Below are 140793 nucleotides of genomic sequence, written 5' to 3'. Positions count from 1 at the left end.
ATGGGATAGTGATGCTCTGTGACTTATTGATTGATAGTGTCAATGTATTCAGACGGCATGGATGGTTGTTCATAATATCAATCATTCGTTTTCCTGGTCAAGACTCTGTTATTAACAGGCCACCATCATATACATGTAGCTGCAATATTGTTGAATGTTGCATTGAACAACAAACAATGACCTTGGCAACATGACCCAATTAGCCAGGTACCTTCTGCGAGTCTTCCTGCACTCATCAATTTGAGTGAGTGAGTGAGTGAGTGAGTGAGTGAGTGAGTGAGTGAGTGAGTGAGATTTACGCTGCTTTTGGCAATATTCCAGCAATATCACGGCAGGGGGACACCAGAAATGGGCTTCACACATTGTACCAATGTACCCGACTGCCCCCAATCAATGTAAGTACTTTATAAATTTGGCTTGGTCAGGGGAGGACTGTGAGGATTCCTGATAAGAATAGGTCCCAATATGTTGCAAAAGGCGACCGAGTGTATTGGGTGGTCAGTTGGTTGACTTGGTTGATAGCATATCATCATATCAAACAGCGTGGATTCTTGCTCACAATAACAATCATTGGATTGTCTTGGGCAGACTTGATTATTTACAGGCCGCCATAATGTTGCTGGAATACTGCAGAGTGTGGCGTGAAACAACAAACTTTCAGAGAAGGTAAGGTAGACAAATGGTTCAAGTGTTTGCTCATCATGGCGAGGACCCAGACTGGATTATCCACATGGGAACAATGTAAAGCCCATTGCTGAAAGGTGTTAAAACTCGTCTCTGACCTTTTATCTCGGTCTTTTATCTCAGTACCAAGTTATTGTAATTGCATGAGACATGAAAGATTTATGCAATCTCATATTCAAGCCACATAACATCAGTTGTGAGTGATGGACATTTATACAATGTACCCAAATGGGAACTGAACCGGGGTATAATCCAGTGACGAGCAATGCTTTAACCATTAGGCTACCCAATGTGTTTGTTGGATTCTGTTGTTGGGAGGGACTCTTGAAGATCCGGGGTAGAATACCTCTTCAAGAACCCATGCTTGCCGTAAAAGACAACCATGCTTGTCGTAAGAGGCGACTTACGGGATCGGGTGGTCAGGCTCGCTGAATTGGTTGATGCATGTCATCGATCCCAATTGTGTGGATAGATGCTCATGATATTAATCACTGGATTGTCTGGTCCAGGCTTTATTATTTACAGACTGTTGTCATATAGCTGGAATATTGCTGAGTGCGGTGTTAAACAACAAAACCAACCAACCATCCAACTGTTGTGGAGATCAATAATGACTTACAAGTTTTTAATTTCCCATAGTTTTATTGTTACTAAATCTTTTACATTTATTTCGGATTGTAACATATAACAACTGAATGTTGTACTTTACAAAACATCAACATAGGCTCAGTATAAACAAACAGTGTCTACCATAATAAACAGTCTATACACAAATTGAAATGATTCACAAGTTAGTAGTACAGTGTTGTATTATGTGTGTAAAATGTCAGAATTATGAACAAGTTGGCTTAGAGACAAGAAATGCTTTTTCTTGAAAAAATATCTATTCCACAATCCGTGTCACAAAACCCTTATGGTGTTAACAGTGAGACATGTCTGACATTCGCTGAACGTCACCCCAATAATTCACCAATTATGTATTCATATCCCTTGTTGTTAAAACCAAGACCACAATTACTTCCTACCAAAACAGGTTTCTTAAGTACTGGGTTTGCATATTTCACAAATGTACGCATGGTCGAATAAAAGTACAATTTTGAAAAGAAACCAATTTACTACTTTTAAGAAAACACAAATGTATTGTTTTGGAAAAAAATTCATCTGTAACCAAAGTAATAAAAAAAAAAGGTCAAAAGAATATTATGAATTGGTCTTGTTTAGGGCAACAGACGAAATAAAGAGAAAATCATATATCAACTATCTGAATGATAAAATTAAGTGACCATGCAATGTGAAGACCTGTGGTCAGTTTTCCTCTGCCCTCTGCTCAGTGATTTGGAGACACATGGCATTAGGTCATGTCAACAAGATACACGATCTTATCAATTATTGATGACATCTGTATCATTACCAGTTTTGATTACATGTTTTTGGACATTTAGGACAACAACCAGACAATGTCCTAGAATACGAACCTATCAGAACCTCTGGATGCCATGGAAGCTGTCACGCCCCATTACATTTTCTTGAACCTCTGACACCTTTAATTTTCTACACAGGGTAAGGGGGTATTTTCAAAAATATTCTTAGACCAAATGTCCATAGGGACCCAATTTAATAAATATCTTGTGTTGCAGTAATTCACACATTTCAACGAGTTACAGTAAACTTGAGGATCGTCAAAAGCCATGACAACCCAAACTAGTTTATGACACTTTACTTATATGCATATATGTGGCTTCTTGCTTATGATGACAGAACAAATTGCATCTTAAAAAGTAAGGAAAACATTTATCGACATGATGGGCAATAATTTGTGTATTTGCATAACTATTTTGAACTGATTGTACTATCAACACCTCCATGAATGTAAAGTGTTATTTAAAATGTTCCAATGCTATGTATATTTTTTATGCACATTTAATTAAAGATGTGAACCAAATAAAGATGGAACAAAAAAATCTCATAACATTAATAAATGTATTGCATCTCCTATGTTTGACTGTTTCTTGAGCAGAATTAGGACAATCTTTCAAAAATCATTCAGCTTGAAAAATATGCTTGACTGAAAACATACATTGTTTTTTTGTCATGTCAATGTGTCAACTGTCGAGACGACAGTCTTGGTTATCTTGACATGGTCTTGAGCAGTAGAAAATACTCAACATATTTTAAGACTTCCACTTAGCTGTAGAAATCCCCAAGTAAATATTAAGCCCTTTAATATCAAAACATTTGACCTGAAATGTGACAAGTCTGAAACTGAATTAAGATTCAAATCAATCAATATTTGCCACAATGACAATCTGATAACCACTGATAGCTGAAGCTTGAATAAGTCACCTCTGACTTTGACCTGACTAATACTGATCGATGTGGCTGGTCATAGAATCCATTTCTTAACACACAAGGCCTACACTATAAATTGGTCTAAATCCATCATTACAATGCAGAACCCTGTCTTGTAGACCTGCCATGTGACCCTGACCTTAATATCAACTGACCTCAGGGTCAAGCGATGATCTTGCTGATGTTCACACAATCTGATTAAAATCAGATCTTAGTTCTCGCTACCTCTAAACAAAGATCTGAGAACACCACATTACGGGTCACGTCAGACCGACCTTGCTCGAACTTTGACTGAACAACGGAATGACTGACAAGAAGTTGACATTAGCCAATCAGAAGGCAGCTTTCCTGTGCTTTACAGCACTAATTTCAAATTACCGACTATGCTCCAAAACATATTTTGACAAATTCTCGAATAAAAATTTGAAACCCTTACAAAAAAACATTCTAGAATGGCTAATAGATGGTCTAGATTGTATAGATTCAGTCGTTAAGCCCGTAACTATCGTTCAGAATACCCCATGATTTGAGGTTGCATGATTAGAAATCACATTCCGACTGTCACTTTCATGATCTGGTAAGCGACGCTCTGATTGGTCGAATGAAAGGGGTCTGACGTGACCCCTAATGGATTGTCCTCAGATCTTTGCTTAGCGGTAGCGAGAACTAAGATCGGATTTTAATGAGATTGATGTTCACATGAACACATTTGGGTGATTTATGATCAGAAACTAATTTTATTTTCCCCCTGGTTTTATATTAATCCTAAGTGTAGTGAACTATCTGCATGAAAATAGAAAAATTACAGTTTGTATTTTAAAATAGTGGGCAAACAGCTGACATTGATTGACAATGAAACATACTCAGTTCTAGTCCACCTGTGTAACCCGTTGATCCACACTATTTTAAATGAAGAAACAAAGTTGCAGTGTATATTATCTACAAAATATTTCACTGACATAATGAAAAGTGAAACCAAGAGACCAGAAATGATGCTTACAATAGTCAATTATGTAGACAACAAGTCAGATTTTCAAACTTTAACATTTGAGGTGATTCGAGAAACTTGGTGACATTCAAATCATTATTATTGTCATGACCTGTAATTTTCTTCAAAAAGAATTTATTGACATGATTTCCTACAAATTCACACAAAAAGACTATTTCTGTGTGATGCTTAACAAGTCAGGGTGACCTCTTAAAAATGTGGATTATTTACAAAATCAGGTTTTTCGCATTCTTGGCCAGTCACTGAAGTGAACATTAAATGACTTTCCATGCCCTTTGTACTGGCATTACCGATCTGTGAAGACTCTGATTCCCAGCTACAATTACCATGAAAATACATAACTATTTATGTCTAGTTCATGGTGAGTTTGCACAGTTTTGATAACAAAAAGGGTACAACAAAATTTAAAACAGGTCTGAAATGGTTGAATTGATCCGTGAGCACTTTACTTATTCCCAGCTGAAATTACTATGAAAATACATAACTATTTATGTCTAGCTTATGGCAAGTTTGCACAGTTTTGATACCAAAAAGGGACAAAATTTAAAGCAGGTCTGAAATGCTCTAATTGAGTTCTAACATAGAGTTATGAAATTTGACCCCTTGAAAAGCAGCAGAAACAAGAGGTCACCCTGACTGATAACTTTCAAACAATATTCTAAAATCATGGCATGATCACTTCCAAGGTTGCTTTCTGCATTTATCCTGTCAGCATCTATTACCAGAAACACTAGAACTCTAAGTCAGTGACTATCAAGTGAAAATTGACTGCACCTGCTTCAGCAGTGTTAGTAAACTACAATGTTAATGTGATTTGATAAATCTGATATAATATATTTACATAACTGAAAACAACATGCATATTGATAACAGTGTCTGAGAAAAATAGAACTCTATCATCTTTAAAACAAGGAGCAGGATACATGTTAAGTCTCAAGCCATGGATACCTTAACTAAATCACTAAACTAAAATATACTCAACATCATATATCTGACACACACAAAAGCACTGCAACTACATGACCAGATTGACAATCCTCAAACAGGGCTCAAGCTGAAAACAGCCTTGCAAAATAAGAGGATAAATAATATCTAGTCTGACTGTTTGATGTTCCTCAAATAGGGCCTGTGCTGAAAACAGCATGGCCCCAAATGATACGAAATTAATGTTTGTCAGACCAGGCATACAATTCTTGATTGGAGCCCATGAGAAACATGTGCCCGTTATTGTGGCTATAGAATCAGATTGAACATCTGGTCGTCTTAAGTACATTTTTAGCTGTTGAAAGTATTGAGCACTCAATGAAATATCCGTCTTTACAATTTGACACAATGTACAAATGCAAGTCATCACTAATACATGGTCGAAACCATGTCATCTTAAGTCTCCAAGAACAATTCATTCTCCATGTAACATAACAACAAGCCCAAAAGGACCTCACGTGAACACTGACAATATCCAAAACACTTTAAGTATCAACATGCTATTCTCACACCACAGTATATTGAACAGCACCCTGTATGCACATCACTCTGGGTGAGAGGACAAGATGGTCTCCGTGGATGTCAGACTATACAAATATCAAGGGCTGGGATGGTTCCATGAACCATCGATGTATCTAGGAGATACCCAATTGAAGCTTTAGAGTAATCAGTGTTGTAAGGTGTGATGATATAAGTATCAGTAATTCCATCTCCATCCGCAAAGATCGATCAATATGACTTGAGTGTGTTTCAACATAACTTTCAGAGACCTTGTATCGCGTAATGAATGTTTTAACACTGTGAACTGAACGCATGACTCCATTAGTCAGCATTGGCTTGCTGTAGAATGCTTATTATGCCAGGGCATTAACAAATTGCTCTTTGTGATATTTTTATACTATTTGTGAAAAAAGGACAAGAGTAAAAGTGTAATTTTAGGCTCAAAATCGTAATGGTTGTTGTCTCTGCCTTATGGTACATCATGTTATGACATGATTATTGTATTATAGATCACATATTGATGTGAAATGATGTTACATATCTATAATTGTTACTTGTATTTTGGTTTTGTTCAGAAAATTTCAGTGCATTGTATTTTACAGCTGTAAGTTGTTTCAAATATGTCAAATATATTCTTGCTTACAAGTACACTCGACTTTACATATCATATTATAACCTTGATATTATAGATAGCTCTGTGACTTTGTGATGCACATCATGGCTTTGTGTATTGTCCCAGCCCTACCAAATTTTCCATAACTTTAGAATAAATTGATGCTTAAATAATTCCCTAAACATAACCCCTCAAGCTCAAAATGTAATTCTTTTATTACTAGATATATCAAGCAGGTCAGTGTACTGCAATCCAAAGCTGCTACCACCAAGTATATTTTAGACTGGTCCACCATCCAGCTCAGCCCAGAGCTTCATTGAGACAAACAGAGTGGCCGCACAAACAGCTCAACCTTCCTCTAAACCTTAAATACAAATTGATGCAGCTAGTGACATACAGCTCCACATGCAGCAGAGAGATGAAGTGACAAGTGTTAGAAAACCACCCTCGATGATCCAGTGTATTACATAGCCATTCTATTATGATGGACATATTCACCACCAAAGATTCATTTCATAATTGACATCACCATCATCTCTTTTATCACTAACCCTACTGAGTGTCTTTTGTGTAATTTAATTGGATGGCTATTTTTAGCATCATGTAATTTGAATCTGGCTTAAAAAGATGCCTTACGTCATACAGAATGGACATACAAAACAATGGACTATCTAGGATGTAGAAACTGATACCTGCCAAACCTCTACCGAAAATACACAAATACTATACCAGGGTGAAAATACCGAATACTGATCGAAAAACAGACATCATGCTGATGGAAGAGACAATATTAATACTTGATCATGTGTTATACACAGATGTAAGTGATTGCTATCAAGCACAGGCAAAGGATGTTTGGTCCATTTCTTGTCTATACGTTTTGTTTTGTACTACACACCAAATTGGGGGAATAGGTCTATATTTTATTATGGATGAAGACATGAAGCTTTTTTAAGGATAACTACTTCTTTCTTGTTTGTAACATTTATGGGCCACATCTTGGCCTTCATCAGGTGAAATCACTGATGGAAGCTCAAGAACAGGCTCTGAAACGTCACAAACAATAAAGAAGTTGTTAACCAGATATAGTTGCATGTTTTCATATTTTTCAAACTTCAAAAATGCCTTTCAAAGATTAATTCTTATGTTTAGCTGCTAAATAAGACATGTTTCTAAATCAGCCTTGGAAATTGGCACTAGTCCTATATTCCTTGCCAAACTGCCCAATAGTTAAGGTATCATAAGGACTAGTAGAAATTTGCCCTTTTAAGGGTTTTGCTCAACTCATGGATTAAAACTGTTAGTTTCTAATGCTGTTAATACAGCCGACACAATGTAAATTTAAGTTTTATTTCCATTAAATACTAAACATGCTAAATTGGAAATAAATTTGTAGAACAAAGAAAACAAATTGACAAGAAGTCTTCCTAAAGTCAACTAGGGTGCTAGTAACAATGTGGACATGGAGATCTGATGAATCTACAACTGACACATCCTTGCCAGTTTCACTTGTCACTTCCCTTCTGCCTGGTCATACTTGTACAGTCACAATAGAGCTGACAGGAAGCAGTCACACACAGGGCACACTACCTGCTACACACAAGTCCCCTATAACTGACACTCGGAATACAGTGGAATTACATAACACACACTGCAGCCATCCCTACACAAGTAATTTCTATATATAGTCTGAAAGCTAAACAAATGCATTAAGAAAAATTCAGAATTAGACTCGATGCCAGATAAATATTTTCATTGTTTCACGGATAATTTAACAATTTTGTTTTTTTACTGCTAAGTGATAATAATCATTAACTGATTAAGTGTGTGCTTTAACCTCTTGACGGATTTTAACCATAAACTTTTCCTAATATCAAAAACACTTATCAACATGATCAAATACTTTAATTTGGAATAAATTATTTTCAGACATCTGTTTTAACATGTTTACGTTGTGTGTACAAGTTAATAATTTCAGTTATATTAAACAATAATGCATTCCATTTAGAGCTAACATTTATATTTAAAAAACATTAATTCCTAACTGAAAAAATCTTTTGTTTCAAAATGAATTCCTTGTGTCAGCTATGGTGTGAAAAGTTGGCAGTTAATTACATGTCGTGTATTACTGCTGCTAAAACCCAGAGGAGTTTACAAACACTTCATGATCCACTGTCCGTGAGACACTGCTGTTGCCAAAGAGACTGTTTGATAAAGAGTCTGTAAGCACTTCCTCCTCATCAACACTCACCGCATGGATTGTCTCCCCTGACTCTAGGTCAAGGTCACTACTTAAACAAGTTTTCAGGTAGTCTTCCATGCCTTCTTGTTGAATCAACAGGTAGGTTACCCCATTGGCCATGCTAGGCTCGAGTTGATTGATATATTGAACAGTCACTTTACTAGAGTCTGTAGATGCTTCTTCAGGTGAGTTTTTCTTTTGATCAACATCTAATTCCTGCTTGTCGGTGTTGCAGCTGGTTGAGACACTCGAAACAGATTTCTCATGACACGAGGGGCTTCCAGTTTGGCTGTCATCTCCACTAACCCGAGACACATCTAAGTCACGACTTTCCGTTACACTTTTCACAACATCGGGGAGATTGTTGTCCATATGTTTACCATTTTCTTTGCAAGGGAGTCCAATCTGGCTCTTGTCGATGTCACTGGAGCCATGCTTTAGTAACACAGACACAAGCTGGGGAAGAAGGTCCTTCTTGTCTTTCAACACTGTCTTGAGACTCTCCTCTGTGTCCTGTTGAACTCCATTCTGGTTTCGAAGTGCCGACTTGAGCAGCTTCAGTCTCTGTTCCAGCTGACCTAACATTGTCTTGACAGGGGAGGAGCTTGTCATGCCTTCACACTGAGTAGCAGCATCGCATAATTTGCGCTTGACACTGGCTGCGGAACACTTGACAGCACTGCGCCTCTCACGCTGAATAGGACTCACGATTATTTGTCCAGATTTTGATGGTGTAAGAGACACAGTAGGCAGGATTTGATCCAAGGTTTTGCTTTTACCTACTTGTGAATTGTCTTTGTGACCTGTCAACTCTGGCTGCAACAAGTTCGTTTTGCAGGTACTATTCAAACTTCTAGACCTGTCATGGGTATTTGATGGAAGAAGAGATTCACAACTTTCAAACAAGTTCTTTTTACAGTTTTGAACAGGGAGGTAGGTTTCTGTAGCCATGTGTCTCTGCCCGGCAGACTTACACCGAGGGCTCTCTCTGCCAGGGGACACTATTGATGTGGAGGGGGTATCCCTGACTGGACTATTAGAACCAGAGACATTCAAACCCATGCTCTCAGCTACTATGTCCAATATACTACTACCACGCTCCTTGGCGCCTAATTCTGAGGACGCTTTTCTCGCAAGTATGTTAGGGGTCTTTTTCGGACTAGAGTTGGTACTTAGACATTTCTTTGGTGAGAGAGAACTGAGACTTGATTTGGTGGAGGAGCTGACAGTCATGCTTGCCCCGGCTGATGTACACAGTGCACTTACACTCAGCTTCGGGGAGTTAGCATAGGGACTGGTGCAGTCTTTCTTTGGCGAACTAGAACACATAGTTTGTAAGGTTTCAAACAGGTTCCTCTTTGACTGGGGGGAGATATCAGATGTGACATCAGGCATTTTTAATGTGGGACTTGATGTAGCACTTCTAACTTTTTGGGGAGAACAGACTGTTTTTAATGTTGATTTGAGCTGATGAATCATGTCTGGCTGATTGGAAGACTGCACCATCCCTTGGTCCTCGAGAGGTGGAACAACATCAGAGAAATGACGATCAGGAACACTTTTAGAAGCAACTTCGTCAACATCAGAGCTGTGATCAGAAGTGAAGGAGTCTAAGAAATGTCTCCCTGATTTGACAGCTGAATCTTCTGATGCTGGAACCAGAGATACATCACATGGATCCTGATCCTCCTTGGGTTCTCTCAGCTCTCCCCCCTGATCAAGATGCACTGGTTCTAGCAATGGTGGCTCTAGCTCCTCATCCTCCTCACAGGTCAAGTCTGGTGGTTGTGACGACTCCAGCTCTCCAACATCAACAGGCTCCATCTTCTCCAACAGCGGGGGTGAAATGTCACTCAAGGACGACTTGTCACAAATATCGTTCTCCACGCTGACGGATAAAGAGGTAGTTATCTCCACTTGTGGTAAAGGTCGGCGGAACTCTTCCAGGATATAATCTGAGCAAACCAAACCAAGTTCAAAGAAAAATTGCTCTTTTTCACACAAAGATGAAACTTCAATTGTCCTGTCTGGTAGGATGATGCGTTTCTTCCTCTCATAGTGAATATTTTGTTTCCTCGGTCTTCCTCTGCCCTTTGAAGATTTTCTATCCCGTTTACAAGGGATCCATTGTGCCTGTATTCGGAAACCAACAGGCAACAGTTTGGGTTTCTTCGAGTCCTTATTCACAGGCTTCCTCTTCACGACTTTCTTCTCAGGCGGTCTAGGCAAGGCACGTTTTGGTCTTAAAATCTTTTGGCACAAGTTTCGAGTGATTTTCACAACACATGGAACACTCTTATGCTTTTGAAGCGTCTTTACTGAATTAAAAACTTTTTCACACGCTCGACACTTCAGAGGCTTTGGAGGATGAACTTTTTTAGGTTTTTCTTCTGGTGCTGGGACAAGTTCTTTCTTTGGGGATGACTCAACTGGTTTGGGTTTGGCCTTCTGGGGCTGTGTTTTAACATTCAAGTCACTTTCATTGATTTTTTTTTTCTTGGTAACCTTTTCCTTTTCTTCAACCAGTCTTTGTTTCTTTGGGGTCAACACCAACTTGCGTGATGATGATCTCAGTTTCTTGGGTGAAGTTGGTGGTGGTTTCTTTCGACATGGTATCTTCTTGATGGCTGTCATTTCTTTTTCAGGGCTTGTTTTAGCAGGACTCTTACTTTCAGGGCTCGTACTCTCAACAGTCATTAATGCACTAATATCTACAGTAGGTTCCTCAACTTTCATCATATCTTCAGTCATTGGCTTGAAAAAGCCATCAATTTCATCTAAAAAAGTTGTATCAATGTGTGTGTCAGATAAATGAGTAGGAGCTTCTGTTGTTTCTTGATGCGGCAATTCCGACAAATTTTCAACATTATCGCATGGCAGTTTTAAATCAGTCTCCAAAGTACATTTTTCTGATGGTTCAGAATTTTTATTGCATTTTTCCTGCACAATCAAACCTTCACTGTAAAATCGAAGTTTTTTTTTAGCTTCGAAAGCCTCTTCGTTAAGATTACAGTCTTGAACATTTTGCTCAGTCACTACTTCTGTGCATAGTTTTTTCACCTGAGACCCATTTTCAAGTTTGACTTGCACTTCTCCCTCAGCCATAGAATTGTCCTCATCTAGCTTTCTCTTACTACCAGGAATGCTTGCATTGCTATTACTTTCCTGTTTTGTGACAACAGTTTGGTCTACTGGCACCACCAGAATTTGAGCGCTGTCGGACGTCAAGGTCTCTATCTTGACGTTAGAAAGCTGGGCCTCACTGACTATCACTTGCTCTGCCTCACTGCATTGCTTCCCGGTCTCCATATTGACAATAGTATAGGTCGACTCTTGAAGACCTTCTGCTGCCTCTGGGGTGTACTGAGGTTGCTCCTGAACAAATTGAGGCTCCTCCTGAACGAACTGCATCTGTTCTGGAGCTGCTTGTTCCTGGACATATTGGTTCTGCTGTTCTACAAACTGAGCCTGTTCTATGTACTGGGCCTGTTCCTGGATGTACTGAGTGTGATCTTGAATGTACTGAACCTCGGTCTGCTGAACCAGGTCTTCCTGGACCACTTCCTCCTGAACCTGTTCCTCGACGACTCTCTCCACTGCCTCTACCCTCACCCGCTGTGCCATCCGTATCAGATCCTCTGCTACTTCTACTGTAATATCTCCTCCCTGCTGCAGGAGGTTCCCCTCGCCTACGTCACCCTGGACGGTAAAGACGATCTCGCGGTCCTGCGAGTCGCTGCTGGATGACGTCCCTGCTGCCTGCTCTATGACAAACCCTCCCTCAGACAACTGATTGAGGAACTGAGTAAGATTGACTTTGTCTGATCGGGCCATCATGTTGAGTGCTTCAACTGCTGCCATGGTCTCACTGGAAAGGTTGGATGGGTCAAGGGGTGATGGCGTCCTTTTATTGGCTACGGAAGAATCGTCTTCCAACTCATACACTGTTTCCGCTGGTGCTGCTCCTTGTCGACTGTTGTTTCCGTGGAAGATAATATCTGGATCTGGGGTGGATGGTTTCGGTGTGGAACGTGTAGCAAAGGGGAACACATCATCGCTGGTGACTGGAATAACTTTGTTACATGGGACTCGAACATGATCCTTCATTTTCTCCATGGTGGTGAACTGCTTCTTGCATATGAAGCAGCTAAGATCAACCCAACTGTTCTCCTTGGGTCCTGCATACGCCTTGTTGGTGGTCTTGGGGTTGAGATTCGGCAAGACAACGTTTCTGCCGTCACTGTCCATCTTCTTCCCAGTGGTGGACTCACAGTACGCCTCCAGCGCCGACGCCTCCTGTTCTCGACGTCTAGTCATGTTGCTGAGGCTGGTGTTCTTACAGGATTTGCTATGCCTCCATCTTGAAATGGCGTCGTCAAACATCTCGAAGCAATGACGGCACCAGAAGCGTTTTGCTGCCGGCACACTGAGTCTGTGACATGGGTGATTGGAAAACTTCTCCTCTTTGTTCTTGTTGGCCATCCTGCAATGACACAATGTAGTCAGGTTAGTACAAATTTTTGTTTGTTTGTTTGTTGTTTAATGCCACACTCAGCATATATAGGTACCTTGTGAACACCATGATGTGGTAGTTAAGTGTACATTGTTTGTTGTTTAATGCTGCACTCAGCAATATTCCAGCTATATGATGGCGGTCTGTAAATAATCCAGTCTGGACCAGACAATCAAGTGATCAACATCGTGAGCATCAATCCATGTTAATTGGGATACGATGACATGCATCAACCAAGTCAGCGAGTCTGATCATCCGATCCCGTTAGTTGCCTCTTACGACAAGCAGTCGCCTTTTACGGCAAGCATGGGTTGGTGAAGACCTATTCTACTCCAGATCTTCACAAGTCGGATGGGACAAATAAGATATGGCCATAGGACAGTGGTGTAAATTATCTGTACGCAGGAATTATTCTGGGAATAATTAAAACAATAGAAAGAAAAAACTTGGTTCCAAACATATTGCTATCACTTCATATGTATCATATCTTGTGCTTAACAGTTATCTGTGATAGGGAACATCAAACATTGCAACATGTACACAAACATTTGTGATTGTGTCAGAATCAAATATTCATACTGTAGTAGAGTATAAAAAGAGCTGCCAAAAAGTCAGGGCAGTAGCTCTTAGGATATTATGGTGAGGTGAAATGGGGTTGAAAGTTGTGTGGATGATTATAACACGTATACAGCGATGTGCATGCATGTGTGTGTGGCTGCTTGTACTAGCTGGTTTTATAGTGCAAGCCCACTCAGACACCATACCACTGTTAAAGATGGATACTCCACTCATGCACAGTACGCAGACTGTGAGCCGACAAGTCGTTTTACCCCCTCAATGCCGAGCGCCCGGCAGGGAAACAACAAGTACCATATTTTAACGTCTTTTGTTCTGATGCATTTGGGGATTGAATTTCTAGCATTCTATCCACTAGACCATGGAGGTAGTTGAGTGAGTGAGTGAGTGAGTGAGTGAGTGAGTGAGTGAGTATGGTTTTACGCTGCTTTTAGCAATATCACGGCAGGGGACACCAGAAATGGGCTTTACATATTGTACACGTCTGGAATCGAACCCAGGTCTTCGGCATGACAAGCTATCGCTTTAACCACTAGGCTACCTGACCGCCCATTAAGGTAGCATAAGGACTAGAAGAAATTTGCCATTTATATAGGTTTTGGTATATGTCGTCATTATAAGGACTAGTGGAGTAAAACAGTTAGTTTCTACTGCTGGAGACTCATGGTGCCAAGCAGTCTGCTGGCTATGTATACCGCTCAGTGCTGCACTGTCATGAGGTAGCAGCTTAAAAAACATATACAGTGTATAAAAAGTGTCACAACGTTCTTACTTCTGAAATCAGTGTAACCAAATTGTTAAATATTCATCTAGAGTTGATTGTCTCTCTAGCAGTATCAACAAATCCAAAAGAAATAACAACTATAGAGATTGGCACTGGTCCTATAGCCCTTGCCTAAATGCCAAATAGCTTTTTCGGGACTAGTAGAAATCTGCCATTTATAAGGGTTGTGCAACATGTCATCATTATTAAGACTAGTAGACTAAAAATCTTAGTTTCTATCGCTTAATTACCAATACATGATGCAAGGTCATCACTGGACTTCCTTACTGCCAATCCCGAACACTTTTCATTGTATTTTTCTCACTACAAGTCCAATACAGTCAACATGGCAGAGTCTGTATTCTAGCACCTGTTTTGATTGTTTGTTGTTTAAAGATCCAATTCAGTAATGTTCCAGCTGTGTGACGGCTAAACCTAACCATTTGGACACCTCTTACAACAAGTATAGGTTGCTGGGGACCTATTCTCACCTGGAATGCCCACAGTTGTTTTAGCAATGGAAATATCCCGGCAGGGAATACCTGTTTTGGTCTTAAAAGGGAGGCCTGTTTTCATAACCAATGTTCAATGTTCAAATTACTGTTTTTGCTTAATTTCACCTTACTTGCTAGAATTTTACTTTGATTACGAGTGTTCAGATTATTCAAGCCGACATGTATTTTGTCAGGTACTGGGCACAGGAGAGAGAGAGATGGAGACGAGATGATATAGAAGACCGAAATAGAGCAACGTATATAGTCAATCCAAAAGTGGTGAAACTGTATGGGACAAATATAAGAGTTCAGTCTGGCTTTCACATGACAGGAGTAAGCGAGTTGAGTTAAAAGCTGCTTTCGATAGTATTTCAGTTTACAGTGTTGGTTTAATGTGGATGGAAAGCCCGAAGTGATGCAGGTCTTTTATGTTTACATCTTTGTGGAAAACCATTAGCATGGGTATGGTGCTGACAAACCTAGTCACATAAGGCCAGGTGTTTAATTATATTTTTCGGATTACGGACCCGCCGACTCTAAATTTTGAGAAAAGGTAAAAATAAATATAACAGATTTCCATTTTTTCCCCCCTGCCGATAGCCACGTAGTCAGTTATTTTATTTGTTATCATCACCTTTTAGTGAAAAAAATATAAATTTACCGTTGTAAACTAGTAAAGAGATACATAATTGATCTTGAAGCCGAACATAAATAGCCTCCCTTGACAATTGTCCGTGTTGTAAGTGGTAGAATCTTAATTGTTACAAGGGGCTTTATCGTCACAAATGAATGTCTTTTGAGCACAGAATATGTTCATAAAGTATGCCAGAGACATTCTGCATTAAAAAAAATACATCTGGCTTATTTTTTTTCCCTCCTCCAACCCAGGACTATGGGCTGAAAAATCTGTAATCCTAAAAATGAAAAAAAGACTGGGCTAATCAGGCTCCACTACATTAAAACCCACAATCATAGGTTTCTGGCACACCCAAGTCTAAGTGACCCTTTCTGCATAGAAAAATGTGGTCCTTAGATGACTGGACCACTTGTGCACCCTCACATGACAGGAACTTACCTCCACAGTACAAGTTTGATAAACATCATGAACAAATCAATACTAAGTCTGATAACATGTGAGATATACTTTGTGCTGTTTAGCAACATGCGGGCAGACACAACATTAATCTACAATGATAATTGCCTTCTGAAATCTTATTGTAAATATGATTTTGAATGCTAAACATGCAAAGAGAATTTCATAACAAGTGACTTCTTTGTTGTTAAAATTGATATAGATTAAATTCATAATACCCTCACCAGATAGTTATAGTTTCAGTTCACTCGTAGCCTATAGATCTATATCTGATTATGATAGACATTGATTTGGTCCAAATCTTACTTTCTAAGTAACGGGAACAATGGAATATCTCTTATCAAAATTAAACACGATCAAGAACAGAATGATTAATATTTTATATGCAAAGTTATTCATTAATGTTTCATAGATGAACTCATATTTGTCTCAGATTCGCAACGATGTAGTAAACACACAACACTAGCAAGTGAATATGTTCACAAGTCCTGCTTTATAGCTTAGCTCTTTCTTCCCCTCAACAAACAAGAGGCACCTGCAAAAATTCTTCGTTTTCACACTAAGCAGCTGTCGAAAATAGCTCTCTTGTTTAAACCTTTGCAGCCGAATTTGGTTATTATTCCAAATAAGCAACTTATTTCTAAGATAATAGGATAGTAAACTCAGAACCGCGTTTGTTTTAAAGACCGCTGAACAATTTTGTTGAAAAAGTCTGGCGGCTAAAGTTTCATGCAAATGGCCACGCATTTGTTCGCGGTGCGTGTCGACATCTCACAACGAATAAGGCCTCTACAGAGTAATTTGGTCGTTTGCTGTCACCTAGATACTTACTTGTCCTTCACGTCTCCGTGTTAGAGACTGTACATCAATGATAAGAGCTAAATATTTACAAATTTGATACATTTGACACAAGAAACGGCATCTGTCGGGGCTTGAGGAGCTTTAGAGTTGTCCCCCTTGGATTATCTGGAGGGAGAATCGTAAATGCAACTTCATGTAGTAAATATTTAAAAATTGCACAAGAAAAAATAACTATAAATAGATGTTCACAGGTACATGCATGTCTTAATTTCTTTGCATGTACATCGCAGCCAAAGTTATTGTAAAGTTTGAAGCCTAATATCTGCAAACAATGACAACTGCAAAATAGATGGCGCTGCGCTAATTAATATTCATATATTTGTCAAGGGAAGCTACTCCCGCGCTCTGAGCTGCTAATGAATATTCATAATCTGTTGGTTATACTTCATTCGTTTGCTGAAACAATCTCTATTACAGCATTGTAGTGTTGTTTCAGTCCAATAAAAAACACACTGATCATTGGAGCTGTGAAACAGCAACAAATACAGTGTATTTGCTAGATAGATAGACAGGATGTAATATGTCCCAAAACGCCTCCATATTTGACAGGCGAAAACGGCGCTTTTTTTTGGCGAAGACAGCACAGATTCCCCAAATCACAGCGATTGTGATAGAATTTGAAGATTATGTATTTAACAACATCACTCTATATTTCAATTATTTTTTATGTATAATAGATTATTTGATAATCTAATTATTTCTTTTTAAATCGTCATACATTTCGTATACATGTATGTGTCAAAATAAACAGATATACGTGAGCTAATTTACAATTGTCGGACAGACAAACAGACTTGTTCAACATTTTGGTCCAAAATGTCTTTAGTGCTATAGAAGATGCAATATTTTGATCACGTGAACTATCATTTATAAAAAGTAATTATATTCATGGTTTCTTAAACTGAACACTTGTTTCAAATAGATAGCAACGGCTTATATAACAATTTCGTGAGTTGAAAACAATAATATTTCAGATGTATTATCATTGTTTGGACATTCAGATTATGTAGGATGTTCTGTATTTACAGTAATCTCTTATTAGCGAGTTATCATTAAGACACAGACACGCACACACACACACATACAGACACACACACACACACACACACACACACACACACACACACACACACACACACACACACACACACACACACACACACTAACACACTAACACACTAACACACTAACACACACAAACACACACACACTAACACTAACACTAACACTAACACATTAACACACACACTAACACACACACACGCCACACAAATACATGTATCATAAAACCTGGGTCATATATTATGTACCCAAAATTACATCGATTATGGGTGGTGTCTGATCTTCCTCACTGTATATCTCCAATACAACCGTTATAATTGTTTTTGCATTACGTGAGTTTCATGTGCAGGTTTTTTGTACAGGCCGGTGATCATTTAGTGTTCGATGAAAAAGAAGAGATGCCCGGATGTACTGTTCTTTGATTCAAGTTTAAAGCGAAATCGAGATAAAGATATTGTCCCTTATACATTAGCCATGCAGAACAATTTATCAATTTTTTTCTCGAATTTTTAAATATAATCATGTTTAATAAACTATTCGTGATAAAAAGTATATGACATTGACATTACACATATACAAAAGCTTCTACCACTGTGGCTGTAGCGAGTATATCATATTAATACATGGGTCTGGATGGGACGCGGTGAATTCGAGTACGCCGCCAACTCATAGACACAATTTGCCGCGGAGTCTTAGACAAACATGAAGGGAATTCGTAGATACATTTTTCAATCAATAATTGTTTTAATATTAATAATACTTGGCGGAATATTGACGTGTCTTCGATTTACCTCAGGAAAGTTTTTTTTTGTACAAGAAGGCATATAATTGGTTGCGTCACTCCTAAATGAAAAACACATTTTCATTGGTTGCAAGTTTCGTTTATATTAATTTTCTTAGTGTGTTTTTTGCAGGTTCTTTAGTGAATAAAGTGTTCAATAAAAAGAAAATACGGTAAGTATTAGAATTTCGTTTGCAGGATCCTTAGTAAATACTATTTTAACAATCCGGTAAGTAACCCAAGCTGAGGACAAGAGGATTAGTCGGCGAAGTAGGGGATTACAGTACTAATGTTTTATTACGATGGAATTTGCAGGATCCTTTGTAAATACTATCATAAGTAGATGATCCGGCAACTATATCCAAGCAAGAGGATAACAATAAGATTTACTGCCATTTAAAATGTAAGATGATAATTCAATATGTATTAGTAATAAATCAATATTTAAGTATATTTGTTTGTTTGTTTTGTCTGCCATGATTTTGTCTACGTGTTGGGGACATCTACGAATTCTCCAGGGCTACGAATAAGTCTGGTTACGAATTCACCTAGGGTCTAGATAAGCTCACAGGTGCCCCGGCAAGTACCGTATCTTCTGTTAAGTTAAAACTGATTTTGGATTTTGCAACCGTTTGTTATTATTGCTTTGCATACTCACTAATTTAAAAATTGCCAGATTTCTATTCACGACAGTGACCTCAACAAACTGTTAATGGAATTTCTTTCTTCGATTTTGAAACGTCAGATCTTGAAATATTTTATCCCCATTCGTGACAATTCCGGGACATGTTGTTGGTTAATTACTGAAACATGTGAGTGGTGACGAATTACTTCATCCTCACTCTAATGGGTTGTCGTCAAAACAGCCACACAAAAAATCAAAACGGCCACAACAAAAGTCAAAACGACCACAACAAAAAAATAAAATAAATGACTATTCAATGTGGGCAGAGTGTGTAGAGGGTATACATGGTAGACGTTTTTATTAATAATAAATGAATATCCAATGTGAACAGGATGTGTACAGAGTATACATTATAGATGTTTATCCAATGTAATATCTTTCAGTTGAGTTCACGTCAGCGAGGGCCGTTTCTATTGACTGTGCACCTTCTTTGCGCATCCCATACTGCGTGTATTAGCAACACCACCAGTTTTATCGTTGTAGACTCCAATTGCATTTACTCGATTTTGTGACCCGTTAATCTTCAAAAGAAGTCAATCCGTATGGGAAATGACCGAAATGTCGCCGCAAATTGCATGACCCAGTGCTTACATCGCTCGAGGTAATATATCATTAAGAAAATGTCAACAATGGCGGCAAGTCTAACGAAAGCGTGCACCAGTCGCATTTTGCAGAAAACAGCTGTCATCAACCACTCGAGAAGTGCTTGTGCTTATATAATTACTAACAGACCTCGCTCAAACTCAGTTCCAAATGACACCATTCTAACATCTCACGGTCGATGTTACTCAACTCGGGCCACACTCAGCGAAACACAGAAGGAGAAACTTGCACAAGGTCCCGATCTCGCCGACTTTATATCAGATGACCTACCACTCACATACGATGGCGAGGGAGGTATCAAGAAGGTTCAAGGGGAGAGATTACGTTTGCCTAAATGGTTGAAAACTGAAATACCAGTGGGCAAAAACTATGGTCGTTTGAAGGAGAATTTACGTGAACTGAATTTACACACAGTTTGTGAAGAAGCTAAATGTCCGAACATCGGAGAATGCTGGGGAGGAGGAGAACACGGCACTGCTACAGCCACAATAATGGTCCTAGGAGATGAATGCACCCGCGGATGTCGTTTCTGCTCGGTGAAGACTTCACGAGCTCCCCCACCACCAGACCCAAACGAACCAGTGAACACAGCTAAGGCTATTGTATCGTGGGGCCTTGACTATGTCGTTTTAACCTCGGTTGACAGGGATGATCTTGCAGATGGGGGCTCGAAACATTTTGCTGAAACGGTGGAGCAAATTAAGACCCAGAATCCATCTATATTGGTTGAATGTCTTACTCCAGATTTCCGTGGTGATCTTAAAGCGGTAGAAGTTGTGTTAGACTCTGGTCTTGACGTTTTTGCCCACAATGTTGAAACTGTGTCCGAGTTGCAAAGGTTCGTACGTGATCCCAGAGCGAACTACAAACAATCACTTGCTGTGTTGGAACATGCTAAGAAATACAGACCGGATGTCGTCACTAAGACATCCCTTATGCTTGGATTAGGAGAGACTGATGAACAGATTTATGCAGTTCTCAAAGATCTGAGGAACATTGGCGTCGATTGTTTGACCCTTGGACAGTATATGCAGCCCACAAAGCGTCATTTGAAAGTAAAGGAGTATGTGCATCCTGACAAGTTCAAATACTGGGAGGAAGTTGGCAACAAACTTGGGTTTGTGTACACAGCAAGTGGACCTCTTGTCAGATCCTCCTATAAAGCAGGGGAGTTCTTCATCAAGAATCTGGTTGAGAAGAGGAAGAGTTCAGTTTAAAGATGTCTGTGATATCACTACATAAGACTATAACTTATAATGTATGATAATGTGCTATATTGGTTGTTGACTGCAATAAATAGTTTGAAAAGTTTTGTTTCATGGTCATTTGAACTGTTTATAACTGTTTGCTTTATGTGAGGGATAACAGTCTGAAAAGCTAAGGAGTCCAAGGGCAAGTTTCTACTGACCTTGTTCAGAGTCAGATTTTAAGATGTTAGGATCTCCTTTGCAGTCTGTGCCAAAAACCAGAAGTCTACAAGCCCTTACATGTATTTTGGCATTATTTTCAGTAAATTTTAGTATTGGCATATGGACTAGTATAAGCTGACCTTAACAGACTGGAAGAACTACTATTTGTATCGGGCTTTGGATGAGTGACTTTGCTTTGCCTTTTTTGTTATCTGTCATACTATCCTACCTACCATGAGGTTGGACTGCCAGTGGTGTAGTGGATAGAGTGTCTGCCATGTGAGCGGAATTTTGGTGGTTCGATCCCTGGCTGTGTCATACCAAAATACAGTAAACTACATTTTTAACGAAGTCAAAGGGACCACTAATATTAGTTAGTTATAGCCATAGTTTGTTATAACCATATGTACAGCAAATGGTCAGGACCTAAACGTAAGGTTGTTATATACGTCGGTTCATTATAAGCATGTTCGTTATAAATATAGTTTACTGTATGTTAAAAGATGGTATGTGTTGTTACCCTGCTTGGTGCTCGGCATTTAAGGGATTAAACAAAGACTTGTCGGCCTAGAGTCAGTATTCTGTGTCTGAGTGGGGTATCGAGGGATGTCAAACTAAGGCATGGTATCTCCATTGGCTAGCACTTCTAAACTGGCATTGGTCTGGACAAGAACAAGCAAAGCCCCTTTGGCTGACTGTCATATAACCTATGCTTGTCATAAGGATGGGGGGGCGGTCGGGTAACCTAGAGGTTAAAGCGTTCACTCGTCACGCCGAAGACCAGGGATCGATTCCCAACATGGGTACAATGTGTGAAGCCCATTTCTGGTGTCCCCCCGCCGTGATATTGCTGGAATATTGCTTAAAGCGGCGTAAAACCATACTCACTCACTCACTCACTCATAAGGATGGGTGAGTATGTTGATTGGGCGGTCAAATTGTATGACTTGGTTGATTACATGTCACCCTGATGCCCTCGGTCGCTGCTTAGTTACAATGTCAGTCACAGGATTGTCTGGTCTAGACTTTATTATTTTCAGGCCCATCTCACCTTATCTTGCCTTCAAACACCTTAATAGTGAGTGAGTAAGCTTGTTTTAAGACTGTTTTGAACAGTATTTCAGTTATATCATGGTGTTTGAACTGAATGTTGGAGGAAAGCCCAAAGTGATGCTGGTCGTAAGACATTTACTATATACTTTGTTGAAACTAACAAACAGGTATTGTGCTGACAATGATTCATAATCAGAACACCCATGAAGATCTGGTTTAGAATTGGTCTTCAGCAACCCATGCTTGTTATAAGAGGCGACTCGTGGGATTGGGTGGTAATGCTTGCTGGCTTTGTTGATGCATGTCATCATATCCCAATTGAGAAAATAGATGCTCATGATGTCAATCATTGGATTTGTGGTTCAGACTCAATTATTTACATACCTCTGTCATATTGCTGAGTGTTGCGTTAAACAACAAACAAACAAAATCATATTCAGAACAAATCAGGTATTCGAACCCTTGATCCTGCAAGTGGCTTAAACACAACACTTCACTAAACTAGTACAAGGTTTGGACAGAGTTTGTTTGTTAGTTTGTTGTTAAACGATGCACTCAGCATTATTCCAGCTATATGACGGCGGTCGGTAAGTAATCAAGTCTGGACCAGACAGTCCAGTGATTGACAACATGAGCATCGATCCACACAATTGGGATACAATGACATGGTTTGGACAGAGCATCCCAGCAGATACTAAAGAATATGAGGAACAAATAATCTTCACTGAAGTTGATACCGATGCTTATCACACCACCACTTGTGTAAATGCATTCATGAGAAAAGTATTAAGTGCCAGATGTTGTGCATGTATTGTTTGATCCAGCTCTGATGGCACGATAGCTACCTACAGAGATACAACAGGTCAGAACCTGCTGCCTCTGTCTTGCTTGTCATAGAGTGAGTGAGTTGGGTTTAACGCCGCTTTTAACAGTATTCCAGTTATATCACTGCGTGTCAGGTTAATGTGGGAAGAAAGCCCGAAGTGATGCAGGTCTCAGACGTTTACCACTTCGGTGAAACCCTCAAGCACGGGTATGGTGCTGACAAACCTAGAAACATAATTGGGGCGAACCGGGATTCGAACTCACAATCAGGTTTCTCGCGTGCCCAAAGGCCGCAACTCTGCGCAGCGAATCGCGGCGCCTTAGACGACTGGGCCACCCGTCTCCCCCCCCCCCCCCCCCACACACACACACATCAAGAGATGACAAGGGGATACCAGTATATACAGTACACACATCAAGAGATGACAAGGGGGCGCCAGTATATGCAGCACACACGTCAAGAGATGACAAGGGGACACCAGTATATGCAGCACACACGTCAACAGATGACAAAGGGACACCAGTATATGCAACACATGTCAAGAGATGACAAGGGGATACCAGTATATGCAGCGCACACGTCAAGAGATGAGAAGGGGACACCAGTATATGCAGCACACACGTCAAGAGATGACAAGGGGATACCAGTATATGCAGCACACACGTCAAGAGATGACAAGGGGACACCAGTATATGCAGCACACACGTCAAGAGATGACAAGGGGATACCAGTATATGCAGTACACACGTCAAGAGATAACAAGGGGATACCAGTATATGCAGCACACACGTCAAGAGATGACAAGGGGACACCAGTATATGCAGCACACACGTCAACAGATGACAAAGGGACACCAGTATATGCAACACACGTCAAGAGATGACAAGGGGATACCAGTATATGCAGCACACACGTCAAGAGATGAGAAGGGGACAGCAGTATATGCAGCACACACGTCAGGAGATGACAAGGGGACACCAGTATATACAGCACACACGTCAAGAGATGACAAGGGGACACCAGTATATGCAGCACACACGTCAAGAGATGACAAGGGGATACCAGTATATGCACCACACGCGTCAAGAGATGACAAGGGGACACCAGTATATGCAGCACACACGTCAGGAGATGACAAGAGGACACCAGTATATGCAGCACACACGTCAAGAGATGAAAAGGGGATACCAGTATATGCACCACACGCGTCAAGAGATGACAAGGGGACACCAGTATATGCAGCACACACGTCAGGAGATGACAAGGGGACACCAATATATACAGCACACACGTCAGGAGATGACAAGGGGATACCAGTATAAGCAGCACACATGTCAAGAGATGACAAGGGGACACCAGTATATGCACCACACGCGTCAAGAGATGACAAGGGGACACCAGTATATGCAGCACACACGTCAGGAGATGACAAGGGGACACCAATATATACAGCACACACGTCAGGAGATGACAAGGGGATACCAGTATAAGCAGCACACATGTCAAGAGATGACAAGGGGACACCAGTATATGCAGCACACGCGTCAAGAGATGACAAGGGGATACCAGCATATACAGCACACACGTCAGGAGATGACAAGGGGATACCAATATATACAGCATACACGTCAGGAGATGACAAGGGGATACCAGTATATGCAGCACACACGTCAGGAGATGACAAGGGGACACCAATATATACAGCATACACGTCAGGAGATTACAAGGGGATACCAGTATATGCAGCACACATGTCAAGAGATGACAAGGGGACACTAGTATATGCAGCACACACGTCAGGAGATGACAAGGGGACACCAATATATACAGCACACACGTCAGGAGATGACAAGGGGATACCAGTATATGCAGCTCACACGTCAAGAGAATGATGACAAGGGGATACCAGTATATGCAGCACACACGTCAAGAGATGACAAGGGGATACTAGTATATGCAGCACACACGTCAAGAGATGACAAGGGGACACCAGTTTATACAGCACACACGTCAAGAGATGACAAGGGGACACTTGTTTAATTGTGACTGAACGTTCAGAGTAATACAAGTGTTCTTGTTCGTCTATGATTGAACGTTCAGAGTAATACAAGTGTCCTTGTTTGTGATAGAACGTTCAGAGTAATACACGCATTCTTTTTCGTCTGTGATTGAACGTTCAGAGTAATACAAGTGTTCTTGTTTGTGATTGAACGTTCAGAGTAAGACAAGTGTTCTTGTTTGTCTGTGATTGAACGTTCAGAGTAATACAAGTGTTCTTGTTTGTGATTGAACGTTCAGAGTAAGACAAGTGTTCTTGTTTGTCTGTGATTGAACGTTCAGAGTAATACAAGTGTTCTTGTTTGTGATTGAACGTTCAGAGTGAGACAAGTGTTCTTGTTTGTCTGTGATTGAACGTTCAGAGTAATACAATGTTCTTGTTTGTCTGTGATTGAACGTTCAGAGTAATACAAGTGTTCTTGTTTGTCCGTGATTGAACGTTCAGAGTAATACAAATGTTCTTGTTCGTCTATGATTGAATGTTCAGAGTAATACAAGTGTTTTTGTTTGTCAGTGATTGAACGTTCAGAGTAATACAAGTGTTCTTGTTTGTGATTGAACGTTCAGAGTAATACACGCGTTCTTTTTCGTCTGTGATAGAACGTTCAGAGTAAGACAAGTATTCTTGTTTGTCTGTGATTGAACGTTCAGAATAATACAAGTGTTCTTGTTTGTCTGTGATTGAACGTTCAGAGTAATACAAGTGTTCTTATTTGTCTATGATTGAACGTTCAGAGTAATACAAGTGTTCTTGTTTGTGATTGAACATTCCGAGTAATACACGCGTTCTTTTTCGTCTGTGATTGAACGTTCAGAGTAATACAAGTGTTTTTGTTTGTCAGTGATTGAACGTTCAGAGTAATACAAGTGTTCTTGTTTGTCTGTGATTGAACGTTCAGAATAATACAAGTGTTCTTGTTTGTCTGTAATTGAACGTTCAGAGTAATACAAGTGTTTTTGTTCGTCTGTGATTGAATGTTCAGAGTAAGACATTTGTTTTTGTTTGTCTGTGATTGAACGTTCAGAGTAATACAAGTATTCCTGTTCTCAATAGGACAACATTCAGAGTAAGACACACATGTCCACACTTGCGTAATAACAACGTTCAGAGTAAGACACACATGTCCACATTTGCGTAATAACAACGCTCAGAGTAAGACAGACATTCCCACATTCGCGTAATAACAACGCTCAGAGTAAGACACACATGCCCACATTCGCGTAATAACAATGTTCAGAGTAAGACACACATGCCCACATTCGCGTAATAACAATGTTCAGAGTAAGACACACATGCCCACATTCGTATAATAACAACGTTCAGAGTAAGACACACATGCCTACATTCGTGTAATAACAACGTTCAGAGTAAGACACACATGTCCACATTTGCGTAATAACAACGTTCAGAGTAAGACACACATGCCCACATTCGTGTAATAACAACGTTCAGAGTAAGACACACATGCCCACATTCGCGTAATAACAACGTTCAGAGTAAGACACACATGTCCGCATTTGCGTAATAACAACGTCCAGAGTAAGACACACATGCCCACATTCGCGTAATAACAACATTCAGAGTAAGATATACATGCTCACATTCGCGTAATAACAACGTTCAGAGTAAGACACACATGCCCACATTCGAGTAATAACAACATTCAGAGTAAGACACACATGCCCACATTCGTGTAATAACAACGTTCAGAGTAAGACACACATGTCCACATTCGCGTAATAACAACGTTCAGAGTAAGACACACATGCCCACATTCGCGTGATAACAACATTCAGAGTAAGACACACATGCCCACATTCGCGTGATAACAACATTCAGAGTAAGACACACATGCCCACATTCGCGTAATAACAACGTCCAGAGTAAGACACACATGTCCACATTCGCGTAATAACAACATTCAGAGTAAGACACACATGCCCACATTCGCGTGATAACAACATTCAGAGTAAGACACACATGTCCACATTCGCGTAATAACAACGTTCAGAGTAAGACACACATGCCCACATTCGCGTGATAACAACATTCAGAGTAAGACACACTTGCCCACATTCGCGTGATAACAACACTCAGAGTAAGACACACATGCCCACATTCGCGTGATAACAACACTCAGAGTAAGACACACATGCCCACATTCGCGTAATAACAACATTCAGAGTAAGACACACATGCCCACATTTGCGTAATAACAACATTCAGAGTAAGACACACATGCCCACATTCGTGTAATAACAACGTTCAGAGTAAATACAAGCACCAAACCCTTTCCATAATTATAGGAACGCTAGAGGCAGTGTCCATGATTCCGACTGTGTCATGAGCATGTTTATGAATCACGGATAACATTCAGAGCAGGGGACATTTTCTTGTCCATCACACGCCCTCGTCCGCGGTAGGGTCGACCGGGTCACAAGAGCTGATACCCCAACCCCACAGACTCAAAGTCCCCAAAATAATTCAAGTATTAAATATGGGATAAATATTCCCGTGTGTTGGTTTACCAGTCGTTGTGATTCTGTTGTTAACTAGGATTGCATCCACATATAAAATAACACCATTCGTGACAAAACACTTGGTTGAGACGGACGTGTGGAAACTAAAGCCGTAGCGACTCTGTATGCATGTGACTTGAGATATACACGAGGAATGTTCGCTCGGGATTACCAGCCACTTTTGCATGTTTGTTCGAACGGGAAACCTGTAGGTGCGGCCATAAAATCTTTGAATTGAGTCATCTATATTTTTCTGCATTTAACTTGGACCCGTCTGCTTGTAAATATCCAGTCTCTATATTTGTAGGATTCATGCATAGCAAATACGCCACGTGGAATCCCATGGATCGGCGAAGTAAGCTGTGGTGATTTCGCCAAGAATGTAAAATCGTCTTGAAAATGTATTATTTTATTCGTTCTTTGCTGCTTAAGAAAACATGTCGGAATGTCAACCTGAGCTGATCGGAAGTAATATCTTCCTAATGGACGGTGAGTGCCACTGATAGATAAACACGCAAATGTAGAACATTGACCCGAGGAACTTTTAGCTGCTGTGTTCTGTGTACCGAGAACACGATTCAAAGCCGGAGATTGTTGTATTGTGAATGAGAGGTACTGTTTTGTCACAATGGCCACGAACCGGTTTGGGTTTTCAAAGTGGTGCATATCCGTTAACAGTGACAAGACAAGGAAACCTGGATGCGAAGCATCACCACGCCGCCAGAATCAATGTTTTCTGTTGAAATGACATTTGTTACGTTCCAGTGCAGTAATTGTGCTTAAAAACGCCGAGGTCATGCGCACCCAAATATGAGTCACGTGACTATGCAAGCCGGGTAATGGGCGAACATTGCACCGATGCCCGTGCCGTCTACGAATCAAGTGCAGCAATATAAAATATCTTCCCCGCATTATTGTAACGAAATTGCAATTGTAAACGCTTGAATTTAAGGCGTCTTTTAATGTACATGATGTCTCTTACCAATATACTTCATGCATGCAACACATTTCACGTTAAACCAAACGATAATAATGACACTTTGAATATATTGATATTGATTTCAATTTGCTTACCCATTAGACATTACACTAAAACAGTAAATCAATTACCCAGTGAGTATTTTGCAGCAACCCGACTGTCATTCAAACTCTTCGGTTTATTTTCGTGTTTTGTCAATCCGTTCAGGACCCGTGGCAAATCACGAACATTATTTTATATTAAAACAAAGATACGATATTTAAGTCCCATTGTGGCTTTGTTTGTTGTTTAACGCCCGCAAAATCCCATCTATAAATAAACGAGTCATCCTTGTCATCTCTTGAACAGACAGTCCAGTGATTGACATCACGAGCGAAGATCTACGCACTACGAAGAGATACGATGACATGCATCAACCAAGTCTGCGAGCCTAACCTTATCCCGTCAATCGTCTCTTACGACAAGAATGGGTTGCTTAAGACAAACTCTAACCCGGACCTTCACGGGGCAAGACAAGGATGGGTTGCTGAAGACCAACTCTAACCCGGACCTTCACTGGGCAAGACAAGCATTGGTTGCTGAAGACCAACTCTAACCCGGACCTTCACGGGGCAAGACAAGCATGGGTTGCTGAACACCAACTCTAATCCGGACCTTCACGGGGCAAGACAAGCATGGGTTGCTGAAGACCAATTCTAACCCGGACCTTCACGGGGCAAGACAAGCATTGGTTGCTGAACACCAACTCTAACCCGGACCTTCACGGGGCAAGACAAGCATTGGTTGCTGAACACCAACTCTAATCCGGACCTTCACGGGGCAAGACAAGCATGGGTTGCTGAAGACCAATTCTAACCCGGACCTTCACGGGGCAAGACAAGCATGGGTTGCTGAAGACCAACTCTAACCCGGACCTTCACGGGGCAAGACAAGCATAGGTTGCTGAAGACCAACTCTAACCCGGACCTTCGCGGGGCAAGACAAGCATGGGTTGCTGAACACCAACTCTAATCCGGACCTTCACGGGGCAAGACAAGCATTGGTTGCTGAAGACCAATTCTAACCCGGACCTTCACGGGGCAAGACAAGCATTGGTTGCTGAACACCAACTCTAACCCGGACCTTCACGGGGCAAGACAAGCATTGGTTGCTGAACACCAACTCTAACCCGGACCTTCACGGGGCAAGACAAGCATTGGTTGCTGAACACCAACTCTAATCCGGACCTTCACGGGGCAAGACAAGCATGGGTTGCTGAAGACCAATTCTAACCCGGACCTTCACGGGGCAAGACAAGCATGGGTTGCTGAACACCAACTCTAATCCGGACCTTCACGGGGGTAAGACAAGCATAGGTTGCTGAAGACCAATTCAAACCTGGATCTTCACGGGGGACAAGCATGGGTTGCTGAAGACCAATTCTAACCCGGACCTTCACGGGACAAGACAAGCATTGGTTGCTGAACACCAATTCTAACCTGGATCCTCACGGGGGAGACAAGCATAGGTTGCTGAAGACCAACTCTAACCCGAATCTTCACGGGGCAAGACAAGCATGGGTTGCTGAAGACCAATTCTAACCCAGACCTTCACGGGGCAAGACAAGCATGGGTTGCTGAAGACCAACTCTAACCCGGATCTTCACGGGACAAGACAAGCATTGGTTGCTGAACACCAATTCTAACCTGGATCCTCACGGGGGAGACAAGCATAGGTTGCTGAAGACCAACTCTAACCCGGATCTTCACGGGGCAAGACAAGCATGGGTTGCTGAAGACCAACTCTAACCCGGACCTTCACGGGGCAAGACAAGCATGGGTTGCTGAAGACCAACTCTAACCCGGATCTTCACGGGGCAAGACAAGCGTGGGTTGCTGAAGACTAACTCTAACCCTGATCTTCACGGGGAAAGACAAGCATGGGTTCCTGAAGACCAACTCTAACCCGAACATTCACGGGGCAGGCAAGTGTGGGTTGCTGAAGACCAACTCTAACTCGAACCTTCAAGGGGCAGGCAAGCGTGGGTTGCTGAAGACCAACTCTAACCCGGATCTTCACAGGAGAAGACAAGCATGGGTTGCTGAAGACCAACTCTAACCCGGATCTTCACAGGAGAAGACAAGCATGGGTTGCTGAAGACCAACTCTAACCCGGATCTTCACAGGAGAAGACAAGCATGGGTTGCTGAAGACCAACTCTTACCCGAACCTTCACGGGGCAAGACAAGCATGGGTTGCTGAAGACCAACTCTAACCCGGATCTTCACAGGAGAAGACAAGCATGGGTTGCTGAAGACCAACTCTAACCTGGATCTTCACAGGAGAAGACAAGCATGGGTTGCTGAAGACCAACTCTAACCCGGATCTTCACAGGAAAAGACAAGCATGGGTTGCTGAAGACCAACTCTAACCCGAACCTTCACGGGGCAAGACAAGCATGGGTTGCTGAAGACCAACTCTAACCCGGATCTTCACAGGAGAAGACAAGCATGGGTTGCTGAAGACCTATTCTGACCCAGATTTCTTTACCAAGGAGTTTGATATGTTGCTGTATTATTTTCTCTGCTCCTTGTAACTACACCTACGAGTGGGGGTGTATCATTGCCTAGAGTATGAACACAACAAACTTACACAGTCCTAGTCACGGTACTCAATTATATACTGCGCCAATGTAGAGTTATTTCTGTGAGAAATTGCTGACGTGATGTGACTCATGTCATGCACACATTCGTTACCACTCGCCCTTTACCGTGACCTACAAGAAGACTCGCCCATCTATCGATGAATGTTATGTGCGAAAATACGACAAACCAATCAGAATGCGCATATGACTTAAAGTACTTGAGGGTGTGTTGATACTTGATATTATCCATCACAATAATCATTTTGTAAAATGTATTGTAATTTAGTTTTGACATTTTATAACGTATACCGCGACGGAATAAATTTGCTTGCAGAATAAACGAAAGAAATCTGCACACACTTCATGATCAATGGCAGTTCTGGAGACTAGTACCACCCATCCATCATGTCACGGACCCATCCTCCGGACCAGGCTGGGTCTGTCGGAACTATCAATCACGAATGTAAACGTGCATTCACAATGTGTATATGGATATACATGTGACACTAGCAGCATGTTGCTGGTTAACATATGACAATAACAACAACTTGCTAGGTAGACACGTGTCGCATATCGTTGTGTTTGCGTGTCCCGGGTTCGGATCTCAGATTCTCCCTGATAATCACCCTCGGTTTGTTAGCACCTTATCCTGCTCCTGGGTTTCACAATTATGATAAATGGCAAAGACACCTGCATCACTTTAGGATTTCCTCTCGCACTAAACTGTGATGTGATGTTTGTTGTTTAACGCCGCACTCTGCAATATTCCAGATATATGACGGCGGTCTGCAAATAATCCAGTCTGGACCAGACAATCCAGTGATTGACATCGTGAGCATCGATCCACGTAAATGGGATACGATGACATGCATCAACCAAGTCAGCGAGTCTGATCACCCGATCCCGTTAGTCGCCTCTTACGACAAGCATAGTCGCCTTGTACATTAAGCATGGGTTGTTGAAGATCTATTCTACCCCGGATCTTCACGGTTATGGGGGGTGATGATAATCCGTTATTTGAGTGAGTGAACGAGATAATGTTCAAAGCCGAAAAACTATCAAAAGCTCTAAAGACATACATTCACCCCCAAAAAGTTTTGGATCTTGAATATTTTTTTGACATATAAGAATTGTGTGCTTAGCCTTCACTACACAAAAAAATCCCCTAAAATATTCATGATTAGTTTATTCAGTTTATAAGTTGAATTGCATAGCACGGTATTAAAAAAATCATTGCGGTTTTTTTAATATTCCATTTATCAAGTTGCACGCCAAAACACGGATTAGCGGCACCCACATGACGTCATGTACATCCGGGTCACGTGCCGCAGACAATCAACAAGGCAAACAATATTACGGAAAACGTCCAACAAATGTGTGTGTTTTAACATGTTTAGCATTTGTCGCCCACGCCATGTATCATGTTAAACAAAGCAGTCTACATTTTGTGTCGCCATGACCCAGCAGCCCAAACGCAGTATTTACTCTCTGCAGGGCAGTCAGTTTTCGCACGGGATTTGACATCAAACATGGTATCCGTCGATGCACTGCATGTATGTAGCGTGTTGTTGTCTGCAGCACAACACCACAACAGCACATGTAAAACATGAACAACGACAGGATCAGACCCCACATATTGACCTGTGTGGACGGTGACGGACAAATAAGGCTGGCCTTTTATCAGAAGCATGGCGAAACGTTCACTCATTATTCTTTAAAGATCACGGAATGGTTGTGTACAGTGTGGAGTTTGGCATTTTGCAGTCTGATAAGACTTTACACATACAATTTAAGAAACATTTAAAGAATCTCATCCTAATTTTTATAGCATGATGCGTTGTTTCTCCTTCTTTATAGGGGCGGTCGGGTAGCCTAGTGGTTTAAGCGTTTGCTCGTCACGCCGAAGACCCGGGTTCGATTCCCGACATGGGTAAAATGTGTGAAGCCCATTTCTGGTGTCCCCCCGCCGTGATATTGCTGGAATATTGCTAAAAGCGGCGTAAAACCGTACTCACTCACTCCTTCTTTATATTGCTGGGTCTCGTGTAACATTGATGGAATATTTCTTGTTGAGTGCGGCGTTGGTCAACAAACCAAACACTTGTTGGAATGTTGTTTAAAACGGCGTAAAGCTTTACTCACTCACTCGGTAATGTGGTATCACTGATGTGTGTTTAACGCTGAAAGGTAGCACTGATTATTTCAATATGATAAAGAGGTGAAAAACGTGTCATCGATGAATTAAACAAGACTGTTACGTCAAGGTCTCCTTTTTTGATAAGAGTGTGTGTCATATTTCATGCCGCTATATCACAGCAATATTATTGCAGCAATATCACAGCGGGGAACAAATTCATGTATTATACCCTGTGAAAATCGAACCTGAGTCTTCGGCTTGACGATCCTACACTTTAACAACTAGACCACCCCGCTACTCCTAAGTCAAAACACTACAAAACGACCCCAAATGATGTCAATGAGACTGGCCGAGTTTGTGTAAGTTCTTACTCAATCACGTATAACACAATCGTATTCCTAATTTTATCTGTCATTCTCAGAAGTCATGCCTTGTTCACAGAACTGTATGAGTGAGTGAATATTGTTCTACGCCTTATAACCACTACTGCCTTTATATCACAAATGCTTGTACATTAATAGGTATTGACCCGATAGATTAACGTTTGACAGCAAGAACAACGCTCCGCGCCATCGACGTATCATGCCCAACGATCCACCAGTCCAACACTCCAGCCACTCGTCCCTCATAACTCGGATCTTACGACAGCCATGAAGTAAGGCAAACGGTTCAATTCCGTCCGGAATTACTTTTTATTTCTATTATTTCTTACTGTGGAAATTTGTTTTTACTTAAATCCTCTTACAAACCAAAATGTTCTCAGTATGGTTTTTAGAACACACGTGATGCGGGTATTTGAAATCGTCCTTTTTTCTTAAAGCTATCAAAGTTTGCCAATGTGCTAATTTTTCCACTTTAATCTATTGATAGAGTTATTTTAGGTAATTCTGCTATTTCCTCTTCTTGTTTCCCTTCCACGCAATCGATTGACAATTAAACAACACGTACCAAAAGAAAAACATCCACGAGTAAGAATTCAATCTGGAGTAAATATACACTTAACTAAACGAATTTGCCATCCTTCCCAGGCCCGAAGCCCAACACTTTGACAAGTGTGGAGATATTTCACTAAAGACATTCACGAAACCAATACTTCTGAACACTCTTCTCGGATCATGTGGCACCATAGCACAACTTTATACAGCATAACACAACATCATGTATTTATACAACAGCATATATTCATATAACAACATGTATTCATTCAACATAATACAACAGCATGTATTTATTCAACATAATACAACAGCATGTATTTATACAATGTACTACAACATCATGTATTTATACAACATAATACAACAGTATGTATTCATACAACATAACACAACATCATATATTTATACAACAGCATATATTCATTCAACATAATACAACAGCATGTATTTATACAACATAATACAACATTATGTATTCATATAGCATAATACAACAACATGTATTAATACAGCATACTACAACAACATGTATTTATACAACATAATACAGCGGCATGAATTTATACAACATAATAAGCATCAACAGCATATATTTATACACCATGATACAACGGCAATGCATTTATACAACATAATATAACAGCATGCATTTATACAACATGATACAACATGTATTTATACAACAATACAATAGCATGTAGTATACAACGTAATAAAATAGCGTGTATTGAAACGACATAACGACCAGTGGAGATCCGGGTTAGAAAAGGTCTCCAGCAACCCATGCTTGCCGTAAAAGGCTGCTTGTCGTAAGGGGCGACTAACGGGATCGGGTGGTCAGACTCGCTGATTTGGTTGATACATGTCATCGTATCCCAATTGCTTGGATCGATGCTCATGATATCGATTACTGGATATTCTGGTCCAGACTCGATTATTTGCAGAGCGCCGTCATATAGCTGGAATATTGTTTAGTGCGGCGTTAAACAACAAACAAACAATCAAACACAATACAACAGTCTTGCATGTATTTATACAACATAATACAACAGCCTGTATTCATACAGCATGATATTATAGCATGTATCTATACAACATAACAAAACAACATGTATTTATCCAAGATAATACGACTGAATGCATATATGCAAATTACAACATGTATTGATACAACATGATACAACAGCATTTAGTGATACAATATGACACAACGGGATGTATTTATACAACATAATAGAACAGCATATATTTTTACAACAGCATTTATTTATACAACATAATACAACAACATATATTTGTACAACATGATACAACATCATGTATTTATACAGCATGAAAAATCGGCATGAATTTATACAACATGATAGAACAGCATGAATTTATACAACATAATAGAACGGCAATGCATTTATACAACATAATAAACATCAACGACATGTATTTATACAACATGATAGAACGGCATGAATTTATACAACATAATAGAACGGCATGTATCTATACAACATAATAAACATCAACGACATGTATTTATACAACATGATAGAACGGCATGTATTTATACAACACATTGTAACAGCATGTATTTAAACAACTTAATACACTAGAATGCATTTATACAACAGCATGCATATAAACAACATCATAAACATGTATTTATACAACAATACAAAAGCATGTAGTATACAACGTAATAAAATAGCGTTTATTGAAACGACATAACGCCCCGTGGAGATGCGGGTTAGAACAGGTCTCCAGCAACCCATGCATGCCGTAACAGACTGCTTGTCGTAAGAGGGGACTAACGGGATCGGGCGGTCATTTATAAACAGCATGTATTTATACAACATAATAAAACAACATGTATTTATACAAAATAATACAACAGAATCCATTTATGTAACATTACAACATGTATTGATACAAACTGGTGTAACGTCGTGATTTATACAACATGATACAACAGCACGTATCTATACAACATAATGCAACAGCATATATCACTACAACATAATACAACAGCATGTATTTATACAACAACATGTATTTATACAACATGACACAACAATCATGTATTTACGATGTGACATTAACAGAATGTATTTATGCAACATAATACACCGGAATGTATTTATACAACATGATATAACAACATGCATTAATATAACATAATACAACAACATGTATTTATACAACATGACACAAACAACATGTATTTACGACATGACTTTGACAGTATATATTTATATACAACATAACACAACATTAACAACATGTATTTAACACATGACCCTAATAGTATATATATTATATACAACATAACACAACATTAACAACATGTATTTACGACATTACTTTAACAGTATACATATTATAAACAACATAACACAACATTAACAACATGTATTTACGACATCACATAAACATTGGAGAAAAAATCTCACAATGCCAGTTTCGTTCCGTCGATGTTGATCTTTTGTCTATGACCTGACAAGTATTTTTGGAGTGTAGAAAAAGCTTCGTGTAACGATTAAACCAGATGAGTCAGTGAGTTAAACCAAACAGGGAACATCACACACTTGCTGACGACATGGTCCTACAACATGGCACAGATGCCTGACGCAGGGGATTAAAGCCTGTATGCTCTGTGAAGGACATGGTATGGCAATGCTAAATGATGGATCAAATCTCCACACATATTTAAATCTGAAAGTACACTTTTTGGAGAGTTTCTGTCAGTTTCTACAAATCCCCCTTCTCCACTGAAAGCATTGTCTGCGTGAAAACAACACGTTGCATATCGTATGCGGGTATGAAATGAGGGCAGTGAACGTGGAGACTCCTGCCCTTGTAATGGATTGATCATGACTCATCCACATTAATGTGGACGGATATTGGTCAAATTATGGAAATTAAAACGAATTCTCAAGTTCTACTTATATTTTGAAAATATACTTGATTATGGTGACAAAATATATACTACTCAAATGAAATTAAAGAACACCCGATTCTTATATATTACTATATGGCAGTTTAACTATAATAATATGACAGATTGACTAGAGTAAATGGCAGATTAACTATAATAATATGACAGATTGACTGGAGCAAAATGAAAGAAAGAACTCCCAATTCGTTTATGTTACTATAGTTAATATTTTAATCCATGACAGATTAACTATAGTGATATGACAGATTAACAAGAGTTATATGAAAAAATCGGTTGTTTTTTTTAACCTATTTTGAGTAGTATAATTCCCAAGAGATACTACGTCGGCACGATTTCATTTACCAGATATTTTATTTTCTCTATTAAAGAAGGGTACAGTTTGTTCATTAATATTGAAAAGTGTATCGAATATTAGACATTTTGAGCTTTTAACCAGAGGCATGTGGATGTGTGTTTAGATAATCGGATTAATGTTGTGAATAATGAGTATGGGGTTGCAATATTACTGCAAATATTACTGCAAATATTACTGCAAATATTACTGCAACATTGCAACCTACAGTGCAACCAAAGGGTAGAAAAAAACTGCCGGGCAAAAGAAAGTATACACTTGCAAATTGGATTACAAAATATTACATAAATAATTCAAACAGTTACTATGCTGAAAACAGTCACCGAAACACTGCGCATTTAACGTCCAAAACCCAACAATGATAAGCGTATGAAATACAACACCATCGATTAAAAATTTTGTTTACAACCATCCAGCAATGATATGACTCAGTTTCAGTTTTTCTGTTACTTCACAAACCTTGTTTATACGTCCTATGATATGTGTGTTTTCATCATCAACTTACGTGGTGTTCATTTGTGTGATTAATGAAGATAGAAATAGCAGCCTGTCATCAATTTGGACGATTATTCAAAGGACTGTTTCTCTTGACATAACATTAGCGGTCGTCCCCGAATCACCGCCCCCTCTGCTCCGTGTGTAAACCCACGTGCCCACGAGGGGTCACGTCTTAAAGGATATTCCCATCTCGCCAGGCTTATACTTTACATTGTTATTGATAATTCCTAAAATTAAATTTCATTCACCAAACTGTGAAAGAGATAAAACCATGCGTCAAGGCAAAATGTTAACCCTCCTGATGTATGGACTCCATCGGCTCCGAATACCTGTGTCAAACCTGTGTGAAAAGTCTACAAAGTTTCTGACTAAATAGCCACTTCTTGGGTAAATTTGCCCACGAGTTACCGCGAGGCAGACCCTAAGAGATCTCACACTTAAACATCGGCACTAATCCCGGCATAAAACTACCATTTGCGCTGAGACCAGACGTGACTGGGCCTTAATCCTTTGTTTCTCGACAAGATTTCTTAATTTCCGTTGAGTGGGTGGTGTGGTGTTGCATGGGAATTGCATAGTCAGGTCGCACAGGATGCATATCGTTTGTTGATCTGATCTCGTTTTCAGATGTGCCGATGTCCACTAACTGTTTATATAGTGTTGTTTAGCTTGCAATTCAAGGGGTCGGTTTGTTAGAACGTTGGAGACATTATTAACGCTAAATCTGTACTGACTGGTCTTCGGTGTACATTTGCCCATCTGATTACCTCTGTGATTACATACATACATCTGCCCATCTGATTACGCCTGTGGCTACATACGTACACTGGCCCATCTGCCTACCTCTGTGATTACATATATACATTTGCCCATCTGCCCACCTCTGTGATTACATATATACATTTGCCCATCTGCCTACCTCTGTGATTACATACATACATTTGCCCATCTGATTACGTCTGTGATTACATATATACATTTGCCCACCTGATTACGTCTGTGATTACATATATACATTTGCCCATCTGCCCACCTCTGTGATTACATACATACATTTGCCCATCTGATTACGTCTGTGATTACATATATACATTTGCCCATCTGCCTACCTCTGTGATTACATACATACATTTGCCCATCTGATTACGTCTGTGATTACATATATACATTTGCCAACCTGATTACGTCTGTGATTACATACGTTCACTGGCCCATCTGTCTACCTCTGTGATTACATATATACATTTGCCCATCTGATTACGTCTGTGATTACATACATACATTTGCCCATCTGATTACGTCTGTGATTACATATATACATTTGCCAACCTGATTACGTCTGTGATTACATACGTACACTGGCCCATCTGTCTACCTCTGTGATTACATATATACATTTGCCCATCTGATTACGTCTGTGATTACATACATACATTTGCCCATCTGATTACGTCTGTGATTACATATATACATTTGCCCATCTGCCCACCTCTGTGATTACATACATACATTTGCCCATCTGATTACGTCTGTGATTACATACATACATTTGCCCAACTGATTACGTCTGTGATTACATATATACATTTGCCCATCTGCCTACCTCTGTGATTACATACATACATTTGCCCATCTGATTACGTCTGTGATTACATATATACATTTGCACATCTGATTACGTCTGTGATTACATATATACATTTGCCCATCTGATTACGTCTGTGATTACATACATACATTGGCCCATCTGCCTACCTCTGTGATAACATATATACATTTGCCCACCTGATTACTTTTGTGAATACATACGAACACTGGCCCATCTGCCTACCTCTGTGATTACATATATACATTTGCCCATCTGATTACGTCTGTGATTACATACGTACACTGGCCCATCTGCCTACCTCTGTGATTACATACATATATTTGCCCATCTGATTACGTCTGTGATTACATATATACATTTGTCCATCTGCATACCTCTGTGATTACATATGTACATTTGCCCATCTGCCTATCTTTGTGATTACTTATGTACATTTGTCCATCTGCCTACCTTTGTGATAGCATACGTACATTTGCTTATCTTCCTACCTTTGTGATTACATATGTACATTTGTCCATCTGCCTACCTTTGTGAATACATATGTACATTTGTCCATCTGCTTACCTTTGTGATTACATATGTACATTTGTCCATCTGCCTACCTTTGTGATTACATATGTACATTTGTCCCTCTGCCTACCTTTGTGATTACATATGTACATTTGTCCATCTGCCTACCTTTGTGATTACATATGTACATTTGTCCATCTGCCTACCTTTGTGATTACATATGTGCATTTGTCCATCTGCCTACCTTTGTGATAGCATACGTACATTTGTCCATCTGCCTACCTTTGTGATTACATATGTACATTTGTCCATCTGCCTACCTTTGTGATAGCATACATGCATTTGCTTATCTTCCTACCTTTGTGATTACATATGTACATTTGTCCATCTGCCTACCTTTGTGATTACACATGGACATTTGCCCATCTGCCTACCTTTGTGATTACATATGTACATTTGTCCATCTGCCTACCTTTGTGATTACATATGTACATTTGTCCATCTGCCTATCTTTGTGATTACTTATGTACATTTGTCCATCTGCCTACCTTTGTGATAGCATACGTACATTTGCTTATCTTCCTACCTTTGTGATTACATATGTACATTTGTCCATCTGCCTACCTTTGTGATTACATATGTACATTTGCCTATCTGCCTACCTTTGTGATTACATACGTACATTTGCCTATCTGCCTACCTTTGTGATTACATATGTACATTTGTCCATCTGCCTACCTTTGTGATTACACATGTACATTTGTCCATCTGCCTACTTTGTGATTACATATGTACATTTGTCCATCTGCCTACCTTTGTGATTACATATGTACATTTGTCCATCTGCCTACCTCTTTGATTATATATGTACATTTGATAATTTGTCGACCTCTGTGTTAACTTACGTACATCAACCTACATGTATAAATCTGAACATCTCAAGGTTTTAAAGTCAAAGTAACCGGCTTCCAAACTGAAACAAACACTCCACAATTCATGACTCTTGTATGCTGCAGTATGTATCAACGCGAAAAAAACCCCAACAATATTCAGAGTCCTGCATTTAAGGTGTTAACACATTTGTTATTATTGTATCATAGTGCGGTGGGGTGAAATGGGGTTAAACGTCGCGTCCAAGATTATTGCAATTATATAGCCTTGTGCATGTACGTATGAGTGTAGCTGCTAGCCCACAGAGATACCATGCCGCAGTTTTACATGAATATCCCACTCAGACACAGTATACCTACTCCGAGCCGACCAGTCCTTGTTTTAGCCCCCTAATGCCGTGCGCCAGACAGGGTATCAACAAGTACCATCTTTTAACGTCTTTCATTATGACGCGACCGCGGATCGAACCCCGGACCTTCCGTTCGCCGGGCGGACACTCTAACACTAGACCACTAGAGGATGGGGTGTGTGTGTAGTGTGGGGGTCGGGAGGTGTTGTCGGTGTGAAATGAGATCGTATAACCTTCCACTTGTAAAGATCAGAAACCGTTTTTAGTTTATACACGGAAAACCTTTGTTCCGTTTTGGATTTAAACACATTCCAAAAAATAACTGATATCTCACACCGAGCGTACGGGTTGGATTCCCAACATGAGTAAGTGAGTGAGTGAGTGAGTGAGGTTTTACGCCGCTTTTAGCAATATTCCAGAAATATCATGGCGGGGGACACCAGACAAGGGCCTATATGTCCTCGGTCTTGGTACATTGCTAGCGGCGGCGTATAACGTACACATACACTCAGTCATTTTATTCATGATCCAAATGTTCGCAAAGTTTATACTCCGTATGCAGGCAATCTTTAAGATGGGGAACAAGATGAATGGAATCTTAAAGCTTAGGATCAAGAGATAAACAGGAAATAATACGATTATTAACATAAAAACGGTCTTCACAGCTTTAACACAATAACACCTGAAGGATGTTATATAATCGTTCCAGTCAATTCCGAGAGAGCTCTAGTGCTAAATTTAAAATATCCTTAAAATAACACCTGTCCAAATATAGGAATTATTTCAACTCGAAGGGATCACGTTTTATTTGGTCACAGAATATTTTGACACCAGCTCCATAAACGGACAGGTTAGAGTGTGGTTGTAACAGGCATTCATCTCCAAGTGTGACGGTGACGATAACCCCCATCCCCACCCCCCCTACCCCCCACTCACCCACCCCTAGATACGTCAATACGTCATGTCACGTCACATACACAAGCAACTGAACGTCAGAATGTAAATGTATGTGCGAAGCATCGCGTCAACAGACAGCTTCATTCAAGGTAGATGTTCTTCAATTTAGAAAAAAAAGTATGTTCTGACCCTAAAACAATGAACTCACCCTCGTGTTCTGTTTGTTTGTTCGTTGTTTTATTATTTAACACCGCATTCTGCAATATTCCAGCTATATGAAAGCGGTCTTTATATTATCGAGCTGGACCAGACAATCCAGTGATTGACATCGTGAGCATCGATCTAGGCAATTGGAATACGATGACATGTATCAACCAAGTCAGCGAGCCTGTTCTCCCGATCCCGTTAGTCGCCTTTTACGGCAAGCATAGTCGCCTTTTACGGCAAGCATGGGTTGCTGAAGACCTTTTCTAACCGGACCTTCCACACTAAACAGGCACGCCGTGATATTAGGAACCGATCCTTTCATATTAGTTAGTGAATATAGTTTTACGCCGCTTTTAAGCAATATCCCACAATATCACGGTGGGGAACACGAGAAATACCAGAGATGGGATATTTTTGTCACTGCTCCAAAACACACAACACAATTCCATGAAAGGAGGAATTTTTTCACAACACATTTTTTTCAGGACATTAAACATGTCCAGTGACGAATCTTATTTTAGTTTTGGTAAAAACTGATGTTTTTCACATCCGTTTAAAAATCATTTATCCAACATCCGTTTTCGGCATCATTTCTCACTCCAGGGCGTCTGGAACCCCACCCCAACTTTGAAAACCAATGTAGTATTTTGTTGGCAATAAAAATGATTGGACCCCCCAATTTTAAAAATGCTGGATTCGACCTTCAAAGACATGATAAAAACATGGGTTACTAAAGACCTATTCTGACCAGGATCTTCACGGGTCCACGTGTACTGTGCATGATGGATTTATTGCGGGCTATGTGTAGGTAATGTCTGACAGTGGAAGTTAACGCTCACAGTGTTGTAATTATAGAACGTGACAGATTAGTAATCAGTGGGTGTAACGGTACCAGTGTAACAGATGTAGGTATGTCACAAGGCAAATAAGGGTCATAAACTACGTCACTCTTGATTTGCGAGCATTCATCGCTGTTCAACAACACTACATTGACGGCGCATGCTTTCGTTAGACTGAAATAATCGGTGTTCAACATGACCACATTAGTCAATAGCCTTTAGTTAGCCTGAAACTTTGACACGTACAAGACCCGCGAAGATCCGGGGTAGAATAGGTCTTCAACAACCCATGCTTGCCCTAACAGGCGACTGTTCTTATCGTAAGAGGCGACTAACGTGATCGGGTGGTCAGGCTCGCTGACTTGGTTGATGCATGTCATCGTATCCCAATTGCGTGGATCGATGCTCATGATAACAATCACTGGATTGTCTGGTCCAGATTCGATTATTTACAGACCGCCGTCATGTATCTGGAATATTGTTTAGTGCGGCGTTAAACAAAGGACATACAAACAAATAAACAAACAAAACAAACAAGTAAAATCCAGAACAGCGAGTGTATGGATTATCCACAGAAGACTCTCGTTCACTCGTTCAGTTCCTGGAGTTTCATGTTCTCAATCGTGATTGGTCCCGATCTACAAGACGATCGTAACTCTCATATTTCACGAGGCATAGGCTTAGATGGACTCACGTAGGTTTACGATTGTCGTATATATAGATTTGTTTGAGAAACGTGGGCCTGGACTTCCACAAACACATCATCTCCCGTCGTGTATCTACATGACGTCAATGTCGCGCAAAATGTCGGTGTAGAGACGGGTCGTGTATGATGATGTATGATGCAACAACGTCAGTTTGCCATTTACAGTGAGCGTAATACATGAAGCGAATACACCTTTGACCTCTACAGTGAATTTAATAGTTTCCGAGCAGATTTATTATGAAACAAATATCAAACAAAATACATTAAAAGTATAAAGAGACACACGTTCAGTCAAATATATACCGGCGTAAGTGACAGACCACGTTTAGTTGCAAGGTGTTGGTCATGGATTGCCTTAAGCAACATTTTTATTTTAAAATTATCTTCGAAATATTTTTGTAAGTGCGGCGTTAAACAACCACCACCACCACCACCACGAAGGGGCAATGTATCCTCTTGGTTAAAGTGTTCACTCGTCAAGCCGCAGACCCAGGTTCTTTTCCCTAACTGTGTTCAATTTGTCAAGCTCACAGCGCCCTGGGGGCGCTCGGGTAGCCTAGTGGTAAAAGCGTTCGCTCGTCACGCCGAAGACCCGGGTTCGATTCCCGACAATGGGTACAATGTGTGAAGCCCATTTCTGGTGTCCCCCTCCGTGATATTGCTGGAATATTGCTAAAAGCGCCGTAAAACCATACTCACTCACTCACTCACTCCGCCCTGATGAAGTTGAATTATTGTTGGGAGCAACGACAAAAACATGCTCTCTTTATAGTTGATACTCGTTTTCTCATAAAATGTTTTCCCTTTATGTATGAATACGGTTTTACGCCGCTTTTAACAATGTTCCAGTAGTATCACGACGGGGGACACCAGATATGGACTTCACACATTGTACCCATTTCGGGAATCGTACCGGGCCTTCGACGTGACGAGCGAACACATTAAACACTAGGCTACCCCAACGCATATCGACCATTACTGCAATACAATACTGAAATAGCGTTTGTTTGTTTTGTTTGTTTGTTGTTTAACGCCGCACTCAGCAATACTCCAGCTCTATGGCAGCGGTCTGTAAATAATCGAGTCTGGAAGAGACAATCTAGTGATTGACATCATGAGCATCGACCCACGCACTTGATACGCGATGACATGCATCAACCAAGTCAGCGAGCCTGACAACCCGGTCTCGTTAGTCGCTTCTTAAGACAAGCATAGTCGCGTTTTATGGCAAGCATGGGTTGCAGAAGACCTATTCCATCCCGGATCATCCCGGGTCTTTGAAACAGAGTATCATGAAATACACGTCTCTTTGGCTTGAGGTGTTCCTGTCATGTCCCGTGTCTCGCTACACTTATTCCTACATTATACATACATGTCAAGCATAACGTACCTAAAGATGACAGCCATGTCATCGCTTGACGTCCAGTAACAGGCGGCTCCGTATCCCACGAGACGTGCCCGTCACCATGGCAACACCAGTTTCCCGTTTGAATATTTTTTAAAACAAAATAAAAATAAATCTTTCAGAGTTAAACCCACACGATTCTTTGGTGCACTGTGCAAGTTTTAGTGAATCAATGTTGTATAACCCTTCATTCAACAATATTCCATCTGTATGGTGGGGGTCTGTAAATAATCGAGTCTGGACCAGACAATCCAGTGATTGACATCATCTGCATCGATCTACGAAATTGGGATGCGATGACATGCGTCAACCAAATCAGCGAGCCTGATCACCCGATCCCGTTAGTCGCCTCTTACGACAAGCACAGTCGGCTGTTACGGCAAGCATGGGTTGCTGAAGACCTTTTCTAACCCGGACCTTCCACACTAAACAGGCACGCCTTGATATTAGGAACCGATCCTTTCATATTAGTTAGTGAATATATTTTTACGCCGCTTTTAAGCAATATCCCACAATATCACGGCGTGGAACACGAGAAATATCAGAGATGGGATATTTTTGTCTCTGAACCAAAACACACAAAACAATTCCATGAAAGGAGGAATTTTTTCACAACACATTTTTTTCAGGACATTAAACATGTCCAGTGACGAATCTTATTTTAGTTTTGGTAAAAACTGATGTTTTTCACATCCTTTTTAAAATCATTTATCCAACATCCGTTTTCGGCATCATTTCTCACTCCAGGGCGCCTGGAACCCCACCCCAACTTTGAAAACCAATGTAGTATTTTGTTGGCAATAAAAATGATTGCCCCCCCCCCCCCCCCCCCCCCCCCCATTTTAAAAATGCTAGATTCGACCTTCAAAGACATGATAAAAACACAAATACTGCAAGTATCAGCATGCATAACTCAATTCGTTCGCCAAGTATTCACCTGATGAAGTGACAAGTTGCCTGAAAGGACGTTAAAACAATTAAAAAAAGTTGTTATCCCTAAAGAGTTCCATGTCTTCATGCACGAAACTTGTCGGTTCTTTAACAAAACAAAAGTGTTTTCGCTGCTTGAAGGCAGTCTTGGGTGTGCGCCTGTGTGTATTTGTGCTTTGAAGTCTCATTCAACATGTCAGGGACGACATTTCAACTTCAATAGAGAGTATCATTTATTTTTACACTAGTTATGAAAGGCCCATCTAATTTTGTCATGTTCAACACAAGTGTAGGCCGCCCGTCGGAATACCGCGTCAGGTAGGCAAATAATATAACATTTTAAAACATCCCTCATTTTGAAGAACAGACGATTCTGTTGTTGTGTGTTAACACTGTGATGGGTTTGAATTCGTTGAGACACAGGGGAAAATAACCCCTGGCATATTTCTCGATGGCAAGACCCAGTTCATTTCTATCGACTATTTATTCTCAGCATCGTGTTGTGTACATTTTAAGCGTGCAGTTGTGAAGAATCGTCACTTAGTATGCACACAGCGTGTGATTGACACGTGTCACGTGACTGTCGGCTAACAGATGATTGGAAGCAGCAGTCTGATTGACAGGCGTTGTCGAACGACATCACTGGGTCGCTCTAATCCCCAGATGAAGCTATTGCTTCCGAGAGGTGCTTTGTGATCCGGCGAACGACTAGGGTTAGTTTTGCCCACCTTTTAGCAGCTGATATCCCATGTTTTTAGTATTTTTTAACGACCCGCTTCTGTGTGTTAGTTCGATGTTTTAGATAGTGTGATCTATAGATATTTTTTTAAAGTCTCGGTTTTATTTGATTAAATATGTCTAAAATTAATATATACGACATGACTTAATCAGTTTGATTAACAGTAACAGCATATTGTCGATTATTCTATTGATCTAATATTCGGTCACTGATTTTTCCTCTCATTGATTTTTCAACCTCAATTTCTCAAACAGCCTATGATAAACCCTTCAATGTACGTTGTAACGCAATCATTATATGCATTAACAAATCAATAATCAATATTTGCTCTGTGCCTGCTTTCGTTATGTACTGAACATCTTTTAAATGAGAACGGCGTTATGTTTTCACACACATAAGTATAACCTTTTCATATCGGTGGAATTTGCAGTTCAAAAACTATATTCTCTGTAGTCATTCTTTAGATGTGTTGCATTCTTTACAGCGACCCAGCTGGGAAATCAAGAAAAAAACACGTCTTGAGATCACGTGACGTTCTGGACTAGGGTAAAAGCATCTAAATATCGCCAAGCGACGGTCATCTCCGACCTCCATCCAACGTTGTGTGTGTACGACTGATGTTAGACGAAGCCCTCTCAGCCGGCGGCAAGACCACGTGAGCCTGGAGAATATGATTGAGTGATATAGACACGGAAACAGTGACATCATAATTCGCGAATATCTTCTCACTTTGTGACAGTCGGTATAAGTAATATATGTGTGGTTGGTCGTGCGTGAAAAAGGTTGTTTCGGAAAAGTTGCTAATTTACAACGGTCGAGTTGGATTTATGTGATGAAATAATATGTAGTGCACGATTCATCACACACTCTCGTGTGGGTCCAGCTTTCAAACGGTGACTATTTTGTTGACGTCCCGTGTGATGTATGGAAGCGAGGTTGTATATATATTCAGCCCTACAAACACTGAATATTTCTCACACACATAAGACGAAAAGGACAAACGACAGTTTCTTTGGTGTAAAGGAATATCTTCACGTGTGTGATTGTAAGATCAAGGGACTTTACCCACTAACTCCTAAAACAGAAGGTCAACGAAGAAGCTTAATATTACCAGGACCAGATTGTAGAATACGAACGCATTTGACGTCAAGGATGCGTTTTGAAGATTAATCACGTCTTATGTTTACAGATTGTTAAAATGGGAAATCGTGTGAACTCTTGTCTTTGATGTTTTCGAGTTTTAAGCAGAGACTGTCGTAACGTTGGACGTGAGACTATTAAACTATTCACTCAAGAGATATAAATCTCTCAAAAGACGGAGTGTACCTATAAAACTATGATTTGTGAATAGCTATGTTATACGGAAAAACACGACGTCATTTCAAAGATTGCCAGTGAAACGTGTTCATCTGTTTCCTGAAAGAGAACCCTGTTCTACCTGTGTTGATTGGAAAGCGGCGAGATGAAAGTCTTTACCTGGATTCTTCTGTTTATGTATCAGGTGGGCCTCGTTCACCTGGGCACAGGTAGGGTTTCACGAACATATTTGTTGAAGGGATTGTATATTATAACACTGGGACATTTTATTGGTCAGGGGAGTAAGCAAGAGTTTGGCAAGATTAGAAAATGATTGCCACTTGCTGACGACTCATTTTACATATGTCAACAACTTGTTTGACATGACATGGGATAATTATATACAGTATATTTTTCTGTCTCTTGCCCCCGAATACCAAACACTACAATAATAACACATACTGGTTTACTTACATATATGTCTAAGAGACAATAAAAAAACACATTTAACAATAAGAGTGGCATAATTTATATCTTAGCTCGGCCACTTTGAAATATATGTTAGAAGCTCTAATGCACAAAGTTCTCATGTACTTTGACATATATACGGATAGGAGAAGGGCTATGATAAACGGCTGGGAGTCATCGCTACACCCATATATACTTATTAACGTAGTATGCAGGTGTATTAATTCACAATCGAACTATTATTATTATATTTACTATTCTTATTATTATTGTTATTCTTCTTCTTATTATTATTAAAGTAACAAGGCGGGTTCAAAGGTCACGGCGTGTAAACAGAGAGCTGTAAATATTGTTTTCGTGAAAGAGTTTTAAGTGAGAACATCTATCATGCCCTGACAGGGATGAGGGATAGTTACAGTGACTGTAACATGGTTAAATAGTCTCAGCCAATTGTGTGCTGCCAAGTGAAAATGACATATAGCGAAATTGAGATCACCTTAGTTGACTTAGGGACAAGCCATATGCTTTTCAGATGGTGGGGTTGGGGGTTGGGTTGGGTTGTGTGTGTGTGTGTGTGTGTGTGTGTGTGTGCGTGCGTGCGTGTGCGTGTGCGTGTGCGTGTGCGTGTGCGTGTGCGTGTGCGTGTGTGAAAATTAATGCGAGCCCTTTTCTTGTAGACACAAAATATAATTCGCTATTTTTATTAATTTAAAAAAATGAGTCACCTGTTCACGTTGGGAAGAAATAACTGAGTTCGTATACATTATAAAATAATGATTTGAAAGCAACATGCCGGACTCCTTCCTGACAATCAAATGGTTGCTCATTTCGTTTGATGTTTGCTTCTTTCAGAGATAATGGAATATAAGGCTTATGGGATTTATCGAATGCTTTTAAAGTCTTTATCACACAAAGGCGAGTATAGACAATATACCTGTATATGGAACTGAAACTGGTTTATCAACCTCAGTCAAGCTACTGTGGTCGCGAGCTCCATGAAATGCTGGTGTGGCAGCGTACTGTTTGAGGAGACTCGGAGTGATGAAGGTTTAAGACGTTTTTCACTTTGGTGCTGACAAACCACAAATCATAATCAGTCATAGGATTCAGGCACGCCAAAGGGACGCAACTCTGAATTTCGAATTGCAGCGCCATGGAAGTCTGAGAACCTTTGTTCAAGAATTCGTAGAAACGTTTCATACGTGTTACACATGTTCAATAATAATATGATCTCAGAGTGTGGTATGAAATTAAAGCGTACTAAAAGAACGAATTTGAAAATAACATAAATCGGTGGTCGATGGGCACGTGGAAACAAACGTCTCATATATGCCGTGTCCATCATTCATGTTTCATCGTTCTCATGAAACGATTGTTCATATAGAAACATGAAATAAATAACCTTTTTTATTAATCCACTCAGAATGTCTGAATAATAAATAAAATCCAACACCATAACTAGCTGTGCCATTATCTTTGCTCCGTATTGATATAGTGTTGCTAAACATGCGTTGAATAACCGATCTGTTGACATCAAACACTTTCCTCTTCGCAACTAACTGTCAAACCCGGAAAATGTGATTGATCGGCACGATTTAAACATTTCTAAATATTCGACATTCTAAATATCACTTTCTCTTGTTAAATATCCAAACCAACAATTTTAGCAATGACAGAAACATTCACCCATTGACAAAAACAAATGCTTTGTGCATATTAAACCATACTGTGTTTGATTATTAAAGATTCCTGGAGGCGGCGAAATTCGTTTTTGGGGAAAAATGGCTATTTTAGACAACGGATGTGCAGATGTGGCAAACTTGGTTTTGGCGACTTTATTGAAATAGTTATTGAACGATCGTGCCTGCTATATTAATAACCAACTTAAGAAAGATCACTGACACGCTTGGCGCTCGTGTATGTCATTGTATTATCGGTCACGTGCGACGCGAAGCGAACCTTTTATCATGTTTCGGTTTGAAGGTGGAGTATAATTTTATATTGTTTTAAATCATAAATTGCATACATAGTATGGATATGATATATCATTATCTTGTCACATATATTTTACTTCCGGTGCGACCGCCTCCGTGGTCTAGTGATAGAGCGTCCGCCCGGAGAGCGGAAGGTCCAGGGTTCGATCCCCGACCGCGTCATACCAAAAGACGTTAAAAGATGGTACTTGTTGTTACCCTGTCTGGCGCTCGGCATTAAGGGGCCCAAACAAGGACTGGTGGGCTCGGAGTCAGTGTCTGAGTGGGGTATTCATGTTAAACTGCGGCATGGTATCTCAGTAAGCTAGCACTATAAATCGGCATCAGTCCGGACTAGTACAAGCAGCCACACAAACACACACACACGTACATCGCGTCGCTATATAAGTGTAATAATCTTGGACGCGACGTTAAACCCCATTTCACCTCAGAAATCTATGTATAACACACCATTGGAACAATTTTATCCCTGTGGAACTCTTAAGCATGTAAAATTGTCGATGTTCTATATGCACAATCTTCTTATACACTTTATTCAACCGGTTTCTGACGTTTCTTCACGGTTTCGGGGCGGTTGGGGTAGCCTAGTGGTTAAAGCGTTTGCTCGTCACGCCGAGGGCCCTGGTTCGATTCCCCTCATGGGTACAATGTGTGAAGTACATTTCCGGTGTCACCCGCCTTGATATTGCTGGAATATTACTAAAAGCGGCATAAAACCATACTCACTCAGGCTTAAAGCTTTCTTTTGTTTTCTTGGTTTCATACATAACTGTTTTCCACCAGTTTCAAAGTGTTTGGTGTATTATACATTCAGAGAACATTATTTGCGCTATCTTATCAATCTTGTAAGTTTGGTCCAGGATTCTAAGCTCTATATTCTAGGAGTTCTCGAGATATTGGCTACTCGTGGATCTCTGCAGATTGCCTTTTGGAATGTTAAGGAAAACGAGTGTGGGTTTACATTAGGGTTATATAACCGCTTCACCACAGGTGCAGTTTTAGCTCTTATTATAATGATAAAAAAGACAAAACACTTTCCATATTCAATAAACATCTCTGGTAAAAGCAGAGTTGATGGCACGATTCCGAAATTATCATTAACATGTGTTTACGAATCACTATCATATAGTAATGATACCAGGTGTTCGCGAAAAGGTGAGCGTATCCTGCCCTACCGGTGGCAGCGTCACAAACACATGCAAAGGCAAGTCGATTATTTATTATTTTAATATTTTTCTCACACGGAATAATTCATCAATGTATCGTAATGCGTCTGCTTTTGGACAACGTTTTAACCTGACCCTATTCCCTGGAAATGGTTTCTAGATTTGTCAGACACACTGCACTTATAATTAATATATTTCCTGAATAATCCATGTCCCTCTAAGGAATAAAACAAAGACAAGTACACATGCATGTCATTCACAATTTTACATATAAATAATTATTCAAACATTCTTGAGTGTAAATCCCATACATTTCAACTGAATGTTTTTCTGAATAATCTGTCTGGTGCTCGGCATGACGCGATATGACAAGGGCTCAGAGTTAGTATTCTGAGTATTCAAGTCAAAACTGCGGCAGTGTATTTCAGTGTGCTAGAACTTTAAACCGGAATTAGTCCGGGCTAATACAAGCACGCACACACAGAGCTGTGCGTTTGTTTGTTTGCTTGTTTGCTTGTTTGTTGTTTAACGCCGCACTCATCAATGTTTCAGCTATATGACGGCGGTCTGTAAATAATCGGACCAAACAATCCAGTGACTGACATTATGAGTATCGATCCACGCAATTGGGATACGATGACATGCAATTACGAAGTCAGCGAGCCTGACCACCCGATCCCGTTAGTCGCCTCTTACGAGAAGCGTGGTCGCCTTTAACGTCAAGGATGGGTTGCTAAAGACCTATTCATACCCGGATGTTCACGGGTGAGCTGTAAGTGCCATAATCTTATGTCAATCCCCATTGCACCTGACTCACCGTGTCAGGACAGGTCCCAGGTACCGCATTATTGTCGCAAGCGCCGACTAAACCTCGCTCGATTTGTTATTTACAGTCGTCGTGATTTCACTGTAATAATGCTGACTGGGGAACATTGACTCAAGCACTCGCAAAATATCTAAGAAAAGCGGTTGCTGGTTATAATAATGTCAAATTATAAAACTAGCAGAAGTCTGTACGTTCAATATTTCACAGTCTGTGTAGCAGACCATGGAACAGGTACCAACAAAACCACAATGTTGACGGTCAACCCCGTTCAGGGCGTCCCTGGTCAACGACAAGAGTACAGGATCGATTCATCCGAAACCAGGCCCTACGAAATCGAGCTCAAACGGCGAATCAAATTGCTGCGAACGTTCATCAGGCGGTTGGAGTACGAGGTCAGGCGATAGAAATCGCCTACATGCAGCTTATCTCCATGATTGACGGCGACGTGTTGTGCCGCCCACCATATCATCATGTTGCCAACAGACACCAATGGTGTACACAACGTCGAAACTGGGGCAATCGTCGCTGGTCACGTGTCATGTCTTGAGATGAGTCCCGATTCACTTTGCACTTTCTTGATAGGCGTGGTCTTGTCTGGCGACGTCGAAATGAATGCCAAGCCAATGTTAACCTGAGACTTCATGACTGATTTGGCTGTGGATCTGTTATGGTGTGGGATGGCATCACTATGACCCTACTCCACATTGTGCAATGAAGGGTCACTGGACAGTACTATCGGGACAACAAACTGACACCCTTTATCTGCAAGACGTGTGAGTCGACGTTTTGTCTTTCAGAACGACAGCGCCCGCGATTACTGTGCACGAATCGTCAATGCTCACCTCCAAACAACATCCATAGAATGCCATGGCTTTGACCCTACTGAACACGTCTTGGGGCGGTCGGGTTAGCCTAGTGGTTAAAGCGTTCGCTCGTCACGCCGAAGACCCGGGTTCGATTCCCGACATGGGTACAATGTGTGAAACCCATTTCTGGTGTCCCCCTCCGTGATATTGCTGGAATATTGCTAAAAGCGGCGTAAAACCATACTCACTCACTGAACACGTCTGAGATATGAAAGGGAGATGAGTGCGTCAACGTCATTGGCCGCCGACCATGTTGGCTGAACTAGACCAGACGCTCCAAGAGGAGGTGGCCAGACTCCCTCAAATCGCCGTTGGGAAACTCATCCACAGTGGTACTCGTCGAGTGAACGAATGTTTGACAAATCGAAGCAGTATTACGTATTATTGATACACAAACGTCAGTTTCGAAATTCGCCATCTTACCACCATCGTCCTTCAAGATCGGCGGCGGTCATACTGTCATACTTCACTACTGGTTGTAATGCGTTCCCTATTCGTTCATTAGTATCATACAACTATTATTGTTATAGTGGTCCTATTTTTCCAAATGGTTCACAAAATTAAAATTTAAATATAATATTTCAATAAGTAAGATTTTGTGAACCATTTGGAATAATAGGACCACTATAACATTACTATAAAATTACAATTTTGGAAACTTTAAGATGAGTTTATTTATTAGGATCCCCTACTTTGTTTTAAGAGTATACTTCAGTAAATCCACGAGCTCAGGTTTGGTGCCCACATACAAAGGATCTTAATCGGGGACAGTCTGGGATGCGAACGCATCAGTCTACGGATGCTGGTAGTTACATGAACCCCATCAACTCTTTACAGCGAACCTGCGGCAGTTGACAGCCGGCATTACCTGTAGTTATCGAACGCTGACCCTCCGCGCGACAACCTGGCGCTTGACCCACGACACTCTGTCACAATAACTAGCTAGATTCTACACGATGTTTTTAATAACGAAAGTGAACCATTGTCCTAGTTGCGCTAGGAGTGCTGACATGTGTGGGACCTTGTCAGTTATTCACATCGTTAATGAAACTATATTTCCCGACTAAATGGTTGATTTATAATTTATTAGAAATATATTATTCCATCACAATTGTAGAAAAGTAACGATGAAAGAATATTGTTTGGACGAAACCTAACGAAATCAACGAAACTGAAAATCATCTTCGATGAGGTTGAATACTTTATATATGGAATTGGTTTAAGATTCATGTTTAAGAAACATTCATGTTTGTATGTTGTTTAACGCCCCAGCTATAGAACGGCTGTCCGTAAGTAATCGAGTATGGATAATCCAGTGATTGACATCATGAACATCGATATGCGCATTTGGGATACAATGACAGGCATCAACCGAGTCAGCAAGTCTGACCACCCTGTCCCGTTAGTCGCCTTAATATTACGACACATTACTATAGGTTGCTGAAGACCAAGGTCGCGTTGCTCAGGCGTAGCGCAAGTCATGGCTGTCCATCTCTGATCTATACACGACCCCGCTGTGGCAAAGCGCTGAAGAGCGAAAGTCAGCACTTCTTGAGGTGCTCAGAAGTGCTGAGCAACTTAATACAAATAGCAACCCAAATCACTGATCAGCGCAGAAGATGCACGTTACTTATGCCTAAATTGTTTCATAGACATAGAAGACAATTTATGGATAACAGCTGTCATTACGACGTTTCGGTATAGATCCTTATACCGTTGTCAAGCAAGGCTGAATGATGAACATGGTACAGATTACGTATATATTAGGTAGTAGGTGGAGGATTAACAGTAACAGCAATTGCACAGATGAGAGAGATTATCACGAGTGGGTTAAATAGTTACAACATGAGGATACTACTGTAACAATATGATGGACAGAGAACACATGATGAAGGAGCCAATATGACAGGAAGCTACTTAACCAGGATTCGGTATACATAGGTGGGGTGATTATTGCTTGTTGAGTTCATAGTAGGCGTATGGGATGAAATAGCCTTGATCTCTGTTAACTGGTGGCTTGTAGGGGCGAATGTGGACTGCTTCTATTAGTTTTCTTTAAGTGAAGCCATGGAGGTTGTTGGAGAGGATTTGGACGTTTTCCAAGTTATTGTTGTGATTGCGGCAGTTTCTGACATGGTCCGAGATGGCTGATTTACTGTCTGATTTGATGGTTGAGGTTTTGTGCTCTTTGTTTCTGGTTTGAAGGGGCGGAATGTTTCACCGACATAGGATTGTCCACAGTTGCAGCCAATTTATTAACAAGTTGGAGTTTGGTAGTGTTTCTACCGTTGGCTCTTAGTAGGGTATTGAGGGAGGTGGATTTGGTGAAGTAGGTATCAACATTGCTGTTTGAAGAGGCGGCTGATGATGTGGGAAGCGTTTACTATGAATGGGGGGGGGGGGGGGGGGGGGGCGATGCTGAAGGATGATGATTAAGGTTTAGAGGTCGCAGACCTGGGTGTGGGATGGAGTACAGAGGAGATGACTTTGTCCAAGACTTCCGGTGGGTAATTGTTGAGATGAGTGAAGACTTGGCCGAGGAGTTGGATCTCATATGTGTCACGTATATCAATGCGGATACAGCGGAAGGCAGTGCGTTGTTGCACAGACCGCTTCCCAGTGCTTCCAAGCTCTGCCAAGCGCTAGTCCCATTTGCAGCGTTAAACAATGCGGCGATCGCCTCCGTGGTCTAGTGGTAGAGCGTCCGCCCGAAGAAAGGAAGGTTCGATCCCCGGCCACGTCATACCAAACGTACTTGGGAACTGGTCAGCTCGGTGTCAGTATACTGTGTCTGAGTGGGGTATTAATGTTAAACTGCCACATGGTATCTCAGAGGGCTAGCACTATAAAACGGTGTTACCTGGGACTAGTACAAGCGGCCACACATACATACACAAATTTCACCTCACCTCAACATGGGTTGCTGAAGATCAATTCCAACCTCGACCTTAACGGGGGAAACAGTCAGTAAAATCAGCCCAAAAAGAATATTTTGTGATATTAATAAGTTATTATTTTATTAAACATAATGCTCTATCACTGTCATCAGTGACGGAAGTACAGTTCATAGTCACACAGTTTGCAAACACAATCGAGCTGCAGGAATAAGGTTTAGAATATTCAAATGTCATGTCCTATTAATTTCCAGTAAAACCTGCATTTATATTACTTTTATACATGCATATCCCGTTAGGTTTTCCTCACGCACGCCAATATTTGCATTGCTTTGTAAAGAAATTTAAAGGGCTGACAATCACTGTCATCGTTGAGAATTATAATATTCTGAGTCATATTAAAGATGGCCACGGGCAGTCAAATTGATAGACATTTCAATTCCCAAAACATATTTATCAAATTTATTTTTTTATTGATTACTTTGATTCTTGTTATTCCACTTAAGTAATAAAAGCGATGTTAATGACGTAATGTTATTCAATGATGTCTTTGTATCTAAAGACTACTGTCAGAGTCAGCGGCATCTTCCCGAGATCACGTGAGCACCTTGATTAAAAACATGAGAAGATTTGGAAAATATCTGTTGACAACGAGTGAGCGGTGCACATGCTTTGCAAATCCTGCAATCGACCAAGATCTGCATGACATTTTACGAACCGGATTTCGATTTCATTGCGCGATTTTGATTGGACTATGCATAGACTCGTTAGTCCAGCCAAAATGTAACTCCATAATACCAGGCTAGTTCGGCAAGGGTGTAAACTGGACTTTGATTGTCAGTTAACTTCCTTGCCTCGGGAAGATACCAGCAGAAGCAAAGAATGACAAAGAAAAATGTTCAATGGTTAAGTTTAATATGTTTTATGTCAGATCATGTGCCAACTGTTAACCGAGTGTTCAGTATTGTATTCACATAGGAGGTTCCTGACCTCTCCTCATCCTTATCTATACAGTGGAATATTTATAGATGACCAGGTATCATGTATGAGTGTACATACTCATAACTTTCATATATATTACATTCATATGTTTCACGACAAAGAGCACTACTACCAAACGCCAGTTGCATATATTCATCTGGTAATTGATGTGTATTATTTTCCCAAAAGCTGTCAAACAATCAATCAATCAATCAAACAATCAATATATATATATATATATATATATATATATATACAAAAGTCCAAAGATGAGCTGTATAATTTACTCAACCGGTTTCACGCATGTGATTTTCAAGAGTACAGTTATACCGTTATACCAATATATATATATAGGATTAAGTGACATCAGTAACAGCAACAGCAACATCATATTTTCACAAGCTCACACTGAACATGAGGATCGGGTGGTCACATGATGACATTGTGATCTAGCTTTGATGTCGACTGGGACGCAAAACACCATCAGCTGTGTTTGTCTATTAATTCAGTTGATGTGTTGCTGGCCCACATACACAGTTTACCACATGTTTTTGGTTGCATTGCATCACAATATTACAAACAAGGACGTCACTGTTAATAATGCAAGATAAATGTACACACGGGCGGATCCAGCATTTTAAAAGGGTGGGGTCCAAAATATCAAAATCCTCTCTCAGATAATTTTACACCCCCATGCCCCCACCCCTCTCGATTAGAAGTTGTAGCAGAGTCACGAGGGGTATATGTTGTTTTATGCCTTCCGCCTTACGTTTTATACCACGAGCCTCAGTCGAGAGGTATAAAACCTAACGTGTGACGCATAAAACCCTTGTACCACGAGTGATACTGCTACAACGAATTTATCTTGCCGATGTGATTCAGTCTGACATTGTAAAAGAATTAAAACAAATTAGAAATTGATAGAAAACAGCTGTTCGATTGAGCTGAAATTAACTTGTACTGTGTCATGTGGCTTCGAAGCAGGCTATATAAGGCATTTATTCTCACGCTCAGAAATCCCCGTGAGCAGCCTCTTTTCTTCGTTGAGGGGTATGAGAGATTTATTCTCCCGCTCAGAAATTTCCTTCTTTCCCAGGCATAGTACATAGTATTTTATCAAGGCCATGTGAACCAATCAGATCTCAACATTCTGACATGGAGGTAAGATCTCTAACATATCTAAGATCTGCTAGTGGCAGAAGTTTTGTTTATGTTCTTGGAAGCTGGAAAAGATCATTAGTCATACGTTGATTAACAATCTAATTTGAAAAATGTGTTCATAGAGTGTATCACATGAGTATAGAGTTTGACGCCGCTTTAAACACTATTCCGGCAATATCACGACCGCAATATAACATTCTATCCATGTGGGGAATCGAATCCGGGTTCTCGATACAACGAGCGAGCTCCGGACTCTGTGGAATCCATGGACTTACAAACACATCTTTATAATCAAATCTGTTAATTGTTATGCCTATTTGTCAGTGTTCTTTGTCAACAATAGTTCCGTAGGGATGAGGTGGTGGTACTAGCTTGGGGGTTAAAGCATTCGCTCATCACGCCGAAGACCCGGGTTTGATTCCCCATATGGGTACAATGTGTGGAGCCCATTTCTGGTGTCCCCAGCCGCAATATTACTGTAATATTGATAAAAGCGGCGTAAAACCATACTCACTCACGGAGTGATGTCACAACAGAAGATATGCCCAGTACACGCACTTTTTCGAACAACCTACTACATTGACAATCGGGTGGTTGAAATGCGTGACAAGACGTAATACTGCGTCATCGCACCATCGCTATCGATGTTCATGCTATCAACCATCAGTTGCCTCGACTTTAAACAGGTCCGTGATGTAGTTGGAATAATGCTGACTATGGCGTAAAGATACATTTACTCGCTTTTACCAACCCTTCGTCCCATAGAAATGTACAAGTAAACTCAGAAGTGATGACGAACCAACGCTGTGACCTAAATATGAAAGGGTTGCACGGTACAAATTTTTGTAGGGATTATGTAACAATATCGTTGCTGTTAGCTGCGTGTATGTATGTCGCACACGTGCCCTACCTGCAAAGACAAACTACCTGTTATAAAAGTCGGTATCTCACACTTTCCACAAATGCTTTTCTGCGCATCTGCTTTCATCAGTGGGTATCATTTTGTCGAAAACACGTGATGTACTCTTTATCACGTGTGAGGTTCAGTCCATTATCACTCATAGGGGTGGGTGGGTGCAGAAACATATTCATCACTGACAACAGAACGTGTTCAAGGTGTTTGTTCGAAATTGTATAAGATGCGATATATATGTAGGGTCCCAAGTACCAAAGAACTCATGCAGTACACCATCTCAGGGGCATCACGTGCTTGCATCGAAACTCATGCTGTAAGTTACAAAGCATGGGAATCGAAATAAGCCAGGCGACATGGTTTCACAATTGGGAGGGTGTCCATGTGTTTTAATCTGACAAACATTCATTTTTTTCTTGAAATGCTAAGAATAGTTCCACACACGTGCGCGTGGATTTCATCAAAGTGGTGAACGTCTCAGACCTGCATCACTTGTCAACACCATACCCGTGCTCATGGGTTTCACCAGTGTGGTAAACGCCTAAGACCTGCATCACTTGTCGACACTAAGACCTGCATCACTTGTCAACACATATACCTGTGGTCGTGGGTTTCACCAGCATGGTAAACGCCTAAGACCTGCATCACTTGTCAACACTAAGACCTGCATTACTTGTCAACACACATACCTGTGCTCGTGGGTTTCCCCAGCGTGGTAAACGCCTAAGACCTGCATCACTTGTCAACACACATACCTGTGCTCGTGGGGTTCATCAACGTGGTAAACGCCTAAGGCCTGCATCACTTGTCAACACATACCTGTGATCGTGGGTTTCCCCAACGTGGTAAACGCCTAAGACCTGCCTCACTTGTTAACACATACCTGTGATCGTGGGTTTCACCAGCGTGGTAAATGCCTAAGACCTGCATCACTTGTCAACATATACCTGTGCTCGTGGGTTTCACCAGCGTGGTAAAAGCCTAAGTCCTGCATCACTTGTCCACACACATACCTGTGCTCATGGGTTTCATCAACGTGGTAAACGCCTAAGACCTGCATCACTCGTCAACACATATACCTGTGCTCGTGGGTTTCCCCAGCGTGGTAAACGCCTAAGACCTGCATCACTTGTCAACACATACCTGTGCTCGTGGGTTTCCCCAACGTGGTAAACGCCTAAGACCTGCCTCACTTGTTAACACATACCTGTGATCGTGGGTTTCACCAGCGTGGTAAACGCCTAAGAACTGCATCACTTGTCAACATATACCTGTGCTCGTGGGTTTCACCAGCGTGGTAAAAGCCTAAGACCTGCATCACATGTCAACACACATACCTGTGCTCGTGGGTTTCATCAACGTGGTAAACGCCTAAGACCTGCATCACTCGTCAACACATATACCTGTGCTCGTGGGTTTCCCCAGCGTGGTAAACGCCTAAGACCTGCATCACTTGTCAACACATACCTGTGCTCTTGGGTTTCGCCAGCGTGGTAAACGCCTAAGACCTGCATCACTTGTCAACACACATACCTGTGCTCGTGGGTTTCACCAGCGTGGTAAACACCTAAGACCTACATCACTTCGTGTTTTTCCACACATTAATTGGACCCACCCTGATATAATGAAAGAATGCACAAAGCATCGTTAAACCAAACTCACTCACATACTCTTGACATAACCCGCGCATTATAAAGTCGAACTTGAATCAGTAGAAGCTCGTTTTTCTTGTGGCTTTAGTGTAAAGTTCTGAGTTTCTAAACATGCCTCGTCGCCTGTAAACAACTCGGCCATCAAGCCGACTATAACCTTAACCTTTGACCCCAGGGTCTGCGTTCCTTGTTTGAGTTTCTGTATGTGTGGCGCCGCGCTTCCGTGTTGACGCTTGTGCGCTTTGCTCGTCAACCATTTAAGTCATCAAATTGTTGACTGTTGTCGCGATGAATCTAATTGCGTACGGGATATCACGATATCCGATGTTTAAAGTGTTAGGGGAATTTTGATTGTGCGACGATTTCTTCTTTTTTAGTTTACAAAGAATATACAGTAAACTACGGTTATGACGAACGCAAAGGGACCGCTAATTTTAGTTCGTTATAACCGCAGTTCGTTATATACATATATACAGCAAATGGCCGGGACCCAAAAATAAGTTCGTTTTTTTCTATCAGTTCTTTATAAGCGTGTTCGTTATAAGCGTGTTCGTTATAAACGTATTTTACGGTTCTGCACTTATATGTTTTACGTTGAAATTTATATATATCTAAGATAATTTTGTCGAACAGGATATATACAGATCCTGCATAACATGTTTAGTATATCCAATCAGAATACATTGATGCCTCTGGGTTTGATGTCATAAATCATGTTTTTTCCATGTGATGAATTATCATTTTAGTGCAAGGTAAAGCCAAGCATATGTTTGGAGGATTCCTTAAATTCCCCCTTGTCATGTAACGCCCACCTTGTCTTAACATCAACATCTATAACTCAGCACTTGAGATTCACTGCTGTCGAGTAACACGAGAAGCGTTTATTAAATACTTTCGCTATAATATTTACTATTCTACCAGTTTCATAAATATATCTTGTAATTGTTCTCGCGCAGAATAATCAACATTTATGTCTATGAATTATTACGAGTTGATATCTTCAAGCATAATTGTGTAATTGTGTTAGGTCAAGTAGGTCAAGGGTGTAAGAAAATAGTTGTCCCGAAGTCACAGCCATAGAGTTTTTTTGGCACACCTTGCACACTTTATCATTGAGAAAATGAGTACTGTTCTTAAAAGATGTTAAATGTGGACATTATTTAGGGACTGCTCATTTATTTTGGGCGAGAGGGGTGTGTGTGTAGTCCTGAAATATATATTACATAAAATTGGAGGGGGGGTGGGGGGGGGGGGGGGGGGTGTAGTATGATACAGTCCTAAGACCAATCTCATCCCCAACCCTCGTCTATCCTATTATAAATGAACAATCCCAAAGAAGACTAAATCCGTTTTTGTACGAACCACTCACTCAGGACTTTATGTGCCCCAAAGCTCCACACGCTGTTACGTCAAATATATTACGTCTTCAATCAAACCTCGCCCCAGAAAAAATGCTGTTTTTAAAGCCGTGAGTATATTACACATTTGCATAATGTTTCTTTATATACACGTAGCGGGGATGCTAGGGGCCTATTCTAACCCGGAGTCCCCCAGGGACGTTTACATATATCATTGTGGTGCATGTAAACGCAGGGTAATTTTACTACGACTTACTGTCGTGCATTAACAAGCAGTTCATACGTGCATTTACGTGATATTCAGGGACGTATAGACACAGCTTTAATCTATACTACACCCTGTTTCATTAACATGTCTTGCTAAATATAAAACATCAACGCCAGAGTGTAACCAGTCTCGATTTATCCGCCGTAATAGATTCCATTAGGAGTAAAAGGCAAGAGGGGTGGACATTATGGGAATGGATCACGGAAAATCAATGATCACTCCAGGTGTGGACGAAGAGGCTGTGCATCTTCTCCCCTTCTCCCCTACGGGTAGCACCCCCTGCGGATAGCACCCCTTACGCTTAGCACCCCTACTTAGTTCCCGGTACTAAGATATGTTTCAAAGTGGTATTGCATTATCGGAAAATATTCTTCACGTTGCGTTATTTGTGCATGGCAGATGGTGTCCGCATAATATTAGCATTTTATTTTGTTTGGCTTTTCAATATGTTCTGTTACTAGTGATAAGTTGTTATCTGACTTTTCTTGGAAGGAAACGAAGTTTGGTCGCTAATGGGGCCAAATGAAGGAAGTGATTGAGTATAGTATTACGCCGCATTTGGCATTATTCTAGCAATATTCGGCGGGGGACACCAGAAATGGACGGCGATTTGGAAAGTGGAACCTGATAAGTTCTGATATTAAGCATCTGTGGTCATTGCTAGTTCCTATATTAGTATATAATATTCAGTAATATACAAAATGAGCAATTACGTACCGTTATTCTGATCAGTTCGTTCTGAAGGATTAATATACTCAAATTGCAAGCCTCCACAATGCGTCTTGATGTACGTATTGTTCGAGGTGTTCAAACAAACCTTCAAGACATGACTTACAATCTATAACTGTTTCTGAAACCATTACCAGCTCCTTACACATATTCAAGATGACCGAGATTGAATGTAGGCATGGATTTAACCTGAGGGGATTGTTTTGTTATCATATTGATCTTGATTCACGAAGAATGTAGGCCTCCGGTACATGTTTATATAGGTGGTCAGGCAGCATATAATATATGTAACGATAAATATTAGCAGTCAACATGCATCTTTCTGAAGCAATTTGCATGATAAATATACATATCCAGGTGTCGAATTTCATTCGTATCGGTTGATGCCAAAAACATATAGTATTTGTTACGTGTAGCTTATGATATGAATTAAGTAAGTATGTACTTCTCACGCAGTGTTTTATACCGGACAAAAAACATCAAAAAATGGTTTTCATCTTCGACGTAACCTTCATTACAAAGAGAGAACAACCTTTAATCTCTGAGGATATTGAAATACCTGCCAGTTTCTATTTTGAGACAATGGACACTGAAACGAAATTGTGCCCTGGCCACGCTGAATTTTGCAATTGTGACATGTTTTGGGTATAATTCCGTTCCAAAAGTACCTTTAAAGAACATCGTTATCTAGGCATTAGTTCCCTGACAAAGGATTCTTTACTAATTACTGTGTGTGATTCCCATACATAGCCAAATACAAATCGAAACAACAAATACTTTAATTTGGAAACCCAATTATTTTTGCCATTATTTGCATATTATAACACTTGTTTGGATATCTTTCTTTTGGCATATTTATGATCTAATCCATTTTTATAGAACGTTTAAATGCAAAAATACACAAAGGGTATCTGCCACACTCACCCAATACTGTGTAATGTGGTGTTGAGATCTTCACTCCAAGAAAACGTTTACATGAAAACACGGGAAAGGTTTCTATATTCGACCCACTTTCCAACCCCCAAACCCATACAGTAAAGTAGGCATAATTTTAGTATCAAATATCCTAAAAATAATTTAAACGGAATTGGTTTAAATCTACGTAATATGTAATGTGTCTTGTAATCAGGAATCATACTTCGAAATCTGACACAATGAACATATTCGTGAGAGTTGGCCATTTGCCCATTTAGGGAATATCAAACCCGGGACTTTGGCACGACGAGCGAACACCTTAACCTCTAGGCTACACCCCCACTCCTCCTACATGATTAAACTTGAATTTCTGTCTTTCATACATTTTCAGCTTGAATTAAACACGACCGTCTCCTTGTGGAGCTGAGAGCGCAAGGTCCATGGGTCAATGTCCGGTGGGACCCGTGAAGATTCCGGGGTAGAATAGGCCTTCAGTAACCCATGCTTGCCGTAAAAGGCGACTATGCTTGTCGTAAAAGGCGACTAACGGGATCGGGTGGTCAGGCTCGCTGACTTGCTTGATGCATGTCATCGTTCTCAATTGCGTGGATCGATGTTCATTATGTCAATCACTGGATTGTCTGGTCCAGACTGGATTATGTACAGACCGCCGTCATATATCTGGAATATTGCTGAGTGCGGCGTTAAACAACCAACCAACCAACCAACCAATCTCCGGTGGGGCGTACCAAAAGACTTTAAAAAATAATACTCGTTGTTACCCTGCCCAGCTCTCGGTATTATAATTTAACAAAGCAACCCATGCTTGCCGTAAAAGGCGAATATGCTTGTCGTAAGAGGCGACTAACGGGATCGGGTGGTCAGGCTCGCTTTCTTGGTTGATGGATTTCATCGTATTCCCAATTGCGCGGATCGATGCGCATGATGTCAATCACTGGATTGTCTGGTCCAGACTCGTGTATTTACAGACCGTCGTCATAAAACTGGAATATTGCTGAGTGCGGCGTTTAACAACAAACAAACAAAATCAGTGGGCTAGCACTTTAAAATCGGCATTAGTCCGGACTGGTACATGCAGCCGCACACACACTTGCACGCACGTCGTTATGACAAGTGCAATAATCTGGAACTTGACCTGAATACCTAACCCCACCTCGCCTTCTAAACCCATATCATGTGTACAGAGATAATGATGTTTTTAAGAATCTTACATATTTCCTAATGACAGGCGATGATTGACGTTATCGATTCCGATACCAGTACATTTGCAATGCCACACCCATCAATCTCGTCAGCCACCAGGCTGCTCAGCGGGTCAATGACCGACCATTTGATATTCGAGGAGGAGAGGGCGTTAAAATTGCCTCCGAAAACGCTTGAAAACAATAATTACGTTTCAGACTGTTTGAGGGGCGGTCAGGTAGCCTAGTAGTTAAAGCGTTCGCTCGTCACGCCGAAGACCCGGGTTCAAATCCCGACATGGGTACAATGTGTGAAGCCCATTTCTGGTGTCCCCCGCCGTGATATTGCTGGAATATAGCTAAAAGCGGCGTAAAACCAAACTCACTCACTCAGACAGTATGACAAAGACAAGAAATTGAATGTCACTATTATGCAAGGTGTCTTTCTCTCAAAATATTTCAGGCTCACAGAATTGAATAAAATTAAATCTGGTTTCGTAGTAGCTGTTACTGAAACATTATTGATCAAAATACCCCCCAACCTCCTCCCCCCCCCCCCCCCCCCCCTCCCTCCCGAATGTCAAATGGTCGGAATCTAAGCATCAATGGTCTCCTCCCCGTGATGATACCGCGAGTACACATACTCCATCATTTATACGGGAGAGTTGGGGAACACGTCATCTTCCATTCTAGGGTGTGGTAGGCAGATGTAGTATGTAACAAACATGGCGTGGGTACATGTAGGCGTTCTTGCGTATCTCAGTTCATACATTCCGTAAATATCTCGAGGGTCTTGCATATTTCGATGTCCTTCTGTATGTTGAGTGAATGGTGTTGTCTGCGGCGGTAGACAACATTCACTCACTCACTCATCCACCGACATCTTCATCAATTATTTCAACGATTATAAGTAGACAGTTTCATGTTTATTCCTGTTTGTAAGTTTACAGTTACTTGACAGAAGGGGATTTTGTGTTATTATGCAATTGAGGTCATCCAGCAGGACTTCCTTTTAAGGGCTATACATAATTATAATGTCTGCTTTCTCTCTCTCTCTCTCTCTCTCTCTCTCTCTCTCTCTCTCTCTCTCTCTCTCTCTCTCCATTTATTCCGAGTATGTGTGAGGAGAAAATGGTCGCAAATAATTTTCAACTGTATGATAAATGGGGCACTTGAATCAGTTATTTATTCATACGCCGTTTCTAAGGTTACTTCATTTACTGAATTACATTGTAAACAGTTTCCAATTCATGGTTATATAGAGTTATTGTGACGTGGTTCTCGATGTCCCAGACACATATAACATAATTACTATAACGTTGTGGCTAACAACCTGAAAAACCGGGGCAATTTTATAATTGACTAATTGCCCCCTACACACTAATTTATAGTCATAGTTAAGTATGGCTGAAAGCGATTCGCCACAGGAGAGGTGTTTGATTGATTACAGCCGAGCAAGTAGTTGACAAAAAGGTACTAACGGGATATAGTTAGCCTCTGATTAAGCCATTACATCTGTCAGGTATGTCAAAATGTGACCACGGGCTATGCATGTGTATGCATACTGAGTGAACCGCAGAGCTGTAAAAACTGCACGTCACGATCCTGGGAAAATAACCAATGCGGAAATATCTAGAATATGAATATAACAGGAACTCAACTGACATAGCGACGTCATTCTGCGTAGAACCTTTTAACCTTACGCACTGAATGTATTAGTGAATACTACACAAAATGGTCAAACATGATTAAATATCGTAAACTGTTCACAAATGGTAAAGTATCTACTTTTAAAAAAAAACTGTGAAAGTTTCTCAGACATTTGGATGCTGTACTGTGACATATTCTACAATATTATATAAACATATTTTTTCCATCAAATGGAGGGATTGGCAAACAAGCAAATCTGAATGCCTCTCCCAAACATGATACATGTATATATGTTACATGTATTGCGTAAGTGACATGAGAAAATGCACACATTATATAATTGACATTAAAGATAATTATTGTTCTGTAAGTGTTTTATTACTGGATTATCTTTCGTAACTACAGCTGCGTTATTATTTACATCAGCATCGCAGTATTATATAGCAAAGCTAACATTAAAAAACACACACAGAAAAAATCTCTAAATCGCCAAGAAGATAGAATAAAATTGTGCACTGATTTCCAAATTTTAAGATTTGTTACAGTCGTTAAATGTGAATTACCATTTAAAATTGAATTTAGATCGTAGGCTTTTTACGAAATAATACACATTTTGCCTTAATGTACTGTTTAAGGGACACGTAAGAAAGAAATGAAGTGCATCTTCCGTGTGTCCGTGTGATAGCCACATCAACATCTCGGCTGTCGGATATAAATCTGGAAATATCTTTTATAAAATGGTTAACAATCTAGTATGGGATATCTCTCATCTTTAGTTCCAAATATAGTGTCGGATGCATGTGATTATTTGAGAAACGGCTCACAGTTGCAAAACATAAAGTGAAAAAAAATAATTATGCCAAATACTTTATTCCAGATCCACCTAGTATCTGGAACTACCTATTGAATACACTTATGACAGTAGTTTTGGAAGTTTAACAAACTTTTATAAAAAGCAATGATAAAAATGGAATATGCTTTTTTGTAAATTATGGATCAAGATTCTGTCAGGTTATACACTCCCGTCTCAGGTTTGGCTGCAGCGATCTTAACGCCGGCATAATTTTTCAGATTCTACCATATATGCCATCTTACTGTACGTCTAATACTGTATTGTTTGTTATTCGTGTTATTGTATAGCTCATGGATCACTGATGGTTTTTATCGAGTAATAACAGTAAAAGTACCAAAAGGAAACAGTGAACACCTGTTTTTAAATTGTTTAACGATGAGCATTTCGGTGCTGATTTTTATGCACTTATATATGTTCATAGTCTATACTTTATATACAATATAAACTATATAGTGATACAGAACTGGTATATGATGTCGTAGGGTTTTCGAGACACGACATGTACCTTATACAGTAGAGACTGACTACTGCCATACTTGTCGAACACAGCGACTAACGGGATCGCGTGGTCAGGCTCGCTGACTTGGTTGATGCATGTCATCGTATCCCAACTGCCTAGATTGATGTTCATGATATCAATCACTGGATTGTCTGGTCCAGGCTGGATTATTTACAGACCGCCGTCATATGGCTGTAATATTGCTAAGTGCGGCGTTAAACAACAAAGAAACATACTGACAAAACTATTAATTGATTCGACATCATAATAAACCTGATTATGAATTGTTTAAACCACTTTTTTCAGGGCGTTACATGAAAGATCATACTCCTTGTTACCCTGTCTGCCGCGTCATACAAAAAGACGTTAAAAGATGGTACTTGTTATCCCTTCTGGCGCTCGGTATTAAGGTCTAAAACAAAGACTGGCTCGGAGTCAGCATACTGTATCTGAGTGGGGTATTCATGTTTAACTGCGGCATGGTATCTCAGTGGACTAGCGCTATAAAACCATCTGAGTTGGACTAGCACACACACACACACACACACACACACACACACACACACACACACACACACACACACACACACACACACACACACACACACACACACACACACACACACACACACACACACACACACACACCTGCATTGCATGCACGTTGCTATATAAATGTAATAATCTTGGACGCGACGTTAAACCACATTTCATCTCACTAAATATATCGTTGGTGTCTGGAATGCCTCCAAGGAGTCTATTGAATGAGCAAGTAGATGTGATGGCCAGACACAACAGATGTAAGCCACGGCGATTTTTATATTAATTCCCATCATAAATCTCAAGGACATTACATGTCCAGGTCATTACTCGGAGATTAAGGAGACATTACCTGAAGGGCCGACCTGATCTCCGACCTGACCTCGGACCTAAAACACGACAAACGCTCCATAGTCTCCTGGCTTGCGTTTTTGAGACACAACATGTCTCTCTGTGCATTATATGTTGACATGAATGTGAATTATTTGATTAAAATAAAATATGAACCTATTCACAGTATCACTGTATATCAAGGTCGCTATATAAGTGTAATAATTCTGAACGGCGTTAAACCTCATTTCATATCACCTCACTACTTGTATATATGAGAACGAAAGAAAATATTCCTGTCAATTGCTCCAAATCGCTTCGTTCCACATTGCGTATACCTGTAGCTTAGCGACCTACATCCCCCGCAGGGGTGGGGTGGGGAGGGTTGGGGTGCGCTTACCTACTTTCATAACGTGGGCTACCAACACGATGCACTTCACACCAAGATTTGTTTTTGTTTGTTGTTTAACGCCGCACTCAGCAATATTTCAGCTATATGACGTCGGTCTGCAAATAATCGAGTCTAGACCAGACAATCCAGTGATTGACATCATGAGCATCGATCTACGCAATTGGGATACGATGACATGCATCAACCAAGTCAGCGAGCCTGACCACCAGATCCCTTTAGACTCCTCTCACGACAAGCACAGTCGCCTTTTACGGCAAGCATGGGTTGCTGAAGACCTATTCCACCCCGGATCTTCACGGGTCGCACTTCACACCACAAGTGAGGTTCAGTGAGCACGTTTTCTGACAGTGTGCCCATGCTTTCAATCACTGTCTCAATGTGGGACAAGTATTGTCATCTATGTTAAGTTTTAGAAGAAAAAGAAATATTCAGTGACGGCTGGAAAACAACCCTGTCTCTTTTCACAACAGTGTTTTCTCGGAGAGTGGATAGCCAAAGTCATCACCACTTGATCTAAAATCACGAAATATCGTCTATTAATTAACACAATATTGTGTAACACAACAGATATGACATAACCTTTATCAGGGGCAGCTATGGGTGGTCACACCTTGGTCATGACGTTAGTGAGTGAGTGAGTTGGGTTTAACGCCGAACCCACAATCATAGGTTTCTGGCGTGCCCAAGGGACGCAACTCTGCACAGCAAATTGCGGCGTCTTAGACGACTGGGCCACACGTGTCCCCGGTCATGACGTTAGAGACTGACAACATAATATTTTGACGGGCCCTTGGATTTTTATAGAGACTGAATATGCTTTCCCTCAAATGAGGACCCAAACGTTATATTCCCCACAAATACATTTTTAAGAACATCTAGCTCTCCCAGTGAACACCTTACCTTTGGGGGAACCTGACAACACATGTTTTCAATTTTTTTCGGGAACAGATTATATTTTTCAATTTTTCAAAAACACTCCAGACCCTACCACAGAATATCAAATGGTCGACCAATTAAGCCTTCCGCCAGTCACACCAGAGGGCGCTGATTCAACTCGGTGTGTTGAAGATAATCTTTCATTTTACGATATCATTAGTATACTACTCAAAATTTGCTCAGAACCAATGTATATATATATGAGATCACAGCTACGTTTGCCGATGTCTGTGAGTGTGAGTGTATATTCTAACAGAAATGGTACGTCATCATCATTTTCTTTGCAGATGGACACGTGCAGGTCTACTTCAACATCCGACAACGGGGATCACACTACACGAATGAAGTTGGATGTATCTTTCCGAAAACGTTGCAAATAGTTATAAAAGATGGAAATAATTCCATCAACCTTCACCTTCATATAAACAATGAAATAGACACTCACGTGCCGCTGTATATTTCGGATGTGACGTCAGACGGGAAGTATTACGTCAAAGTGTACCGCCCATCACGTGCTTACAATGTGAGTATGTTCCAAGTATTGACGCATCCTCTTGCATCGAGGGGATAATATACATTGCGATGTTGTGACGCCATAGCTGCGGTCGTTCAGTATATTAGTTAAACTTTTAAGTACTTTAAAAAATATTTCTGTTAGAGTTGAAGTGTTCTCGTATTGATTCAGACCTCAGTGTAACAAACCCCGTGGAGATCCGGGTTAGAATTGGTCTTCAGCAACCTATGCTTGTCGTAACGGGTTGTCAGGCGCACCGAATTGGTTGATGCATGTCATCGCATCCCAAATGCGTAGATCGATGCTGATGATGTTAATCACTGCATTGTCTGGTCCAGATTCGATTGTTTACAGTCCGCCGTCATATAGCTGGAATATTGCTGAATGCGGCGTTAACCAACAAACAAATAAACATGCTTTTCGTACAATCTGACTCAAGGGATTGGATTGGCTAGGTGACTTGATTGATTGCTCATCATCTTACCAACCGGCGTTGATATTTGCTCATGTTTTCAATCACTGGTTTGTCTGGCCCACACGAGACTATTTACAGGTCGAATTGTTTGTTTGCTTGTTGTTCAACGCCGCACTCAGCAATATTCCAGCTATATGACGGCGGTCTGTAAGTAATCGAGTCTGGACAAGACAATCCAGGGATTGACAACATGAGCATCGATCAAGGCAGTTTGGAACGATGGCAATTTATAATAATGATAATAAGGTTATCTTTGCATCGATATTGTATCTATTTAGCTATAATTCCATTTTATTTGTCCCAACGAAGAGTTTCGCAGCGTACCAGGACATCGGTTACGGGGCGGCCATGTTGGTTCAATGTGCCGGTTCGGAGGGGCTGGCACCTTCATTCGTTCTGGTAAGTCGGTCCTCCATGGTTCCAAACAGGTGGAGCGTCGTTATTAGACCATATTTTTGTTAAGGATTATGCCGGAGACAAACACTCGTGTCAAATGATATATCGAGATGCTCTCCTTGACTATCCATTGTTTTTCTGAAATAAGACTTGAGTTATGTCACCTCCGCAGTGAAGTGGATAGAGCGTCTGCCCGGAGAGGTCGGTTCGATCCCCGGCCGCGTCATACCCCAACACGTTAAGAGATCGTACTTGTTGTTACTCTGTCTGGCGCTCGGCATTAAGGGGCTAAAACAAGGACTGGTCGGCTCGGAGTCAGTATACTGTGTCTGAGTGGGGTATTCATGTTAAACTGCGGCATGGTATCTGAGTCGGCTAGCGCAATAAAACCGACATTACTATGGACAATCACACGTGCACGCACGCACGCACGCACACACAAGAAAAGCACAAGAATCTTGAACGCGACGTTAACCCCACTTACCTCACCATAAAACATCAGTAGTTTGTATGGATTAAGTATAGAAGAGCTCCCATCATAAAGAAAACGAAAAACATCATTAATTATCAGTCTGTTTTAATCGCTGTGCAAGGCTCAAAATATTTGCATGTCATTTTGTATCTTTAAATGTATTGCTAGAGGTATGACGTACATAGAGATCTTAACTATGTTAACAATGTTATTTTTAGGAAGGAACATTGTACCTTGACGGTAAAAAATACATGTTAAAGAAAGTCCACGTTGGCTTCCGGGGAAGGAGGGACGTCACATATACCAATGACGACAAACATCACACATACAGCTTAACGCTGGCACCAGAGGAGGTTATAGGTCAAATAAAAGGTAAATAAATATCTAGTAGTTTTGGTTTTGTAGTTTCATAAAAAATGAAAGTTTTAACAAAATTGCCCTAAAACAAGATTTTTGTATATGGCTGTGTCTCCGGACCTCACTGTTGTGTCATATTTGCAGATATACACCGCACGCGACGCGAGACGTCAACATCAGATGCACGTGCGCCGCCACGCAATGCACGGACTCCACGTGCAGCAATATCCGACTACTACGTGGATTGTGTGGTGGTTGTTGATTTCGCTATATATCGGGGGTAGGCTTAAGCCCAGTAGACAAACATAATTGTAGTTTATGTAATTAATCACGCTTCCGATAACTGTTGACATTTTACTTTAGTAAAAAATATAATGATTGATAGGAGATGATTAGTGAACTGATATAAATTAATGTTGACACATGACCTGCTAAAGATCACTATATTTGTCTTTGTTAATTCACATTCTCAGTTAAAAATGATAGATGATTTATCAGGAATGAACTCATTCAATGTTCCAATTTAGTATAGTTCTTTTTGAATATTCCATTCTATGTTTCAAACAGACAAAACATACGTTCGTAGGCTTATGAAATGGGTTCTTAATCACCTCTTAAATGATTGTATAGGATAACAAAACGTTACTCTCTCGTGGTTTGCGTCAATAAGCACACACACACACACACAAATCACTTTTCTTTCAATAGTTTCCAAAAACGTATGAGCGACAAACTTTGAATTATTTTCATGCAAAAAATGTGATTATAACGTTGTCAGCACACGTGGTGTTTGAATATCTACTTATTGGGTATGTCACGGAATTCACGTGATGTAGCGAAATGGCGACGTTGTTTGCTTCGTATTCAAAAGAACGTTGACTGTATGTGCTGTTCATCGTGTCGGAATTTTTAAAAAGTAATTACATTTTTTACCTTCCGCGCTGTGTGGTGATCGGATTTTTCAAAGATTTGTGTAGTTTCCCTAACAAATTTCGAAGCTGAATTTGTTGATTTTCTCTAAAAATATTTCCCGTTTTCCCGTTTGCAGGTGGGTCACACAGAGTAACAACATTCCTGACAATGCACTGGCAAACATACGCCGGTACTTCGCGCATGTCATTAACGGGGTGAGTAATTAAGTTAATGATTAATAGATTAAGGTTCCTTACCAGTGTTTTAACTATTTTCTCACTGTTCTTAATTATCGAGTAATACGTGAATATATATCACAATGTAATTATTACACAGGCAGACAGGACCCGTGAAGATCCCGGTAAGAATAGGACTACAACAACCCATACATGTCGCAAAATGCGACTAACGGGATCGGGTGATCAGGCTCGCTGACTTGTATGATGCTTGTCATCGTATCCCAATTGCGTGGATAGATGCTGATGATCATGATGTCAATCACTGGATCATATGGTCCAGACTCGATTATTGACAGACCGCCGTCATATTTCTTAGTGCGGCGTTAAACAACAAACAAACAAACAAACAAACAAACACACAAACAAAGACATACAGACAGACAATATACTACAGTCCGTTTATGCAACCACGGACACATTCTAATACATACATTTTAAGAAACAGATAAAAACAATCATACCAAAAGCTAAAACACATAACTTTCAACAAAAAAACCCACACATACAGATATTTATATAGCGTTTTGTTTTTATCTCTTTTCTAAAATAGTCTTGCAGGTTTTGACACATAATCTCATTACAAAAGGGCTGGAGAGAATATAACATACTTTCTGAATACCAGTAGAGGCACTAAAATGTTCCCAACTCTCAAAACATTTAGGGGCGGTGGGGTAGCCTTGTGCTTAGTGCGTGCGCTCGTCACGCCGATGGCCCGGGTTCGATTCCCCAGTTGGGTACAATGTGTGATGCCCATTTCTGGTGTCCCCCGCCGTGATATTGCTGAAACAATGATTAAAGCGACGTAAACACACACTCACTCAGTACATTTAAGATTTGGCGGTTCCCTCACATCAGTATAGTGAGGACACTGCAACAATGCATGACACTCGTCTTCCACGCAGTCAGTACATGTAAAATAAACTTTGTCAGAAACTGGCAGATTTGCATAGTTCCGAGTATCGCATGAGATACTGAGATGCATTAGAAAAACAACACGTTTGTTTCAATGTTCGACATAATTTTCAGCGTCCGGAGCAATCAACGTCGTTGTGTAGTCAGTAGTCGTGATCGAAGCGTGCTCACACCACAACTCGATATCATCAAACATGGAGCTCCAGTTTTCTGACATGAAATCCTAACACTTCTGATGAAGTTTAGGTTTAAATAAACCACTCTACGATAACACGACCTTTGTTAAATCAATATGTAGGAAGTTTATGTACCGAACATCGGTCATAAATTTCGTCGGTTTTCTGGGTGGAGTGAGTGAGTGAGTATGGTTTTACGCCGCTTTTAGGAATATTCCAGCAATATCACTGCGGGGGACACCAAAAATGGGCTTCACACATTTTACCCATTGTCGGGAATCGAACCCGGGTCTTCGGCGTGACGAGCGAACGCTTTAACCACTAGGCTACCCGACTGCCCCTTTTCTGGGTGGAAGATTCAATGTGTTTTTAAACATACTGTATTGACATTAAAAGTCAAATGGATTGGGCAAAGGTTGTCGAACTTACAACGCCCTTTCCATAAACATTTATGCAGGCATCTGACAATAGTGTAAATGTTAAACATTGAAATAGATATAAAAATAATTTCTATACATCTCTGGTGTTAATGTCGTACACAAAATGATATCTATCTTAAATGTAGCTGTCCGCATTTTGTGGATGTTTCGAGGGTGAACACGTCAGTGTGATTGATATAGAGTACCTCTTAACGGTGCTTTGCAAAGCATTTCACGTATTTCGTTGCCTGTCAGCTTAATGTGGGAAAAGAGCCTGTTCCACTGAACAACTTGGGTTAAAACCTAATCTGAAACTGGAGTGTATGACTAGCCTATCCTGGACAGTGATTTCCGGCGTCTGTGATCGCTTGGTCACCCACAACTGTTGTATAACACAACGAATAAAACATACTGACAACACATAAGAACATGATAGACAGCCATAAAGTGATAATATGCCGCATTTATTTTATTTCATTACCTATATCATGAACGATATGATTGACAGGTTAACCTCCGCTACAAGACAATGGAGGACGTGGATTTCAGGATCAACATCAGGCTAATAGGCTACGTCATCGCTCAGGTACGTAATACACCCCTGAAGCAAGGAGATGAGTTGCAGTTAGTGCATATTCTGTAAAAATAATCGCCTGTTAAATGTTGTTTAAAAAAGCTGTTACGCATAACCAAAAATTATAATGATTGTAACGGAGCCCATTCTTTAGTCCTAGAATTACTTTATTAACCGTGGTTATTTGAAAGTATTTTTCTGGAATGTATTTGGAGCCAAGCCCATCTGGCCGTCAGGTTACGGATTGTCCTTAAACAGGTAGCAGATATGAAAAGTGTTACCTGGCCGAATTTGTATAGTATCATACTCCGATCGTTACTTTTACTCATGCCATAGTTGTTCTGGGGTCCGTTCACAAAGAGATTGCAGCAGTAACATTCACTTACAATAGTCGTAGCGCTACAATCGCTTTGCGACTCGGGAAAATCCGGGTATAGATTAGGTCTTCAGCAACCCATGCTTACCATAAGAGGCGACTATGCTTGTCGTAAAAGGCGAATAACGGGATGGGGTGGTCAGGCTCGCTGACTTGGTTGATGCATGTCATCGTTTCCCAAATGCGTAGATCGATGCTCATGATGTCAATCACTGGATTGTCTGGTCCAGACTCGATTATACACAGACCGCCATCATATAGCTGGTATATTGCTGAGTGAGGCGCTAAACAACAAATAAACAAACGAACGATTGCTTTGTAACACGGGTCCTGGGTCTGTTACATTACAGGAGCTCGTTGTAGGCAGAATGTTTGTTACTGCGAAATCCCAGTTGTCTGACAAACACATCCGTTCATGTACCCCAGACAGGAGTAGCCTCGCCGTGGACGGAGAAGACGAAGACGTTCAGGAACGGTCGCGAACATGTAAACGCTGACGACGTTCTCGAGTCACTGAAGACGTGGGTCACCACCGTCCCCAACATGCCCCGCCACGACCACGTCATTCTGTTTACTGGGTAACTTTATGGTTCCATAATTACCTCGATATATCCTATGTATATACTTCTCGAGGGTCCTGTTGATATGTGCTACTCAAAAGAAATTAATAAACATCGGACCGCCTCCGTGGTCTAGTGGTAGAGCGTCTGCCCGGAGAGAGAAAGGTCCGGGGTTTGATCCCCTGCCGCGTCATACAAAAAGACTTTAAAGATGGTACTTGTTACCCCTTCTGGCGCTCGGCAACACGGTAAAAAGCAAAACAAGGACTGGTCGGCTCGGAGCCAGTATACTGTGTCTGAGTGGGGTATTCATGTTGAACTGCGGCATGGTATCTCAGTGAGCTAGCACTATAAATCAGCATCAGTCCGGACTGGTACAAGCAGCCACACAAACACACACACGTACATGCACGTCGCTATATAAGTGCATTAATCTTGGACACCATTTCACCTCACCTAATGAACAGCGATTCTTTCACATTACTATAGTAATCTGTCATGTGGGAGGAAAGCCCGAAGTGATGCAGGTCTCAGACGTTTACCACTTCGGTGAAACCCACGAGCACGGGTATGGTGCTGACAAATCTAGAAACATAATTGGGGCGAACCGGGATTCGAACCCACAATCATAGGTTTCTGGCATGCCCAAAGGGAGGCAACTCTGCACAGCGAATCGCGGCGCCTGAGACGACTGGGCCACCCGTGCCCCCACCAGATCATGAAAGTGACAGTCGGAATGTGTTTTCTAATCATGCAACCTCGAAAAAGTTAACACAGGGTATGCCGAACAACAGTTACGGCCCATACGACTGATTCCGTCACAATTATCGTCTATGCACAGTACGTGGGAAGCACTGCAATACAATGACAACCATATATTAGACATTCCAGAATGTTCTTTTATTCATTTTTCAAAAGTTTAATTGAGAACTGTGTCAACATATTTTTCAAGCGTTGTTTGAAATGGGAGTCGCCAGGTTGAAACGAGTGCCGTAAAGCTCGAGAAAGCTGCTTTCTAATTGGCTGATGTCGACTTCTTGTTAGTAATTTCAGTGATCGGACAAAGTTCGCGAAAGGTCGTTCTGACGTGACCCGTAATGGGATGTCCTCAGATCCTTGTTTAGCGGCAACGAGAATTTAGATATGATTTTAAGGAGATTGCGCCATGTTGCAAGAAAGGCTTTGGTGATGTCTTCATGGTCCAGTTGTGTATCATATTTCAATGGGTTATAACATTTGGATGAAATTTCAAAATATACAAAGGTAACTTAATTATTATTTTCTTAGGGGTATTGTCGTAATTAAAATCAATTAGTAGCCATCAATAAATATGAATGACAAGAGTTGTTTTGTCAAAATTGACAATAATTTCTGTATTGCAGGTATGACCTGTTCGGAGAGGACAGTGGCTTTAGCTCGAACTATACCACAGGTAGGTTCATCAAGAACTGAAATGTTGAGACAATAATTTACTTGTTTAAATTTTTTAATTTTTCGGAAGTGTCCTCACCTTATGTATGTAAAACGTCCACGCCGGAGAACAATCAGTCACGATTTTCTACTAAACCATTGGGCGTAAAAGGCAAAAATAGTGATGAGTATGATGTGAACTAGACATTCTCTGTCTAGCTTCAGAAGTGTAGGTAAATTCAGCATCGGCGTCTGGAATGTGTGTGTAACTCAAGGGTAGTGTGTTTGAATGTGGAATGAGCTACAATATAATGTTTGCATTTGTTTTATTACTATCATATTGATGTCATGTGTTGCTTTCTAAAGTTTCGTAAAACAAAATAGCTTTAAGCATTGATACATCTGAACATTTGTTCCTTAGGTTTGGCATTTATTGGAACCATGTGTCAAGGTGAAGGTCGAAGTGTTTCTGTCGTCGAGGACCATGGGGGATTCCAAAGTGTTGGCACCGCGGCTCACGAGCTGGGGCATAGGTCAGTTCTGTGGATGTATGGTAATGGCGCACATTTCATCGAAAACTTGTTTGTTTGTTTGTTGTTTAACGCCGCATTCAAGAATATTCCAGCTATATGACAGCGGTCTGTAAATAATCGAGTCTGGACAGACAATCCAGTGATTGATATCATGAGCATCGATCCACGCAATTGGGATACGATGACATGCATCAACCAAGTCAGCGAACCTGACCACCCGATCCCGTTAGTCGCCTCTTACGACAAGCATAGTCGCCTTTTATGGCAATCATGGTTTGCTGAAGCCCTATTCTCCCCGGATCTTCACGGGTATCATCTTAAAATAACCCATTTTGTTAAAGAATAGTAAGATCAGTCAGAATTAAATTTATTAGGTGAGGGTAATTTTGCTTTTTATTGTTCGAAGAGGATATAGATTATGATTGATCTGTCTTAAATGGGGTATGGGTGACCTAGTCGTCTAATTCGCTGTAGAGAGCTGTATCTCTTTGGGGACGCAGAAACCTATGATTGTGGGTTCGAATCCAGGTTCGCCCCGATTATATTTCTAGATTTGCCAGCACTATACCGTATATGCTGATTTCATCAAAGCGGTAAACGTCAGAGACCTGCATCACTTCAGGCTTTCCTCCCACATCAAGCTGACACGCCGTGATATAACTGGAACATTGCTCGCAGTGGCGTTAAACCCAACTCACTCTATCTTAAGTCCTTAATGTCAGGATTTCATTTTACCAACTGTTTTTATGCTGGTTTGAATTTTTATAAGGGACCGTCCATTTAATTTTCGTATATTGCCAAACCAGGTATATATGAACCTAAATAATTGTGTGTTTTTTGTAAAGAGAAAAAATGTAAAAATACAATTTATGTGGCAGACAATTTATTTTGTCTAACAGTCCAAACCAGAAATATTTTTTTCAATCATTTTCTGGGACAATGTATTCTTTTGGATAACATTCCAGCCCAGCCCCAGCATATGAAATGGTCGGTGCCTAAGAGAGGCAGGATATTTTTTCGGCCACTTTTTCAAGGCATACAATGTTACTCTCTCAGGGGAGGAACCAAACATTCTATTCGCAGCGTAACGCGCGAAAAGTTTCTTTTGTATGTGTTAAACCTGAGGCAAAATATTTTTTAAAAACAATTCCAGCCAACAATATTACATTACTACATTACAACAATTTGTAATCTGCAGTCTCGGCGCAGAACACGACGGACTCAACAACACCTGCACACCGGCGGATAGATACATCATGGCCGGGGCGTCTTACAACGAAACGTCCGCCAATAAATATAATCCGTGGAGGTTTTCCCCGTGCAGCATCAACTACTTCAAAGTGTACATCGACGGCGTCATTAACAACGTGTAGGTCGTGTGCACTGACGTACAATGACATGGCGTGCTTGTCGGGAACTATGTGCAAGGAAAACGCAGATATGCCAATCAAACGTGATAGCTGTCTGTCAATTAAACAACACGTGAAATATATAACTCAACATGGACATTGTGACGGAATTATACGTATTATATGACTGATGTCTAGATACAGACTACCTGACAAGTTCCTGATTCAAATGTGGACGTGGATGGGCTTATAATTGTTTTCACTAAACAACATTATTTTTTACAAATCTATTTAAATCCTCCACAATGTTCAAGCTGCTATCCAAATGTCAAATACTTCTTTCTCGTTATGAACATTCCAGCAAAACAAAAATTATATCAACATTCGCATCCTATGATATCTAAAATATATAACTTACCAACAATTTATAAGATACTTTAAAAAATGGTAAAAAATTAAATGTTCAAATTACATAAAGACTTGCCACGTTTATGGAAAGCAATTTCTTTTTTGTTCATAACATTAAATGACATAAGCATTTCTGTTTTCAGTAAGGAGTCGACGTGTTTCCGGTCTAAGCTGACCCCTGTCGGTGTGCCCAACATCACGGGGGAGATGGCGGGGCAGCTGCTGGGGCCTGACGAGCAGTGCAGACACATATACGGACCTACCTCATACCTCTGCAGGGTACGGCATGTTCAAGTATCCTGACATCACGCTAGTCCGTAACCTTTTGTCCGATTCTCCTTAGTCCGAAACCCGTTATTCTGGATCCCGTTAGTGCAACACCCGTTAGAATATACGAACCCCGTTATTTCTTGATCCCGTTAGTTCGACACCCGTTTGAATATACGAATCCCCGTTATTCTGGATCCCGTTAGTCCAACAACACCCGTTAGAATATACGAACCCCGTTATTCTTGATCCCGTTAGTTCGACACTCGATAGAATATACGAACCCCGTTATTCTGGATCCCGTTAATTCGACACTCGTTAGAATATACGAACCCTGTTAATCTGGATCCCGTTAGTTCGACACTCGATATAATATACGAACCCCGTTATTCTTGATCCCGTTAGTTCGACGCTCGTTAGAATATACGACACCCATTATTCTGGATCCCGTTAGGCCAACACCCATGAGAATATACAAGATTTCCATATTCAGAACTATCAGGAGAAGAAACTGAATAGGGAACATACATTTATACTCTTGTGAACCACCATTGGTAGTTTCAACAGAATACACATTTTACTTTCAAAGTCATACTGTGAGTAAAAACGAAAATCGAGGATATGCTATCAAATATAATTATTTGTGTTTGTTGAAAGCATTTGTTAATTTGCCAGGGTGAAAATTTCGGCGACGCAACTGACATATGCCGCGCTATGTTCTGCCGGAACCCCAAGACGGCCAACAAGTGCGTGCTTCACTCTGCCGCCAGGGGAACGTCGTGCGGAAACAAGAGGGTAGGTGGCCTTATTTTACGATAGCGTGTTACGATAGTCAGGTTAAACGCCATTTGGAAGAATATTTCAATTACTTCACGGCATATTGTTAATGCGAGTCCTAAATTGTTGCAGGTCGCAGGTGCTAATGGCCCCAAAAATCTTAATCGGACCGACCAGTTCACCTTTTTTACCTGTCCTCTTTTCTAGAATTGAAATCCGTTAGGTGGACCCGTTGGGAAAATCTTCAAATAATTTATGGAATATGTCACATGGTTCTGAATTTTGATGATTTTTTTGTTTGTTGTTTAACGCCGCACTCAAGAATATTCCAGCTATATGACGGGTCTGGACCAGACAATCTAGTGATTGATATCATGAGCATCGATCCACGTAATTGGGATACGATGACATGCATCAAACAAGTCAGCGAGCCTGACCATTCGATCAGGTAGTCGCCTCTTACGGCAAGCATGGGTTGCTGGAGACCAATTCTAACCCAGGCATTGCCAGCTCAGAGGCTACAACAGTGCGATCAGTTCTTACACCTCATAGTTTTAATTATCCTGTAGACAGGCGGAAACAGTCGAACAGTTATTTACCATATATTTGAGGAAAATTGACTGTATCAGTTAAAGCATCTTCCCGAGGCAAGAGAGTTAACTGACTTTAAAAGTCCAGTTTCAATCCTTGCCGAACTAGGTTTGAACTACTGGGCTCGATCGTAGCGCCACCAGTGGCTATAACCAGTCATGTCCCTTCTAAGCCTCTCCTATGGACAAATCAGATTCCACCTCTCGTATCACTTGCGTTTGCTTCACACAAAATGGTGGCGCCCGGTCAGTTAGATCTGATCGACAATCAAAATCTATATTCTGATAAAACGGGTCTTACATCGCCAAATGCATCAAATCACGTGAGCACCTTGATTAAAAACATGAAAACATTTGGAAAATATCTGCTGACAACGAGTTGGCGGTGAACATGCTTTGCAAATCCTGCAATCGACCGAAATCTGTACGACAGTGTACGAACCGGATTTCGATTTCGGCGCGCGATTTTGATTGGACTATGCATATGCATAGACTCGTTAGTCCAGCCAAAATGTAACTCCATAATACTAGCCTAGTTCGGCAAGGGTGGAAACTTGACTTTTATAGTCAATTAACTCTCTTGCCTCGTGAAGATGCAGTTAATGATCAATGTAACATCACGTTGACACGTCGCCCTTTTACGACTCTTCTCTTCTATGATAATAGTTCAGTATAGAGTTTTTCGTTCTGTCTGTTTGTTTGTTGTTCCATCATCGTAGCGGCGGTCTGTAAATAATCTAGACCAGACAAACTCGACATTGATATTATGATCAGCGTCCCTCGGATACGATGTCAATCAACCATGTGGCGGGGCCAGACCACTCGTCCATTTGGTCGCCTCTTTTATGACCAGCAAAGGTTACTGGGGGCCTATTTGTTCTGTATTTGATATGGTGTATTGTTCGGACCGACATGGTGTAAAGTGTTAACTACTTCTGTTTTATGTGCAGTGGTGTGTGGAGGGACGGTGTGTGGGTCACGTCAAGGCTCCTCACAGACCAGGTAAGAAGACATGTGGGAGGAATGCCGAGATGAGGCGGTGGATGAAGGGATCGGTATAATCATAAATCATCAGCATATCCTGGCCATCCTTGTCTGGTTGTCTTATGGATGTCTAACGGATCACGCACCCATTCGCCTTTCTGCGTAGATTTACAGCAATGTTTGCAGGCATGCGCCCCCCCCCCCCCCCCCCCCCCCCCCCGCCCCTTTCCGAAGCATAATAAACCAAGTATATTTTAAAGTTTTATACTTTAATGTACTTCTGAGCTTTTATCACTATTATTGGAAACACCCCACAGGCGGATCCAGATGGGGGTTGGAGGAGCGGTCCGCCCCCACCCTTTTGATAACCAAATGTAGTTTTTTGTACGCAGTAAAATTATCTGAAAGAGGATTTTTTATATTTTTTATATCCCTTTTAAAAATGCTGGATCCGCCCTTACACCCTTTCCTTAAAAGGGAGCATGGGTGGCCCAGTCGTCTAAGGCGCCGCGATTCGCTGTGCAGGGTTGCTTCCCGATTATGTTTCTAGGTTTGTCAGCACCATACCCGTACTCGTGGGTTTCACCAAAGTGGTAAACGTCTGAGACCTGCATCACTTCGGGATTTCCTCCCACATTAAGCTGACACGCCGTGATATAACTGGAATAGTGTTAAAAACGGCGTTAAACCCAACTCACTCACTCACTCACTTTCCTGAAAACTGCATCAAACGTACCATGAGTTTAAGCCATGCCTAAAGCAGAACGTTCGACAAACATAACGGTCAGCCTTTAGAGACGTGCTATTTCGCATGAGAAGATTGTGGTTCAATCCAAACATAAGCAGTATTGGTCGCATGCCTCACATCTGTGTGGGATATGCTACAACAGTATTGAAATGGGTTTTACTTTTGCGGTCTCACAAACCTGTTTCAGCTGGATGTCCGTTCGGTGACCAGACTGGCGTGGTGTCCGGAGGCAAGACATGTAAACAGATTGTCGCAGAGGCTTCTGGGTATTGTTACGTGAAGGACTTCCGGACACGTTGTTGTTCCTCCTGTGCCGGCATCAACTCCAAAGTATCTGGTAGGCACGCAGCACCACACACAAACAGCTAATTCAGGCAGTACTCAGAACAAAAGTTAAAAATACTCAAGTATCACCTTGAAAACAGGCCCGTGAAGATGCGGGTTGGAAAAGGTCTTCAGCAACCCATGCTTGCCGTAAAAGGCGATTATGCTTGTCGTAAGAGGCGACTAACGGGATCGGGTGGTAAGGCCCGCTGACTTGGTTGATGCATGTCATCGTTTTCCAATTATGTATATCGATGGGCATGATATCAATCACTGGATTGTCTGGTCTAGACTTGATTACTTGCAGACCGCCGTCATATAGATGGAATATTGCTCATATTATCAGCAATAATGTCTAATGACTATCGGCACAAACTATTCTGTTTGCTATGGTCTCACGACATGTCCCTGTTGAATAACCATATATCTTATTGTAGAGACTTGGACTTTCAAACTTAAAAGTGAGAGTTCATTCTTGAAAATGTCTATTAACTCAGCCTTGTCACCCCTAGGGTGCGAGTACGGAGACAGAGTGTTGGACTGTCAGCCAGATTACTGCGGCCGCAAGTTCAAAGATGGGACTTTGTACAATACGGACTGTTGCGGGACGTGCAACTACGCCCCGCCCACAACAACGCCACACCCGAGCCTCACTTCCACACCGGAAGTCCGATGTAGGGACCAACCAGAGATCGAGAGTATCACGTGCCCAGATTATGTTGCGTCAGCGGGGAAATACAAATGTTACCGAACCGATGTCTACAACGCATGTTGCCGCACGTGCGAGAATGTCAAAACGGTGTCCGCACCAAGTAAGTTTATGTCGCCAATTTTCTTTTTCTTTTTAAAAAAAAATTCTTTCAGACAGCCCTCACTTGGGTAATTAATGGATGAATGAATATATAAATGACTGCCCCAACTTATTGGCCACCATGCAAGGGATTTAAATAAATGCTTAACCACATAAAATGATTTCTCATATTTCAATATTGGAACTGGGATTTTTATAGGATTTCAAACTAAGGGACCGACCATGTGATATTCTAGGGTGGGGAGGGGCTGGGATATTGTATCAAAAGACCCGTGAAGACCCGGGGTAGAATAGTTCTTCTGCAACCCATGCTTGCCGTAAAAGGCGACTAACGGGATCGGATAAATCCTTTATTTTAGGGAAACACGATAAAGATGTTACTCTTGTGTGTATATTGATTAAAACTGATCTATCATTCCTTTATATTGTCCACCTCAGGTTGCCCGTGGGGAGACAGGGACCCGGGTCAGTGCCAACAGTTGGCTGCCAACATTATCAGTATGTGCCCCAGGGAAATGTCCAGTTCCTGCTGTCAGACATGTGACGTCATCTTCAAACGGACCAATCCGACATCGTCTTTCATGGAAACTTCCACGTCAGCACCACGTGGTCCTACGGGAGGAAGTTCTGAATTGTGCTCACTTTCTATTCTTTGTGCGTTACCAAATCTACTTCTGTTTGTGTTGATAGCCTTTAGTAGATTTGTACGGCATTTGTGATAATTGGTCATAATTTACGTAAACCCATTTTGAGACCTATCAGCATTTCTATTTTTTGAAGATGCTCTCTCATTGACATATTGTCACCTTCTTAAAATTTCCACAATCTAATTCCCCCATGCCCAAGCTGTGTACAGTGAGATCCCGTTAATCCGAACGGTCTTTTCAATTGAAATTGAAATCGCCAGCATTTAGCAATGTATCCGATAAACGAAGGGGAGTATGTGTGTGTGAGTATGTGTGTGAGTGTGTGTGCCTGTGTGTGTGTGTGTGTGTGTGTGTGTGTGTGTGTGTGCTGCTTTATTGCCATAAAACGTTCAAATTATTAGCTCGCTTTTCCAACCAATCGTATGAAGTGGCCTATTTTTATATTTTCGGTCTGAATGTGATTTAGGCAACACAGATTGTTTTCAAGGTCAAGTGAAATGGGGTTTAACGTCGGGTTCAAGATTATCGCACTAATATACCGACGTGCACGTATGTATAATGCTGTTTGTACGAGTCTACACTTATGTAGGTTTTATAGTGCCAGCTCACTGAGATATCATGCCGCGGTTTAACATGGATGCCCAACTCAGACGGAGTATACTGACTCCTTACCAACCGGTTCTTGTTTTATCCCCGTAATGCCGAGCGCCAGGCAGGGTAACATCAGGTACTATCTCTTTGCGTCATTTGGTATGACGCAGCCAGTAGTTCGAACCACCGACCTTCCGCTCTCCGGGCAAAGACTGTATGGACTAGTCCTGTTATTACATTGGGTGAGCGTCTATCAGGCACATTGATCTACAGGTATCTTTATCGATTCCGATGTATAAGGTGAGCTATAACACCTTAATTACACTGGCACACCCGATATGGTTAGTCATTTCATGGGAGGGTGGTCTCAATGTTCGCAAAATCTAAAACTGCTTTAAGGGTCGAACTGTAAATGAGAAATGACATATTGCAAGATCAATAGAATGACGTCACTACAAATATATACGTTATGGGGGTACGATGACATGCATCAACCAAGTCAGCGACCCTGTCCACCCGTTAGTCGCCTTTCACGGCAAGCATGGGTTGCTGAAGGCCTATTCTAACTCGGATCTTCACGGGTTGAACGACACTGAACATTTGCACTGTCAAATTTGGATTTGGTCAAATGCTATTTGTCACATGCCTTATATAGTTATTTTTTTCGAGTCTCAATATACGCGCCGATGCCAGCCAAGACTGTCTGACGAAGATTGTTATCCAACCGTTTGCTCAACAAGATGTGATATAAATGTTTAGTGTCGACTGTTTCAATTAGTCGTGATCACATATACCTAGCGTCCTACCGCCAAAGCTCAGCTTACTATTGTTCTTGTAATATTTTCAATCCAACGAAATTTTGATTTGCATGCATCGTAAAACAACACCTAAATTTTGTTTTATAAGATTAAAAATAAAGTTGAGAGTAGCATTGGTCTGGTGTGACTAAAAGGGGAAATAAAACCCAGAAAATGGCATTAAAGTTTTATTTCTGTTCAAATTGGACGTTTCAAAACAGCTTCCGTTGTTGTTCACGTGGACAGACGAATCGTGAGTCAAACAACATCATGGTGAATGAATAGACAGTAGACAGTAGACAGAATGTTAGCTTTGTTGTTTATACAGTAATTGACCCCGGGTGGGGAGACGGGTGTGTGTGTGTGTGTGGGGGGGGGGGGGGGGGGGGGGGGGGGAGAGACATCCTGCATGTCCTTAAAAAAACCGATGTGATAAAAATGCTCGGCTGCTTCTTTCAGCGTTTAATAGTTGTATGAGATGCCGTGACTTAATATAGTTAGCAAATAAGTAACCCTGTGCTTTCTTCTTGTGCGAATTGTGTTTGATCACGGCACCCACTCTGAATGTCATATGATTTGTTTTGCTACCAACATAATAAATATTTTCCATTTTGTAAGTACCTGGGTGTTGTCGTCTTTGTGCATAACACGGCAAATTCAAGGATCAAGGGACTGAACCATGCGGGATTAGCGTTGTCAAGTCGTACCTAGGGCCCACGTGAACCTCTTAACGATATAGCAGTGAGTGAGTGAGTTGGGTTTAACTCCGCTTCGAACAGTATTCCAGTTATATCTCGGCGTGTCAGCTTACTTAATGTGAGAGGAAAGCCCGAAGTGATACAGGTGACAGACGTTTACCACTTTAGTGAAATTGGAGAAGGATGGGGGTGTGGTTAGAGAGGACGTATTGAGGATGTGGGATGACTTTGTTTCGCTTTTCATGAAATTATATTTTCGGGTAAAGTGTAAGTAAATTTAACTTTCAATATTAAACCAAAATTCACTTACATCTTTTCATTCCAAATATCTATGAAGTAAATTCTCAGATACAGATCCAAAGAGAGCAAACGACATCATCAACTAACTTCATATCGTAAATTAAATGAATCTGTATTGAAAGTCTGGGCAGTGAGGTTACCTAGTGGTTACACCGTTTCACGCTGACGGTCAGAGTTCGATTTCAAAAGTATAATATTTGAAACCCATCTCTGGTTTCCACTGTCGTGGTATTACTGAAATATTGCTATAAGCGGCGTAAAACAAAACTGATAATTCAACATCGTTGGTACATTTTCTGAATTGAGAGGAAACACCTGTCCATGGAGTGAGTGAGTGAGTTGGGTTTAACGCCGCTTTTTACAGTATTCTAGTTCTATCATCCCGAACGCCCGAAGTGATGCAGGTCTCAGATGTTTATCACTTCGGTGAAACCGACGAGCACGGGTATGGTGTTGACAACCTAGAAACATAATCGGGGCGAACCGGGATTCGAACCCATAATCATAGGTTTCTGGTGTGCTCAAGGGACGCAACTCTGCATAGCGAATCGCGGCGCCTCAGACGACTGGGCCACCCATGCCCCCCTGTCCATGGAACGTCTTGAGATGGATCTGACATTGTGGGAGCGGAGTTTGGGGTAAGGGTTGGAGGAATAGTTTTGTGATGAAGGGCTTCCGCGGGGACGTGTTTCTGTTTGAGACTAGGGAGAGGTTTTCCGGGACTAGGGACGGATTATCCGGAGAAGAGAGGAAAGAGATACGTGGTTCCAGGCGAGTGTGGAGAACACTGCTGGTTTCCAGGGAAAGTGGAGATGCCGACATGATCTCGACCACCTGTCATGGCCTGACTGTTTGACGTCCGTCGTTGTCGGCATCTGTAGACATGTTGTCCACAGACGTACGCGTCACTGGGCTTATAAAGCCGAAACTGAGAATGTTTACTCGATAAATGATGACATCGGATTGTCTGTCTGTCTTTCTGTTGTTTAACGCCGCACCCAGCAATATTCCAGCTATATGACGACGGTCTGTAAATAATCGAGTCAAGACAATCTAGTGATTGGCATCATGAACATCGATCTACGCAATTGGGATACGATGACATTCATTAGAAGTCAGCGAGCCTGACCGCCCGATCCTGTTAGTCGCCTTTGCCGACAAGCATAGTCGCCTTTTACGGCAAGCCTAGGCTGCTGAAGACCTATTAGGCTATATAGGCTTCCGCCTTAAAATAAAAGCATCACTAGTTTCTAAAACTGTCTTTCAGATACAGCCGATTCAAAATTTAGGATACCTTGCGTGGGTGTTTTGCGCCATCATATTGTTCAGCTATTGTGAAACACATACAGCGTTAAAACTATTAATCTCTTTTAAGAAAGTACACAAGACAGTTGAAACTTTGCTGAAATGAAATATAACTGTTGTATGCTACAGAACATTTGCTAAGGACCAAAATAGTGATCTATAGTGAAGGGGGGCCTTGGCAATATTATATATATTAGAACTGTGTTGTACAATATAAAAATACAGATAATTTATGTGGAGAAAATTCAAAAATCTCACAATAACCTTTAAGTTCCTGTCTATGTTGACATCTTTAACAGTTTACGACATACCAAGTTTCCACCAAGTCGCATTTAATCAAGAAAAAAATAGCTTCAGAAGGAAAACTGTGAAATTTATTCTCAATTTTAAGTATGACTTCAATCATTATAGGCGACTAACAATGAAGAAACAAAATCCGATGGATGGACATTTTAACATATGAAATAGACCAAAGGTCTTCATCTAGCACACAAGCAGTATCTGTTCAAGAAATTTACTATTTAGATTGTTTAGTTGTTGTTTGACGACGCACCCAGCAATATTCCAGCTATATGAGGGGGTCTGTGAATAATATTATCTGGACCAGACAATCCATCAATCTACCAGACTGGGATACGATGACATGAAATGAATCAGGTCACTGAGAGTACCCACAAGATCCCCTTAGTCGCCTCTTACGACAGACTGTTGTTGCTGTTGTTGTTGACCCGTGAAGATCCGGGGTAGAATAGCTCCGGGGGTAAAAGGTGACTATGCTTGTCGTAAGAGGCGACTAACGGAATCGGGCTGTCAGGCTCGCTGACTTGGTTGATGCATGTCATCGATCCCAATTGCGTGGATCGATGCTCATGATGTCAATCACTGGATTGTCTTGTCCAGACTCGATTATTTACAGACCGCCGTCATATAGCTGGAATATTACTGAGTGTGGCGTTAAACAACAACCAAAACAAACAAACAAACCAACCTTTGTTTTTAAATATCATGATTGGTATTGTCATAGAATCATGATAATTACATGTACATCACGTGTGCACAGTTGTGCTCGGACATTTATCGATCAGATGTATTTTCACAGTATAAAACTAGTCATGCGATTAAGTCAAATATCAAAACAGAACAAATATAAATAAAAGTCAATTGAGACATCGATAAGATCATGCACATGTACAAATAGTGAGTGAGTAGGGTTTAACGCCGCTTTGGGCACTATCAAATATCACGATTGGGGAAACCAGAAATGAGCTTCACACATTGTACCCATTTGGGAATTCGAACGCGGGTCTTCGAACGCTTGAACCACTAGGATACCTCACCGCCCCATATGTACAAATAAAAGTACAGTAAACTACGGTTATAACGAACTCAAAGGGACCACTAATTTTAGTTCGCAATAACCGTAGTTCGGTATAAGCATATATACAGCATATATACAACAAAAGACTGGGACTAAAATATAAGTTCGTTATATCAGTCAGTTCGTTATAAGCGTGTTAGTTATAAACGTAGTTTACTGTAATACATAAACAAACATGAGCAAGTATTGCACTATGGGGTTGGGTCTAGATTACCCTCGATATACAAACATACAAGGAAAGTGAGTGAGTGAGTTGGGTTTAACGCCGCTTTTAACAGTATTCCAGTTATATCGGGGCGTGTCAGCTTAATGTGGGAGGAAAGCCCGAAGTGATGCAGGTCTCAGACGTTTACCACTTCGGTGAAACCCACGAGCACGGGTATGGTGCTGACAAACCTAGAAACATAATCGGGGCGAACAGGGATTCGAACCCACAATCATAGGTTTCTGGCGTGCCCAAGGGACGCAACTCTGCACAGCGAATCGCGGCGCCTTAGACGACTGGGCCACCCGTGCCCCCTACAAGGAAAGAACTACGGTGATGTATATACACAGAGTACAGGAATTACATACTGATTTCTTTTGAGCGTTATGATCAAATCTGCTTATCAGTTATCTCCCTTGTCGAGTACACAAACTTGCACGAGGAGCGCACCTAAGGCCACTATATATACACATGAAAATATTGTCATATATTACGAACTTCAATGAACTCTTTGGAACTACCTACATCGGACATTTATCTCATTTTACAAAACATTTTCTCCTTGAGAGGAACAAGAACATTTTAAGGTCATGTCAGTGAGTTGGATTTAATGCCGCTTTGAACAGTAATCTTATTATATCATGACCTGTCTGCTTAAGATGGGAGGAAAGCCCGGAGCGATGCGGGTCGTTAAACACTTTGGGGAAACCCACGTTCATAGGTTTGGTGCTGACAAACGTAGAAACATAATCGGGGTGAACCGGGATTCGAACCCACACTCACAGGTTTCTGGCGTGCCCAAGGGACGCAACTCTGTACAGTGAATTGTTGGGCCTTAGACGACTGGACCACCCGTGCTCCTGTGGTACACAGAAACAGAAGAAGCAATTGAAATTAATCAATTTCGGTGTCTGTATTCTTTTGTGATTGAGTCACGTTGGAAACAACAAACATAAAATTTAACATTTGCGACTTCCATATTTGTTGCGGTAACATTGTAAGCGATGCTAAAAAAATCCAGGTGTACATATGCAGTAAACAGCATCATGATACGACTTCCTTCTTTTGGACCAAAATTCAGTTGTGAAACTTCACAAACATTTACATGACGTTGAATATAAGAATTATATGCATTGAGTGAGTTGGATTTAATACTCAGTATTTCAGTTGTTTGTTTGTTTGTTTATTTGTTTATTTGTTGTTTAACGATGCATTCAGCAATATTCCAGCTATAGGACGGCGATCTGTAAATAATCGAGTCTGGACCAGACAATCCAGTGATTGACATCATGAGCATCAATCTAAGTTGAGATGCATCAACCAAATCAGCGAGCCTGATCACCCTATCCCGTTACTCGGTTCTTACAAATACAGTCGCCTTTTACAACAAACACGGTTTGGTGAAAATCTATTCTACCCCGGATCTTCACGAGTCCAGTATTTCACTATAGTATTTCAGTTATGTCACAGCGTTTCAGAATAAGGTGGGAGCAAAACCCGAAGTGATAAAGGTCTTCGTACAATCAACTTTTAACAGAGATTTCATGTTATTATTGAATGAGTTTTATCACTTTTATTTGGTGAAACCAAAAACACGAGTGTGGCACTCTTAAGCCCCATTCACATGGACACTTTTACTTACGTGAGTATAAATATGTAAATTTACATATTGTGGCATGTGAACGCATTTGCTTACGTGAGTAAATATACTCCAGGAGTAAAGCGACATGAGTAAAAGTATATTTGCTACACCTGATGAGGTCTAGTAAAAGTATATTTGCTACACCTGATGAGGTCTAGTAAATGTATATTTACTCATAAGTATAAATGCTCCTGGAGTATTTCTGGTCATGTGAACAGATTCTCTATTTGCTTACGTAAGCATATGAAATCCAAGATACTGATAATCAGGAAAATACGGCTGTAGTTCCTTGCAAAGAACATAACATGTTCATAAAAGGTTTCGCCTGTCATGCGAAAGTTATCGATCCATAGTTTATCATCAAATGATCGTTTGACGACATTGTTCCACCAGTGTTGAGAACTTTCTCTCTTCCACAGTTCTCTTTCCTGGTATAATCCTAAGACTAATCCCATACTAAGAAAGTATGGAAAGTCTCTCTTTCGCCCCTGGTTGACTATCTTCGACAGCGACATGGCCTCAAATGATAAAAGTCCACAATTTATTTATGAAATGATGTTTACTTCTGCCTTGCATAAACTTCATGTGAACGCAATGTAAATATACTTTTGCTTACATGAGTAAATATACTCCATGAGTAAATTTACTTACATGAGTAAATTTTGTCCATGTGAATGGGGCTTTAGAGAGCAAAGAAAGCAATTTGGAAATCTGGGATTCGAACTCACGACTAGCGGATCCTTGCATCTAAGAAATGAAAATCTATTGTTCAGATGTTCCAAGGCTGTCCGCTAGAGTGTCAATCGAAATAGCGACCTTGAGTAACGTTGCAACTGTCCATGCTTACTATGGTTAAGTGTTGCTTTTAGGAAATACTAATCAGTTTGAGTATGTTATAAAGACCACAGACAGCGAGCAGCCAGGACGCAGGTGATGGTGGTATAGAACCGCTTGGTACCGGTGTGGTCTGGATCACAGCAATGTCCACCGCCTTCTGAAGTTGCAGGCAGGAATTGCAACAATAGATATTCAATGACGAGTTGCTGGGACAGATGGCCCCATTCGGGAGGGACTTTAATATGGTGCATGAATGTGGGTAGTAGTCCCCCCATTCACAACCTGGAACAGATATACATACATATATATATAGATGCTTCTCAGCATGACAGTAGCATGGCAGTTGGTTGTTGCATATGTATCTGTGGTACATGTATTTACCTTTTCAGACATATCTTGTTAGTCATGTTTATAATATTTATATGTCGTTTATGTATTTTGTATTATAAATATACGTGTGGTATCTTAGTATCATAGACAATTCTTCAATATATAGTGAGTGAGTGAGTGGGGCTTAACGCCGCTTTTAACAATATTCCAGTTATATCGCGGCATGTCAGCTTAATGTGGTAGGAAAGCCCGAAGTGATGCAGGTCTCAGACGTTTACCACTTCGGTGAAACCCACGAGCACGGGTATGGTGCTGACATACCTAGAAACATAATCGGGGCGAACCGGGATTCGAACCCTCAATCATAGGTTTCTTGAGTGCCAAAGGGACGCAACTCTGCACAGCGAATCGCGGCGCCTTAGACGACTGGGCCACCCGTGCCCCCTCTTCAATATATAACCTATATATAGAACCTAAAAGCTTAGTCGAACCTGAGAAGTACCTCACTCTTTCAACAGATAGAAAACAATGTAATGTGTTGATGATACTGAGAAGGGGGTTGTTAAGATGGAAAGTTAACACAAGGAGGTGGTTGGGGCTTGAGTTTATCTTTGTTGTTGTTGTCTGAACAGAAGTTGTGATTATATATTGAATATCTACTTTTGGTTTGCTTACTTGTATCTGGTAAAAAAACTGGCATATTCGGCGTCTGAAAATGGAGAGCTGATATGACGGGTATACTCACCAGCAGATTGGGACATTTTTTTGTTTTCACAGCTCTCGCAGCAGGACCGGTTGACGTGGGCGTCATAACAAGACTGTCGACCCACGTCCTGCACGTGCTCAGCGCATGGGCGACCCCCAAAGCTTGACACATCAGTGCACGTGGTGGGATACGTGACAGTACTCGTGCTGGACACAGTCGTTGTTGGGGAAGTCGTGGTGGTGGTGGTGGTGGAAGTAGTTGATGTGGTATAACCGGCACAGGTCTTGCAACACGATTGGCGAGTAGTTTCATTATAAGCACCACAGTATTCCCGATAACAGCCTGCCGCTCGGTCTCCACACTCGCACCCTAGAATAGACAGAGTGATACATATTAATATATGTAGCGTCATGAACGCTGATTTACGTCTCAGTCAGCGTTATTCCAGGTTTATCTCGTCGGCCTAAACATATTTTGGGGAGGCAAACCAGTGGCTGACAGCAGGAGTAACGATCCACGCCGTCCGGGTACGATGACACACATTCGGCACGGGTACATATTGAGGCCACCCAATCCTCTTTAGGAAAAGACGGCCCTTGGGACACAACAAAAGCAGATGGTGTCGTAGAAGTCTTACGGCAACTGTTCCGTTTTTCAATAACTTCAGAAGTAATTTCACAGCATTGCTGTAAATGTTGAAGCATTTTTCTTTTTTTAAAATCCTACTTTCTATACAACCAGAATGTGGGGAACATGTCAGTGCAGCCCGTGGTGACATTCAACCTACATGCTATATGTATCATATACAATACTATGATACTCATATCAAATTCATCACCCATCAATAACCTGTTCATTACCTAAACCTGTTAATAGTACCACAACAGTGTTGTCATTACCTCAACAAAATTATCTTACAACAACAGTGTTATCATTTCCACAACAACGTTATCATTACCACAACAAAGTTATCTTACCACAACAGTGTTATCATTTCCACAACAGTGTTATCATTTACTCCACAAAATTATCTTACCACAACAGTGTTATCATTTCCACAACAGTGTTATCATTACCACAATAGTGATATCATTAACACATCAGTGTTATCATTATCAAAACACTGTTATCATGATCACAAGATTGTTATCATTACCACAACAAAGTTATCATTATCACAACAGTGTTATCATTATCACAACACTGTTATCCTTAACACGACAATGTTATCATTATCACAACACTGTTATCATTATCATAACACTGTTATCATTACTACAACAGTATTATCATGATCACGCCAGTGTTATCATTATCACAACACTGTTATCATTATCACAACCAACACTGTTATCATTATCACAACCAACACTGTTATCATTATCACAACCAACACTGTTATCATTATCACAACACTGTTATCATTATCACATCAGTGCATGTTGTTATATTTTTCACACACACACACACACACACACACACACACACACACACACACACACACACACACACACACACACACACACACACACACACACACACACACACACACGATATAAATTTAAATTGAAAAGACCGTTCGGACACACACATTTTTTAGCACAAGTAACAACATATTTGGATAAATGAATGTATTAGTTTGCCATGTTTGGTATCTCCCTCACCTGCCTCCCCTTGACAAACGGCCTTGCAGGAACTACAACACGTGCTATTCCACTCCGCGCTGTAGCACAGGCCGGACTGTGTGGCCCCTGGACAGGGTACATTTCCGCCCGCCGTACGGACATAAGGCTGGTCTCCATGAGGACAGGCATCTGTTAATTACAACATAAGTTGAGGCATGGCATGGTCTCATTAGGAGTTCCCTGTCAACAAAGTAAAGGGGCGGTTATGTAGCCGAGTAGTTAAAGCGTTCGCTCGTCACGCTGAAGCCCCGAATTCGATTCCCCACATAGGTACACTGAGATAAGTCCATCTGGTGTCCCCACTGGATACTGTTTGAATATTGTTAAAAGCGGCGTAAAATCATACTCACTCAGAACCGTAACCATTCACAAATAACTACAAACGTTAATACTGCTGTTGGGGCGGTCGGGTAGCCTAGTGGTTAAAGCGCTCGCTCGTCACGCCGAAGACCCGGGTTCGACTCCCGACATGGGTACAATGTGTGAAGCCCATTTCCGGTGTCCCCCGCCGTGATATTGCTGGAATATTGCTTAAAGCGGCGTAAAATCATACTCACTCGAAACAGTAAGCATTCACAAAAAACTACAAACGTTAATACTGCTGTTTTATTTCAAACACTTACTATTACAATCTTGAATGCAAAATTGACAAATAAATGAGATGGAGCTTGGAAAGATGCATAATCTAATCATCTGTTTAAGGTGTTCCCATTTTGTCTGCATCCCCAAAAGCCTACATTATTATATAACTAGAGTCAAAATATCAATTCTAAAAATCCCGAAATAGCAAAAGGCACCTGTTGACAACCTGTTCTTTGTGTATGCAGTTTCAAGAAGGAGTACCTATTAGTGTTAGAGATACTGTCCGGACAAACACCCCACCATGAACAGAGTCAAACCCAAACTTGTTGCCATGGAAACAGAAAATAATTGTCTAAATAGTGCCTAATATAATGCCTAAATAGCAACATAGCACCACATGTACCACGTTTGGATGAAAAATGTTGAATATTTCTTTTTAATTCCCCCTCGGAAACGACACCGACCTCCGTTTCAGCTAAGTCTAACTCTAAAAATCAAATCAATACACCGGAAACGAAACTCTCCGCGTTATACGCCGGTGTGATTAAAAAGCTAATATTCACGCTAGTAAGTATGTTTCATTCATAGCTAAATATGACATTGTCTTACTTAACCCATGGTTAGACTGTGATAAACAACAAATATGAAATATTATTTTTAGTTGGTTTGTTGATTGGTTGTTTAACGCCTCAATCAGGAATATTCAGGGTATATGACGGCGGTCTATGAACAATCGAGTCTGGACCAGACAATCCAGTGATTGTCATCATCAGCACCGATCTACGCAATTCGGATACATGCATCAACCAAGTCAGCGAGCCTGACCACCCGATCCCTTTAGTCGCCTCCTACAACAATCACAGTCGCCTGTTACAGCAATCATGTGTTGCTTAAGACCTATTATAACCTATTCTGGTACCAACCTAACACCGGTTTCGTTGGATCTCAGACATATATTAAGATGTGATGTCAGTTGTAGATATTTCCAAAAGATAGATGAAAGTTCCACAGGTGTGAAAATAAGGAAGGATTCACAACCCTTTTCCAGGTGATATTTTAACCTAGATGTCAAAAACTACGAAGAAGCGTTTATTAAAATACTTTATAAAGATGAAAGATATTCACTAGTTTATAGAAACTGGCATATATTTGCAATGTACAGCAAGCTAACAGTGAAATGAAGTCATGGCTATGGAATACTGCAAGGGACATTCTCGCGATCTCGACCTTTGGAAACGAGCTAAATATGCCCAAAACACGAGATCGCGAGATTGTCCCTTACAGTATTCGATACATGGCTGTAAGCTGACCCATTATTTAATATTCAAGTTGGGGCCTGACATGTTTCTTAGACACGGGCCGTGCTCGTGGGCTTCACCGAAGTGGTAAACGTCTGAGGCCTGCATCACTTCGAGCTTTCCTCCCACATTAAGCTGACACGCCGCGATATAACGGGAATACTGTTAAAAGCGGCGTTAAACCCAACTCACTCACTCACTCACTCACTTAGACACGGGATACTTTTGTCGCTGCTTCTAAACACGCATTTTTCTGTGAAAGGAGTTGAACAATTTTAACCTTTTTCGTACAAAATACTTTTGCAGGGCACCCAGCATAACCAGCCAAGAATTATTTTTTCAGCAAAACCTGACAGAGGTTTTTCCTCAAATGGTAGGTCCCAAACATATTTCGAATTATCAGAGTACGTTTGTGCTGGTAGTATATTGAGACTGAAACATTACTGCGAGAGAACCGGCACTTTGAGGCATCGGAAGTTAAATAATGATAAATAAAGCAAGATTACGTAGGGACCAAGCTTTCACTTTGAGACAACCGTAAGTTCGACACAACGATGTTTGATCGTATGATATAGTGTAATAATTAATGATTGGTGTATTGTGTACATTACCGTCAACCGCAGGGGCGCTATCACTTGTTATACATTCCCCATTGATGCACCACTGAAACAGGAAGGCAAAGAATCAACATCTGCAGCCACCTGTACAAAGAATAACTACAAAGGAATCAAAAGGGTGAGTTTACGGTGTTTTAAGGAATATTCCGAGCCAAATCTAGATGGGGTATAACCCATTGTGTCCAGTGGTGGATGTGTGAGCGAGTGTGTTACGGTGATATTAGGAATGTTCCGGCTATGTCTAGGCGGCGTACAACTAGTGTGTGGAGGGTTGGATGTGTGAGCGAGTGTGTTACGGTGATATTAGGAATGTTCCAGCCATGTCTAGGCGGCGTACAACTAGTGTGTGGAGGGGTGGATGTGTGAGCGAGTGTGTTACTGTGATATTAGGAATGTTCCAGCCATGTCTAGGCGGCGTACAACTAGTGTGTGGAGGGGTGGATGTGTGGGAGAGCGTGTGTTACGGTGATATTAGGAATGTTCCAGCCATGTCTAGGCGGCGTACAACTAGTGTGTGGAGGGGTGGATGTGTGGGTGAGTGTGTGTTACGGTGATATTAGGAATGTTCCAGCCATGTCTAGGCGGCGTACAACTAGTGTGTGGAGGGGTGGATGTGTGGGAGAGCGTGTGTTACGGTGATATTAGGAATGTTCCAGCCATGTCTAGGCGGCGTACAACTAGTGTGTGGAGGGGTGGATGTGTGGGAGAGCGTGTGTTACGGTGATATTAGGAATGTTCCAGCCATGTCTAGGCGGCGTACAACTAGTGTGTGGAGGGGTGGATGTGTGGGAGAGCGTGTGTTACGGTGATATTAGGAATGTTCCAGCCATGTCTAGGCGGCGTACAACTAGTGTGTGGAGGGGTGGATGTGTGGGAGAGCGTGTGTTACGGTGATATTAGGAATGTTCCAGCCATGTCTAGGCGGCGTACAACTAGTGTGTGGAGGGGTGGATGTGTGGGAGAGCGTGTGTTACGGTGATATTAGGAATGTTCCAGCCATGTCTAGGCGGCGTACAACTAGTGTGTGGAGGGGTGGATGTGTGGGAGAGCGTGTGTTACGGTGATATTAGGAATGTTCCAGCCATGTCTAGGCGGCGTACAACTAGTGTGTGGAGGGGTGGATGTGTGGGAGAGCGTGTGTTACGGTGATATTAGGAATGTTCCAGCCATGTCTAGGCGGCGTACAACTAGTGTGTGGAGGGGTGGATGTGTGGGAGAGCGTGTGTTACGGTGATATTAGGAATGTTCCAGCCATGTCTAGGCGGCGTACAACTAGTGTGTGGAGGGGTGGATGTGTGGGAGAGCGTGTGTTACGGTGATATTAGGAATGTTCCAGCCATGTCTAGGCGGCGTACAACTAGTGTGTGGAGGGGTGGATGTGTGGGAGAGCGTGTGTTACGGTGATATTAGGAATGTTCCAGCCATGTCTAGGCGGCGTACAACTAGTGTGTGGAGGGGTGGATGTGTGGGAAAGGGTGTGTTACAGTGGTATTAGGAATGTTCCAGCCATGTCTAGGCGGCGTACAACTAGTGTGTGGAGGGGTGGATGTGTGGGTGAGTGTGTGTTACGGTGATATTAGGAATGTTCCAGCCATGTCTAGGCGGCGTACAACTAGTGTGTGGAGGGGTGGATGTGTGGGAGAGCGTGTGTTACTGTGATATCAGGAATGTTCCAGCCATGTCTAGGCGGCGTACAACTAGTGTGCCGGGGGCATTCCCACATAATGCCGGAGCATTTCCTCATAATGGCGGAGCATTCCCACATAATGCCAGGGGCATTCCTACATAATGCTTGGGACATTCCTACATAATGCTTGGGGCATTCCTACATAATGCTTGGGGCATTCCTACATAATGCTTGGGACATCCCTACATAATGCTTGGGGCATTCCTACATAATGCTTGGGGCATTCCTGCATAATGCCTGGGACACTCCTACATAATGCCGGAGACATTCATATGCATTTCCTATATGTAAAAATGCCCGGGAATTCAAGCACCGTTATCACACAATGAAGGCCCTTCAAAAAATAGGATGACGTCGCTGTAGGTTTATCATAATAGTACACATGTTCGAGATAGCTGTGTTTGGTGTTAGCATGTGGCATGACTTGATAAGTTTCTGGTGAATATGACCAAAAGAGGGTTTGCTAGTTGTCTATGTAATCATAAATAGGTATTTGTTTATTACTTGTCCCAGATGTTGGCAGCCAGTGACATACCTTGTTGTTCCCACAAGCAGTTCCCCTGGCAACTAGTAACCTACCTTCTTGTTCCCCTGGCAACCAGTAACCTAACTTCTTGTTCCCACATGTTGTTTCCCTGACAACCAGTAACCTACCTTCTTGTTCCCACATGTCGTTCCCTTGACAACCAGTAATCTACCTTCTTGTTCCCACATGTTGTTCCCATGACAACCAGTAACCTACATTCCTGTTCCCACATGTTGTTTCCCTGGCAACCAGTAACCTACCTTCTTGTTCCCACATGTTGTTTCCCTGGCAACCAGTAATCTACCTTCTTGTCCCCATATGTTGTTTCCCTGGCAACCAGTAACCCACTTCTTGTTCCCACATGTTGTTCCCCTGGCAACCTTCAATCTACCTTCTTGTTTCCACATGTTGTTCCCCTGGCAACCAGTAACCCACTTCTTGTTCCCACATGTTGTTCCCCTGGCAACCAGTAACCTACCTCCTTGTTCCCACATGTTGTTTCCCTGGCAACCAGTAATCTACCTTCTTGTTCCCCTGACAACCAGTAACCTACCTTCTTGTTCCCACATGTTGTTTCCCTGGCAACCAGTAACCTACCTTCTTGTTCCCACATGTTGTTCCCCTGGCAACCTTCAACCTACCTTCTTGTCCCCACATGTCGTTCCTCTGACAACCAGGCCAGTAACCTACCTTCTTGTTCCCACATGTCTTTCCCCTGACAACCAGTAATCTACCTTCTTGTTCCCACATGTCGTTCCCTTGACAACCAGTAACCTACCTTCTTGTTCCCACATGTCGTTCCCCTGACAACCAGTAATCTACCTTCTTGTTCCCACATGTCGTTCCCTTGGCAACCAGTAACCTACCTTCTTGTTCCCACATGTCGTTCCCCTGACAACCAGTAACCTACCTTCTTGTTCCCACATGTTGTTCCCCTGGCAACCAGTAACCTACCTTCTTGTCCCCACATGTCGTTCCTCTGACAACCAGGCCAGTAACCTACCTTCTTGTTCCCACATGTCTTTCCCTTGACAACCAGTAATCTACCTTCTTGTTCCCACATGTCGTTCCCTTGACAACCAGTAACCTACCTTCTTGTTCCCACATGTCGTTCCCCTGACAACCAGTAACCTACCTTCTTGTTCCCACATGTTGTTCCCCTGGCAACCAGTAATCTACCCTCTTGTTCCCCTGACAACCAGTAACCTACCTTCTTGTTCCCACATGTTGTTTCCCTGGCAACCAGTAACCTACCTTCATGTTCTCGAATGCTGCTCCCCTATCAACCAGTAACCTACCTTCTTGTTCCCACATGTTGTTTCCCTGACAACCAGTAACCTACCTACTTGTCCCCACATGTTGTTTCCCTGGCAACCAGTAACTTACCTTCGTGTCCCCACATGTTGTTTCCCTGACAACCAGTAACCTACCTTCATGTTCTCGAATGCTGCCCCCCTGGCAATCAGTAACCAGTAACATACCTTCTTGTTCCCACATGTCGTCCCCATGGCTGCCGTCAGCATCTGACACTTGTCTGTAGAAGGCATGTAGCAGAACATAGCGCGACAGATGATATTGGTGACGTCGAAATCCACTCCCTTTCAAAATGTTCAAACAAAGGTCACTATCAAACAACGCAAGGACAATGTCATAACAAATATGTACATGAAGAAGAACGATCAATAAATACCTCTATATATAATATTTCTTTGGTACCAATAATAAGTTTTACATTCTGACATACATGTATACATGTACGTGCAAATACATGTATTAATGTTTAGAGAGCTTCGCTACGCCTGTTATGTTCGACAATGTCATTACCACGTTGACGACAATACAGTGATTGAGTGAGTGAGCGAGTGAATAAGTGAATGAGTGAATGCGTGAGTTTGGTTAACGCCGCATTTGAAAAGTATTCCACATTTACATGACACGTCATACATTACAAGTTGCAGACATTTACCACGGGTATGGTGCTGACGTAATCTGGGCGAACCGGGGCTCGAATCCACCATCATAGGTTCCTGGCGTGCCCATGGGACGCAACTCTGCGCAGCGTCCCCGACGATATTACAACATGTCAACGACATTAGTAATATGTTGAGAGAACTGTTACGTGACTGTCGGCTTAGGGGAAAGCACTGTTTCGTCATATCACACCACCAAACATTTCCATGTTTCTAATCATGGTGCTCAAATGGTTTGATGCGCATCGCGAGTTAAGACCCATTTCATTACAATAAATATTTTGATCATCGATCAGCGCGTTTGGCCTGGGCATATGGTATGGGTGATATGAGAGGTGGAATCTGAAATTCCAGCCAAGTCCGGCAAGGGTGGAAACTGGACTTTTTATAGTCAGTTATCTCCCTTGCCTGGGCAAGATGTATCCAACAGTGAATGTCAGCTACTAGTTTTTTAAAAAAAACATTGTTTTGTCTTACTCTGCACAGGTAGGAGGTGTTGCCGAATTGCTGCTGACACTGGTCATCTGGCGGGAGAAGCTGACCAGGCATTTCACCAGTGATATTGGGAGTGTCGACCACTGGGAGGGTCTCCGTGAAACATGCCGTTTTGTACCTGGAATCATAAAACGTGCGTAATGTGTAATTCTCAAACGTTATGTAGTGTTGCTCAACCTACGCTTGGCGTAAGAGGCGACTAACGGGATCGGGTGGTCAGACTCGCTGACTTGATTGATGCATGCCATCGTGTCCCAGTTGCGTAGATCGATGCAGATGATGTCAATTACGGGATTGTATGCTTCAGACTCGATTATTTACAGACCGTCGTCATATAGCTGGGCTATTGCTGGGTTCAAACAAACAAGTAATATACACATTGTGATTGTACCGTTACAACTGGTGTAAGTCCGACGCTTGAAGAAGGAGGGTGAACTTAAAATACCAGAACAATAATTCGAGAAACAATTTGAGTTTGATAGCCAATCATTAGTCAATTAGATGCTATTTGTGTTGTAAAGGTCATTGACGTACGCTATTTGTGTGCTTCAAGAAAGAAGACAGGCGATGCAGGTGGAATCGAAGTCCATTTCCTGTCACACTATTCACAAAGAAGGTCATAATAACCGGCGTAAGGAGTTGATGTTGAAATGGTATTACATCAATGTCTCAATAAATATGTACATAAATAATAACGTATGGTAGCTATTGCGGTTGCTGCATCCATATACGACCCATGAAAATCCGGGGTAGATTAGGTCTTCAGCAACCCATGTTTGTCATAAAAGGTGACTATACTTGTCGTAAGAGGCGACCAACGGGATTGGGTGGCCAGGCTCGCTGACTTGGTTGATACATGTCATCGTATCCCAAATGCGTGGGTCAGTGCTCATGATGCCGATTATTTACAGATCGTCGTCATAGAGCTTGAATATTGCTGAGTATGGCGTTAAAAACAAGCAAACAAACATATACAACACCCCAGTAAACTTAACAGCCCCTCACACCAGCACACACACCCCCGATCCCCGGAAGTGACGTGAAGCGATCCCCGGAAGTGACGTGAAGCATCTTACGGGTCAGCTGTGGTCGATGTTTTGATGTAGTCCACGAAATACTGCACCGAGCAATTGGAGAAATACCAGGGGTTGTACTTGTTGTTTGGCGACTCGTCGTGGGATGTTGATGCCATCACGTACCGGTCTGTAGAGCTACAACTATTGTTCGACCCGTCGTGACGTGCGCCAAGGCTGCAAGAACAGAGGTGTAGTGGACTGGTCAGTTTATACTGGTCACTGTTGCTTCACCCACGGTCAGTTTGTTTTGTTAGCGTACACTGATATGACGTACAACAGTTGGATAAATTTCCTGTTATGCAGGGAAACCTGGTTAACTGGAAACTCTGGGGCTCAGTGAAAATACAGTTAACTACGTTTATAACGAATACGCTTATAACAAACTGACGGATATGACGAACTTTATTTTGGTTCAGACCATTTGCTGTATACATGCTGTATACGTGTATACGTTTTTATAACGAACAACGATTATAACAAACTAAAATGACTGGTCCCTTCGAGTTCGTTCTAATCGTAGTTTTCTGTATTCCAACATCGAGAGAACCGATAACGGATCGTCCATATTCCGTCGGAACTACGATATTACATCATCTTGAACAGTTTATCGAATTAATGGAGTGTTTTTACTGTAATTCTATTCATAAATATAAGCCTCACTGACAGAACATCGCGATCATATTTTACTGTGTAATCAATAAATGAAGACTTGGATTTGCCAGTTCAATGCGTGACTCTGTGTATGGGGAAGGATCATGTTTAGCACGGATAACCTGTGTACTAAAAGAGGATTACGTGTATGTGATTGCGACAAGCAAGCGACGGATACGAAATAGGGGCACGGATACAATTGTGGTCTGAGGCGAGTTGCGTGGGTTTGAATCCAATATTCACTCATATGCTCATGTACATACATGTTTTAGTACAAGTCCACTTCTCAAAATTAGCTCTAATGTCGTGATATAACTGAAATACAGAGCGGCGTAAAACAACATGTCATCACCCGGCCCCCTTCTTTGACATAATATTTTTTTTCATCTGTGGTCAAAAGTCTTTTCCCACTGTCTACTCTGGGGCACGGGTGGCCAAGTCGTCTAAGGCGCCGGGATTCGCTGTGCTGAGTTGCCTCCCTTGGGCACGCCAGAAACCTATGGTTGTTGGTTCGAATCCCGGTTCGCCCCGATTATGTTTCTAGGTTTGTCAGCAACATACCTGTACTTGTGGGTTTCACCGAAGTGGTAAACGTCTGAGACCTGCATCACTTCGGGCTTTCCTCCCACATTAAGCTGACACGCCGGGATATAACAGGAATACTGTTAAACGTGGCGTTAAACCGAACTCACTCACTCACTCACTGTCTACTCCACTCACCTGTGGCCCAGTTCATGAGCGGCGGTGCCGACACTCTGATATCCCCCTTGGTCCTCCACGACAGACACGCTCGAGCCATCGGTGGCACACGTGGTGGCGACATAGGCGAAGCCTGTAGGAAGTACAAGCAGCTTGGTGGAAGTATATAGTGCAAGTGGCTTTGTACTCACGAACGTGGAATTAATAACACTTCCTACAGAAGCAAATGGAAAGAATGTGTCCCCTTGTCAAAAAGAAAGGTCCGAGGTGAACAGGTGGCCTAGTCGTCCCCAAGACGTACTGGAAACTATGAGCGTGGGCTCGAATCTTAGATGAACCCTAATTATGATTATTGGTTTGTCAGCAGTTGATAATTGGATTTGACACCAAATATTTCAAAGGTTATTAAAACGTTACTGGGGCGAAAACAGTCGCCGAAACACTGTAAAGTTGACGTCCAAGACACAACTATGATACAATATGATATGATATTTTTGTTTGTTTCCTTTTTTACCATCGAACAATCAAACCATGGATGTTTACTTCTTTTGCCAAGTCAGCAAAGTATTACCATCTGAACAATTCCCATTAAATGATCGACATTAAGGGAATAAAACTAGGTCTGGTCGGCTCGGAGTCAGTATACTGTGTCTGAGTTGGGTATTCATGTTAAACTGCGGCATGGTATATAGCAGAGGACAAGCACTATAAAATTGGCATTAGTTTGGATCAGTACGAGCAGACAGAAGCACGCATGCACGCACGTCGTTATATTAATGCAATGATCTTGAACGGAAAGTTAAGCCCCATTTCTTCACCTCGCTAATTCTCTCACATGACATTCACACCAGGGAACAAATCCCTCACAACAAAGACTGGGGACACTGTGTTGCGGTTGTCTCCCCTCCCCCATTAGCTGTCTAATACATGCACCAACTTTCTAACAACATTTAAACAACAAGGAAAAAAGGTTTAAAAAGAAAAGCAATTATGAAAGGCTTGACAAACTGGAAAAATAGATATCTATACTGCGCGAAGCGTCCATAAAATCAGCTGCTTTAATCGGAACTATCGTGTGTTTTACTGTTCCATATTAAAGGTTTAATTTTATGCGATATGTTGCATCTATATAACTGTCTTTGTTCTCAACGAAGGTCTCATGTTTGGTGCCTGATCACACAAAGCGACACAAAGAATGGGCTTCAAACATTCCACATGAATAGAAGAATTTCCGGGTCGTAACGGGTTGATGAGCGTGTATCACAAGACCAGCCAACTCACATAGATACCGACCCGTGAAGATCCAGGGTAGGATGGGTCTTCAGCAACCCATGCTTGCCGTAAAAAAGCGACTATGCTTGTCGTAAAAGGCGACTAACGGGGTCGGGAGGTCAGGCTCGCTGACTTGGTTGATGCATGTCAACGAATCCTAATAGCGTGGATCGATGCTCGTGATATCAATCACTGGATTGTCTGGTCTAGACTCGATTATTTACAGACCGCTGTCATATAGCTGGAATACTGCTGAGTGCGGCGTTAAACAACAAACAAACAAACAGACACATAGAGACCACTACAAAGGAGCCTACCTGTTGTATAGTTGAAGCGGAAACCGTTGTCGTCCGTCACCAAGTCATAGCTAAAAAGGAAATAAATACGTAAATATCGGATTTGTTGATGGACCTGTCAGTTTGGACATGACAGTTCACAGTGACACGTTACACGTGTTCGTGTTTGAGGTCCAGGAATGTCAACCCCTGATGCTAGGTCACGGGTCTAAGTGGTCGTCGGGTGTGGGTGCGTTTTACTTAACACCGCTTTGCAAATATTTCCGGCTTGGGAAGAAAGTCCAGTTTGATTGTAGCCATGTTAACCATTTTGGTGAAACACACGAGCACGTGTAGGTGATACAAAAACTAAGATTCATAATCCGTAAATCTGAGATTCAAATTTTAAAGTAGATATAAAGCACAGACCGTTTTCTATACCTGTATGTCCTGCACTTGGCTTGGATGTGGACAGAGATATGAACTGTGTGTTTCCCATCAGAGTTCCCATGAACGTGTGTGTGTCCACTCAAAGAACGTGTGTGTATCCACCCAATAAACATGTCTGTATCACGTCAATGAACGTGTATTAATCCTATCAATGAACGTGTGTGTATCCAAAAAAGTGAAAGTGTGGCTATCCACTCAATGAACGTGTGTGTATCCCATCAACACGTGTGTGGTTATCCTCTCAAAGTACGTGTGTATATCAACATAAAGAAAGTGTGCCTATATCCACCCAATGAATGTGTGTGTATTCCATCAACACGTGTGTGGTTATCCTCTCAAAGTACGTGTGTATATCAACATAAAGAAAGTGTGCCTATATCCACCCAATGAATGTGTGTGTATTCCATCAACACGTGTGATTATCCTCTCAAAGTACCTGTGTATATCAACATAAAGAAAGTGTGCCTATATCCACCCAATGAATGTGTGTGTATCCCATCAACACGTGTGATTATCCTCTCAAAGTACGTGTGTATATCAACATAAAGAAAGTGTGCCTATATCCACCCAAAGAATGTGTGTGTATCCCATCAACACGTGTGTGGTTATCCTCTCAAAGTATGTGTGTATATCAACATAAAGAAAGTGTGCCTATATCCACCCAATGAATGTGTGTGTATTCCATCAACACGTGTGATTTTCCTCTCAAAGTACGTGTGTATATCAACATAAAGAAAGTGTGCCTATATCCACCCAATGAATGTGTGTGTATCCCATCAACACGTGTGATTATCCTCTCAAAGTACGTGTGTATATCAACATAAAGAAAGTACATGTATACCTTTTCCCACCCAATGTGTATAACGGATCAATGAATGTGTGTTTATCCCCTGACTGAACATGTGTGTATTACACATTTAATGAAGGTGTGTGCCACCAGCCAATGAACGTGTGTGTATTTCCCCTCAATGAACGTGTGTATATTTAACCAATGAATCAGTGTATATCCACTCCATGAACGGGTTTGTAACCAACCAATGAACGTGTATGTATCCACTCAATGAACGTGTGCGTATCAATTCAATGAACGTGTATGTTACCAACCAATGAACGTGTGTGTATATCCACTGAATGAACGTTTGTGTATTTCCACTCAATGAACATGTGTGTATTTAACCAATGAAGCTGTGTATATCCAGTCCATGAACGTGTTTGTAATCAACCAATGAACGTGTATGTATCCACTCAATGAACGTGTGCGTGTCCACTTAATGAATGTGTGTGTGTCCAACAAATGAACGTGTATATATCCAACCAATACACGTGTGTGTAGCCAACCAATAAATGTGTGTGTGTCTACCCATGGAACGTGTGTATAGCCGCTCAATGAACATGTTATATCCCCTCAATGAATACGTGTATATCCAACCAATGAACATGTGTATATCCACCCAATAAACGTGTGTGTAAGCAACAAATGAACGTGTATGTCTTCACCCAATGAACGCGTGTGTATCCAACCAATGAACATGTGTGTATCCAACCAATGAACGTGTATGTCTTCACCCAATGAACGTGTGTGTATCCAACCAAATGAACATGTGTGTAACCAACCAGTGTATGAATGAATACTCTTTATTTCCCCCAATGATTTGGGGAGTAGTACATACAATTACATTACTTTATTTGACAACGGCAATGACAAAATACATATAAAATACAACAGACTGAGCTGAGTAAGCAGCAATGAAGTGATGCGTAAAACTGTATTTACATGATGTGTGACATAGCGTCACAAATACAATATGTACCTTGTGAACATCAGGGTGTGGCAGTTACGTGTAAGACTAGTCATATACAGATACCTTGTGAACATCAGGGTGTGGCAGTTACGTGTAAGACTAGTCATATACAGCTACCTTGTGAACATCATGATGTGGTAGTTACGTGTAAGACTAGTCATATACAGATACCTTGTGAACATCAGGGTGTGGCAGTTACGTGTAAGACTAGTCATATACAGATACCTTGTGAACATCATGATGTGGTAGTTACGTGTAAGACTAGTCATATACAGATACCTTGTGAACATCAGGGTGTGGCAGTTACGTGTAAGACTAGTCATATACAGATACCTTGTGAACATCATGATGTGGTAGTTACGTGTAAGACTAGTCATATACAGATACCTTGTGAACATCAGGGTGTGGCAGTTACGTGTAAGACTAGTCATATACAGATACCTTGTGAACATCATGATGTGGTAGTTACGTGTAAGACTAGTCATACACATATACCTTGTGAACATCAGGGTGTGGCAGTTACGTGTAAGACTAGTCATATACAGATACCTTGTGAACATCATGATGTGGTAGTTACGTGTAAGACTAGTCATATACACATACCTTGTGAACATCATGATGTGGTAGTTACGTGTAAGACTAGTCATATACAGATACCTTGTGAACACCATGATGTGGTAGTTACGTGTAAGACTAGTCATATACAGATACCTTGTGAACACCATGATGTGGTAGTTACGTGTAAGACTAGTCATATACAGATACCTTGTGAACATCATGATGTGGTAGTTACGTGTAAGACTAGTCATATACAGATACCTTGTGAACACCATGATGTGGTAGTTACGTGTAAGACTAGTCATATAGAGGTACCTTGTGAACACCATGATGTGGTAGTTACGTGTAAGACTAGTCATATAGAGGTACCTTGTGAACATCATAAGGTGTTAGTTACGTGTAAGACTAGTCATACACAGATACCTTGTGAACATCATAAGGTGTTAGTTACGTGTAAGACTAGTCATATACAGATACCATGTGAACATCATAAGGTGTTAGTTACGTGTAAGACTAGTCATATACAGATACCTTGTGAACATCATGATGTGGTCGTGGGCAGGGACGTCTTTGGTTGAGGCGGACCATGTCTTCAGGGCCTCTAGGACCACAGTGGCGTTCAGCTGCCAAGTGTTGTTGGTCGTGATGTGACCCCTGATGTTCTCAGACCAAGGTGAGGCGGTCTTATTCTGGAGATAATACGGTACCAACTAATATGGTGTATACTTGATATACTAGTAATCAGATCACAAATGACCGCAATTTAAATACATACACTCTTCAGATATTAGCGTTTTAGCCTTTTATGGCGTTACATACATATGAACATATTTGTGGTGCTGAATTAGGAGATTGTGTGTGAAATACAGTAGTGTGGACTATACCACTTCGTTCTATATAAACGCAAAAATGACATTAGACCAACTTTTTGGACAGGAGTAAAATTTCAATCGATTCATTATCTTACTGTCGAAGTCATATTTGACAGTAAGGGAATCAACGGTGTTTTATGCCACAGTCTACAATACTCCAGCTATATAGCATCCACTTATCTTATTGTCCAAGTTATATTCTACAGAAAGTGAATCAACGTTGTTTTATGCCGCAGTCGACATAATCCATCTAAATAGCATCCACTTATCTTATTGTCCAAGTTATATTCTACAGTAAGTGAATCAACGTTGTCTTATGCCGCAGTCTACAAAACTCCAGCTATATAGCATCCACTTATCTTATTGTCCAAGTAATATTTGACAGTGGGTCAATGTTGTTTTATGCCGCAGTACGCGACAATCCAGCTATACCACATCCACATGAAAATAATCGAGTTTAGATTAGACAAACCAGTCTGCGATGACATCAGTTAGCCAACTGACAGAGACAGCCAAGTTTTGTCCGGTTTTATGGCAAGCATGGGATACTGTATAAAGTCGGAACATACATGACGGGTTCGTGAGGTCAGAACGTTTTCCCAGGGAGACAATTTCTTACCTAATGTAGGTGTTCGAACCCCTGACCAGCGGATCCTAGCATAATCAAGGGAGACAATTTTTATCAGCAACTTAGATCATGTTGAGGCCCAATTTTTCACCGCCATCCTCCCTGTTACCGTTGGTTTAATTACGTACCGCTGGGATGAAGAAGCCCACCAGACGGATGTTGAACAGATGGTTGGTGTTGCCGATGTTCAATTCTCCGATGCTCTTAAAGCGAAGGCTGACCTGTGAATATAGATAGCGGAACTCAAACCAGGTATACGTTAGATCTACTGTGTAGATCTGCTACAACAGTTGGAAGATCTAAGTTTTGTATAAAGTTGATCACATGTGTCATGCAATAGTGACGTGTATTGCTTCAGCAGTCACAGATAGTGAGTTGTGAGACAGTGATAGTTTCAGCTCTCACGGCGTCCTGGGGCGGTCGGGTAGCCTAGTGGTTAAAGCGTTCGCTCGTCACGCCGAAGACCCGGGTTCGAATCCCGACATGGGTACAATGTGTGAATCCCATTTCTGGTGTCGCCCGCCATGATATTGCTGGAATATTGCTAAAAGCGGCGTAAAACCTCACTCACTCACTCACTTACTCACGGCGTCCTGTAAAAAAATATTAAAAAAGGCTTGGCCGTGAGACACGATATACAGCTTTGCGGTAAGATAACACGATCATCAAAGTCAATCGTTGCTACCGTCCTCGTTTAAATCTGCTGGGACCTGAGGACCTGAGGACCAAACATGCCTTGGCATCCCGACCTGGAGTGAATGAGTGAGGGAGTATGTTTTTACGCCGCTTTTAGCACTATTCCAGTAATATCACAGGGGACACCAGAAATGGGCTTCACACATTGTACCCATGTCGAGAATCGAACCCGGGTGTTCGGCGCGACGAGCGAGCGCTTTAACCGCTTGGCTCCCCGACCGACCCATCCCGACCTGGAACCTGTATATGACCAACCGTCAGCATTTCTGAGATTGAGCATTGCTCATCATTGTTATCAACTTTAACTCCACCAATTCTCTGTCCGTCATACATCATCCCTAGACCCTACCCTTACCATCTCCATCTTTTAATGGTAAGGTATTGCCAGAGACTTCCTTAACGAGGCAGCATCAGCATTGCATCAGTGTGTGACTACGGCAGTTATGCAAACTTTGGCGGAACGAGATTCGAACTATACTCGTACATATAACCAGGCGACAATGATTAATGACTGGAGGTTGTTAAGGAAATAACGATGTACCAGAAAGTACAGACAAGGATGTTTCTTCTGACTCTGCAAACAAAATGTTTTCTTATGATATGTGTCGCAAAAAATATAATTGTCCTTTGAGAGAAAAACAGTTTATGCCATAAAGCCGTGACTATAAAATATTATCGTTTCTGTCTCTTACAGAAATCCCTGTCCAGTTTGTTATCGTAATGTTAACACTACACAGACGGCACTCCTAAGTCGAACTCTGGCCAACTCACAGAGTTCATGACATGAGCAAAGTATTTCTTCATTTCTGTTTTTCCTCGTGCAGCGTCGCCCCCTTCCCTGGCCGTCCATCTGAAACATGGACCAGAGTGAGTGAGTCCCCAATATCCCGTGCTGGGGCAAGAGCTGAGCTGAGCAGAGCAGAGCAGAGCAGAGCAGAGCAGAGCAGAGCTGAGCTGAGCTGAGCTGAGTGAGTGAGTGAGTGAGTGAGGTTTTACGCCACCTTTAACAATATTCCAGCAATATCACGGCGGGGGACACCAGAAATGGGCTTCACACATTGTACCCATGTCGGGAATCGAACCCGTGTCTTCGGCGTGACGAGCGAACGCTTTAACCACTAGGCTACCCGACCGACCCCGGACCAGAGTGAGACAGTTTGCTTTTTGTTTGTTTGTTGTTTAACACAACACTCAGCAATATTCTGTCTATATGACGGTGGTCTATAAATAACCTAGTCTGGACAAGAGAGTCCAGCGATTGACATCATGAGCATCGATCTACGCAATTGGGATATGATGGCATGCTTCAACCAAGTCAGCGAGCCTGACTACCCGATCCCGTAAGTCGCTTCTGGCGACAAGCATTGTGTTTGTTATATCAGGGTGTGTCTGGTGGGGTGGGAGGAAAGACGACACTGTGACAAACACATAGGTCAGACCTTCGGGTGTGGTGCTGGGCAACTCATGGACGTTAAAACTCAACTGTGTTCCATCACATGTATATGTGTGAGTATAACGCTTGTTCATATATTCTACAATGTTGGTTCAAAGAAAAGTGGTTTTATCCACATTAGTATGAGTGAATTAATTAAACATGTATACCGAGGGGCAAAGAAAGTATACCCAGTTTGCATTTATGTCCTTGAAAATTAAAAACAAATCTGATGTTTATTTTTGTTTATGTCTATTTTACCACCACTCATCCTTGCAACAGTTTGTAAACATAATCTCTGTCTGGGTAATTTTGTGTGAAGACTGCTGCAAGAAATGAGTTTGCGACCACATGACCCCTTTGAAATTTTGTAAAAATATGCCGAAAGAAAATCAAATTTACTGATTTTCAAATATTAGATACGCATCAGCAGTTGTGTATTATTTTTAATTTTTTATTCTTCAAACCAGCAGTTGTGTATTATGCGCATTTTCTTTATTAATTTTTAAAACTTTCAAATCAAACTGTATTAAAAACAAAAAACAAAAAACACATGTGGGAGTATTCTTTGAGCGTGACTAAGCCCCTGTACAGTTCACTATTCTCAATTGAAAATCAAACATATGATCAAATCAACTGAGAAGTATAGTTTCTTTTGCTCCTCAGTTTACAATATTTAGATAGTAACACATGACTTAACAAACGCACACACATACACATTTTTACATTTACTTTGGAATATTGGATTTGAATTATGTTTTTAAAGACTTTGTGTTGATGTGTGTTTTTCCTTAGGTTACTTGCGTGCGTTAGTGGATGACGCCTATATTCACATCACAGTTACATTTATCAAGTGGGTTTTCCAATGCTTCGCGGTCCAGCGGTTTGTGATTTGATCTATTCATGGTATGAAAAGGTTGAGGGGATATTGTTGCTTCAAATGGTAGAATTGAGCTGTACAAAGCAGTCGTGTTAATCCAATATGTGGTAAAAAAATATCATGATTATGTGAAAGAATTCTAAAGCTGGATATTTTATGTGTTATCGTGTGAGGTGATTCAGGTGGATTCAAGTGATATAAGCCTGAATGATAAACCTTGAGAAAGTATGTATATTATGGAGTGACTTGTACTATATTATTCCATTTTAAGGGTGTCTGCATCGGAAGCTTCCAGGGTGGGTGCGTGGGTGCGTGGGTGGGGGGTTGGGGGGGGGGGGGGTGTGTGGCTGGGGCTGGGGCTGGAGAGCAGGTAGCCCAGTCGTCTAAGGCGCCGTCTAAGAAACCTATGATTGTGGGTTCGAATCCCGGTTCGCCCCGATTATGTTTCTAGATTTGTCAGCACCATACCCGTGCTCTTGGGTTTCTGCATCACTTCCGGCTTTCCTCCCACATTAAGCTGACACGCCGCGATATAACTGGAATACTGTTAAAAGCGGCGTTAAACCCAACTCACTCACTCTGAAGCTTCCACACAATGGGAACTCGCTTAAGACGAACAATTCGTTATGCAGCGTGCCAGAAACCTATAATTGAGGGTTCGAATCAAAGATTTGCTCTGCTTATATTTCAAGGTTTGTCAACACCATACCGTGCTCGTGGTACCACAGTGGAAAACGTCCAAGACCTGCAACAATTCGAGCTTTTCCTCACATTTGACTGACCCGCCGTGGTTTAACCGAACTATTGTTCTGCGCGGCGTTAAACCCTCACTCACCCAACCATTAACATCACAACTTACACTTTGAGGAGCGAGTAATCCAACAGAGCTATGACGTCGATATTGATGGTCTGTTCCGCGTCAACAACTTCACGTTTTTCACGTGCGGCACGTGCGGGAGGTAAGCGGATCTCGTCCAGACTTCTGCTGATTATTTCTTCATACTTCTCCACTAATTATGATGAACAAAAAGAGAGGGTTATTTTTATTAATAAACAAATATAAAATAATTTTATCATATATTTGATAATATCTGTATGATCTGTGCATATTATTCCACATGATACAAAAACATGACAATAGAATTTGATGATACTGGTACCATTATACATACTGGCGGATCCACTGGGGACATTCAGCCCGTGAAGATCCGTGGTAGAGTTGGTCTTCAGCAACCCATGCTTGCCGTAAAAGGCGACTAAGCTTGTCGTAAGAGCCGAATAACGGGATCGGGTGGTCAGGCTCGCTGACTTGGTTGATGCATGTCATCGTATCCCAATTTCATGGATCGATGCTCATGATGTCAATCACTGTATTGTCTTGTCCAGATTCGATTCTTTACAGACCGCCGTCATATAGCTGGAATATTGCTGAGTGCGGCGTCAAACAAACAAACAAACAAACAAACACAGGGGACATTCGGGGGTGCGCATCCTTGTTTTTCGGAGCCACCTCGCATGTCAGCTGCGCCCACGACCAAGTATTTTCTTGACTTGGGTATTATGTGTACTCATCCTTTTTCAACATCCCGGTTACACGGGTACAAGTTGATGATACCTCCCTGGGATGATATACCCCTTGGGAAGTCCGGGTCACATCGTAAGAGACGACTTAACTGAGGATCCGGTTAACACAATGCATATGGCCTGGCCCGTGTGACACCATATCACGGCTGCGTGGTCCAAGATTTGTTTGTTTTGCGTGTTTGTTGTTTAACACCGCACTCAGCAATATTCCACCCATATGACGGCAGTCTGTAAATAATCAAGTCTGGACCAAACAATCCTGTGATTGACATCAAGAGCATCGATCCACGCAGTTGGGATACGATGACATGCATCAACCAAGTCAGCGAGCCTGATCACTCGATCGCGTTAGTCGCCTCTTACGACAAGCATAGTCGCCTTTCACGGTAAGCATGGGTTTCTGAAGACCTATTCTACCCACGACCTTACTACAAAAAGTAAATACATAGATAATACTGAAAGTACTCACCTGCTTGTGACCTGTACTCACCTGCTTGTGACCTATACTCATGATTCTGATCCGAATAAGTTTTTACATTCAGAATGGTATTTGTTTTCCAGACACAAATTTCAATATTTGCATCTTAGAAATGTAGAAATGTAGCTCACCTGTAATCTCAGCATCAAAGGGGAGGTCCTCTTTGGCTCTGATCACGTGGTACAGCTTCTCTGCTCCTGAGTGAAACAGGCGGCGGTAGAGGGGGACTGTGGACTGGGAGGGAAGGACGCGGTACTTGACGCTCCCCACAAACAGACTACCCTCCTGGAAGGGGGAATGAGACATACTTATTTTATGTTGTTAGACATTTGAGGTAAAACTCTCATATTTATGTGTTACGTCACAAACTTGTGAGTATGATTTTTATAATAATGGTTATTATTATGATTATTATGATTGTTATGATGATGATGACTATTATTATTATTATTATTATTATTATTACTATTATTTACAGATTAAAATAAATAAATGCAGCAACGAGGGTTTGGGAGATCCTGACCCAGTCAGGCTGGTAAGACTCATCGTCAGCTCAGATACAATGTGTGAAGCCCATATCTGGTGTCCCCCGTCCCCCGTCGTGATATTGCTGGAATATTCCCAAAAGCGTAAAACCATATTCACTCACTCACTTCTCAGCTCAGGGCCCTTGTCCCCTCTATACGCAGCCCAGACAGCGAATAGGACCTCTCCCAGGAAGCTCTGCCTAGTCGAACCCACCCAGAACGTTTCGGAGAATGTGAAGACTCACCAACACTACAGACCCGTGAAGATCTGGGGTAGAATAGGTCCTCAGCAACCCATGCTTGCCGTAAAAGGCGACTATGGTGGACTATTGCCGAGTGCGGCGTTAAACAACAACCCAACCAACCAACCAACCAACCTAACACTGCAGCCCTCTGCATTACCCAGAGTGTCAGAAAGGCTATTACAGCCGGAAGGGCAGAACCTAGTGAGAATTATTACCAGAATATTCGCCAAGAACTCGACGATCGTATGAGCCTGCTAATAAGGATCATGTGTGACCAGGCTTATTGTGCGACGTCATGCCCCAACGACGTGGTTCTGTGCTCATGCTGTCAACCATCGGTTATTCTAACAGAGGCCAAATTGTTTACAGGTTGGCGCGATACTGCTGGAAAGTCACTCGCTGTGATGTTTAAATAGTATCACAGTCTAACACCTTACATTCTGGATACAGATATCGAGGAATATCAGAAACACTGTTTCCACCTCACCATCTCATATGCAGCTCCAGATGGTGACACAGCACACGTGATGAAGACAGCTGCCTCGTGGACCAAGTCTTGGTAGGCCGCTCGTAACTAGAAGACAAGGAATTGTTGGAAATTGAAACAAGATAAAAAAGACATCTTTCTTAAACCGATCATATTGGGAACATGCTAAGGATAATCCATTTGATTTGTAGGAGGGTGGGGGGTATGTTTAAGAACAATATATTTCTTCCCAACGGTATCCAAGAACCTTTTTACTTACTGAGCACCATCTGACAATCTGTAAATTTTCCTATCAACACAACAAATTTTATGTTTAGGTATTTTCAACAAAAAAAACTATTCATTTTGGGCATATTTCTGAACAAACTATCTATTTAACCTCCGAAAAAATATATAAACTAAAATGAATAAAAGTTTAATAAATTAAAAAAATGTTCACAGGTGACCCTAAAAGAAAGTAATCGTTTGTCAGAAATGGTGCCACAACTTTAGAGGGGAAAATGCTTTTTATGTATTAAAGCAGAGCTGATTTTTTTCTGTCCCCTTTCTAAGACTCCCACGACCCGACACCCCCAATATTAAATGATCTGATCCCAGGTCATACTCAATGAACTTCGCCAGGTAGAGTATCACGCTCGTGAACACACTGCCATATGTGGGGCCCTATTATGGGACCCGTGAAGATCCGGGGTAGAATAGGTCTTCAGCAACCAATGCTTGCCGTAAAAGGCGACAAACAGGATCGGGTGGTCAGGCTCGCTGACTTGGTTGAAGCCTGTCATCGATCCCAATTGCGTGGATCGATGCTCATGATATCAATGACTGAATTGTCTGGTCCAGACTCGATTATTTACAGACCGCCGTCATATAGCTGGAATGTTACTGAGTGCGGCGTAAAACAACCAACCAACCAACCAATCCTATTATGGGGGGGCCCTACCTTAGGGTCATCTTGCTCCTCGCGCCTGAAGCCAGTCCGACCGTCAGCCGTCATCTCAATGACGTAGGAGGGAACACCGGGATGCACGTGGTCATTTCTGCGCAGGTTCAAGGTCAACGTTTCACCGCCAACCTCCAACGTCAACTTAACGTTCGATGGCAGTATGCATTGATCTAGACCTTCAAGTGAGGGGTCAAATGTGACGTAGGCATATTCCCCTGAAAGAAAATTGTCACGTGCGGTAATCATTTTGTTACGTTAATTGCAGAATATGTTCAGCACTGTCTTATAGCTGAGTCCACGTTTCTGTAATTGTATTAAGAGAAAGGTAAATACTGGCGAACTGACACGAACCGTTTAGATACTTGTAGAATGGTGGATGAATGAATGAGGGAGTGAGTTGGGTGTATGTCGCTTTAAACAATATTTTGGTTATATCGAATATATCATAATACGCGAGTGCCTAAAACCGAAGAATATGAGTTAGATAGTGCATTTGTAGGGTGTCTTTGTAAGACTGTTTTACAAAAATATTAACGTTGAGTTTCTTGCCTATGATTTACCTTAAATTCAACCTAAACGTTTGTAAACAGCTGCACTACTTTCTATTTGATTTTCTTGTTAGAATACGTCTTCAGCAACACATGCTTGTCGAAAGAGACGACTAACGGGTGGTCAGGATCGCCGTTACATAGCTGGAATATTGCTGAGTGTGGCGTTAAATAAGAAACCAACCAACTCAGTATGCCAAAATAAATTATAATTAGTTGTTAATGAAAGTGTTGAGGAACTTCACAGCAGTTCTAAGCTGAATTACGTTAATCAGCCTTATAATACGACAGAGATACATGGCTTGTTATAATTACGACAAAGACGTACATTTTCATAAAATATAAATAACTTGATGAATCTTCTGTAAACACACATTATTCCATGAAGCAATATGCGTCTTGGCGATACACCAAGACGTGGAACAGAAACATTTTAACATTTTGTCTTTATTTTACATTGCTTAGGGCGAGAGTAGGGGATAACATTCAATTTCAAAGTGGAAGCACTTATAGACTGAGCTCATAGTTATGCGGAATACTTTCCCCAACACGTTCCCCGATCGTCACCGCGCTTGGTGCATTTGAACCCCAGTTGGACTACGGGTACAGTATTGGATATATGAATAGAACCTTTAATTTTAGCCTGAATCGTGTTCCCAGCTGGAGGACGTTTACCTTTGTGTAGACTTCTGCCCTTCTTATAACCCCCTTTTTTCAAACCTAACTGGTTATGCATACCCGTTTTCTGCTTTGTATCATGGCGGTCCTATACCTTTTACTGACCGCGTCATGCACCTGTTTACAAGGCAAATTAAGTGCCTTGCAAGTTCTCTCATATAAGTTGTCATAACTCACAATATTTTGCCAAAATAATTTGTATATATTGTGTATTTTTGCACAAAGGACAGATTGCAGAACCACGTGTTCACCGGCTGGGATTTGTATGTTACCATTCATTTGAATTGTGTGGAGAGTATGTGATGATTTCAAAACAAGTTATAGAAATAGCTTATGTAGGGCATGTTTCATGATACGTAATTGAGCTGCGTCGTGGTGTCCAAAGCTATTTCGTTTATAGTGCGCACTGTTTCTTTTTATTTCCCTCAATACTTTAGGGTGGGGTTTGGTTTAAGTGGAATGGGGTTTAACGCCGCATTCAAAAGTGTTGCAGTCATATAGCAACGTGCATGCGCGCGCGCGCGTGTGTGTGTGTGTGTGTGTGTGTGTGTGTGTGTGTGTGTGTGTGTGGCTGCTTGTGGTTGTCCGGACTAATGTCGTGTTTATAGTACTAGCCAGTGAACAAGGCTCAATACAGGCTTCTGTCGAGTGCAACCGCTTGTCTCGAACATATATCGAGTTATCCCTAGTTCGAGACAAGCGAGTGAATTATATGGGTTAAAGAGTGAGTTTAGTTTAACGCCGCTTTTAGCAGTTTTCAAGTTAAATCACGGCGTGTCAGCTTAATGTGGGAGAAAAGCCAAAAGTGATGAAGGTCTCAACCCACTATCACAGGTTTCTGGCGTACCCGAAGGACGCAACTCTGCACAGCGAATTGGTAGAAGCGGATGACAATAAGACACACCGAAGTTAAACGTGCGGAATATAACGGTTGTTTGTAGATAATGGAGGATACAGATGACTGGCCAAGTACAAAGCGACGTGCATTTTGTACGTTGGTTAACTCGCACAATAAGCAGCTTTGCCACACACATATTCAGATACACATAACGAGCATAACACCCGGCATAAGCAGATCGATTGAAAAGCACGGCAAAGAATCTCACAAAGCCTGACGCTGGCATTATTAAGCTACGTTGTGTGAATGACCCCCACGGCGAATCGCAATATATGTCCCAACTGACCTCGTGATTACCTCGTGCAAATATCAAAATAATTTTCTTCAACACTGATACCCAGCTTCTTCAAAACAAAGTCAACGGAACCTTTGTGTAAGATTTCTGATAAATATTTAATCCCTTGACATTATTTACAGGGTGATTAATCCTTATGGTTATCTCATGCAAGAGTACGTTGGATTTTTATTTACGCTCTGGAAATCTTAACCAACTCATTACTTTGGAGTGAATGAGTGAGTTGGGTTTAACGCCGCTTTTAACAGTATTCCAGTTATACCACGGCGTGTCAGCTTAATGTGGGAGGAAAGCCCGAAGCGATGCAGGTCTCAGAAGTTTACCACTTTGGTGACACCCACGAGCATGGGTTTGGGTCTGACAAACCTAGAAACATAATCGCGGTTTTGCCAAGATATTTATCTCAAGGTTACTACGTTGTCATAGTACCACTGTACCTGTCTGACAGGTAAATGATATAAGTGTCATCATGATAACAGTGTGTGTCTGCATGTCGGACCAGACAGAAGGCTTCATGTGAGGTAATGTGACTGGTGTGCAGGTGGGTGGGATGTGGGCCTGGCAACCCAAGCACTTTCAACTGAACCGTCCATGGCGTGATCGAGAACATCATGCCCATGATTGGGTAGCGTTGCAGCTTGGAATAACCAAGTGGACTAGATATTGTAAACGTTTGCCACTTGCAGGAACGTACTCGCACGGGTATGGCGCTGATAAACAAATGATTATGATCATGACGAATCTCGGGGTTCGAACCCAATATCAGCGGATCTTGGCGTGTCAAAGGGAACTCAACAAAACCGATGTTATTGCTAAATTCTGTTGTAGAGAGGCCGAGAGAGAGTATGGTTTTAAGCCGCTTTAAGCAATATTCCAGGAATATCGAGTTTGGGAAAACTCACATGAGAATTACCGGCCGGAGCAGAATTTGTCCCCAATATCCCTTGCTGGCGCAAGAGCTGAGCTGAGTGAGTGGGTGAGTGAGTGAGTGAGTGATTGAGTGATTGAGTGATTGAGTGAGTGAGTGGGTGGGTGGGTGGGTGGATGGATGAGTGAGTGAGTGAGTGAGTGAGTGAGTGAGTGAGTGAGTGAGTGAGTGAGTGAGTGAGTGAGTGAGTTTTGTATTATGCCTTTTTTAGCAATATTCCAGTAATATCACGAGAGGGGACACCAAAAATGGGCTTCACACATTGAACCCGTGCATATGGCGTGATGAGAACGCGAACGTTTTAACCACTAGGCTATCCCACCGCTCCGGAAGTTCAGGTGGTGACAGTCCTTGACCTAGCTGATGGCAGGCCATCATGTCTCGGGGGCCTGGATACCTGCCCTGTCAAGCACAGGTTTGTCGGGCCCCTGGATACCTGCCCTGTCAAGCACAGGTTTGTCGGGCCCCTGGATACCTGCCCTGTCAAGCACAGGTTTGTCGGGCCCCTGGATACCTGCCCTGTCAAGCACAGGTTTGTCGGGCCCCTGGATACCTGCCCTGTCAAGCACAGGTTTGTCGGGGCCCCTGGATACCTGCCCTGTCAAGCACAGGTTTGTCGGGGCCCCTGGATACCTGCCCTGTCAAGCACAGGTTTTTCGGGCCCCTGGATACCTGCCCTGTCAAGCACAGGTTTTTCGGGCCCCTGGATACCTGCCCTGTCAAGCACAGGTTTGTCAGGGCCCCTGGATACCTGCCCTGTCAAGCACAGGTTTGTCGGGGCCCCTGGATACCTGCCCTGTCAAGCACAGGTTTGTCGGGCCCCTGGATACCTGCCCTGTCAAGCACAGGTTTTTTCGGGCCCCTGGATACCTGCCCTGTCAAGCACAGGTTTGTCGGGCCCCTGGATACCTGCCCTGTCAAGCACAGGTTTGTCGGGCCCCTGGATACCTGCCCTGTCAAGCACAGGTTTGTCGGGGCCCTGGATACCTGCCCTGTCAAGCACAGGTTTGTCAGGCCCCTGGATACCTGCCCTGTCAAGTACAGGTTTGTCGGGCCCCTGGATACCTGCCCTGTCAAGCACGGGTTTGTCGGGCCCCTGGATACCTGCCCTGTCAAGCACAGGTTTGTCGGGCCCCTGGATACCTGCCCTGTCAAGCACAGGTTTGTCGGGCCCCTGGATACCTGCCCTGTCAAGCACAGGTTTGTCGGGCCCCAGGATACCTGCCCTGTCAAGCACAGGCTTGTCGGGCTCATCACTCGAATTTCAATGGCCACTATAATATAGCTGAAATTGTGCAGGCCAAAACAATACACACTCACCTCATGAACGTATAGAGAACTAGATAAATTGTTCATGTATTTACACGATGAAAGCGTTAATCCTTTAAATATTCTTAACAATATATAATATGAATAGTGATACTTTCATTAACAGACAGTTTCCGTCAGCCTTGGCGTGGTGAAGGTTTCTGGTTTGTTTTCAAGGTCGTCGCGTTGAAATAGCGACCCCTTTACACGGATAAACCTTCACCTGACACTTTGGGGGATTATTCAGTTTGGGAAATTTGTATATTATCCTCCTCGGGAAGGCAATAAAAGAACAGAACGGGCGGGAGACCATTGAAGTAATCCTTTCAAATATGTTGATCGTAAACTAGGACTTACATGTTATACCAAATGTCCTTATACCAAATGTCCTGTACCAGTCTGCTTGTCACATGTATGTCATTGTTACCGACATTATTCACAACTGGGAAAGGGGGTTGGGGGTGGAGGGTGGGGGGTGGGTGGGATTTGAGGGGGCGAGGCGTGGGTGGGAGGTGTGAGCTTAGAACGGTGAACAAGCACTCAGGCGTGGACTCAACATTATTGACTGGCGAGACATGAAAGGAGAATGAGGTGGGGGCCGCGGCGAATGAAATAAGAAAAAGGACGTTGTTTGGATAAAATGTTGTTGAAATCAAAAGCGTCACGATTAATATGCATGGAGTTTTATGTCTTCATTGAACTTCTTTAATACAGTAAATTACAGTTATAACGAACTCGAGGGGACCAATAATTTTAGGTCGTAATAACCGTAGTTCGTTATGAGTATACATACAGCATATATACAACAACTGGTCGGGACTAAAAAATAGGTTCGTTATATCGGTCAGTTCGTTATAAGCGTGTTCGTTATAAACGTAGTTTACTGTACTTCATTGGGATTTACTTCTTCGAGGGGAGTGTCCCATAGCATAAGTAATATATGAAGCACTGAATATGTAAAGATAATAAGTTTGCTAAAAGATTCTTGTCCAACACTCTTAACTTAATGACATGGCCCTTATGTAGAACGCTTAGTTCCATTCGTTGCCTATCGCGTCTTTTGTGTGATCGTGCACACCAAAAACTTGGTGAGAAGCAATGTCTAAATCTACCGTTCAATTACATTGTTGATTGTTAGTTTTGTTATATATGCCATTGTTTCCGCGCATGTGCAGTGAACCGGACATGACAATAGACACCAATATGTTCAGATAAAAATGCGTCTCTTTAATAATGCGGATATGGGTTTTTCGCATTAATGTCACGCTCGCATTAATTTCATTATTTGTCTTCCCGCCTCGAGCTCGAAAGAAGATTATTGGTTATTAATAACATTATGTTAAGTCACTTGAAGTAGCAATAATATCTATCAATATCCTACAGGGCAAAGTTGTAAAAATGAATACATTTACAAGGTAAAGAGTTAAAGTATGAGTCAGTATTTTGCAATGCCAAGCCGTAACGACTTACAGTGATGTTATCAGCGTCTGTTTTTGTTGACCCCGTGTATTCAGGCAGATATGCGTCACGTGAATATGATCTATTGTATCTGTCTGTTTTACCCAACCGTGATTGTGATCAAAGACAGTTACCATGGCTAAGTATTCTGTAATGTAAATATTTCTTAAAGAAATATTGAATGATATGAGATTCTTTTACATTATATTGAAATTCAACTTAACTAGTTTCGTTTCCCATCATTGTGCATATACAACATTAAGTTATCATTAAACGTGAATATTTTACTAGATTCTTGAAATGTCTAGTGACGTCACGACCTCAGAAGATATAGCAGTCGTGATCTGGCCACGTGTTCAGCTGTTATTAATTCAGGCTAAATAGACCGTATGTTGTAACCGTGCAGCTGTGATTGAGTGAAGACACTGCTGACTAAAAAGACCCAGTGTGTTGTAACCGTGCAGCTGTGATTGAGTGGAGACACTGTTGACTACATAGACCCAGTGTGTTGTAACCGTGCAGCTGTGATTGAGTGAAGACACTGTTGACTACATAGACCCAGTATGCTGTAACCGTGAAGCTGTGATTGAATGAAGACACTGTTGACTACATAGACCCAGTATGTTGTAACCGTGCAGCTGTGATTGAGTGGAGACACTGTGGACTACATAGACCCAGTATGTTGTAACCGTGCAGCTGTGATTGGGTGGAGACACTGTGGACTACATAGACCCAGTATGTTGTAACCGTGCAGCTGTGATTGAGTGGAGACACTGTTGACTACATAGACCCAGTATGTTGTAACCGTGCAGCTGTGATTGGGTGGAGACACTGTGGACTACATAGACCCAGTATGTTGTAACCGTGCAGCTGTGATTGGGTGGAGACACTGTGGACTACATAGACCCAGTATGTTGTAACCGTGCAGCTGTGATTGAGTGGAGACACTGTTGACTACATAGACCCAGTATGTTGTAACCGTGCAGCTGTGATTGGGTGGAGACACTGTGGACTACATAGACCCAGTGTGTTGTAACCGTGCAGCTGTGATTGAGTGAAGACACTGTTGACTACATAGACCCAGTATGTTGTAACCGTGAAGCTGTGATTGAGTGAAGACACTGCTGACTACATAGACCCAGTATGTTGTAACCGTGCAGCTGTGATTGAGTAGAGACACTGCTGACTACATAGACCCAGTATAATGTAACCGTGAAGCTGTGATTGAGTAGATACACTGCTGACTACATAGACCAAGTATGTTGTAACCGTGCAGCTGTGATTGAGTAGAGACACTGCTGACTACATAGACCCAGTATGTTGTTACTATGCAGCTGTGATTGAGTAGAGACACTGCTGACTACATAGACCAAGTATGTTGTTACCGTGCAGCTGTGATTGAGTGAAGACACTGTTGACTACATAGACCCAGTATGTTGTAACCGTGAAGCTGTGATTGAGTAGGGACACTGCTGACTACATAGACCCAGTATGTTGTAACCGTGAAGCTGTGATTGAGTGAAGACACTGTTGACTACATAGACCAAGTATAATGTAACCATGCAGCTGTGATTGAGTGAAGACACTGCTGACTACATAGACCCAGTATGTTGTAACCGTGAAGCTGTGATTGATCAGGGACACTGCTGACTACATAGACCCAGTATGTTGCGACCATGCAGCTGTGATTGAGTGGAGACACTGCTGACTACATAGACCCAGTATGTTGCGACCATGCAGCTGTGATTGAGTGAAGACACTGCTGACTACATAGACCAAGTATGTTGTAACCGTGCAGCTGTGATTGAGTGGAGACACTGCTGACTACATAGACCCAGTATGCTGTAACCATGCAGCTGTGATTGAGTGAAGACACTGCTGACTACATAGACCCAGTATGTTGCGACCATGCAGCTGTGATTGAGTGGAGACACTGCTGACTACATAGACCCAGTATGTTGCGACCATGCAGCTGTGATTGAGTGGAGACACTGCTGACTACATAGACCCAGTATGTTGCGACCATGCAGCTGTGATTGAGTAGAGACACTGCTGACTACATAGACCCAGTATGTTATACCCGCTTTATGGAATCCAGACTCCTCAACAGTCAACACGGATGACAAGCACTTGTTGCATTGGAATCCCTTGGGGAATTTGTATAACTGTTTATCACATGATGATCGGCGACCCCATAGAAAATACAATAATTCACAAATACATGTGTGTGTGTATCGTAATACAATCACAGCTTCTTTTTCAAGAGAAGGTTGTCGTATGTGGATATGGTTTTACGCCCCTTTTAGCAATATTCCAGTAATATCACGACGGGGGACAAGAGAAATGGGCTTCACACATTGTTCCCATGTGGGGAATCTAACCCGGCTTTCGGCGTCACGGTGTGTGGACGAAGTACCGTTTTTGCTGGAGAACATATGTAAATCTGACAGTCATTATAACCTATTTCTGGCTATGCCGAGTCACCAACGAGCTTTCTTAGTCGAGTAGCCTAGAAGCCTCGCGTAGTTATTGGAGCGTACAAGCTCCTCCTCAACTTCTTGTTGGAGTGTGATGACGAGTAATTAAATAACACAAATAGTCATGGTATCCGTCGTTCCAAACCGAACACACCCAACACCCACAATAGATAGTTTGGATGATAGAGAATCTTTTAACACACTAACATGATGGTTTTTTTTAATTCTCATTGTAATATTACACTGAAATGCATCCGCCCGGAGATATGTAATCAAATAAATCCTGAACGAGGTGTAATCAGGGTTCTTCCTACCATTTGACTGTTATCAAAACTCCTTAACATCGTGGGAAATGTAAAGTCAACTACCGTCAACTCCGTTTCAGCTCTGCTATCTAACCGAACACGCCCCGTACACTCTGTCTCCACCGAGATTACATGCAAAGAGCTTCGTGTATTTGTGTTTAGTTCTGGGCTCCTGGTGTCAAATCAGTGTCTGTCTGTGCAAATAACTTCCATTGACGCTATTACCTACTGATCATAAATATTTGCATTAAGCTAACAGTCAGTCACATTTAAACGACTAATGTCCCTTGAGGAGAACACGCCGACGACAAGAAGGCAGCATTTGCGTCCTGGCGTCATATTTGAATATAGATCGGATATCGCCAGTTGCACTATTCTGAATGCATTCATTTCACTAGCATAGACCTTCCTGGTCTTAATACCTCCTTCACACCCACCTTTCTGAAACGCCCACCAAAGCCAGCTGCCACCCTTCCTGGTCTCAATCCATCCTTCACGCCCACCCTAGCCTGCTCCAACCCTTCCTGGTCTTAATACCTCCTTCACACCCACCTTTCTAAAACGCCCCCATAGCCAGCTCCCTCCCTTCCTGGTCTTAATACATCCTTCACGACCACCTTTCTAAAACGCCCATCCTAGCCTGTTCCCTCCCTTCCTGGTCTCAAACCATCCTTCACTCCCACCTTTCTCTTTCTAAGAAGCCCACCCAAGCCAGCTCCCACCCTTCCTTGTCTCAATCCGTCCTTAAAGCCCACCCTAGCCAGCTTCCTCCCTTCCTGGTCTCAATCCATCCTTCACGACCACCTTTCTAAAACGCTCCCTATAGCCAGCTTACACCCTTCCTGGTCTCAATCCATCTTTCACAACCACCTTTCTAAAACGCCCACCCTAGCCAGCTCCCACCCTTCCTGGTCTCAATCCATCCTTCACTCCCACCCTAGCCTGCTCCACACCCTTCCTGGTCTCAATCCATCCTTCACTCCCACCTTTCTAAAACGCCCATCCTAGCCTGTTCCCTCCCTTCCTAGTCTCAATCCATCCTGCACGCCCACCTTTCTAAAACGCCCACCCAAGCCAGCTCCCACCCTTCCTGGTCTCAAGCCATCCTTCACTCCCACCCTAGCCTGCTCCCATCCCTCCTGGTCTCAATCCATCCTTCACTCCCACCTGTCTAAAACGCCCCCCCCCCCCCCCCCCCCCCCACCCCCACCCCCCCAGCCCCCCTAGCCAGCTCCCTCCCTTTCTGGTCTTAATACATCCTTCACGACCACCTTTCTAAAACGCCCATCCTAGCCTGTTCCCTCCCTTCCTAGTCTCAATCCATCTTCCACGACCACCTTTCTAAAACGCCCACCCAAGCCAGCTCCCACCCTTCCTTGTCTCAATCCATCCTTCACTCCCACCTTTCTCTTTCTAAGACGCCCACCCAAGCCAGCTCCCACCCTTCTTCGTCTCAATCCATTCTTCACTCCCACCCTAGCCTGCTCCCACCCCTCCAGGTCTCAGTCCATCCTTCACTCCCACCTTTCTAAAACGCTCAACCTAGTCAGCTCCCACCCTTCCTGGTCTTAATACATCCTTCACACCCATCTTTCTGAAACGCCCACCCAAGCCAGCTCCCACCCTTCCTGGTCTCAAGCCATCCTTCACGCCCACCCTAGCCTGCCCCCACCCCTCCTGGTCTCAATCCATCCTTCACTCCCACCTTTCTAAAACGCCCCCAATAGCCAGCTCCCTCCCTTTCTGGTCTTAATACATCCTTCACGACCACCTTTCTAAAACGCCCATCCTAGCCTGTTCCCTCCCTTCCTGGTCTCAATCCATCCTTCACGACCACCTTTTTCTTTCTAAGACGCCCACCCAAGCCTGCTCCCACCCTTCCTTGTCTCAAACCATCCTTCACTCCCACCTTTCTCTTTCTAAGACGCCCACCCAAGCCAGCTCCCACCCTTCTTTGTCTCAATCCATCCTTCACTCCCACCCTAGCCTGCTCCCACCCCTCCAGGTCTCAATCCATCCTTCACTCCCACCTTTCTAAAACGCTCAACCTAGTCAGCTCCCACCCTTCCTGGTCTTAATACATCCTTCACACCCACCTTTCTGAAACGCCCACCCAAGCAAGCTCCCACCCTTCCTGGTCTCAAGCCATCCTTCACGCCCACCCTAGCCTGCCCCCACCCCTCCTGGTCTCAATCCATCCTTCACTCCCACCTTTCTAAAACGCCCCCAATAGCCAGCTCCCTCCCTTTCTGGTCTTAATACATTCTTCACGACCACCTTTCTAAAACGCCCATCCTAGACTGTTCCCTCACTTCCTAGTCTCAATCCATCCTTCACTCCCGCCTTTCTAAAACGCCCCCTATAGCCAGCTCCCTCCCTTTCTGGTCTTAATACATCCTTCACGACCACCTTTCTAAAACGCCCACCCTAGCCTGTTCCCTCCCTTGCTAGTCTCAATCCATCCTTCACGACCACCTTTCTAAAACGCCCACCCTAGCCTGTTCCCACCCTTCCTGGTCTCAATCCATCTTCCACGACCACCTTTTTCTTTCTAAGACGCCCACCCAAGCCAGCTCCCACCCTACCTGGTCTCAAACCATCCTTCACTCCCACCTTTCTCTTTCTAAGACGCCCACCCAAGCCAGCTCCCACCCTTCCTTGTCCTTATCCGTCCTTTAAGCCCACCCTAGCCAGCTTCCTCCCTTCCTGGTCTCAATCCATCCTTCACGACCACCTTTCTAAAACGCCCACCCTAGCCAGCTTACACCCTTCCTGGTCTCAATCCATCCTTCACTCCCACCCTAGCCAGCTCCCTCCCTTCCTGGTCTTAATACATCCTTCACAACCGCCTTTCTAAAACGCCCATCCTAGCCAGCTTACACCCTTCCTGGTCTCAATCCATCCTTCACTCCCACTCTAGCCAGCTCCCTCCCTTCCTGGTCTTAATACATCCTTCACAACCACCTTTCTAAAACGCCAACCCAAGCCTGCTCTCACCCTTCCTGGTCTCAATCCATCCTTCACGCCCACCTTTCAAAAACACCCACCAAGCCAGCTCCCATCCTTCCTGCTCTCAAACCATCCTCCACTCCCACCATTCTAAAACGCTCACCCTAGCCAGCTTCCACCCCTCCTCGTCTCAATCCATCTTTCACGACCACCTTTCTAAAACGCCTACCCTAGCCAGCTCCCACCCTTCCTGGTCTCAATCCATCTTTCACAACCACCTTTCTAAAACGCTCATGCTAGCCTGCTCTCACCCTTCCTGGTCTCAATCCATCCTTTACGCCCACCTTTCTAAAACGCCCACCCTAGTCAGCTCCCTCCCTTCCTAGTCTCAATCCATCCTTCACGCCCACCTTTCTAAAACGCCCACCCAAGCAAGCTCCCACCCTTCCTGGTCTCAAGCCATCCTTCACGCCCACCCTAGCCTGCCCCCACCCCTCCTGGTCTCAATCCATCCTTCACTCCCACCTTTCTAAAACGCCCCCAATAGCCAGCTCCCTCCCTTTCTGGTCTTAATACATCCTTCACGACCACCTTTCTAAAACGCCCATCCTAGCCTGTTCCCTCACTTCCTAGTCTCAATCCATCCTTCACTCCCACCTTTCTAAAACGCCCCCTATAGCCAGCTCCCTCCCTTTCTGGTCTTAATACATCCTTCACGACCACCTTTCTAAAACGCCCACCCTAGCCTGTTCCCTCCCTTCCTAGTCTCAATCCATCCTTCACGACCACCTTTCTAAAACGCCCACCCTAGCCTGTTCCCACCCTTCCTGGTCTCAATCCATCCTTCACGACCGCCTTTTTCTTTCTATGACGCCCACCCAAGCCAGCTCCCACCCTACCTGGTCTCAAACCATCCTTCACTCCCACCTTTCTCTTTCTAAGACGCCCACCCAAGCCAGCTCCCACCCTTCCTTGTACCAATCCGTCCTTTAAGCCCACCCTAGCCAGCTTCCTCCCTTCCTGGTCTCAATCCATCCTTCACTCCCACCCTAGCCAGCTCCCTCCCTTCCTGGTCTTAATACATCCTTCACAACCGCCTTTCTAAAACGCCCATCCTAGCCAGCTTACACCCTTCCTGGTCTCAATCCATCCTTCACTCCCACGCTAGCCAGCTCCCTCCCTTCCTGGTCTTAATACATCCTTCACAACCGCTTTTCTAAAACGCCCATCCTAGCCAGCTTACACCCTTCCTGGTCTCAATCCATCCTTCACTCCCACTCTAGCCAGCTCCCTCCCTTCCTGGTCTTAATACATCCTTCACAACCACCTTTCTAAAACGCCCACCCAAGCCTGCTCTCACCCTTCCTGGTCTCAATCCATCCTTCACAACCACCTTTCAAAAACGCCCACCAAGCCAGCTCCCATCCTTCCTGCTCTCAAACCATCCTTCACTCCCACCATTCTAAAACGCTCACCCTAGCCAGCTTCCACCCCTCCTCGTCTCAATCCATCTTTCACGACCACCTTTCTAAAACGCCTACCCTAGCCAGCTCCCACCCTTCCTGGTCTCAATCTAACCTTCACTTGTATCTCTGTTTCTAATCACTTTCTACTTTCTTCTTGTCTTCCCTTCTACCTACTTTCTACTTGTCTACCTATCTACATACTTTTTTCTTGTCTTCCTTTCCCCCCAGTTTCCTTCCTATCTCACTACTCTCTTCTCTGTCTACGTCCCTGTTTTACGTACTTTCTTCTCTTCTACCGTGTCTACCTTCCTATCCAGTTTTCTCCCTCCTCCCCTCTTTGTCTATCCTCTCTCTCAACCCTTCTACCCACCTACCCGTCTGGCTACGAACGTTCTGTGTAAATTATGCTGGGCCAGAAAGTATTGAATTACATACTTAAACACGCACATTATCGTAAATATACTTTAAACCCAAACAACAAGGGAAAACAAACACCGTAACACTGTGCAATACAAAGAAAACAGTAAAAATCATGGCTTGGGTAAAAAGGCGAGTGAGAATATAATGATATTGATATCTCTATACATACATATACCCAAATACCCAAATAAATCGCAAACTATTGGGAACTTTTGAAGCTGTGCATTGGCATATGTAATGATAAGTAAAGTCTTACCTTTAACACTCTGGAAAAGACAAATCAATGCATAGATACAGACGTATTCCCAGCGAACGTTGGCCATTATGGTGTAGATGACAGTTTCGGCCTGTTTGCGATGTTGTACTGTTACAGTCAGGACAAGCAACAGGCGACGTGTTGGAGCGGGGCGACTGATCGCTTGACGGAGTGCTCTTAATCACACAGCCATACCTGATCTGTTCATATTCAAACTATAGACTGACGGGACTCGGGAGTCTTTCAAACGCCAAGTTGTGATGGGGTGGAGGTGGTATACAATAGGGTAGCTCCAGGATCACGGAACACCGCATTTACATGATTTGCTGTTGGGGTATTGGCAGAACTAGACATATAATTATACACGTAGTTATATATAGCGGTGGGTAGTATATGCACAGTTGGACACATAGTTATGCATACAGTTATATATAACGGTCGGAGGTATATGCAGAGCTCGACATATAGTTATACACATATTTATATATAACGGTGGGTAGTATATGGACAGTTGGACACATAATTATGCATACAGTTATATATAACGGTTGGGGGTATATGCAGAGCTCGACAAATAGTTATACACCCATTTATATATAACGGTGGGTAGTATATGCAGAGCTCGACTTATGGTTATACACACAGTTATACATAGTTGAAGTGTGGTAAGGTGAGATGGGGTTTAGCGTTGCTTTCAAGATTATTTGACTGATGTATTGACGTGTATGTGTGTCTGCTTGTACTAGTCTGGACTAATGCCGGTTTTATAGTACTAGCCGAGTAGTGCTAATTTTATCCCCTTACTGTCGAGCATCAGGTAGGGTAACAACAAGTACCATATTTTATGGTCTTGGTATGACTTGGCCGAGGTTCGAACCACCGACATCCGGGTATATGCAGGACTAGACACAATGTAAGGCATAGAATTATAGTGGTGGGTATTAAATGTGTACCTGGACACATTGTCTCTTCGGTTTGTGAATACCAGTCTAATGACCTTCAGTTTGTTGATACCAGTCAAATGACCTTCAGTTTGTTGATACCAGTCAAATGACCTTCAGTTTGTGAATACAAGTTAAATGACCTTCAGTTTGTTAATACCAGTTAAATGACCTTCAGTTTGTTAATACAAGTAAAATGACCTTCAGTTTGTTAATACCAGTCAAAGGACCTTTAGTTTGTGAATACATGTAAAATGACCTTCAGTTTGTTAATACCAGTCAAATGACCTTTAGTTTGTGAATACGAGTTAAATGACCTCCAGTTTGTGAATACAAGTTAGATGACCTACAGTTTGTGAATACAAGTTAAATGACCTTCCGTTTGTTAATACCAGTCAAATTACCTTCAGTTTGTGAATACAAGTAAAATGACCATCAGTTTGTGAACACCAGTCGAATGGCCTTCAGTTTGTTAATACCAGTCAAATGGCTCAGGGTGTGTGAATACAAGTCAAATGGCCTTCAGTTTGCGAACAAAAGTCATATGACCTTCAGTTTGCGAACACAGGTCAAATGGCCCTGAGTATCTGAATGCAAGTCAAATGGCCTTCAGTTTGCAAACACGGGTCAAATGGCCCTTAGTATGTGAATACAAGTCAAATGACCTTCAGTTTGTGGACACACGTCAAATGGCCCTGGGTGTGTGAATACAAGTAAAAATGACCTTCAGTTTGTGAATACAAGTCAAATGACCTTCAGTTTGTGAATACAAGTAAAATGACCATCAGTTTGTGAACACCAGTCGAATGGCCTTCAGTTTGTTAATACCAGTCAAATGGCTCAGGGTGTGTGAATACAAGTCAAATGGCCTTCAGTTTGCGAACAAAAGTCATATGACCTTCAGTTTGCAAACACAGGTCAAATGGCCCTGAGTATCTGAATGCAAGTCAAATGGCCTTCAGTTTGCAAACACGGGTCAAATGGCCCTTAGTATGTGAATACAAGTCAAATGACCTTCAGTTTGTGGACACACGTCAAATGGCCCTGAGTATCTGAATGCAAGTCAAATGGCCTTCAGTTTGCAAACACGGGTCAAATGGCCCTTAGTATGTGAATACAAGTCAAATGACCTTCAGTTTGTGGACACACGTCAAATGGCCCTGGGTGTGTGAATACAAGTAAAAATGACCTTCAGTTTGTGAATACAAGTCAAATGACCTTCAGTTTGTGAATACAAGTCAAATGACCTTCAGTTTGTTAATACCAGTCAAAGGACCTTCAGTTTGTGAATACAAGTAAAATGACCCTCAGTTTGTGAACACAAGTCATATGTCCCTGGGTGTGTGAATACAAGTCAAATGACCCTCAGTTTGTGAATATGAGTGGAGACCGGACACTTGGATTCAGTTATTTTACAAAGACAGGACACATGACAGGCGATATGTTTCTGCTTCATCATCAGCCCATATTATAAAGGAAATAGTAAACATATCTTGTGTGACAGTGTTTTCTGTCTGCTTGTCAGCAGCAATGACAGAGTAGCTGAAACATACAGACCCACTGAGCAGATATCAGATGTAATATATCTCTACCCTTTGTTGCCATCAACACAATAACTCTTTATGGACAGTGAATATATGCTTGGCAATGTATTCAACCATTTAACCGTCACAAACCCAATAAATGGCAAATTGGCCTGAATGCACTTACATGTTCTGTGTATCGGGTCCCAGTGTCATTTTCCAATATCATTCTCATTCTGTAAGCCCAGTGTGTACAGAGAACAAACCCGTGCATGAATTTGTTTGCACACAATCTAGCTTGTTTGCTGAAAGCACTTGTTAACTCTCAAGGGAAACAGTGACAAATATCTTAAAGTGAACCCCCTCTCACGACGTCGACAAGCACTGTTGTGTTCTTTTGGCAGATGAGTCCAAACATGAGGTAGCTAAATATAGCCATAGCTTTCAGACGGAAAGCAACACGCAGATAATTTAAGTATATTCAATTGATAATAAATATACACAATTACATATCTTGAGCGCTTGGTTGCAACGTGAAACTGGGTGTAAGAACGGTAGCGGTTCTCTTGGCTGCCATTCATTCATGGTTTTATAACCGGTCTGTTCTTCCTGCTACTCCGTTGCTCAGTAACCTGCTTTGATTTGTTGACCCCAAACCCGATAAACCAGTTCTCGTACTTCCTGCTTGTGCTAGGCGTGATCTTGGCTGAAAAGACATGGGCTGTATTGGAAATCTCCGAGAGGCGCGCCCTGTATCATCACAAAGATTAAGGGGTATTTTATGTGCTCATGCTTCCATGCACAACAGGGCGTTCTCTGTGGTTGTCTATAGTGAGTGAGTGAATGGGGTGGGTTTATGGTTCGAGCTGTCTATAGGAGATGTGACACCACCACATCGTTTGCCTGCTGATATATTGACAAGATGTTGACATGTGGATTATGCAATTTATTTGGCGATACATGGAAGAGGATACATATCACGGTACATCAGTGATGTGCACCATGACACATTGGTGACGATAGAATGTGTACCATGATACATTTGTGACGATACGATGTTTACTATGATGCATCGGTGACGATAGAATGTGTACCATGATACATTGGTGACGATAGAATGTGTACCATGATACATTGGTGACGATACGATGTTTACTATGATGCATCGGTGACGATAGAATGTGTACCATGATACATTAGAAACGATAGAATGTGTACCATGATACATTAGTGACGATTGAATGTGTACCATGATACATTGGTGACGATTGAATGTGTACCATGATACATTGGTGACGATTGAATGTGTACCATGATACATTGTGACGATTGAATGTGTACCATGATACATTGGTGACGATTGAATGTGTACAATGATACATTGGTGACGATAGAATGTGTACCATGATACGTTGGTAACGATAGAATGTGTACCATGATACATTGGCAACGAGAAAATATGTACCATGATACGTTGGTAACGATACGATTTTTTCTTTGGTACATCGGTAACGATAGAATATATACGATGATACGCTGGTAACCATAGAATGTGTACCATGATACATTGGAGACGATACGATGTTTACTATGATGCATCGGTGACGATATAATGTGTACGATGATACGTTAGTAACGAAACAATGTGTTCCACGGTATATGGTAACATATCAATGTGAACAGAGATACACCGGTGACGATACAATATGTACCGCGGCACACTGGTTATACGATGTGTACCCTGATACACTGGTGACGAAACGATGAATACCACGGTACATGGTAACGATATGATACAAACAGCGGTTCATTGGTGACGATCGTCACGATATGGCTGAAATATTACCGATGTGACGTTTAACTTTAACTCACTCATTGGTGACGATACAATATGTACCACGGTACATTGGTGAAGACACAAAGTGTACCATGGTACGTCATGTCATAGAATGACACCTATTTAAGTTCAAATCTAATGTCTTGCTGGTGTCTCCCAATCTGATAAAGCGGACGTAAAACCCGCGCACTTGGCAATATCGGGATTTGTACAGTTTTGTTCTTTATGTTTCACGCGTTTTTTCATTCACTGTAAAACGTGATCGATAATCAAATACCTCTAATGTTAAACAATCCTTCATCTTGACAGTCCCCGATATGTGGATGCAACACATGTACAACAGCTGCATTACATCGTATGCATTACGCTGCAAATGAAGATGATCTGAAGCGACACAAATTCGGCCAGCCTCTCCAGACACCCAGACACCCAACACCTGGTCGGTTTAGAATGAAATAGGAACTTCAACTTAGAATATGCGGAGAATATATTACAATTAAGGGCAAAAAATACATCACCTAAAAATCTATGCTCGCTGGGTTTCCCGAAAACAACTTGATCCTAAAAACTGCAAAAGCAATTTTCAAAATACACCACCTTCATATATTGTAGTTTGGACATATTTGTTGTAAACAAAGATGATGATAATGATGATGCTGATGGTGATGCTGCTGCTGCTGCTGATGATGATGGTGATGGTGATGGTGACAGACGGCGTGTCACGGCGTGTCAGCTGAATGTGGGAGGAAAGCCCAAAGTGATGCGGGCGGACACTCTACCATGAGACCACGGAGGCGGTCGGATGATCCACAGGGATTGTGACCATTTAAAACTCCCTTTCGAAGGTAAAGTTTGAGAAGAGTCAGTTACATCGAGAAATGTTACAATCTGAGGGGGAACATCAGTGAGTGAGTGAGTGAGTGAGTTGGTTTTAGCGCCGTTTTTAACAATATTCCAGTTATATCACGGCGTGTCAGCTAAATGTGGGAGGAAATCCCGAAGTGATGCAGGTCTCAGACGTTTACCACTTTGGACAAACCTGTGAGCACGGGTATGGTGCTGACAAACCTAGAAACATACTCAGGTCGACCGGGATTCGATCCCACGATCATAGGTTTCTGGCGAGCGAACTTCGGCGCCCATGATGGGCCACCCGTTGTACATAAAATTTGGCCACAAAATATATACTGTAAACTACGGTTATAACGAACACGCTTATAACGAACTGACCGATATAACGAATTTATTTTTTAGTCCCGGCCATTTGATGTATAAATGCTGTATATATGCTTATAACGAACTACGGTTATGACGAACTTAAATGAGTGGTCCCTTTGAGTTCGTTATAACCGTAGTTTACAGTAGGATATTCCATGTGTCGAGTGAAATATCATATTTCTCTCATCGGGTGACGAGAGAAAGAAGATAGTTTCCCCCGTGGCTAAGCATACATACATTTGAATATGATTTATAATATACTTCAGTGTGACAGACTGAGGCTACTGTTGGGTCTCAAGAGAATATAAAACGGCAAGAAGCGACATTAGCTTATAAGACCATCTGTCCTTATTTTGCGTTGTCAGTGTGGAACTAACGTGAAACAGGAAGTAAGCATGTGCGGGAGGGAGGTAACTCTTGTAAGACTAATTCCGTAACAGTGTCACATTCACTGCAATGAAACTATCAATGTTCTCAAATTCAGAGAACTCGGTATTTCACACTGAAGTATATAATAACTGAAGTTATTATTAATAGTTCTGTAGCAGGTGTATATATTTGTATTTTAGTCTTTTTGTAAATAAATCTATTTCAAGTTTTTTGTTTCTGTTGAACTTTATTCAACAGAGGTGTGTGTTTGTTTTTATCCCATCATTCTAAGTCCAGGCCTCAGTGATCAATCACAACCCAAGCTCAACTACATTCTTTGTCCAGCCCTCTGCTGATCAATCACACCCCAAGCGATCCTGTGATTGGCCACATTCAAACTTTACCTTCTTGCTCTGACTAACTCCATATTGCCACCTTCACTATGCACTGCACTGGGAGTATTCATAGATCACCACAAAAGGTTAGTTTACAATTTATCTTTATTTCTAAATAGGATTAAATAGTAATCAAAGATTATGCATTATAAATAAGCATCTAAGAAGTAATTATATTTACATTGAATCACATATTTCTATTAATGTTGATGTTTTGAATGAATGTGGTTTAGAGGCTGAACTTTAAACCTAAGCTTTAGTGTATTTTAATATTATCTTGTATACATGCCAAGTTATATCTACATTAATGGAATTGCACCAACTATGCAATTTGTTATTTATTTCATTTGAAATTAGTCACTCTAAGTATTTATTCCTGCTCTTTCTTCTGCAGGACATATCATGAATGGTGACATTTCAAGGGTAACACGTTTTACACCCTTGTGCCACACATAGGGTATGTGTAACCATTTTACTTAATATGTACTGTAAGCCATTTCTATCATATCATCTAATAATAATTAGTTGTAAGTAATGTAACAGAAATGATTGTATTGCTTTGATGATGATATGATATATATTATGTTTTAATATGCATATACTATATTATCTGTAGTTTCTTATTTCAGGGTGACTATCGTGATTATTCACCAAATAAATATAAGCCTCACACCCCGTAGCCGTCTTGGTGTCATCTATAAAAAAAATCATGGATAAAGCCAAGAAAACCCGGTTACAGTTCTAGTTAAAACCTTTTTTTCTTGTTACTATTCGTTTTATCCAAAACACACTTTGTCTGACGTTTCATGTAACTAAACTTGAAAAGTTCCTGACTTCATATCTGACAATAAACAACATCACTGTCCACCAGCCTAACTGGAACATGGCCTAGGGTTTTGAATATCCTGGGAATCTTCGTTAAGGAAAACCTAGTACTTATAATT

General features: G+C 41.8%; 4 protein-coding genes across 4 annotated transcripts; 2 read left to right on the top strand and 2 right to left on the bottom strand.

Moving 5' to 3' along the window:
* Window positions 1-8105: 8105 nt before the first annotated feature.
* On the bottom strand, window positions 8106-16765 carry LOC139462379 (titin-like). Its single transcript, XM_071244057.1, has 2 exons — window positions 16653-16765; window positions 8106-12865 (listed from the first exon to the last, which is right to left on the bottom strand). Exon 2 carries the CDS (start codon window positions 12862-12864, stop codon window positions 8275-8277), a length of 4590 nt encoding a protein of 1529 aa, XP_071100158.1. The 5' UTR covers window position 12865; window positions 16653-16765; the 3' UTR covers window positions 8106-8274.
* Window positions 16766-19759: 2994 nt separating this feature from the next.
* Window positions 19760-21079, top strand: LOC139461952 (lipoyl synthase, mitochondrial-like). Its single transcript, XM_071243441.1, has one exon. It carries the CDS (start codon window positions 19831-19833, stop codon window positions 21028-21030), a length of 1200 nt encoding a protein of 399 aa, XP_071099542.1. The 5' UTR covers window positions 19760-19830; the 3' UTR covers window positions 21031-21079.
* Window positions 21080-48349: 27270 nt separating this feature from the next.
* On the top strand, window positions 48350-87012 carry LOC139461951 (A disintegrin and metalloproteinase with thrombospondin motifs 6-like). Its single transcript, XM_071243440.1, has 17 exons — window positions 48350-48763; window positions 71434-71669; window positions 72445-72534; window positions 73222-73375; window positions 73505-73640; window positions 74409-74487; window positions 76527-76604; window positions 77395-77546; window positions 78911-78960; window positions 79360-79471; window positions 80670-80840; window positions 81372-81507; window positions 82171-82290; window positions 83813-83864; window positions 84782-84931; window positions 85431-85730; window positions 86168-87012. The coding sequence occupies exons 1-17, from the start codon at window positions 48700-48702 to the stop codon at window positions 86446-86448; spliced, it is 2361 nt and encodes a 786-aa protein (XP_071099541.1). The 5' UTR covers window positions 48350-48699; the 3' UTR covers window positions 86449-87012.
* Window positions 87013-90985: 3973 nt separating this feature from the next.
* LOC139462378 (A disintegrin and metalloproteinase with thrombospondin motifs 5-like) lies at window positions 90986-133820 on the bottom strand. Its single transcript, XM_071244056.1, has 17 exons — window positions 133567-133820; window positions 119578-119795; window positions 118638-118724; window positions 117510-117663; window positions 116176-116326; window positions 113776-113854; window positions 112437-112529; window positions 111340-111497; window positions 108041-108090; window positions 106473-106584; window positions 105102-105275; window positions 104008-104143; window positions 103042-103158; window positions 99342-99393; window positions 96830-96979; window positions 95205-95534; window positions 90986-94411 (listed from the first exon to the last, which is right to left on the bottom strand). The coding sequence occupies exons 1-17, from the start codon at window positions 133631-133633 to the stop codon at window positions 94158-94160; spliced, it is 2382 nt and encodes a 793-aa protein (XP_071100157.1). The 5' UTR covers window positions 133634-133820; the 3' UTR covers window positions 90986-94157.
* Between the last annotated feature and the right edge of the window lie 6973 nt (window positions 133821-140793).

The sequence above is a fragment of the Haliotis cracherodii genome, unplaced genomic scaffold (assembly GCF_022045235.1).
Source record: "Haliotis cracherodii isolate W230 unplaced genomic scaffold, xgHalCrac1.p SCAF_15, whole genome shotgun sequence".
In the NCBI taxonomy this organism is placed as follows: domain Eukaryota; kingdom Metazoa; phylum Mollusca; class Gastropoda; order Lepetellida; family Haliotidae; genus Haliotis; species Haliotis cracherodii.
The sequence above is the reverse complement of the archived record's forward strand: the minus strand, read 5'-3'. Positions and strand labels throughout refer to the sequence as shown.

What these genes read in the sequence shown, in the direction of transcription:
- LOC139462379 (XM_071244057.1), bottom strand. Translation starts at nt 12,864, where the DNA reads ATGGCCAACAAGAACAAAGAGGAGAAGTTTTCCAATCACCCATGTCAC.
- LOC139461952 (XM_071243441.1), top strand. Translation starts at nt 19,831, where the DNA reads ATGTCAACAATGGCGGCAAGTCTAACGAAAGCGTGCACCAGTCGCATT.
- LOC139461951 (XM_071243440.1), top strand. Translation starts at nt 48,700, where the DNA reads ATGAAAGTCTTTACCTGGATTCTTCTGTTTATGTATCAGGTGGGCCTC. An exon ending in CCTCGTTCACCTGGGCACAG is followed by an intron (nt 48,764 to 71,433) that starts GTAGGGTTTCAC and finishes TTTTCTTTGCAG; the next exon opens with ATGGACACGTGCAGGTCTAC. An exon ending in GCCCATCACGTGCTTACAAT is followed by an intron (nt 71,670 to 72,444) that starts GTGAGTATGTTC and finishes GTCCCAACGAAG; the next exon opens with AGTTTCGCAGCGTACCAGGA.
- LOC139462378 (XM_071244056.1), bottom strand. Translation starts at nt 133,633, where the DNA reads ATGGCCAACGTTCGCTGGGAATACGTCTGTATCTATGCATTGATTTGT. An exon ending in CTGGAGCTGCATATGAGATG is followed by an intron (nt 117,664 to 118,637) that starts GTGAGGTGGAAA and finishes TCCCCCTTCCAG; the next exon opens with GAGGGTAGTCTGTTTGTGGG. An exon ending in TGGGCTTCTTCATCCCAGCG is followed by an intron (nt 111,498 to 112,436) that starts GTACGTAATTAA and finishes TATTATCTCCAG; the next exon opens with AATAAGACCGCCTCACCTTG.